The sequence below is a fragment of the Chroicocephalus ridibundus genome, chromosome 4, assembly GCF_963924245.1.
Source record: "Chroicocephalus ridibundus chromosome 4, bChrRid1.1, whole genome shotgun sequence".
Lineage (NCBI taxonomy): Eukaryota > Metazoa > Chordata > Aves > Charadriiformes > Laridae > Chroicocephalus > Chroicocephalus ridibundus.
In genome coordinates, this window is record NC_086287.1 from 41992716 (window position 1) to 42093981 (window position 101266).

A 101266-nucleotide genomic window follows, 5' to 3' on the forward strand; every position below is an offset into this window, starting at 1 on the left:
TAGTCTTCCTTCCTATCCACATTTTGTCTGCTATACAGACCTTTTCCTTGCTTACTACAGTTTACTACAAGAAAGCAGGTAACAGTTGTGAAAATAAATCGAACTATTTCAAGCACTGCTCCATTACTTCACTGAAAAAAACAAAACCAAACCAGTAGTCATTTCTTTGCAATGGATGACTTCTAATTTTACTGCAGAAAAAATGGTTTGTGTAAGCAGCGTGCTTAAATAGCAAAGTGTATAGCTGTCAATGACGCTTCTCTTCCAGCACCCTACCTCCTCAGGTCTAAAAGCTAGATGACTAACCCAGGTGATCAGATGCAGCAAGAAAGTGCTAGAAGCACAAAGGAAGAGATGCAATTGGTATATTTGAGTTTCAGAAAAAAAAAAAAAAGGAGAAATATAAACAGCTACACCAAGTGTGCAACAGCAAGATATTTTAGCTTGGTTTATGCCATCATAAATCTTGCTCACAGAACACAAGCTTTTATAACAAAAGACCAGCTTAGCCATTAAGTAAAATGAATGCCCAAGACCATTTAGAGACTGAGAGCAGTCTGACATCTAATTGCATGGATTTGAGCCTCCAGTTATCAACTCTCTTATCTGTACCCCAAGCATACTAAAGGCACAGCAATTTAGAGCAGGCAGCCTAAATCCTTCAGATGAACTTTTCTTCCTCAAAATAGCACATGATATATTCTGATACCCAAGCAAAAAAAATGCTGCCAACACATACGGCATATTTGCTACTAACAAAGTAAGCATTTAAGAAAGGTATTCCAGCAGCCAGGACTTTTATTTGCCAAGAATTCAGGGAGGGGGGAGGTTATATAAAAGGTTTTCTTTTTACATAAGAAACAAAGACACAAGGGATGCAAGAGTTTGTAAAGATTTCAGGAGGCTGCAAAATATGTTCATGTAAAAAACATTCCCGGAAGCCAACATTCAAAACAAGATGAAGACTGAAAACACCTTTTTTGAGGCAGCTCACATCTTGACATTAACATTTGCATGAGAGGTTTCTACAGAAAAAGCTGTTACAGGGACTTCAGTCCCTGAATTGTCAGTCTCAGTTGGAGAACTTAAATATAGAAAAAGGGGAGCAAGAATCTCCCGTTTTCCACGTACTGACTAATCCAGATGTGTAACAACAACTGCCTTCACTGGAGTCTTGTCCGTTTTTCAGGTGGTCCTTTAGCACCAGCACTCTGCTGAGCGTTCTTTACAGTCTCTTTTTCCTCTGGCTTGACAGCTTCAGGGACTGGTTCTGGTTCCTTCTTGATTTGATCCACTTAAGAAATAACAGCAAAAGAAAGTTAAACCTCCAATCTTATTCCTAAATTACTGTTCAGAGTACTTAGAAAACATTATCGATGTCAAAGGGGCAAAATTAATTTCAAAGGTATAGGAATAACCACAGATTAAATTCATACCTATACAGGTAAAAAAAAAGTGGCATGGACTGGAGACATACAGTTCACGCTCTTGCTGTTTTGAGGTTGCTTATGATCAACTCAAAGTCTTCACATGCTTCCTTGAGCTTGTAACACCATACAAAAAAATCACTAAGATGCTGGACTGACTAAACTGTTCCCTCGTTCACCCTTTTACCCTCCTCCTACTTTCAAAGACCATTTCCTGCATTCAGACCTTCAGGCAACACAGTTTTACAGACAGAAAGGACGAGAGTAGAATACACATTTTTTCCATGTCGCTCTGGCTGTCACAGAGAGCCCTTACCTAGTACTTTGCTCTTACCTAATACTTTACGCAATTAGGTAATGCCAGAATTCCTAACCACCTCAGTAGCTGCAGCGAGGAACTTATATGGCAACTGAAAGATACTGCTATATAGAGCCTATTTTTTAAGTCTTGTGAGAATATTAGAGTTTTACCTGGGATAGGCTTTTCTCCAGGCTTTTGCTGTAGAGGAGGAAGAAAAAAAATACAATAACACATCAGTGGAACCAAAGTCATAATTCTTAACCCTTCCTACTATTCACTTAGGAATATAAACCAAGCAATGCACCCTTATACATAAGAGTTGAGGGTAGAAGGGATCACTAAATACACTTCAAACAAAATAAAATTAACATTTTATAACATCCAGTTTTTCCTCTGACAAGTGAAAAGCACTACAGCAAAAAATAAGGAGTTAGCCAGTCTTTCCCACATCTGAGCAGCAAACAGTTTTGTGAGATGCTGTAAACATAATTTCCTTTTCTCCCAAGCAGAAGACCTGGTGGAACAAATGACTACTAGAGACAATTAGAGGTAATCACAACAACTTCACAGAATGCCAAGAATTTCCACGTGAATTAATGAGCCCCCAGAACAATGGAGCAACTAAAATCAAAACAGCTGTGGTGGCTTGATTGAACTCACAAAGCAGGAAACTGGAAGCGGCAGCAAAATCTGATAGCTGACAAGAACAGATCCTCTGTGATTAGATAAGGAATTTGTATTAAAAAAAAAAATATCACCCTCATAGTTTTGCCAAGGTCTTAATAACTCCTGCAATTACAAAGGGGAATCCTACACTCCAATCAGAGCCTTCCATTTCAAATTTATTATCTAATCCATGTTACCATTACAGAAAGCACAGAAAATTCCCATGCAGTTTCAGCTGTTCAAGTACTTACGACTGCCTTAAGTTCCAAGTAAGTTACGGTAATACTATGGCTTATAAGTGTCATACCTGAACAAATCTGGGTGGAAACTTTTGTCTTAGGTCCAAAAGCAAAGCATCTACCCGTTGCCTTTGGAAAATAGAACTTGGTTCTTCTTTCTTCTTGGCTTTTGGTTTAGCTTTCTCTGCAAGTCACAGAAGTGTAAGAGAAAGCTATATTAAAAGTTCTATTCTCGTAGCAGCTCTTTGTAGTACGACAAGTTGTTATTCCTCTCTCCTCTAAATTTCACCTACATTTTCCCTTTGACATCAGTTTGTTGTTTTTTGTTTGTGTTTTTTTTTTTGTGGAAGACAGATTAATGACAATTCTTCCCTCCTGACAAACTGGTGTGGCTTCTGAAAATGTACTTTGGTCTACAGTGGGTTGAAGACTTGCCCACTTTGTTGACGCACAGCTCACCATTTTCGTCTCCCACCCATGCATCGATGTTCATCCCCACCAGCATAGAAGAGCAAGATCCCTTCCACCTGACAGGGAGCACTAACTTACACGTCACACAGACAGACACTTAACCTCATCACTGTTCATTGCCTCAAGCTTTTGCCTACATTACCTTTCCTCTCCCAAAGTACGCAGGAGCAACTAGGAACCATACCTCGTTCTTCTTGATCTTTGAAGTGCCACCAATAGCCCTTGGATGGGTGATAGCGACAGTAGGACATTGCTTCTTCAAAAGCAGACTGAATTCCATGCACTGCAGTGAGCTTTTGGAACAAGAAAGAACACAAGTGTTCAGAAATTAAGGAGAAAGTATAGTATAAGTTTTTGAAAGCAGGGATTTTAAAACTAGTATTCTATATTCATTTTTGTTCTGGGAAGGGAACTTGGGACATCTATTTTTGGACCAAGAATGTTATCTCTTTAACAGGCTCTTACAAGACCTTTTCCGAAGTGCTTTTCTAAAATGACAGAGAAAAATTTACAAAAGCAGTAGTTTACTAGAACAGAAGAAATCAAAACAAACCTGAGTATCCAATTTAAAAAGAAGTATCACATCAACTTAAAAAAATAAGTCTCATTTAAAGAGAAACATCATGTTACCTTAACATTCCAAAGCAAGCTTCACTGAATATGTATTTAATTACTATTTCACATGGATCTGTCATGTAATTTTTCTTTTGATTATTTGAACCTCATGCTTTTCTGCTAATTGTGTAGCTTCAGTTATTCTGATTCTTCATCCTTCAACAATGGATCCTACTTTTCGGACCATACTGCACTCTCCCAAAATCTTCCATTTCCATGTGGGATGCACACCATATTAACCAGTGGTATTTGTTTTAATTTACTGTATACTATACAAGATCTTTCCTCAAAACAGTGAAGGAGGGATTTAAACAGCCTGGGGAACAACTAAAAGTAAAAGCAGATACAAACTGGTATACATCAAATGCACAGAACACTTACAACTCTGGAGTTAATGACAGACCCTAAGTCAGGTGCCTGATAAATCACTCCAGCAATAATATAGTAGTCGGCCAATGGAATAACTGTGGAGAGGAAAAAAAGGCAGAATCAATTTAAAACTCTAGCTGAAGACTGTGTATTTGTTGCTGAATTTCAGTAGTAACAGCAGAAATTGCAACATTAATCTCATCACCAGATTTTCTAACGTTTTCCTTCAAGGTGCTTTATTTGCACCTTAGCCACAGACTGATGAGTGGAAAAAAGCATAGGGCCTGCTTTAGAGATAGAAAAGCATCAGCTTAAAGTCCTGTCCTACTGCAAACAAATAGTTGACCTTACAAGAGGTGGGGTTTTCAGAGCTACATAACAGGAGTCAAATGAATTGCACTGGAAGTAGTTTCACTTGCCTTTGCTACCAGTAGAAACTCACAACATCATACGATCTGATTCTTCCGGCCAAACTTTCTCCAACTTGTACAGTCCTCTTAGCTAGATTTCCCAGACCCAATGGCAGCTAAGCACACATAGAGCGTGCCTTTCTAAATTAATAATATTCTGCCAAAAAAAAGACTACCTTCCAAAGGCATTCGCTAAGTCAGATTTGGAACCTCTGCTGACCGATCACAAATTGACATTCCTCTGCACTGCAGCTCTAATGAACATCACAATTGCCTCCTCTGCCAAACATTCTTCAATTGACAAAGTATAGCAATGCTAACAGCTTCAGACTCCTACAGATCTCACCTGTGCACACATTTGTTCCAGTTCCTCCATCTGTATTAACACATTCTGTCTGAACCTTTTTACTGACAGGACCCAATTCATGCAGTACTTGCAATTTATGGAGCTTGGACACCTGCCTAAATTAACAGACCAAGACAGCTGGATGCATATTACAGCCAGTACCCGCTTCTCCTCAAAAAAAAAGAGGATTCTCAATGTTTCCTTAGAAGTGGAGCAAGATAGGGAACAGCAGCTTTACTGTCTCACCACTCTGTACCAGAGCGGCCTACTTTTCTAGACAAGTAACTCTCCCTAGTCATTGATCTAAACATTTTTCCAAAATCATTTCAAATTGGCAAAAACTCAGCTTAAAGAATTTAAAATATAAATACACTTTTTTAAAAAACACACAGAAGTCATAAGACAGGCCTGCAGCAGTTCTACCCGGGTACTCAACACTAGCTGTGAACTCATTAAATTTTAGTTTTCTATCCCCATTCTCATGTCCAAATACACTAATATTTATACCATGATAAAAGGAAACACTTGGGTAAATCTGAGCTAGGGAACTATGCAACTCAATCAAGGTACCTAGCACAAACTGTACAGCCACAATGGGAAAAATGTTACCAAACAAGTCCCGGTTCAGTTCCACCAAACATACATTTGCATTATAGCAAAAGTCTGAACGCATGTATTGTGGAAGCCTCAATTCTACCCTTGAACTAAAAAGCGTCAAAATAGGAAATTGAGGGCTTCGTGGTATTTTCACGCTTACCTTTTGAAAACTAGATTCAATACCTTTGATAAAGAAACAACTCAAAAAATCTGTTAAAGGAGGAATCATGTATGTTTTTTTCAGTATGGAACTGCAATATAAAGAGGCCATGACCTGACATAAGCAAATACAAAGCATTGCTAGAAAAGGCAAAGTCCTGTACAAGACCAAAATGCATAAGCAGAGCCTAAGTCACTAAAAAAAAAACAGTTAAGAAACAACTAGCATTAACCCTGCCTTTCTTTTCTGTAAAGCTTACTCTGAAATAACCTAAATTATTTTACACATACATGCAGTAAACACAGAAGACAGTCCAGTAACTATTGAAATGTGGTTACTTTTTTTAATTAATCACACACATGCAAACAAATTTAAGGTTTAAAAGGAATAATGAAGCCAATCGCATGAAAATGAAAAAGAAAAGCTAAGGTATATCATTTAAAACTTAGAAAGGTCATCAGTGACACTGTAAGAAGGAGTGGTGCTGTTGCCACAAGATTCCCTCCAAGCTTCAAAATACTCAGTTCTCAAGAGGAATAACCAAAACAACAAGCATTTGCTTTTTCTCATAGTCATTTTTCACATAGGTCATCATCTTCCACTGACAAGACCCTACTCAGGAGTACAACCAATCCACGGCTGAAGGTGGAAATAATGCAGAGCAAGAGAGTGACGTGACAGAAACAGAGTATGAATGATCCCTCTTCCTAACTAAGGGAAATCGTGGTTCTCAAATAAATAAATTACATACTAGCCACTTCAGATGATTAGCTCTAATTAAACTAAGCTCATCAGCCCAAGCAAAGATATCGTTAGCCTTTTACTCAAATAATTAAAATTAAAACTCTTGCATAGCCTAACAGATAAATATGACATGGCACGAATGCTATTACCAGTTTCCCATGGCAAAATATGCCATAGGGCAGCACTTTCTCGTTGCACTCTTCACATTTCACCACAAGATGGCAATCCCTGCTATTAGCACACTAGAGGTCACTGCTAGACAAAATATCTCCACCCCACCACAAAGCCACGTACCCTTTTATTTGGATTTAAGATAAAGGCAGAGAAGGGGAACCAGAAGAGCTTAAACACAAACTGGGAGCAGACGAAAGCAACTAACTGATCGGCCTTCTCAACAGGGACAAGAACTGAGTGACCCTACCTTGCGTTGGAGACTGCCTTTGCTGCTTTCGGATAATGAAGAGAATGGGCTCCTGAGCGTGAAGAAGGATGTACTCCACTCCAACCATCTGGCTGAAAATGAAGCAACCAGAATAAGTATCTTCCTCAAAGTGAAATCTGTAGGATGTGAAGAGCTACTGAAGCGCCTCGCAGTAAAGGGATGAAGTTCTGATGCTTTCGAAGCTCTTCCATATAACGTGCAATAAATAAAGGCATAGAATTTCCTGAGCTGGCTACGAAAACCTAGCTGCATATACAAAGGGAGTTACAACAACCTGACACAACATCTAAGTAGAATATGTTAGCAAACAAATAAATAGCAAGAAAGATAATCTATCATCACAGAGATGTCACATAAACACAGAAACAAAGGACAGGTGTATGATGTGATCATTGGTGCGTCTGATGAGAAAGCCTGTCTGCAACCACATCTGAGCACAAGTGACTTTACCGATGAACTTTAAGCTCAGTTTCCACACTCCCTATCATACTGCGGAGCCTTTAAATAGTTCTCAAACATCTCACTTGTGCTCAGTGTAGCAGATGAAGAACTGCAAAGAAAGTTAACTTGCACATGCTGCAATCTCATTACACAACCATCTGTGATCAGTTTATTTACAACACTCACTACTTTTATTATCCATATTAAAAAGCCAGCTCTTCAGAGGAATTATGTACTAATTATGGCACACAGCCAGCAGGATATGGAAACACAAACTATTTATGAACTCAAAGTATCCCCTAACATAAACCCTATTCACCGTAGAAAAACATTTAACTGCATTACCAATACTCGGGTTCTGTTGAGCTGGGAGGATGAGAAGACAGCTTTTTTAATTCAGACAAGCATCTAAAAGGTGATTTACTGGAATCTCAGAACATACATAGAATCCTTCATGTTTAACACCTCCTTGAAATGGCATAAGAGGAAGTAGAAGATACACAAACACCAAAAAAAATCTGGGCTCCCTGGCAAGCAGTGGGACTAAAAAGCACAGAATAGAAGGAGGTTTCCAACATGCTTCCATTCAACCATCAAAGCCTCTGGATGGAGGGATAAAGCACATTGCACAGGAAGCAGTTCCAAATTATAACTTACTTCAAATGGTCCAAGGTCATCCGCTGCATTTTGACAACTTCGTTGTTACATGTTCGGTCATAGAATGGGTTACTTCGCTCTGAGAAATAGTCCAGCACACTCCCATTGTTTAATATTGGAATCCAGGAGCTGTCAACCCAGGAAATTCCCAAGAGATTATCTGGGAAGAGAAATCTACACTGAGTACCAAAGCAGCCAGAAACACTATAAATACCTCCAGGAGTAAATTGCCACCAGTGAATGATTATAGCAGGGGAAGGTGGAACACAGCCTCACACAAACCGGTTCTAATTAAAAATGTGTTTCGTAGAGTTCAAATAATAATTGATATCCTTTAACCTTCTGCAGTTCTGTTGCAGGTACATGATAGAAATATAGCCTTTTTTTATTATTGCACTTTTCTTTCCTTGACCAGTAGCTGCTGGCACACCTTTATGCCTCAAGAATGTGAACGGGGTCTGCGTGCTCACGTGTATGTCCTGTGTTGGTGGGAGCTAATTAGCTAGCATATAATATTATCATAGTACATCTACCCAGTAGTATTATATACAGTTTATTTTATGAACCACGGCATTAGCTGAGTAGAAAGACAATCCAAAGCATGGCTCCTTTTGAAAGCTTGGTCTCTGGCAAGTAAGTTGAATTTACTAAACTAAAGATAGAATTACCGGGGGCAGGGGGGGGAAGTGATACACCCCACACTAAATCTGAAACTGTTTTAAACATAACCAGGCTATTTCTTACAAAAATAGTTTCCGAGCTGTAAACTACGATGCTGAAAAATAGGCAAAAGACTACAGAGATCTATTAATTAAACCGAGAGTTTTCTTTTGCTAAAGCCAAGGAGTAAGCTACTGAATGAAACAAAATAGTGGCATCGGTAACATTTCTAAGATGTTCTGTTATTAAAATGCATATCATTATGCTATCCCAGCAGCTGATACTGTTATGTTTCAAAGATTATTATTTTTTATGTGGGTGAAATCTATAATAAACAAAAAACCCCGAAATGGCAGACACAAAGATGCTATCTTTGGGCAGATGTTTCCCAGTACTCTTGAACAAGAGATTCTGTTCCTGACTCCACAATTAATCTGCCAAATTGCCTGCAGCAAATTACTTATTCCATAACTCAGTGGATGTTACAGAAATCTAACTACAGAGTATTAGCAATTATATAAAAGAGCAAGTTTTTAAAATGAAACATACTCTATAACCTGCAAATCATTATATGCCAGTTAAATTCCTACAGATTGGGGGACATTTGAATTAAAATCCCTGGATTTTATTATCACACTACAGCAAAATGATGTTCCTCAAACAGACCACAGAAACCAGTGTCAAGAATTGGTTCCACAATCAACAAATCTGCTAACATTGAACACCCATGAGGTACTTTGAAAAGCACCCTGAAATTCATCCATTTTAAATTGTAGCAGCAGCAAATAAAATTTTCAAGACACAAGAAAGCAGGAAACGAAGGCATGTGCATGCGTTGTTTAGAATCAAAAAACAGAAGCGATGGGAAGTCACTAAAGAATGAAGAACTGAAATTCCCTCCTTGCAGGAACCATTCCCTTACATTTACGCATTATATACATACCCAGAACTCCCACTCATCATTCCACTGTGAATATTTTACTTCTGTGACAACTCTGCAAGCTCAAGGATGACTGGATCAGTTCCAAAAGTGTCAGCTCATATACTACTGGCAGCTTCTCTGAGGAATGGTTAATAAAGAAACAATAGCTGCCCAGTAAACCCGGAAAAACACAGCATAAATAGTCACGTGTAAATCATTTTGCCTTGTTAATCTCAGAACTGCCAGCCTAACTCTTTCATAGAGCCCAGGGTGGGGGCTTGGGGGAATGTCTAGAGACATTAATATTATTTCACATACACTATTCTCTCTCCTCGCTATAAAAAAGGAAATCTCGGAAACACAGCACTAAGATCCACTATTAAGTACTTAAGTTGTGGTAGAGCTTATTTTCCTAAATGCCTTTCAAAACCAAAAGACAAGCTTTCCTTCCCAACATGCGTTCTTGCCATAATAAATTCTCATATTACATTTCAAATACAAACTTCTCTTGCTTGTATGATTACCAGTAACTAGATTTCTCAGGAAGAATGTCAGACAAGCTTCATATATATATATAGTTATAATGCTGTACATGGACCGATAAACGTATCATAAAACTGACTATAAAGCTGAGGTCAATTATCCATAGCTGCTTAGTACCAATATTTATAATTGCCTTTATAACTAGCAAGATTGTTCTCTTAAACTACTCCTGGAAAAAAGGGGAGGACAAACAAAATCAACCATGAACCTGACATGCCTGTTATTCCCAATAAGAAGGGAGTACTTATGTTTATTTTGGGTATGAGGAAGAAAGGATGGTGTTCCTGCTTCCCTGTTCCTTTCAAAACCAGGACATCTTGTTCAAAGCGTTTTTTGTGGAATTTGCATCACAGATGCAAAAGTAAAGTGCTTGTAACAATAATGCCAATCTGCCATGAATGTCAAGACAATTTGGGAGACAAGCCAGCAAACCATGGCAAAAAACGAGAGGGGAGCAAGTCGCACAATGTGCTGTACCTGGCCTTGCTGGCTGCACAGCCCAACACCAGGCTTTGACAAACCAAGAGGAACAGTAAATCAGTTTGATCGCTTAAAAATAGAAGTACACTTCAAATTCAACTGAATATCATGAACCATATTAGATACAAGATTTTGAGGGAGCTTAAATGATCAGGATAAAGTCAGAAGGTTCTCACACCAACTAATAACTTAATACAGCACTCCTGCCATTAATTGTCCACACAGCTCCTTGCTGCAATCCAAAACAAGGCAGTCAGAAAAGCAAACAGGACCACAGACATCGTTAAGAATTTGAAGAAAAATAAAAAGGAGAAAACTTCTGTGGCATTATCAAAATTAATCCCTCATGAGCTTTCCCTGAATACCTGCTCTTGGTCATTCTCTGAGACTTCACCACACAGGCTTTCAATGTGATTCCATTCAGATACTCTTATGGAGAAAAATAATTCTCTTGCTGTCTCAACCCCCTCCTTCCTCTCTCAAAGTTCAAACTCTTCACAGTAATCTAACCTGTATTTTGTTTACAATGTAAACCTCCTTTAATATTTCATTCAAGTATCACCCCTTCTTCTTCAAAACATTCTCTCTTTCTATTCATGTCCCTGAATTCTCACGCAAACCTTTCTTGTTCTCAGTTACTTCACCTTTCTTTCTGGCTTCTCTAACACCTGGTCTGCCTCACCACATCCACCCAACGCACTGTTAGGATAACCAGCCCAACCCACTGCTTTGGTCTCATGCAAATCCCACACGTGCCAGTGTTCCCTGCTTTCCTCCACAGTCCAGAGCTAAAATTCTCTTTAAGCTCTTTAACGTAAGCTGTTCCCTCCCTGAGCTGTTACCATCTCACCCAAGGACCTCCACGTTCCACGTGAAAAGGCAGTGGCATACCAGAAGGGAGACTTGTTTGTCCCAGGTGGCCCTGAGCACACCCTCCTGGCCTGCCTCATGCCCAAGAAAACTGATTTTTGGAGAGTTTTTCCTCCTAGTTCCTTCCCATGACATAGCCGCATTAGCAACACGATGGAACTCTCTTGCGTGGAGTTTTCAAAGACATACGAACAAACTTAGCAGCTCCATTGCCCCTACAGAGCACTAACAAAGGAAGCAGCTCTATAATCCTCGCACCTTTGGCCACACCTCATCGTCCAGGAACTTGGACGCTCCTTGCAGCGACCGCTACTAGCACAGCGGCCTCCAGCCAGGACAGTGGCCATGACACCAACCTCCTCCTTCAGCCGCAGCCACCCCCGCGACAGTCCCGCCGCGCTCCCTCACGGAGGGAGCTCACCCCTTCGCGCCCGCCCAGCTTGACACAAAGGCGACACACACAGCCTGGAGCCGCCCCGAGCGCCCAGAGCCAGCCCAGCCCTACCTCGGATATCCACAGCCGCCATGGCCGCGCCGCGCACTTCCGCCCGGCGGCCTGACGGCGGGAGGCGGCGAGGAGCGGAAGCGGGGTAGAGCGGCGCCGGCAAGAGAGACGGGAGAGCAGAGCGGCGCCACCCGGGGCGGAGCGGCCGGAGGAGGGGCGGGGGCAGCCGCGACGAAGGCCGTCCTCGGCCGGCCCTGGCGTGGGATGGGGTGGGATGGGGTGGGATAGAGTGAGATGAGATGGAATGGTGTGGGATGGGATGAGATGAGATGGGGTAGGATGGGGGGAAATGGGGTGGGATGAGGTGGGATGGGATGGGATGGCATGGGATGGGATGGGATGGGATGGGGTAGGATGGGATAGAGTGCAATGGGATGGGATGGCGTGCAGTGGGGTGGGATGAGGTGTGATGGGATGGTGTGGAGTGGAGCGGAGTGGGATGGGGTGGGATGGGATGGAGTGTGGTAGGGTGGAGTGGAGTGGGATGGGATGGGGTGTGGTGGGATGGGATGGAGTGGGATGGGATGGGATGGGGTGGGGTGGAAGAGGATGGGGTGGAGTGGAATGGGATGGGGTGAGGTGGGAAGGAATGGGATGGGGTAGGATGGGGAGAGATGGGGTGGGATGAGGTGCAGTGGGGTGAAGTGGGATGGGATGGGGTGGAATGCAATGGGATAGAATGGGATGGAGAGGACTGGGATGAGATGGCGTGGGGTGAGGTGCGATGGGATGGGATGACGTGCAATGGGGTGGGATGGGGTGGAGTAGGATGGGAGAATGTCCCTTGTCCCAGCATGCTGATGCTGGCCAGGGAAACAAGTGTGAAGCAAAAGGTTGTGCTACACCAGCCTCCCACCACAACCACAAGGTGACCTGCTCATCACCCGTGAGTTATGCCTAACCAGAACAGCGGCATTAATGACGAAAACTAAATGCATTTTTAATGCTAATTCTGAGCTCTGCGTTCAAAAACAGAGATATGGGCATTTTACAATTGTTTTCACCTTGTGTTGGCCCTCTGGTAGTTGCCAGTCACTTTCAAAGTGAAAGAGACATGGACTGCAGGTTCCTGCTGAGCATCACACCCATCTTGGTCAAGCTGGCTGGGGCAGCCCTGATTTAGATTATATGTGGGAATAATACTGGATGTTTGAGATCGCACTATCAGAACACCGCACGGTTCCTGTCCTGAGGTTTGGTCCTTGGCATTTTGACTCTTAAGTGGTATCACTGATCATTTATAGGGTGAAGAACAACATTCGGTGGGTGTAAGGAAATACACACACTGAAGATTTACAAGCTTTTTATCTAGACTGACAACCAGAATCCCCCAATCTGCCATACAGAGTGCCCGATATCCCCATGTCCCACTAGCGCAGCTCCATGTGCCCATCTCGCCTGAGCCTTTGTGGAGGGCTGCTGGGGTCAGCCGTTCCCTCACTGGGAGCAGCAGGGGCTGTGGAGAGAGCCTGGAGGTTATCACCTCACTGATGGCACGTTAGGGTGGTAACTGGTGATGGAATTTCTCCCCCTTCTGTTAGAGAGATGTGTACAGTGTGTATGAAGTACAGGAAAGGGATATAATTATTATATGAGAGCAGTCATAAAGTTAGGTCAAACCAGAGCTGACACTGCTTATTTGCTCTTCATTCCGTCCTCTTGTACTGATACATTAGGAGATGGACTTTAATTGCATAACCACATACTTTTCTTTATTCTTACCTCCAGGACTCCTGTCTCGTTCAATACATTAGAGTCAGGATACGACTTGCAGATATACTGGGTTTTTTTTCTGTGAAGGAGAGCTGCCTGCAGAACACTTGCTTTACGTGTTCCAGATGTTAAAAGATGTCAAGGTATCAAGTGAAGGTTACAGAAAATGACAAGATCAAATTGTTAAGGCCGAAGAATGCTGCTTTGGAGAATTGGACTCTATTCTTGCCAGTGATATAGATATACATTATATTAATTGAGTTTTTTCAACTAACACAGTTTCACAGTTGTCCAGTAATTTCAGTCCCTCATTTGTTGCAGACTGACATCACGGATCTGATTTATAGATGTGCCGAGCTTCACTGCAAATGGAGTTAGGTGGTCATACTTTGTGTGTTTTATAGTTCTCTGCACTCTGAAAAGTCGAGATGTCTGAAATCCCTCTCAGATTAAGCACCCGAAATAAGATTTTTGTAATCTCTGTGCCGCAAAAGGGTGGTGATTAACAAGTTCCTTAACTCAGAGTGGTTTGTGAAAATAAATGCTATAATATCTGCCAAAATATAATGATGGTGGCTAGTGTCATGAGGAAATTAATAATCCCTGCTTCAAAATAGGATTTGCTTAATGAGCAAAAAATAATTAAGATTGAACAGTAGAAGAAAACAAAGAATTGAAAAGGTGAGCACCATCCATCCTTAATGCTGAGTACAGAAGAAAGCCATGAAAAATGGCACTTGATAGTCTTTAATGGCACAACTACATTAAAAATCGAAGCTAACCTTAATTTTTCAGTTTTTTTATTTCTGAGTGCTTGTCTTTGCTACTCAATGATATTCTGTATAACATACCTTTCCACCGGGTAATTCACATGCGCGCACGCTGCAGATCCCCATTCATTAGTTAACTGCTACTTGTTAGACGTTTCTATCTTTGCCAAACACATCTCTCTAGCATTACCCATAGCAGAGTGTTTCCAAATAATATTATGATAGGTTGCCATTTGAAACGAAGCATTTAAATATGCCCATCATGAAGTCCCGGGGAGCAGAAATGCCATAAGACATAACAGCCGCCCTTTTGGAGCATCTCTGATGGCCTGTCACGTTCTATATCTGTGCAAACCATTTTTCTTCAGTAGCAAATGGAAACTCAACCTCCATTTAAATTATTCACGTTGTCCATCTTTCCTGCTGACTCTGCACCTCCCCTCAGCAAGTATGCCTTCGGATGAGTGAGGGGCTGAAAAGCAAAGGCTCCTGGATGGGAAATAATGGGGTTTGATGGCTCACAATAAATCTTCAATTACATGGTGAGACTAGCTGAAGCACTGCTGGAAAGAATGGTTCATCTGGTAACATTTTCACCTTCTACTGCAGCATAAAAGTCTAGGGCTTTTTCACTTGGCTTTCTCCAAAGGCAGAGATCTAATGAGTATTGCGGTTCTGTCCTTGTTAGCAGGAGGTGTGGATTATAGATGGAGAGCTAACAAAAGCTGTCAGGTAAAATGAGGAATTTATGCACGCTGCTTTTAATGTCACCCTAAGCGATGCCTATTTAGACATATACCATTCGTGTGTCTTAAAAATGCATAAAATACTTGGATAAAAACTGGCACCTTTTCATGCCCCAGTGTTTGGACGTCATTTAGTGTCACCCTCCGCCCGGTGGAATTATTTTTATGTATTGCTCTGATCAGAGTTAATGAGAAATCTCATCCTACTTTGCCACCCCCTGATGGGTACTACACGTGCATATACCATAAGAGACTGCCCCTAATTTACAATGTTTGTTATCTCCGGTGGATGCAGGAATGGAAGTGCTGAGCACTCCAATCAGGTTATTGGTACAGTGGGGACGCTAGCAAGGACTCCCTTTATAGTCTCAAATAAACACAGCTAAATTGAGAGGACTACATCTACAAATGGGGGGAAAATCATCTCTGTGCACATCTCTAGCAGTCCACAGAGATGGAACAAATAAGCCAGCTATATGCCACCAGGTGAAAAGTACTGTGTATTTATCCTTGTCATTATACTCTGGGCAGTTTTGAAAACATATTAGAGGCTGCTGAACAAGGAGATCATCACGGAGCCTTGGGTTCTGCCAACCTGCGTTTGAACTCGCAGTTTGATAATAAGAAGCTCCAAGTCCCATTCCCTGGGCAAATCTAGTTCTGCAGTGAACCGCAAGGGACATCTAAATTCCTATGACAATGCAAAATTTCTGGGCTTGATTTACTTATGAAGTGAGCTATTTGCTATTGGGTTTATAGTAAATAGGAATGGGGAAATGTTCGTTTAAGTGCTTCTCTTCTGGTCTGGGGGAAACACATAAAAAAATGAACAAACCAGTGACAGAAAATCAATGGGCAATGCAAGGGAAATGATGAAATCACAAAATTTTAAAGGGAGGAAAGGGAAGGTTTGAGTGGGCTACTATGAGTTCATCCCCCTTATTTTGTTTTAACATTTTTGCTGGTGAAGTTTCCTTCTCCCCACCCTGGAAACAATGACAATGTTACCAGTATCTTCAGATGGCACTACACATGCAATCATTTACAGAATAGCTTCCAGGAGGCCTCAAAAGCCATCGCTGAATCATGCTTTAGAAACCCATAGTACGGCCAAATTGCAAAATTCTGGTTTTTAAATCCTTAATGAGGCACTTTCGCTGACTTGCAAAGTCTGTTAATTTCCCCTTTGGTTCAGTGCATCTGCCTGTACTTTTCCTTTTCCTGAGATGCTGTTTTCTGCACAGTTTTTATAAATACCGCTAATCACACGCATTGACTATAGGAAAAAAAAATAGCCAGGCTTGCGTGCCCTTTTTTTTCTCCTGGAGAAATGCCACAGGGAAGATCTAACTAAAGTGGCTGCAACGACGGCTGCAGCTGGTGCCCTCTTCAAAACTGGGTCCCCCCTCGTTGCTCCCAGCTCTGGGCTGCAAAAAGCAGAGAAGCTGGGGGACAGCGAGAAAAGCAATGCTCCTGGCATCCTCAAAGCATTTTAACACACTTCGTGGTGCCTTATTACAGTCACCTATCCGAAGGGATGGGGAAAAAAAATCAAAACCTTGCTAAGAGTCTAAAAGCTTCCAGAAAACAGTTAATCTCCTAATAAATCCCAAAAGGCTATCTGTCAAGAAGTTAATAAAGACGAAATGTCAGGATGCCACAGGGCTGCAGGCAGGAGGGGACATGAGCTCCCAAGCAAAGAAGCACCAGCTATGTCGCCTCGCGCGTGATCAGGTATTAAAGCCACACAGAAGCTGGGGGTGCTGGCTTTTGTGTTCCTGCAGATATCTCTGACTGGAGAACCTCTGCTGCTGCGTTGGCATTACCAGTGCAAACACCCACAGCAGAGGAGGATGCAACAAGTCCAATCTGCAGGTGTTGGATCACCCAGGGGGGACTGGTGGGAGAAGCAGAAGCTGCCCCGTGTCCCGAGAGGGGTCAGACAGTCTGGGAAGAGGCAGATTGAGCTGTCAGGTAACCCCAGAGCACGGCCTCCATCCCGCACAGCTCTACTTGTCTGCATTTGTTTGCTGGGCTGGGAGTCAACTGGTGTTTTATTTCCACCCGGTTTCCAAAGGGCGTCTCAGGGCCCTGGAGCAGAGCCCTGGCGCCGCACGCTGCCCACAGGCAGGCAGTGAGTGGCCACTGGCAGCCAGGGCTTGCCTGGGAGAGGGAAGGGAAGAAAAGCAAAGTAATCACTTCCCCATCCATCCTCTGTGCTATACATGCCTAAGAATGTGATGATGCCAGCCTCCGGACCGCACCACGGACTTAGCGTTGGTAGAATACCTCTCAGTAAGCCTTGAATGCCGTCATTTTACTGTGCATTATAAACCCTAATATGGCCAAATTGTGAAGTCCTTGATTTTTATGCCCTTAGTCAGGCACTTGGCTGGTCTGAAAGAAGGTTTTAATAAAATAGAGTCTTTCTGGCCTGATGAATGAAATCAGGATTTGTTTTCCTAGTTTACTGCATTTCTATTAAAAAGCAGGGCTTTGGTTTGTCAGTAAGCCCTCTGCTCCCCAGCGGGAGGATGCAAAACATGGAGGGGCTGACCAGATCAGGAAGTGAAAAGCAATGCTTGATTTCTGTGTGTCAAGATTGGAGAGACCTGCAAAATCCAACAAGCAGCATCGGTGGTAGAACAAGAATGAAACCTCCAATAATCTTTCTGCTTGAACAACCCCAGGCCTTATAATGCTTAAAATAAAGGGGTTTATTTAATTTCAGTGAAGAATTTTCATCTCTGCTCTGTCCATTTAGGCACACACCTTTTTTCACACCTTTTTTTTCTGCACCTTCTGTCTACTTAAAACAGATTTCCTCACCTACTATGAAATCTTAGTGTGCTCACTCCATCACTGTCTCAGGTGCTTAATTGGCCAGGCAGGTTCTTGATTGGATCCCTTCTTCCCTGCTCTCCTTTCACATTATTTTTTCCTAGTGGTGGTTGCCTGGTAACCCTAACACCTCCGCTTCCTTCCCAGGAATTTTACATGTTTCCCCCCAACAGGTAGTGACAAAAATACATTCTTTCCATCCTGACTGCTCTGTCCCTTCTTCATGTGTGCCTCCGCACTAGGCAATGTTGAAGGCAGACAAGTCACCCAAGCACTGACCCCAGGCTAGCCATCTCTGCACAGACAGGGCTGCTCATCCCCAGGCCCAGAGACAGAGAATTAACGCTAACAACCAAGCTAACCTAAGGTGGGGAACTTGGTGCATTTGCTGGGCCTGTGAAAAATGAGCTGTAGCAAAGTGGTCCCTCCCTGCTGAGTAATACTGCATTTTTGAGGGTTATTTGTAAGGTAATTGGATGCTCTTTTGGGCAGAGGAAAGTTCCAGTTTGGTATGGGTGCCATGAGTTTATGGGGTCTTTTCAGCTCAACAGCTACATGGGGCTTTTGCCTGCTTAGCCTGCACAAGATATTTTCAGAGAGGGGATTTACTCGGTCACTGCAAGTGTGGCTGAGAAGGTATTGGTTCCTCTTCCTTTTCATTGAGAAGCTGCTGCAGAGAGCATCACTAGAGGATTGACCTTGTTGCCCTGTAGCCGCTAAGCTACAAGGTCCTCTACAAGGCAGGAAACTACTAGTGAATCCATGCTCAGCATGGGCTCTGGGAACAAATACAAGTGCATAAGTCTGCTCAAATAGTTCATTCCGGACTACAATTTGCAGAGGAATCCCATTCTCAGGGGCATCTTCCTTTCTCCTGCAGGAGCAGCAAAATTCTTATCACAAACTGCATTAAAAAATGATGGGTTTTACTCCCCAAATACAGAGTACCCCATCTTTGGCTTCAGTATGGTCCCAAAGAAGCAAGGCTGATCCTTTGGGTATCAGAAAAATATCAGACCATCGTGCTGGCGCTGCACTGTCCATCATCAGAAGTTGCTATGGCACTTCACAGAAACCTAAAAAGGCAGTAGTTGTCACCCTGCCCTCACGCTGTACAAAGCTGGAAACAATCTAGCTTGGCAAGAGGACACTTTCCAGTACATTTTGCACATGAGAGAAATCTCCACCTGGGGATATTCTCTCGACCAAATCAGCCAAGAGTGGGCCAGTTGTGAGTATTTTACATCAGATTTTGATAGGAAAGAGTAGGTTAAATGAATTAAGCTCACATCACAGAGATTCAGCATGTGCTTCAAACAAACCTGCACTGATACCAGAGCTTCACCTTCGTAACTGAAAGTGCCACAGCACCTCTCTGCTTTGCAGATCGTACTGAAGTCAGTAGCTACGTGGCAACTTACAGAACAGGCTGGGACAGCTGCACATCCAGCAGAGAACTAGTCATGTTTTTCTATCAGTGCAATGGAGAGTGGAGCAAGGACATTCGTGGATTAACAAGCAAAAGATCTTATTTGATCATTCCCCTCGCTCCCCTCTCCCCAGTGTTTTAAATATCCCCTTTGTTGAACAGGAAAAATTCAGGGTAGCAAGGCAGGAGATGCACAAACATAGCTGATCTACTGGAGAGAAGCCAAAACAGCAAAGCCAGGCCCGTGTTTCTATAGCACTTAGCACAGTGGGGCTCCACAGGGACGCAGAAGCTATCATGATCCAGTGATAAATAATGATAATAGGAACATCAGGAAATGAATACAGACAAGCTACATGTCCTACAAATCTGTCAAAAATTAACATTTACCATCAGCAATACACCACGTGACTGACCTTCATATCTTGAGTCAGTGCCATGAAGGGTAGACTGTTGTCTGAGGGAAGAGAAGGTAAGGCAGGGCAATGAGCACCCTCCGTCAATAGGGCTGTTTCTCCAGGACAGGCCTTTCCCAGTATGGGGCAAATCAGCAGCAAAGTGATTGATTCACATACTGAGCACTATATCTGCAAAAAATTGCATCTGTAAGAAATTTTTTCTGTAAGAAATTTTTTTCTGCCCAGCAGAAAATGCCTTTACATAATGAGCCTGGGCTACATACTGACAAAGGACATCATGAGCCTTACCAAGCTATACGGTTCACCCAGCCCCAAAATGTGTCATTAAACCTTGTTTAGTCTCTGCTGCTTTACCAAATCTCTCAATCACATTAATTTTTTATTATTATTATTCCAAGTTATAACAAGATTTGGATTTAAGGAAGGTTGAGCTGAATGAGTTTCCTTGCCTTTGTAAATCCACTGTCAGAGCTGTGGCAAAAGCAATATCCTTCCGACTTAAGCTCCAGGTTGATTGGAGTATCTTTTCCATCCATATTATCCATCTATGCAACTCAGGATGGTTGTTCCTTCCTAAAAGGGAAAGGTGAGCGGAGAGGAACATTTTATGGCTTCTGACTTACTAGCCTTTGAGACAAATCCCTGGACTCCACCCTGGGCAGAGTAACTGGTCATTTCAAACTGTATCTCAGGTGAGTATCAAGGATACAGAAGCTGTAGCCTGAATTTTTGTATGCTCATGGGTTTTCTACTTTCTTATACGCAGTGGCTTTTATGGCAGATCAAATGTCTCCCCTGTCTTTGGACATTTACAAATGTGGATGTGGAAAGCTGTATTCATCATATGTTTCTCTCTGTCTTTGAGTCTCATTTTGTTAAAATGAAGCGACAGAGATGTTGCTGCTTATCCAGTCTGTCCACACACACCAACCTTTTCCTAAAATATTTGCTGCAATATGAAAGTGACCTGCTTGCTTTCAATCTATGGAAGACTGTGTGTCACACGATGATCTGATTTGTGACATGAGCATGACACTAGGTGATTATATCAACTCCTATATCTTTAACACAGCTCAAATGTCTCATGTCAGCATCCATCCTAATTTTAAAGCACTCTTAATGCATATGGCAAATATTTAGAAGCAAGTTTCTAAGTACATTGTCCACGCCTGTCATTTCTTCATTCCTTCATTTACTAGGAAAATGCTAAAAACACATCATACGTTGATGAAGTGGTGATACGTACACCGATACTGGACCTAATCCCCAATCCCCTGTAAGAGACGCAGCTGAGAAGCCCCATCTCAGCAGCTGGTGCTGTGGGACATGTCAGAGGGGCTGGTCTGCTGGGAGAAGTGGGAGAATCATAGAATCATAGAATTTCCGAGGTTGGAAGGGACCTTTCAGATCATCTAGGCCAACCATCAACCTAACTCTGACAAAAACCATCCCTAAACCATATCTCTAAGCACTATGTCTACCCATCTTTTAAAAACCTCCAGGGATGGTGACTCAACCACTTCCCTGGGCAGCCTGTTCCAATGCTTAATAACCCTTTCAGTGTGATAATTTTTCCTAATAACCAGTCTAAACCTCCCCTGGTGCAACTTGAGGCTGTTTCCTCTTCTCCTATCACCTGTTACCTGGGAGAAGAGACCGATCCCCACCTCTCTACAACCTCCTTTCAGGTAGTTGTAGAGAGCAATAAGGTCTCCCCTCAGCCTCCTTTTCTCCAGGCTGAACAACCCCAGCTCCCTCAGCCACTCCTCATAAGACTTATTCTCCAAATCCCTCACCAGCTTTGCTGCCCTTCTCTGGACACGCTCTTAATGTCTTTTTTGTGGTGAGGGGCCCAAAACTGGACACAGTACTCGAGGTGGTGTATCCTCCACTCACCAGTGCTGAGTACAGGGGGACGATCACTTCCCTAGTCCTACTCATCACACTCTTCCTGATGCAGAGACCCAGGGGAGAGAGAGGTGGGAAGGTAATTGCGCTGAGATGCACAAAGGTGTTGCTAAGAGGTTGGACTTTAACCTCAGGCCCCTGTCACCTGCCCTGGATCGTGCTCCCTAAGGTTAATGCCCTGGCATGTCGCAGGGGTCAGTGTCCGAAATCTGCAGCTCGGAGAGCTCTGGGCTGCTCGTGAGCATGTGGTCACCCATTTTGTGTGATCAGCTGATGGGTCTGTGGTAGTGTCTCCTCTTCTTATAGGTACCTATCTACAGATGACATCACCTAAGAGTAATGTGAGTAAACCATGTGGTTTGCACGGAAGCCTTCACATTTAGTAATGTAAGATATATAGGTGAGTTACTGTAGGAGGAACCCTTAAACACAAAGAAAAAAGAATCATCAATAACCTGAACCAAATATTAAATGGGTTAGCAAGTAAACAACACGAGGGCAATTGCAACATAGCCCATTACTGCCAAAAGACTGGCCCAATTCCCACCATCCCCAAAGCTTCCCAATTCAGAATGAGCGATCTTGCTAATAAGGTCAAGCATAGCTTATTCTTCTAACTGCTCTGCATTTTTCAGTACTGGTATTTCTAAGCCTAGCACTGTGATGAGAACAGTCAAATAATTGTGCGGCTCCATAAACGAAGGCAACAGCCCAGTGAGAGATTTTTCTAAGCTGATCCCCATGAGCAAACCGTCCTTAATTGAAAACCAATGGACTAAGAATTAAATGAAATCTGGACAGTGAAGTCAGTTGGTAGTTCAGGGGAGATCCAATCAGAGAAGCAAACAGAGGTGGTCAATGAGTAATTTCATAAATCTATATTAATACAGATATTTTCATTTTAGAGGAAAAGTGTCCATTTTCTTTCTGTTCAGCCAGCGTAGATTTGGTTAATATAAATTATGAGAATAATGAGGGCAAGAAAAGCCTGGTTTCAGATTAATTCCTCATACACTGCACCTGACCTGGACATGAGAAAATCCTAGAGAGCTGCAAAGTCTGTTATCTACTGCAGATTTGGCAGGTTTGCAGACAGGATCTCAGAAAGTCTGTGCCATATGCCCATGTACTTCACTGGTATATGCACAGACCTCCGAATTTATACAACAGGGATTTTGCAAGTCCATCTTTTGTAGAAAGGGTGTCCTACTGACTTTAGCTGGACCAGATCAAGCCTACAACTTTTTGTCCCTGTTTAGAAAATTAGTTTTCTCCATAACCACCTTTATCTATGCCGCTCATCTTGGAAAGTTTGGTTACTCATTTGGGAATAGTGCCTACTTTTTTTATCGGTAGAGATCCACGCCTTTGGAGTCTTGACTACAGTCCACCTCTGGTACAATCTGGAAAACAATCAATGTGTGGCATCTCACAGATTTGTCTGCAGAAAACAGTGAGTCGGGGCTCAGACAAATTCTGCTTACCATTCCTGTCACAAGGATTACTAAAAAAGGGCTGGCCGGTTTTTCAATTAATTTAGGATTAAATTGGCTTCTCCAGAGAACAGTCATCTGGATAGCAAATGCTACCTGTAGGGTGATGACAGACAAAAGGGGTTTGAACATTTTGCCCATTTATGCCTCAGGATGGATTTTTCACTGCCACTGACATTGAGCTTTGCTTCCTCACTCCTGGGCTGCTGTGGCCTCTCTTTGTCCTTGCTCTAGAAATCCTGATTCGTACAGTTGTTCCAGCCCCCAGCTCCAGCTTCAAACGTCCATTGCTTCCCCACTGAAGTGCAAAGGTACTGTTTTTATTGTAACGTTTTCCATTTTCTTCCTCATCCATGACATCCTTTTACTTGATCTTTTCCTCTTTACACTCCGTCTTTGTTCTTTCATATTCTCACTACCTCCAATTTCTAAGCTCCTGTTCTGCTCCTTCTCTGGAGCATGCAGCCCATGCTCTCTAGACCACTGATTCTCCATTTTTCAAATCCCTGACAGAAATATATTTCCTCCTTTCCCTACCTAGTATTTAACTGCTATCCGCCTTGAAAGCACACAGCATTTTAAAGAAACATTGGATTGGAATAAAAAATTACTTCCAGCCCCCACATCCAACATTAATCAGGACTATAGCTCTGTTTTTAGTAAACACTATATATTGTATATACTAAAGTTTTAAAATATGACATTAAGAAGGAGGAAACACATTATTGATGTATCAAGACAGGAAGCTCATAGCTGCAGTCCAAGACACAGGAATTCCCCGCTTCAGAAGCTCAAAGCAGCAAGTTCCTGTAGCTCTCCGACAACATGTGCTATATTTTTAAATGATTTTCATGCTCCAATCCTCTAAGGAAAACACAGGGTGAGGAAAAAGGATGATGAATATAGCTTACAGTAGCCCTCTGTTTTGAGAAATTTGGGAGCACTGCATTGAAACTACCTCTTTTTTACCTGGTTATTCTGATGAAATGTATTTTATGTTGCCCTAAGAGTTGTACAAAAAATATTTTGAACTTTGTGTCATTTAACCTTGTGTTATCCGAGGGACACAACTCGTACAAGATACTTTCTCCAGAGCAAAACTGCCCACATTTTAGACAGCCTTTGTATGCGCCCTAATTTAGAAATAGCACAAATAAATGGAGAGTAACGCTGAAAATGATACTTTATAATGGCAACTGTTTATTTTAAGAACCAAAGTCTTTGGATTCTATTCCCATTGCTGCCAGTTTAGCTAAGGACTCTAATTTATGTGTGTGTACGTACAAGTACATAGATATGTATGCAGGACTTACATTTTTGCATTCAAAAAGGACATTTCACCAAAAATCTTCACATATTGCCAGTCAATGATACTTAGGAGCCAAGCCGCCAGGCCAAGGATCATTTCACTGTCACACAAAATGCAGAAGTGAATTAGGAAATCATAGAAAAGGCACAGAAAATGCCCAAGGCAGGCAGCAACAAGGAAAAAAAATCTCAAAATGCTAGAGAAAACTCAAATGCCAAGATAGTAGCCAAAATCTCCTCAACACCAGGAAGCCTTCCTTTCCTGAGCTGCTAAAAAATTACTGTGACAGCCGTACACAGACAAGTAGGGCCACAAAGGCTGCTCTTCAGACTCTCCTCAGGGCAATCCTGCTAATGCAGGCTGTGCCCAACAGTTTATGGGGAAAGAAAAACCTTTTCAAGCACTGTAACAATGCCTCAACAGTGTGTTGCAGGAGCCACTAAATAAATACTAAGTTTCTGCAGTGAAATCCTCAGTGAGCTTTGATTAAATAGTGATAGTGCTAATCTCTACGTGCCCACACTTGGGACCTTACATTTGCAGTATCACGTGGCCCCTCTAAATGAGTTTGAAAGGCTTTCATAGATCAAGGTCCATTAGAATTTCTCTTCTCTTTGCAGGATGAAGCAATGATGTTTCCTCACTTAAGGGTCACTTAAGCTCCTGGTATACACAGAGTTATACTGATAGCACGCTGTACTGGCCAGCTTCCATCACTGCAGTGTCCTGGGAGATGAGGTCTGGCCTGGAAAGCTGCCTGGATGGGGAACAGAACCATTTTGGCAACAAAAGAGAAAGCCAAGAACTCACATGTGAACTGCAGGCCTGATGCTACCAGGATCACGCACAGATGGTAATCCTCTGACCATGCTGCCTGGGGCTTTGCGCTCACCAGACCTCACAAATTTGTTTCTAGCAAATCTGGGATTGCGTGTCCTCAGGAAAACCCCACATGCTGCAGGATGATCAATGTTGGGGATGCTGTAAGCAGCATTCCTCTTGCAGAGCTTTTCTCCCTTTTTCTGCTTCCTTGTGAGCAGATCACCCTCATACACGTGACTAATGACCTTAAAGATCTCTGGGTCCCCCTGCAGCTTTCACTCAAGTGGTTTCACTCAAGCACTTCTTTAGATACAAGAATCCCCATGCTCTGAAATGGATATGTCTCTAGGATGAAGCGAGCCATCTGCTTAGCTGTGCACTGCAGCACCCTCAGCACGTTACGAGAGAGAGAGAAAAGCAAGCAGAATAACTATATCCAACTGGAAAAGCAAGTGGGAATGCATTTACACTGAAATTTGACCCAGGCCCTGCAGCTTACACTTCAAACTCAATAACAGCACGGGCGTGTTAAAGGTCAGGAGCATAAAACACCTTCATCTCACCTCTCTTCCAAAGATAGCACAGCTAACTGAGCTGCAGGGCCTGCCAGTCTGCCGACAGGGTGGTTAAATACACTCTTAGGGGAGAGTACCATTCACTGCATCATCAGCCACACTTCCTGAAATAGTCTGTTTCTCCTTGGAGACCACTCATCTGATCACCATCTTCAACTTGCGGGCACCTGTGAGACCAGACAGGAAATCAGTAGAAACTTTCCCTTTGACATCAGCCCAGTCAGGCACATCTAGCACAGCAAGAGCCTTCCCAGAGGCCGGGGTTTGGTACCCATCAGGCACGACAGAGTTGGTAGGCATTGAGTCTTCACCGTAGCAAAGATTTCACCATGACCTAAGACAATAAAAATGGATGCCATGTGTGAGACAATTCAGGTAAGCCCTGGTTTTCAGAGACATCACCAAACTAGGAACTTTCTAGACAGCTCTGCTTGTTGTGAGATCTTAACTCCTTTGCACATCACTGGAGCAGATATTAAAAAGGCAGCCGCTTCTCTAGCAGGTCTGCTTGCTCTGTAAAATTAGCGCTCACAGTTTTCCTCTTGCAGTTCAGCTGTAAGAGGGGTTGGGAATAGCTGTGCCTCGCACTATCTGGCTGTCGCATAAAGCAAGCAATTAGAAGTGCAAGCGGCCCCATTTGCTCCCACGCTTCATTTTTAATCTCATAAACAGAGATTGAGCCTCAAAACTGAGAGAGGGAGATGCTTTTTTTTAAGCTTAGGAGTAGTTAGATGCACATTTGATGTGTGTCTATGTGTTACCATGGAAGAATGCAGCTGAATGGGAGTCAGAGCCACCCTTGTGAGCTCAACCCAGTGGTGCGGGTGCTAGTTATGTAGGTTATGGGCAAGTAATGATAAATATGCACTTATCCTGGAGTGCAGTTGCAATCACAGCTTGATCCTGAAGGTGTAAGCACGACGTAAAGACTAGGTAACAGTCCTAATGTGGACACATAAACTGAGCAGGCTTTACTGCTGGTGGTCACTGGATGGCGTTTCTCATCTGAGTGCCAGCAATTCAAGATTTATGGGGAGTCGGTACATTTTAGTATTCTTTTTATGCTGTTCAGTAATTCAGTTTCCAGTTACGCTCCCACACTGCCTGATTAGACTCAAACTCAAGTGACCTCCTTCTGTACTCCTGTACGGATCTGAATGCCAAGTGTCAGCTGGTGCACTTCTTGGAGTTAAGTAATCTTTCCTAACCTTGAACTGCCTGCCGTGTACCTGGGCAGTACGAGGATGGCAGACATGAGCCACCCTGCAGTAACTACTTCTGTGCAGTCTTCTGTGCTGCATAATATGCAGCCTTTCAGCATTACAGGAATGAGTGTCTTCACCTTCATGAAAGGCCAGAGCAGGCACCCTGCCAGTCGTGGCGGAGCAGCTGATGCAGAGTAACCCAAGCCCGTACTGCTGTGGCACAGCATTAAGCGGTTCTGCTGGTCTCCCTGGGGCAGTCGTAACTGGGACGATGGAGCGAGGGTCTGCTTCATTAGGGTCTCAGTAAAAGCATCATTCTTAAATCAGATCTAGGTCACTGCTAACTCAAAAGCCTCACACCATGCTCCTTCGCCTGGTGTAGATGGGCCTTCAGAATTAGGACAGCCTTGGATGCTGGTAGATAAGATAGAGGAAAAACGAGGGCTGAAAGATACAAGAGCGTCAACTTTGCAATTCTCACTACCCATCTGATAAGAGAGATGTGGGTGGGTTTTTTTTCCAAATCTACTCTTTTCACACACACCAGAGGAATCAACCTCACCGCTCTTCAGTCCTGCCTGAGTAAAATGCAAGAGCTTTCCCAGAATACTGGGGTTCACTTGAGAGATTATAGCTGCAGCCTGAAGATGGGCTATCAACAACTGATTTTAAGAGATTAAAAACGTTTCTAAAACTTTGTTGGCAACATTCCCTTCCAGTGTGACCGTTCTGCAAATCAGAGTACTCATTTTTAATTAAAGTGGAAAAGAAACACTGTGAACGATGATAAATGGTTTTGAGTTGCCCTGTCCTGGCTCCTTTAGCCTCCATGGCCAAGCCTCTTAGTCAGCAATTTGCCATCATCTCTATCAGAAAGAAAGAAAGAAAGAATCCAGTATGTTAAAAACAGAATTTGGAACAGTCATTTTAATTATGAACAGCTGTTCTGTTTAGCCATCTACCTCTTAATATTCTTTATCAGCAAACATTTCCATGACAAAGACACTGCTCATATACATGCTCAAGGAATGGCTTCTCACAGAGACACTCTTATTTGCCTGCAAACGTTTCTGTTCACTATTCTTCCTTGATTGTATACTATTCCTGGAAATTCATTGAAGTCCTGATTAACCATTCTCAACCAGGCAATCAGCAGGCATCAAACAGCCCAGCAGGATCAACTGACCCATCACGCAACGCAGGAAGAAAACACATGCACAATACTCTCTGAGTGAAGTGTGTTGCTTTTGACAAACCCTTGTAAACAAAGCACCTCTTATGCTAAAAGAAATTGTTGACTGCAGTAAATTATATGGAAGAGACCAAAGGAATTTGTACCAAGGTGGCAACTTTTTGTTGCATACGATTTTACTTCCCTCTTCTCTCTTCTTTGGGTATAACTACATAAGACAATCTCCCAAGCAAAGGATTTCAAGGCTTCTCCGCTTTTATTTTCCCAAGCCTTTCACAAGCTCTATCTCTTGTTTTCCCTGTACATGGACTAAAGGCTATGGTGCAGAGCTGTACATACAATTTGGAAATAAATAATGGATGATTGACTAACCTGGTGACAGACTGTAGCAGCAGCAGCTGTGTATGCTGGAAGCTTGCTGCAACTTGGGAATTCTCTTTCCAGGTGAACGGAGGCAGTGAGGGATCTCTTCTCCCATTCACAAGGGCTTGACACCATTTTCATCACAATCTGGTTTTGGGCCATTTGGAAAGGGGTGAGGCTTCTGGTTTGCCCCTATAACTGTTCATAAAGGACTTGATGAAACAATTCTCATGTGGACAACAGCGCCGTCAATGCCAATGACTGCACAAGGAGAGCTGGACTGAGGCCTTACAGCCTATACTGCTTTCCAAATTGATACCTGGTTTTGAATGTATATGGACTTGCTTCCTCACGGCTGCCTTTAAAGTTTCAATTTGTAAAAAATCTCACACAACGGCATAAACGCTACAGTAAATTCACATCCAGATAGAAAAATAGATCACCAGAGCCCAGGTGCCCAACCTCCTTAGCTCTCCTCAGAAGCCTTTCCAGTTCCCTTATCGCGCTGTCCTGAAACGCAAGGAATCTGTCCTACATCTGTCTATAAATTAATCATTCCATTGGGCAGATGCAAACGATCACAGCTAGAGGAAGGTCTGAAGGTCTCACAGATATGTGTCCGGTATCTTTCTCGATATTTACAGTTTCACCCAAGAACCCATCTCCCCACTCTGAACAGGAGTCCACAAAGACAATTTTCTTCAGGTAAGCTGTGAGCAGGAAATTATGGTTTAGTGAGTCACAGATCCTAAAATATCCCTATGAAGCATGTGACCGCTGCATAATAATAATAGTAATAATTGAGCAATGCAAGCGTACGCTTTTGGAACGTGCTAAGGAAATCTCAGTGTGGAGGAGAGACAGGCACACCCAGGCAGTTTTAGACACTCACGGCACCTAGGGGCATCCAGACAGACAGGCACGCCCCGTCTATTACAGCATGAGACAGATAAGCACGTTCTGCTTCTACGGACAAAAAAAAAAAACCTCACCAGTTTGACAAAAGACAGGCATGACAGCTAATACTGACCAATACCATGACCTCATCTCATGGCATACAGATAATGACTGCAAACTGCCTTCATTTTATCTGAATGTATGGCTTATTTCACAATCCAATGTAACTATATAACACATAAACCTACTCTTTCTGAGGCTTTCAGGTTCCTGACAGGTTTTCAAGATGGATATCATTAGACGTGTTGACCATCTGCAAGGCTGTAGGGAGAGTCTAGTGGGCCCTGGGCAGCTAAAATCTAGATCTGGACATCACGTCATATGTTAAATGAAATGTGAGGTACCTCTCAAGTACAAGTCTTGTCTGACTTGGAAAGGCAATGGCTTCTCATGTTCTCCCTCAAGCACCATGTTCCCCTTGCAAAAGAAACAAACAAAAGCAGTCCCTTGCAAGAACAGTCAATGTGGTAACCCTATGACTGACCTTGTGATGTTTCCTAAATATTTTAGTGCAGCCAACACATTACTTAGCTTCTCTCTAGGAGCAAGAAGCTGATGGGCTAAACTGACCTTTCCCAGTCATTCTGCACAAATCCTATGGCAGCTTTAAATTGGCTGGCTGAGAGATCCAGCTCTCAGCTGAGGGATACTGTTTGGTATCAACATAGAGTCTAAGTTGGCCAACAAACAGCAATCATTCAGACACTTCTGTTACGGTCTATTTTGGGATTTACACAGTTGTGACATTCCTCTTCATATTCACCAGCAATCTGTCAGGAAGAGAGCCTGGACATTTCTGGAAGAACTTCAAGATGGAAAACTCATTTGGGTGCTTAGGCAACATTCGGGACTAAGCCACAGTTTGGTATATTCAGTATAGTTCGTAATGCGAGGAGTACCCAGGTTCGTCAATCTTTTGTGACCTTTTCTGACCACGTCTGCGCCCAGATTGGCAGTGACCACTGCCAGACTCTTCTGTAAGAAAACTTCAGTGTTGCATAGCTTGTTTCAGGCATCCACTGTTGGCCAGTAACCAAAGGAAAAAACCTCAAAGATTTCCTTAAGGCTAATGTATAGAGGGGGAGAGAAGGAAAAGTCACGCATGTCTCAGTGCCCCCTATACCATGTATGTCCATGGGCTCAGGCAAACTCTGAAAGAGGGAAGCAACATCAACCCCCAATGTCACTTTGCCGTACCACCCTCCAAGAAACCATTCCTTTCTTCGATTGCTTCTGCAGCTGCTCAGATCTGAGGACTTAAACCTCTGTGGCAATCTCCTTTCCTCTGGCAAAGTCAGCGTTCCAGCACAAGAGACATACCTTGTCCTTGTGCATTCTCCTGCACAGCAATCGATAATGGTACGACGAAACCTCTGAAGTTCCTTAGTGCAGTATGACTAGCAGACAGAACAAAAAATGACCCAGCAGGAATTTTTCTTCCTTAATTTTTAGGTTCCACACATCAATTCCACTCTAGCTACTGTGACTAATACCCACCACCACACCCGCCCCCCCAGGATTTCCTGGATTCTAGATCACGCATACTTTGAGCAAGATTTGTAAGTAATTTATCTTATTCTTGGCTTGAGGTACCTGAAGATGCTGAGCATCCATTTTCATAAAGTAAGATTTCGTGAAGATACGTCTAGTAGCACACCTGGAAATCAAAGCACTTGAAATCATGTAATCATTGCTGAATGTCTTAGCTCTAATTTCTCTCATGCAAGTATTTTCAAAATTATACTTTTATCACAAGTATGATGCTATTTGCTTCTCCTTGAGGCTCTGGCTCTTGGATTCAAGTGAGTAGATGTATGTCTGTGCCACACTGGGACCACAACCTCTGCAAGGTCCAGAAACCTAGCAGCAGCAGACTCACGTTACCGATGCATAAAGCCCAACTTCTTAGCCCTGCTAACAAGGAATTATCCAGGCACCAGTTCCAGAGCTGTATTAATACCTTTACATGGAGCTGCACTGCACAGCTATCCCAGTTTGCCCAGCACTGAACCACCACATGCCATCACACTAGGCTGGACCAAAGAGAAACTCAGATCTCCATCTGAGACATCTCCAAAATGTCCTCCTGGTTGCAGAGGGAAGCTTGAACATATTGCACCACAGTGGTAGCTTTACCATGTAAAAGTTAGATGGGTAATGAAAAGATGCCTCCCAAAATATTACTGAGAAAAAAAAAAAAATCTCACTATATTTTCTTCTATCCTCTAATTTTTTAAGCATGAGGTACGACCTACAAAATATCTTGCCACAACACTGCACCCAAAATACGTCAAACTGCTGTAATACACAATGCAGACATGGTGTTTGGCCTAACAAAGCAAAGCCTGCTGCTGAGAGCAGTTCTGCTGTTTGTCTGCAAGAGGAGAGCCACTCCCCACTGATACCCCTAAACCAGGCAATGTTCCAGGCATCAGTGAGCATCGACCCATTTTTCAGCAACACATGGGAAAATCTGGTTCAAGAAAATCAAAGTCCCTGAATGGCCAGTGCCAGGGCAGTTGCTGGGCCTTCACTTTGGCTGTCCTGATGCAGAGGACACAGCAGCCTTGTTTCCCTCGCACTTGTTTGCCCGGAGATGCGGAGTACAGTCACCAAAACACCTTTGAGGGTCCATGAGCAGGTGTAGGTGGTGGGTGGCCACTGGTGGGATCCGGGAGAGGCGATGGGGAAGGGAAACTGGGGTGAGAAGGGGAAAGGAGGAGGGGGAGATGGGATCCCAGCCTGCGGACAGGGACATGAGACCCTAAGGTGCAGGAGGGGAAGGGACTCGGCTACTTGGGGCCGGAGGGACCCCTGTCGGAGGGTAGGTGGGGGGGTCTGCTTGGGGACGGCCGGTTTGGGGAGCAGAGGGTCTGAGCACGCACTCGCCCCCCGCCGGGCCGGCGCGGAGAGCAAAGCGCGGAGCCCGGGCTTTGCGGGGAGGGGGGTCGCGGCGGTGCGGGGGGCGGCGGTGCCCGCGGCGGGCGGCTGGTGGCGGGGGCGGGCGGAGGCGGGCGCCCCGCGGGCTGCGGGGCGGGGGAGGAGGAGCGGCGGCCGCCGGAGGATGGGAGCGAGCGGCGGAGCCGGGGAGCGGCGCGGGGGCAAGGCCGGCAGCGCGGCGGCGGCCGCGGCATCGCCCGCGTAGGGCGGCGCGGGAGCCGGGCGGCGCCGCGGCCATGGAGAGGGCGAGCCCGGCGGCGGGGAAGCTGAACGCCGGCGGCCGCGGGGCGGGCGATGGGCACGGCCCGGCGGGGGGAGCCCAGCCGCGGGCGGCGGTGGGCAGCGCGGAGCCGGGCGAGCTCATCGGGCGGGCGCTGGATTTCAAGAGCGAAGGGGCGCAGTGCTACAAGGACAAGAAATTCCGGGAGGCCATCGGCAAGTACCACCGCGCCTTGCTGGAGCTGAAGGCGCTGCTGCTGCTGCTGAGCCAGGAGCCGGCCGGGCAGCGCCCTCCCGCCGCCGCCGCCGCCGCCGGGCTCAGCGAGGAGCAGCGGCAGGCGGTGGAGGCCATCGAGGTTGACTGCTACAACAGCCTGGCAGGTCAGCGGGGCCGCGGGGCGCCGGGGTCCCCCCCCACCACCACCACCTTCGCCGCGCACACCTCCCTTCCCCTCCGCAGAACAGCGCTGCCTCGCTGCTCTTGCCCGTGTCATCCCCTTTCCTTCCCTTGTCATCCATTTTTTTACGTGTCTTCCCACGTTTGGCACGGAAGCGCTGCCGGTGCGCGGCTGGGTGCCCGCCCGCCTTGGGGAAGGGGCGCAGGGGCCCGGCCGCTCCTTGCGCTGGGGCTCGGCCGCGGCCCCCGGCCCTTCGCCGGGGCTGCTCCAGCCGCCGCGGGTTAATCCCCGTGTCCTCTTCCCACGGGAGACAGGTGACAAGGCAGCGGTGCCTACGTGGGATGCTCAGACTTAGAGGGATTGTGGCTGGCGAACTGGCCAAGACTGCATGCTGCGTCCTTCCCTCAGCCCGAGGTGTCCTTCAGTCCCTTTCCCACAGCTCCCGTTCTGGTGCCTGTAATTAACAGTATTACAGAGACAGACTCCTACCACATTTGATGGAAGGAAGGAGAAGGGTTTGGGCGCTGCTGCAATAGCTCCGAATAGTGCTAGATATAAAAAGAATATTTTGGCCTCTCAGCGATGGAAATGGAAAGCAAATATAGTACTGTCTTTTCGCTAGCCGCCCGGCACCACTGTGGTCAGTCGACATTTGATCATCACTCCCTTTGCTCCCTGCCATCGGTTTGGAAGTGCTGCAGGAAGATGGGGGGGGGGGGGCTTTAACTACTTTGTAGTCGGATTCTGAAGTCCTTACAGAGACAGAACTCCCATTGACTTCAAGGAGCTTTACCTAAGCGAGAACTGCAGGATCAGAGGTTATTTTTGGTCCCTATTAGGGCATGGATTTTTGATTCCCAAGCCTGAAAGCATCTCTAAAACAAAAACTTGTGCCTAGGTACATACAGGGAAGTGAGCATTCATAACCTGAACAAGGTGCACAAAATGGCAAGATGAATAAAGCACTGGTGTTTTCCAGAAGGATGAGGAGTTACTCGTTACCCTTTATATTCCTGGGGGAGGGGAAGTGGCAAAAATCAGGACCTTAGTGTGTCAGCTGTCACCATCACTTGGCTTTTGGCTTTCTAGACAGAGTTGGTTAGGTTTGTTTCCTGCTGTCTAATGCTAAAAGAGATGCAGAATAAAGCAAACGGTTTGAAACACCAAGCCAGAATCTCCTCTTGTCTTAAATCCATGCCAATCTGTTATACTCAGTATGCCTTTTGGGACGTAATGAGGGGCACAATTTAGCCCCCTTTAATCATGTTTTCTTCTCTTCCTCCAAAAGCCTGTTGAAATTGCATAGAGGGTTAGATTACAGAATGATACCATAATTGCACAGCTGTAATTGTGCCTCTCTCCAAATTTCTGTTCACAGGTTTATTAAAATCCATTGTCTTTGGCAAGGATCATTGAGATTAGCAGGGTTATACAAAGAGCCCATAATACTCTGAACAGTATAACTTGGTGAGTTCCTGGGCTTGAAAAAGTACTCACAGGAAATATCTCTGCTAGACACAAATTAGACGTGGTAGGTAGAAGGTAAATGAAGTGGGAGGGAGGGATGGGATTTGCTTCTGTGGTGCTTTCTGCTGACTGCACAAGTTCCACTTGCTAGAAATTTGTCCACTCCTGCTGGCAGAGTTGTCCTGCCTAATGGTCATTGTCCAGCTTGTTTATTTACTTTTTTGGGGTTTTGCGAGGAATTTTTTTCACTGTTGGTTGTATTTGATCTTGTCAGCAGTAGCAATCAGTGTGAGAAATGTACTCCATCTTTAACCTAGATTTGAACAGATTTTTTCCTAAATTTAACCAGTGTGAACACAGGAGGAGAGGAGTGTAATTAACCCTGGAGTTGCAAGCAGTGCTTTTCCTGGGATAACCTCACAGCAGGTCAAGGTGTCATTTTGCACAGCCGGTTGTCACATGTTTTCGGTAGATGGCACGCACAGAGCAGCATTTGTCTCGGAAATGCGTAGCTTCATGTGTCTCTGCTGGGCTGTCTGCAAGCAATTTTAAAGAAATGCCCTGCACGTTGGAGAGGGAAGTGTGCAGTTAAACTGGAATTGCAGTGTTGCTACACCTAGCCCAGTCCCAGAGCTCCCATTCCAGCAGGAGGATCTGTGAATTGCTGTCTGAAGGGAAGATGGGGGAGGGACTTTCCCCAGAACTGTCATAATAATTAGTATATCTTTCTAATAGCAACTTCAAGAGGTGTAGCAGTGGGACTTTATTTTCTAAGCGTGGAGCAGCAGAAGCCACCAGTTTCTTTACACAGTGGGCTCTAGCAGAGGCACCAGCGCATGCTTTTACAGGTGAAGTCAGCGTTACTCGACGTGGGGAGGAGAGGAGATGCAGGGAGTTTTGCTTGTGAGCACTGAATGGGTGCCTAGAGCCATTTTTAAGATAAATAAATCTGCATAGCGCAGAAAGCGTAACAGCAGTACATCTTAATTCGAGAGAGGGCAGTTTTTCACTTAGCTCTGATGTATCCCCGCTAGCATTAGCAGCTGTCATCTGAGTGTCCTTATTATCGAGTTCTTTTAACACCTCCGCTTACTCTCTAAGCTTAGCATTTAAGAAGCCCACCTTGCTTTTGCACTGTCATTTTTTCATGTGGCCACCACACATCCACCTGTCAGAGATGTTTTGCATCACAAACATAGATGCAGGCACACACAATTACTTGTCTAGGTGCAGCATACCAGTCAGAGGAGAGCATCAACTGTAGATAAATATGCACTTAGCCAAATAAGCAGGTGAGAAATATACACCCAAAGGGAATTTGGGGCAATCTCATGGGTGAAGGCTGGGGTTGGTTGGGTTTTTTTTTTAATCTGACTGATTACATGAGTAAGAACATGTGGGCAAACACTAAACTGTTGTCAGTGCCTGTATTGCCTTGCAGAATGTAAATTTAGGCACAAATGTGCACACAGATTCTTGTTTAGCTCCGCTTCTTTTGTAGAGCGCCTTCAACAAGCAATTCTCATACTGCAAGGTGGGGTGGCCAACTCCTGTGTTTGATCAGAGCCTCGCAATATTCGGTCTGTTTTCTCAAGTTCCCTGTTGTGGAGCTGTGTGGCACCCCCATGACCTAAACCATTTAGTCTGTTTCAAAAGGTCCCAAATCTGCTGGTTTCTAAATTCTTGTGGGGTTTTTTTTTGTGTATTTTAAATCAGCCTAGAATTTTCACCGCTTGCCATTGGCAGTGTTGCTTGCCTTTCTTTCACTAAGCTACTCGCTGGGTTCTGAAAGTTTTGCCTTAAAGGGACTCCCCCTCCCATCTGCCAAATCCAGTTCTTACACGGACCTGCCGATACCCCTTCCTTTTACCACAAGCCTTTTTGATAAATGTCACCAGACGCAAGAGCAGCAGCATGGCCGAGGCTCTCAGAATTTGCTAGGGTAGGCAAAGAAAAAGCCTACCAAGACCAGGGAGCCTGGCGGAATGAATGCAGGGCTGTAAGGCAAACAGTCCTTTCTTTATGACTCACTGGCGGTCTCTGACCTTGAGGAAGTCAGTTGACCTCTTTTTGCCTCTCTCAGCCCTATTGAAAAATAAAGAACAGGGACCACAATCTCATCCTGATGATGCATTCAACTGAGTTTCCCCCAAGTCAGTGGTTTGTGTTCTTTTTTAAAAAGATGAACACATGAAGAATGCCTGTGGAAAAGCAAACCGGCCAAATATCCCTCAGGTCTCAGTCTCCTTTCCACTCCTACATCTTTGGTCTAGAAGAAGCTTAAATGCTTTATGTACTGCGTGCAGGTAGGGACCATTTACCTACTACAAATGCAACCATTCCTCTCGTTAAATGCAATGAACATTGTATTCCAGCATTACTGCCTAAAAGTTCACAGGATCAAAAGGGCTGCATCTGCTCTACAGAGAGAAACAAGTCCTAGTCATTCCAAAGCAGCAAAATGCTAAGGGTAAGCATAGTTTTAAGCTATTCTGGTGAGGGAATGTTGCAGTGTGATAAGCAAACCTTTGTTGGTTTTCCTAAGCACGCAGAAATGCTAGAGCTAATCCTGGCAGGAGAAACGGAACCAGAGAGAGAACTGGGGACGAGGAGCGGCACTGCGGGACCGGGGTTTCAGGTTCTTGCTCTCTGCGCTAACCAGTTGTATGATCTTCACCACATCTTTTCATTCTTTGAACCTCAGTTTATCCATCTGCGTTTATGACCTCTTGGGAGTACAGGAAGGCTTTGTTAATTACATGAATGCAAATTAAGTGTAATGCATTTATATACCTCTTCAAGTGTGTTTAGCTTAGTCTAGGAGCCTCGGCAGGAGGACACACATACCTGCACAGAGTATTACAAAATGTAGCCATCCAAGATACATCTCAGCCGGGATAGTGAGGTTTGTCCTCCTACGCTGGCAGAAACATGCACCGGTACCATTCATGACTATGCAAAGGTCACAACGACGGTCCCACAAAACATGGGACTTCAGCAGTGCAGGAACCTCCTAGGACCCTCAGGCTCCAGACTGGGCTGGGGGTGCTACTCCCAACCATCACCAGTTGCACAGTCATCGGTGAGTAGTCCCACTGAGAAATCCAAGTAAAAATACTTATAATACTTAATCCAAGCAAAAATAGAACTAAACATGAGAAAAGCTGGTAAAACTTGTCTCCACTGACCACCCACTAGGACTCCTCACAAGGAGTCTCTGCTAAAATCCCATCCCAGTATATAGCCGTTAACAAGTACAGACTCTACCAGGACACATGGTGCTGTGGGTGTTAAAGCAGTCTTGGATTGTTGCTTGATGCAAAGCTTTTTTTTTTATGTGCTGCATCAACAAAAACCACCCTCTGTAAGGATGCCGTGCAATGGGAAAGAGAGACATCAGCAAACAGAGCAGGACACGGTCTGCACTTTCGCTGACGGAGGTGGGAGTTTCCCGACACTCTCGGTTTAGATTTGCGTACCCAGGCAGAGTGCATGGGAATATCCTGTTTTACAGGTAGGTGCAATTGCAGCAGAGAACAAGCACAGATGGACCATGTGTGTTTTTTTCAGTGATAGGCCCAAACTCTGACGCGTATTTAAGAAAGAAGTGGTATTTGAAGCCATTGTCATGAATTACTCTTTAGAAAGACTCTGTGTTTACCTGTTCCCTTTTAATTTTGGAGGACAAAATTCTTCCTGTTCAGGGAGGAGTTTCTTGTGCATTGAGAGGATGGGATAGGAAATACATCCAGATGCTGGGGGAGGCGGAAGGGAGGGAGGAAGAGAAAGGATGGCAGGCTGCCTCCAAACTTGGTTTAAGTGATACCTGTCTGACAGCATCTCTTGCTGAGGCAGGAGATGCATTTTCCTCTATATATGTCACTATTCTTCCCAAGCCTTTTCAGAACTTCAGGCTCTGGAGGGTTTTTTTTGCAACGACCTCTACCACATGTTTATTTCCCTTTGCATGAGGAGAAGCCTATCCAGATGACCTTGTCACCATTTGCCTGAAAGAGAGATTATTAGGAAGGTACAGAGGCCCTTGCCAGACTGCCCCGAGGAGCTGCAGTCTTGGTGAGTTGAGATCCGTCCAGGTCTAGCTACAGCTCACTGTGAGAGATAAAGCAGGAGATGCCAAAAATCAAAAAGCTTCCTCAAGAACAGAGTGGTGGTTCATTTGTTTACCTAAAGAGTACTGGTTGTTCTCCACCTTGAGAATACTGATATGTTTTCTGAGGGTTCTGTAGTAGCATGTCCTGCCAGCTTTACTCTATCCTCTTCTGAAATGCTGTCCTGGAGTTTCCTCCAGCAAAAGTCCCGCAATGAGTCACAGCCTCTTACACCTCCACAGGTTTCCATCAGTGCTGTGCTGAAGATGGTTCAGCTGGTTCCATAAAACCTAGTGTCAAAATCAAAGCTGGTTCCCAGTCTATTGCTAAATACACCCATGGGCTCCATGGTTACCTCCATTTCTGGGAGCTGGGCCACCTCTGCATGGTTCAGCAGGTGGAGCATCCTTCTCTTCCTCCTGTTCACTTAGGCTCAGACCCAGAAATTTCTAACCCAACTCCAGACCTGTTTCTCCAGCCTTTCTCCTAGAAGTGCTGCAGCACATCCCCAGTTCCTCATTGGTGTCCTCTGAGCAATGCAACTGATGCTTCAAGAATGGAGGGTCATCAGAAGTTTTCACATTAGGATTGTAGCATGAGATCTAATGCACACCTGATAAAGGAGGTTGCCATGAGGAAATGAATAGTAAAAGTTAACAGTATAAATAAATGGGAAGGTTTAAATGTTGCCAGGTCCCAGTTTCTTCTTGACATTGTGCCATCTCACAGAAAATAACATATAAAGGACTATGAAATTGAGGAAACAAAATGAAGAACGGGAGAAAATACAAAAGAAGTTCTGAGAAAATTTAATGGCTATTAATTTTCTGCTTTGTTCTCTCACTTCAAGGATGAGAAACTGATGTAGAAGGAAGACAACTGTTTATTAATCTTTTTTTCAGCTTACTCAGGCAACCGTACCAGTGACTAATACTGAGGGTTAAAAATGCTTTGAAAAAGAGTCAATGTTAACTACCATTAACTAGTAAGTTGTTACTAATGGCTGCTCAGGAATCTTTGTTCGTTCCTGCGCTGCATCTTGGATGGGAAACAGTAAACTTAGGACATTGATCGATGATTGCAGGTAAATCTTGTAGTGGTGTGGAGCGTTACTATTCTGTTCTCTTTAACAAAGGCCGGAGAGTCAGTGCAGTTTCTGGAAGCTTTGACGGAATTTGGAACTGCCAAAGGTAGCTTCTGCTGGGGCACTCTGACTTGTGTGAGGCTGGGAGGTAGTGGTAGGACGCTGTAGCTTGCCCTGTTCTTATACGCTTGCCTAGGCATTGGCAGCCATTGGAGGTGGGGCTGGAGTAGACAGTCTGTCTCAGAATAGCTATTCGGAGTTTAGGACACTGCTAGAAACAATACTAAGACAATTCATGGAAATGAATTAGGCACAGTCACGTTTTCTGTCTATGATTACCCATGGCAGAAGCGACAGCTGGGAGCAATGATCTTTAGCTGTCATAGCTTGATGTGCCAGAGCTCATCTGTTACTATCCATAGGCAAAAGCTAATGTCATGATCTTTACTTCAAAATCTACTGTGTTCTCCCCAGTCTCCAAAATTCTTGACACACCATCCCCTTGAGGTTCATAGGCCGGATAGCACCATCTGCTTCTCCTTGGCTTTGTCCTGTGTACTCAGTTCTCCCATCACGTTTCTCAGCTCAGGACTCAGGGCTGCTTACGCAGTCTGTGCCTTTCCCTCTTTGAATTTCTCTACTCACTCTCCCAGTTGCAGTTCAGCCGTGTCAAGACTTTTTGACCTCCCAGACAAACAAAGCTTTGTTCTTTTCCAGGCTTCCCCCATCTCTGTTCTGCTGGTGAGGTCTTCTCATCCCCTTTGTTCTCATACTTTGCCCCACAGCACCTTGGTGTGCCTGATTCCTTTGAGCTGATTTTGCCCACAGTATATTAATTCAGGCTGAACCTTCTCTCCCTTCCTGGCACTCCTCAAGGCGCATCTCTGCTGCAACATCTATAGGAAAGCCAGTCGTTTGGTGCTGGTTACCTATTTATGTACAACAAGGCACAGCACCTCTCCACAACAGTGTGTACTGTGCAAGCTTGTGACTATATTCCATATCTTCACACCCTTTGTCATTCACCTTTATAGATTACCAACTCTTCTGATCGGGATTGTGAATTTTAACACAGGCTTGTCCTGTGTGTAGCCATGATCACAACTTCACCTGTCACAGCAGCGTGCCCTCATCTTTAAACCCCCAGGCTGTGTAAGTCACCAGCCCAGAATGGTTCTGCAACAGCCTCCCCACAGGAGTCAGAGTAAAAAGCCGTCTCGTGCTGTTTGCAACTCTAGCAGCTGCGGATCTGTTTGCCAAAGAACACAGAATTGCCTGACAAGTCCTGTGTCCCAAGTTCTTGACTTTCTCATGCCATCTCAGTCCTATTCACCATCATAGGTACCATCAACAAGACAGGAACTGCAACTCTGCACATGTCCCTAGGTGGAGAGAGCAACCATCCTTAGGTTGCTGCATAAGCCTTTCAGGGTGCACGACACCGATCGTTGGTTGCAAGGCTACAGCATTTTTCCTTCAGGCCTACTAAAGCAAATACTTTTCTAGCCACTGCTCAGTGTTCCCTTCTTTCTTTAGTAGGAGCACTGCCCATTGCATTTACTTGGTTCCAGTTTAGGGGGCTGTCACGTAGATTGTTCTGCATCGGTGGCAGCAGCAGCTCCTTTCATATCGGAGTGGCAGGCAGCAAAGCTCTGCTAATCTAGCCATCGATCTAGTTGCCTGGGAGCTGCTGGAAAGGAGCAGCTGGGTCAGCCAGCAAAGAACCACCAAACTAGCGTTCCTCAGATTTTGATTCCAAAGCCCCTGTGATGCTCTGATTACAACTGTCAGTTTTCATGCCTCTGGTGTTACTCTGCTCTGGCCACATCAGGGACAGCTAAACAGCTCATTTCCTACCTGAGGAAACTCAAGTGGGGTATCTACCTTTCTGTAAGTCACCTTATTCTGTAAAGCAAGAGGTTTGAGGGCCCTCTTGGTAGAACCTAATCAGACAGCGGTGGAAATTTGCTACCCATCTGATGTGTGTCTGTAAGGCTGAGCCTAACATGCAAAGACTGATTTCAGATCAGCCAAGTTGGATGCTGCTTATCTTAGGTCTTTTCTAGCTTGAAAGACTTAACTCTTGACTCCAGGCAGCAGAGCTGTTTACTGCTATCTGAAGCAGATGGAGGGGAGAATACAAAACAAGCAGTGGGGTATCTTTGTCCTGCACATTCCCCAGTGCAGTGTGTGGGAAAGGAAATTTACTCCTGGAAGCAAATTAAAAGCAGAGGAAGTGTCTGGGACTTGAAAATTTATGTCAGACCTTTAGTGCTTCCTTTGGGTATTCCTGGGCTGATGTGACTAACAAACATCTACCTCCGGTGTGCTGTGCTGTCCCTACAGTCACCATCTAATCCACAAATTCACCCTGATGTGAAAAGCATCTTTATGATATAAAGAATGATCTTTCAATTAACTGCAGGGAAGAAGCTGTGAGAATTCACATTCCTCTGCTCAATGCCTGCTCCCAGAGAGGAAGAGGGCAGAAAGCTTTATGTTTTGTCCACTCTTCCAGAGGATAAATGGGCTCCATGGAATGGCTGTAGCCTCTCCCAAACAGGAGCTGCCCAGGGAGGTCATCACCCCAACCAGTTGATCTTGCAGAAGCAGAATGATGAGGGAAGGAGTCTGTTATGATGCTCTGGAAAACCATCATAAGTCAGCCCTAGCCATTGCTCTGCAAAGGTGCCTTTTTTCTTGCCTAGTGCTTCAAAAAGAACCAAATCAGAATCTCGGCCCCATGTCTGTATCAGTGATTCTCTCGCCAGCGTGGTGCAAAGTTAAGCCTCAACTCCTTCAGTCACTGTATTTTTTTAATACTAGCATAATTCAAATCCTAAATCACTATCCTCTTAAATGCTTTGCAGTGATTAATTGCTTAAGACACAGTAGTGCGTTCAAGTTGCAAGGAAACCAGGGCAGCGTAAGATCCTCACCTATATGGAACTACAAAGCAAAAGTATTCATTTTCCTCTATACGTTCTCTAACTACTGTGGTGGAGCTCAAACTGAGGCAGCTCAGGAGCTTTCCTCGTGGGGTGGGGGAGTAAATTAAATTAATAGATTAATACAAAATAATTTTTAAAACGCAGGGCTGATTAGCTTGCAGTACAGTGCCAGAAGGTATCATGGAGTTAAAGAACCTAATAAGGTTAGAAAAGAAGGCTTAGGCACATAACTAATCAGAACATTCAGTGCTGTATTAGATAGGATAAAAACTGTAAAGCAAATATTACATTTTCATGCTTGAGAACCACTGCTAACTGGTTTAGATTTATGAATAAACTTCACTGAGATTTTCATTTCCCTGTCCGCAGCCATGTCACATAAATGACTCAGTCATGCTGTGATCAGCTAGCATATTCACATCCTTTTCCTCTTTGGCTGTTTCCAGCTCATGAGCTCACAAATTCTACCAGAAATTCCTATTAGTCCCAAAGAGCATGACCTTAAATTTTGTATTATCGACTTCCATCCCAAAGAAATATAGTGCTGTCCACCAGGTCATTATGTGACATTGTCATCCTCATCCCTTTTAACAGCACCTTCCAACTTCACACTGTCAGCACAGCACTTTTACATCGGGGCATTAACAAAAACACTAAATGAGCTCAATTCTGAAGTTAACTCCTGATGTATTCTACTAGTGATCTCTACTTACAGACCAATATGCTTATTAGCAGAACCCATTTCAGCTTATCCACCACATAATTCTTGTAGTGTGTCTTCATCTTCCCTACCTTAACCGAAAAGGCACAGTCGAGACAGAGAATCGTATTACTGGCCTGATCCAGTACAATGATTTGGGTGTTCCTGGTGCTGGAAAACAAGCTCCCTGCTTGGGGTGGAAGTTACCTTCCTCGTGCTCCAAATCAGACACGCACTCCTGCCTCGTTCCTCCACTGCCAGCAATGCATCGCACAGAGGTAGTCTATGAAGGGTTTGGGAACGATCTGAGGTCTTCACCTGCAGCGCTTTGCCACAGTTTATATTAAAGAGAAGACATCTTATTAGAGGGCTGTTTTATATGCTCCTGCATAGTTCAAACCCTGACTTTCTGAAGCAAATAATATCCTCTGGTCTTTAGTTTATTTGTTTTCAGCCCGATTTCCAAAGGAAATGAGTCATAATCAAGTATGTGTTCTGTGGTCTGCCTGTCAGTCCTCTCTTAATAACTTTCCAACCTGTTGGCCAGCGAGATTTGATGGATGGACAGAAGTCTCAATGGTACTAAGTTTATACGGTATAAATGGAGGGCAGGGAAGAGGCAAGGACACTAGGGGCCAAACTACACAAGAGGGTAACACTTCAGCTTACTTTACATCAAAGCTATCAAAGCACAGCCAGGTGACACAGCCTGACACAGCCAGGGTTAGTTGGCTCTGTTGCTGAGAAATCACTCCTCCATGTAAGTTTTAGTGCATATTAAGGAAAATAAGGTTTCAAGAGCTTTGTTTTATACCTGCCTCTCTGCAGTTAGTTAGAAAACAGTTGACTCAGGCACCCTCTGCCTCTTTGATTCTGTCAGTTGTTCTCCTCTCCATCCCTCCCACAGAGGCCATAAAGGTTTCTCTCTGTTTCAAAACATCATTAAAATGGAAAGGCTTTGGGCTACACTGGACCTGGATAAAACATGTGCATGGGTTGTTATTTTAATGAAGGAAATGTTCCTCCCCATCTGACCTCTCTGTCTTGCCAGATGAGTCTTTTCAGCTAGGAAGAGTTCAAGGAAAAACCAAAAGCATTTCAGTCCCTATCAATTATACATGGCATGAATACACAGGGAGGTGGCCCCACAGCCAGCCTGCTCTCCACCCCTTAGCGGACTCTGCATTTGTCAGGTCTTCCACGTGTCCTGGGAGGTGAACTGTGAGCCACCACAGGGCACAGCACACAGATGTTACACAGCCACGTCATCCTGCCCTGTTTGTGGTACAGAATAAAGTGCTAGCTTTCACCCCAAATAGAACATGCTGCAGTAAGCCAGGCTTGAGGCAATCGTGGTATGCACCACTGTCAGTGACTTCATTTGAGAGCCTTCAAGCTGTTCCAGCTGCATTTCACAGTACTGCTGTCAGTTGTTTGAACCACTATGAGCCAAGGATGCTTTACCCTTCAGTAGAGAAGGCAGCTTGAAATCCATCGCTGCCTCCAAAGCGCCTCCCTACTTACAGGAATCCCCTCCTTGTCTCAGATGGGTTTAAAAACACACCATCATTCCATTAAGACCTTAATTCCACAGTGTAGAATTACCAGCATACTCTGGTAAGAATCATAAAATATTTGATAGCGCTTGTTGGAGCTGGGCTGCTGTTGAACTCCGGGCGCTTACCAGATGGTTGTCACCATCTGATGTTGCTGATCTCTGATAAAATTCTGCACACTTTTCCCTTGTGAAAACAACTCAAGAGACCAGATTCCTCCAGTGGGTGTCAATAGCAACAGGAGGCCAGAGGAGGAAAGCGTACAATGTAGAGAAGGTGCCACAGTGAGAGAGTAAAGCAACACAAGGTGAACAAAAGCAAACAGCAAGGAAGGGGTGGTGAAATAAACAGCAACTGGAACGGTAGATCTGAAGGCCAAACCTATCTAAAGTCATATTGACTGGACTAGATGAATACTGATTTTAAAAGATAAAGACAGGTCAAAGATTATTAGATAAATATAAATATTACTAGGTAAATATAAAGTCAGAGAGGAGAAAACCTCCTGGGAATTTAACCTGGCAGATCAACAATAACAGCCTTGGCAGGAACAAACAGAAGGGACTTCCATCTCCTCTAACGTGGCTGCAGGAAGAGCTAGTATTTATGGATATTATAGAATAAAAATGTTCTAGCAGTTAAAAGCTCAGTGAAGCCCTTGCTCTACCAGTGCTTTGCTAGGATTTTGCTCCTACCTCTTGTGGCTGGGAAAATCAAAGGCATGGAGATTAGAAGATGCAGTATAAAGATCATCTCCACCTTAAGCTCTTTATTTTAGTAGAATAAAGATTGACTGGTACCCAGCTGAGGGCAGATTTTGGCTTCAGAAAACAATTCTTGTTTGCTTGACATCTAGGTTTTAATTACTTCTTTAATATTACCAAAGCTAAGAATTTTCAGTAAGCCTCTGGTTTTGATTTGAAGGACCAGTTACTACAGGAACCGGTAGGTCAAAATACTCTTTCAAAACAGAAGCTATGAGGATCAGATGAAAAGTTTGCTGAAATTCCTTGCTTTTCAAAGCTTTGGCCCTTTGAAGGAAGACTGCAGTATTATTTCACTGGATTTGTGACAAAAAAGAAACATAGACCACCACAAACTTGCCTTAAAGTAGCTTAAGAATCATTTAGAAATAACGAAGACTTCTGAAGAACTACGCTTTTGAAAATTAGAAAAGTTTGAAATATGGGAACATAAACACACAGCAAAGGCAAAAATCATTTATGCCTGCTCTTACTTAAGTGCTTACATACTCACATATCTGGCTAGGATGTTGCTCTGGCATCCTCCAACAGGACCTTCTGATAGGAATTAGCACTAAATGGCAGCCGTCAAGGAGAACTGAGGACTTTTCGTGCTCTGTTAACAGGAGGATCAATAATGGGACTGCAGAGCTGAACAGCAGTTCCAAGAGTCTTCTGTCCATACCCATGCATGGTACAAGGGCATAGATAAGACATATCCCAGGTAACGTTTGCTTAAGCAGTTCTGAAACTCTTCCAAAGCTAGGATCCTTCACAACTTTCCCAAGCATTCTCTTTCAACGCTTCATTCTCTTCACTGCTAGAAAGTTCTTCCTAGCTGAAATGTAAGCCCTCTTCTTACTTCCCGAGTACAAGAAGAACAGATTGTATTCTGGTTATACCCTTCCTTGCATTACAGGTGGTTTGTGGGTTTTTTTTCATGGTACATATATGAACACTGTTAGCCTATCTTCCATCATGGTCTTCTTGAGGGTTTACATTCTGTCTTCTCTGGACCACTTGTCATTGTCAGGGTCCTCCTGTGGATTACATCCACATTTTCTTTCAAGATTGGCATCCAAAATGAGACACGGTACTTTCACGTCTTGCAAACTGCTGCTTTTCATACATGCTGTTGTGCATTTTTCTTCATTAACAGTATGGCCTTGTTGACTTTACCTGGTCACTTCACTCCCCAGAGCTTTTTCAGCAGAACTGCTCTCCAACCAGCTGTTCCCCTGCTGTACTTACACAGTGGGGTTTTTTTCCTGCCTAACTGTAGGACCTTTCACTTGCCCCTGTCAAATTGCATCCTGTTTTTATCAGGACACCACCAGTTTGCGGGGATCCTTTGGAATTCTACCCCTGTCTTCCAACATACACCACCTCCTCACATCTTGGTGTTACCTGCAAGTTGATGAGGCAGTCTGTCATTTATGTCTTTATTGACAATACCAAATACCATGGGGCCTAGGACAGATCAGCACAGAACCCTACTTAGTATTGCCTTTCCCTTTGTTAACAGACTTAAGTCTATTCATTTAGACTGTCCTCCTTCAATTTGCTTAAGAAAATGTCACTAGAATTTGTCGTTTGACTGGTGTAAAAGCCAAGATATGTAACATCTACTGTTTCTCCTTTATCTTCAAGATTGATCACTCTATCACAGACTGAAGTCAAACTGATTTGTTCTGACAGCTCACATTAGCCATTACTTATCTCCTTGTTATCAGCCCTGAGCACTCCAAGGGATGGCAACAGGCAGAGTCCTAGGGTGGGCTGCCAGCCACGCGAAGCCTGACACACAGGCTTAGCAGCTCCTTTGAGAACGGCTAGATGCCTCTTAACATGCATGATGGTGGAAGCATCAGCATACTTTAGTCATTACTGCTGTCTCTCTCTCCTGGACAAGCTAATTGGAATGGTGAAGTCAGGGTCTTTCTTCTGGAAGAAGTATGAAGGATGCAAGAGCAGTGGAGAACTGAAGGAGACCATGCTGTATGTACTGGGAGGAAGGCATGGCCAAGAAGGCAGGGTGGGAAGAAGGGGAAGGCAGCTTGGAAGAGGTGGATGTCTTTGTGCTCTCCAAACATTTGTGGATCCACACCTCATTTAGCATTAATCCCTCCCTACAGAGAGAGACAACCTGTCATACAGTTTGGATTGTAATTTTCCACACGTTTCCCTGCAAGCAGAAACATACGGGCATATTTAGGCCTTTTTGGTACCTGGAGGGGAATAAATGAGAGCCACTGGCCGGAAAGTTATACTGTCATTCTGATATTCCCTTTTCATCCCATTAAGGTTGTCCAGGAACGAGGAGTCAGCTGATCAGATTATTACCAGACATTATCAAGCTGCCTATAATTAGCTTTTTATTGGTGAGAAGCCAGAAAATCCTCTTTGTTTGCAAGCTTGGACTATAGAAGAAGAAGAGAAATATTTCATGGAGGAGATTGTTTGGAAACTGCAGATCCTAATTAGTGTCTCAGGCTTGTAGTGAAACTGCATGCGGCATTTCTCTGCAAAAAAGATGCTTTAAACATCTTTTGAGGAATGCGGGTTGCATTCTTGAAAGGCACAGCACACATGGAGCTCAGTGGATGCTCTATGGATGCTTTACCACCTCTGCTCTGTTCCCTTGGTGTAGGCTTCTTACATTCCTGCATGTTATGGGACTTCTTTTAGTATCAATCAGGATTGAAAATTTAACACAGGTTTAACATAGGTCAAAAATCGGGCTGTGCCATCCACATGTAACCTGTGCAGTCTGCACACTCAGGATCAATAACTTCAGCTTCAGAGAAATTTGGATAAAAGCATTCCAGTAGTCCAGAGTTTTTTATGCTGTATGTTAAAATTGCAGTAGTTCAAGTCCAAGGTGACTTTTATTCTAAGACAACCCTTTACATTTTCGTCATCACCTTATGAAACATTTTACCTGATTCATTTTCGATCTTAATTATGATTTAAATTACTAACATAAGGCTGAAATTCTCAATTTCATGTAGTAACGGTATTCCCTTTAGTTCCTCCAGTGGACACCATAAGCTCCATGTGCTTGCTGTAAACACCATTTACACAGATTGCAGCATGCAGAGATTAGCAATACATCCATTAGTGGCGTGGTTAGAAGATCACTGTCTATTCCAAGGCAAACATTTTTCCTTTTTTTTTTTTTCTCTTTTTTTTTTTTTGTTATATTGCAATATTTTTTCTTCCCAAACACTTAAATCAAACTAGAACTTATCACTATCATGTTTTCTCTTGTTTGAGAACAAGCATCACCATGAAGGCTGCCAAGCCTCTGAAGTAACAGAAGTATGAGGCTCTCCTAGTCTGCCCTATTATTTCGAGTCTTAAAGAGATATGAGAATAAAGCCTGTTCAATGATATATAAAGGTCTTAATCAAATGTCTAAACAAAACCCTGAAGCAGTTATATCAAAGCATCAATGATGTGTTTTCCAAAATAGAACCAGAGGAAGAACATGCACCATCTTCCTGCGATTTAAATGGATTTAAAGTGAGCTGCTGGCTACAATCGCAGAATTGCAGAATGGTAGGGGTTGGAAGGGACTCTAGAGAACATCTAGTCCAACCCCTCTGCCAAAGCAGGTTCACCTAGAGCAGGTTGCACAGGATCGTGTCCAGGCAGGTTTTGAATGTCTCCAGAGAAGGAGACTTCACCACCTCTCTAGGCAGCCTGTTCCAGTGCTCTGCCACCCTGTAAAGAAGTTTTTCCTCCTGTTCAGATATAACTTCCTGTGTCCAGTTTGTGCCCATTGCCCCTTGTCCTGTCTCTGGGCACCACTGAAAAGAGCCTGGCCCCATCCTCTTGCCACCTGCCCTTTAGAAATGTATAAGCATTGATGAGATCCCCTCTCAGCCTTCTCCAGGATAAACAGACGCAGGCCTTTCCTCATAAGAGAGATGCTCCAGTCCCTTGATCATTTTTGTAGCCTTCCGCTGGACTGTTTCCAGTAGTTCCCTGTCTTTCTTGAACTGAGGAGCCCAGAACTGGACACAGTACTCCAGATGTGGCCTCACCAGGGCAGAGTAGAGGGGGAGGATGATCTCCCTGAACCTGCTGGCCACCCTTTTTTCAAGGCACCCCAGTGTACTTAAGATGAGATCATATCAGAAAGCAAAGGATTTTGCAGAGTTTAATTGTGTTGCAGAGTTTATTTCTGGGAATTACACCGCCAGTTTGTGAAATAAACATTGAGTTTGTAGTGGTTGGAGTACCTAGCAGTTACTAAGGAGTAATAATCTGCATAGGCTGTTAAACTGCAATGGTAGAGTCAAGAATAAGTACAGTGAAGAGGGAATACCCACTTCAGGTTTAAGCAATAATGGGTTTAGTTACTTCTCTCTGCTTTGCAACCAAACAAATCAATACAGGCTGGTTCGGGTTTTTTTTTTTTTAAACCCTCTCATTGTCTGGAACAGTCTCGTTAGCCTTGCCCACCTCACAGTAAACTCCTCAGTGAAAGCAGGTCAAATGTACTAATACATTTTTTGAATGCAAATCTAATATCCCCTAGATTTTCAGTCTAAGGGGTGGAAAGCAAAGGTCACTTGGATTCAGACCCTTTTCCATGGGTATATGAGAGCGGTTCAACCACGTGACTTACTATTAGCTCTCGCAGAGGATGCCTGCTCCAGTGTCCAGGGGATATTTGCAAGGGCTAGCTTTAAGCATTGCAGGTTAGTATCCCTTGGTGATTATACTCAGCAGAGAAAAAGATGATTCAGAGCAGGGATATGGTTGTGGTTAAGTGATCTGCTCGAGGAGCTGCTCTCATACACACCGAGGTAGACTAGTTTCCTCTGCTTATATTTCACTGCTCTAAGTGCTCCTCTTGGCCCTCAGGCTAGCTGCACTGTGTCTCTATGCCTTTAGCACCTTGTCCCAAACTCTTAACTCCACTTCTCCCCCCAGACTTTGCCTCCTCAGTAGACCCCAACTCCCTACTCATACACCCCTTTCACCACCCCAACAGTTCTGTGCCTCTGTCCCCATGTGTGTTTCAGCCCCGTTCTCCTCCCCTTGCAGACACCTGTCTCCCCATCTTTCTGTCACAACTAAGACAACTTGGTTTCCACTTTCTGCTCTTCTTTCTTCCTGTAACCAGTGAGCCAGTAAGAGAATTTTCTTGCTCTCTAAGTTTGCAAATCCCTGCTTTTTCCTAGATCGGATTGTGCCCAGGGTGGACCAAATATTCAGTGGATTTGGGTACCAAATTCTAAGGCATCTCTACTGATTCCTATATGCAGTACTATAGTGGTTTTATTTTCAGAAGGTTATCAGTTGGCCAGCTATAGATTACCCCAGGAATAACAGAAGGCACCTGCTTGACACAAATGATATGTGCCAGATTTCAGTTTGCAAAGCCAAACGATGAGAGGGCATGAGACAAATCCGAAGAGACAGTCACCAGGGATCTTTAACAAGGGAAAAATAAGATATGTTTCCCTAGCCTGTTTTTCAAAAACACCTGAACAGTCTTGGCTGACATTTTCCAAAAGCATACATCAAAGGCAGACATTGCACATGGAATATTTTAGTCCAAAAACTTAAAAGACTCAACTCAACAAAGTTACAAGCAGATGACTCTCTCCTACAGTGGAAGGCACAAGGCAACCTTAAAAATAGGCAGTGCTACCAGGTTACCTGTGTGACAGCGAACTGCAAACAAGACAGGAGTTTGTGAAATATGAACGTGCAACCCACAGTATTCCTGTAGGGCAAGGGCATTTTCATCTCCCAGCACAGCAGCAAATGGAATTCCTGTTACGACTAACACAACGGGACGAGCCCAAGGAACATGCCACAGGGTAGGGTTATGCTAACATTGTTTGCGCAGTAATTTGGCTCACCCTCTCAAGTGTTCTCTAACACGGATAGGTCTTGAGCCTTGCCTACAGTGGGAATTTAGCCACTGGTATAAACTGTGTCTGGGGGATTGTTCTGGCATGCAAATTTACCCTTTGCTGAAAATTGCCAGGTAGGCAAGGCTCTTGACATTGTTGTGCAAATTCTCCGTGTTAAAACCCGTACATCCAACTTCCAGACTTAGTTCTTAGCTCAGCCAAAATTAGAAGCCAAAAGTTCGGGACAAACTGAGCTACTTGCATAACCTGCAGAGTTACGCACACAGAAGGGTTTCTCTGGTAAGATGCTAACTGACGGCACTTCCAGTTGAACTTCATTTTGAGGGCTCAGAGAACAGTTATACAAGCGAGGAAAGCTAGAAAATAAGGGATTTTTTAGTAAGAGACTCCAGGCACTTCTTTATGCAGACAAGATGAAGGAGTGACTTGATCAGAGTCTCAGAGTAACAATGCAATAAGCAAACACAAGCTTTTCAGGGTAGAAAAGGTGTGGCTAGTAATTGCACCAGTGGCTAGCAATTGCAGCTAAACAAAATATCAGTATAGAAAGATAGTGACGTTTCTTAAACAATGCAAGTAATTAACCTTTGGGAGAGAAGGGATGTCATGGATCCTTTCTTGCTGTCACCTGTCAAGCCTAGATATCTTCCTGAAAGATGATCCGGAATTCAAAATTAATTCAGGGTGCAATAAAGTAGAATTCAAACCCCTCAACTGCCAGGATTTTAGTTACAACTTCCCACCATCGCTAACCACAGCTACTGGTAAAGGTTAAAGTTGTAGATGTATTTTTGCTCTACGGGTGCTTTAATCTCTTTTTTTTTTTTTTTTTTTGCCTAACTTCGTGCTGAGCAGGGCCACACAAATTAGCTCTAACAGTACAGTTACCTACTGGTACCAGATCTATACTGCACCTCTCAAATTGTTGCAACTCATGGAACTGGCTGGCACAGATTGAATCCAAAAATTAAAACTTAGAAATATAGGCTTAACACTCCTCTTCTGAGGAAAAACAGCCGAACTTCTTATTTCCTTGCTTAAACGTCAACAGTCAGTTGGGAAGCATGATGGGAAGGGCCCCTCCATTGGAGCTAATAGCATTAAGCTTTTTCCCATGGCACATTTCACTCAGTAGTTTCATCCAGGCTTATTTTATAGCATATGGGGACTCTTCATCACGATGTGACATACTAGCTTTTAAAAATTAGGAGTTACTTATTGCTTAGGCTGACACAATAAATCAGCTGCCAAATTGAGAATGATAACCAAGTATGATGGATCACCGCCGCATGCTGCGGGGAAGCGGGGCTCCCTACATTCTGAGCTGGAGAGATGTAGCCACTGGATGCTGTATTACAATGACAGGGAGACCTGCAGGGAACGGGCGACTATAGGCTTGCATCTGCAAGTAAAGGGCTTCTAATCGCCAAAGAGCTACTAGAGATGGTGCTGTGCAGGATGAAGCCCATTCAGTTTCAAGAAAGCAGGAGGAGGAGCCAATTCAGTCCGCGTGATTCTGTCTCTTTGACTGAGCTCTGTTCCTCAGGATTCACTGGGGGCCTATTATGAACCGAGAAGGAGGGTGATGAGGTGTTTGATGCAGTAAACAAACCGTCCCAGCCAGAGATGCACATGCCTATTTAGGAAAGCAACACGTTTTCAAAACAATTCTCCCCTGACTGAATTAGGTAGGAAGTACAAGGATTCCATGTCTCTTCCATTTCCGAAAGCTGAATTACTAACACACTCGTATTTGCATTGACTCACAGTCCATTAAGATCACTTCAGTCCACCAAGAACAGAAAGCACGCACCTCCAAATATTTATAAGGGAGATACTCCCTCCAGGTTCATTTCCATCGGCTGCTTCCAACGCTGGCTCTCCAAATGGCCAACTCTTCCAGCAGAACTGTTTCCTGCACATCCATCTGCTCGCTTTGTTCAGATAAACACGCGTCTCTCCTGCGAGCCATGTGGTACTGACTTCCCTCTGCCGCGTGCGCGGCTAGTGGGGATGCCCTGCAGAAGCTTTACCGGGGGTGTGAGTCACAGAAAGAACCCAGCTGGATATCTGAAAGCCCATTTGGGTTTATGAATTAAGCAGGATGTGAGAGACTTTTTCCTTTTCTTTTAAACCAACCCATGAAGCACGTCCAATATGGAATTACTGGGTTAATATCCATGAATAGACTGCCTGTCATTTTTCACAGGGTCCTTTCTATGGCTCTAACTGGAAATACTGAGTAGTAAATGAACAGAGAGACCGAAACACGCCCCCCCCCCCCCCCCGCTAGTGTCTGTGAAAGGCAGTTTCACAGAACGTGAAAGGCTGGATCAGATTGGCAGTGTGCAGAAAGCTACTGCCACTGATGTGCATGCTACTGGTCAGCAGATAAATAAAGCAATCCTGTTTCCAGGGCTGTGAAGCCAACAGTAAATTTGCACAGCCATCTTTTTAATAGCTTTGAAAAATAAAGGAAAACAAGGCACAGTCATTTCAAGCTCCATTTGAAACACAGTGAGAAAAATCAATGTTTGACAAATAGGAAGGGACAAATTCTAGATAAGCAAATACTGCTAAGCTTTTAGAAATATACGTGCTTTTTAACTGGCAATCAAATAGCGAGTGAGCCCATGCCTTTGAAATACCTGCGCACGTTAATGGTAGGAGCTGTTAAAATATATATTGTAAGTCCATCACTAAAGCAAATGGGACAAAGCTCTCGTTAGCAATTTCTGTGTCACTCAAACAAACGTACCAGCAGTGGGGCTAGTTCTGCAGTCCTTGCTCAACACATCTGTAGCATTAATGCTCTACTGGTAAAAGCCTGTTTATGATTGTTTCCAGTTAGCTAGCTAAGCTTGAAACACATACTTGGGTTAGGAACGTATTCTGTCCATGTTAAGCGATCATAGGCTCAGACTAATTTAGGTTGGAAGGAATCTCTGGTGGCCATCTAGCCAACCTCCTGCTCACGAAATGTGAAGCGAGCCCCAGAGAGGGTGCAGGGCTTACTTTAGGGGTGCAGGGGAAGGGGATCAAGAACTGTATCATATTCCTCACCCAGCATCGTATCCTCTCAGCTGCAGGCTGCAGTTACCATGCAAAAAATGAAGTCTGGCTGCTCATTGGTGACACCTGAACTGTGACAACTTGGATTTCCACGAGCAGTGAGTCTCCTCCTTGCCAGAGACACACTGAGTAACACCACCTGCCATGGGAAATTTCTCTCCATGCCCTGGCACTTGACATTGCCAGCCTCTGAACTGATCCTTGCAGCGGCATCCTGCCCTCCTTCCCCCTTCCCCAAATCTGTCATTTCCAGAGTTGCCGTGGGTTGCAGCACCAGCTGACAGCACAACTTTCTTCATTTCCCCAAAGACTGTGACTGCACCATGTCCTGTTCTTGCCAGTATTCCTCAAACCTTTCGTAATGCCCAATACACCTAATGAAGTTTAGCCCACCAGAGTAAGCACTACAGTGCGCCACAAACAGGGCTGTAAAATACGTCTCAAGGATCTCCCTCTTTCCTCTTTATTTCACTCCTAGTTGTGGGAAACTCACAATGGGGATTTTTCTTCAGCTCCTTGACATTTGTGCAACAATTGTACTTCAGCATGCTGTTTCTTCACCGTATTTACCTTCTCCTTTAGGAAGGCAGCAGAACTGACCTCTCGGGACGAACTTGTGTTGCAACGCTTTGCAGAAAGCACACAGCCTAGCACATTTGTTCCCTGTGCCGCAGCTCCAGGTGTCTCTGGTTTGCTCGCAGCACATTCCCTGGTTGCCTCCTATAGCAAGACTACATACAGGACCTCCCGGATAAAAGGCGATTACGTATTATTTGTAAATCTAACAGCCTTGGATTAAGCCAAATACAAAATTTGATCCAATGTAGTCCTTTTTCCCCTTGTAAGATGACTATTAGCTTGACTGCCTTTTTGTACTTGCCTGAGCTCCAGCTCTCAGTCTGAGCAGTTTTTTTGTATTTTACTACGAATGAAGCCAGTCGCTGCCACGAGACCGTACGGCATTCCTGCTCTGCAGAGGGATGTTTACATTCTTGCTCTCTCCCCCCAGCCCCCCGGAGCAAATACAATCCCTTCACTTTGCAATGCCAAAAATAGTAGCGCTGGTATTTAAAACGCGAACAATCGGGGTTGGCAAACAATCCGTATGACTGCACCCTCTCTGAATCATGGGTCTGAGTCATTTCCCTCACCTAAGCTGCTCTCTTCTCCCATGCAGATTGCAGGAGCAGGGAGAAATACGGCACTAATGTTCTCCTGTCTGTCTGTCTGTCGTTCTTTCCCCCCATCCCCTGCAGCCTGCCTGCTCCAGGCCGAGCTGGTGAATTATGAGCGAGTCAAGGAGTACTGCCTCAAAGTGCTTCAGAAAGAAGGCGAGAACTTCAAGGCACTCTATCGCTCGGGAGTGGCGTTTTACCACCTGGGTGACTTCAACAAGGCCCTCTACTACCTGAAAGAGGCAAGATCCCGCCAGCCGACAGGTATGGGGGGGAGCGGGGACGTGGCTTTGCACGGAGCACTTCTGCATTTCTTTTCAGGAGACAGTCTGTCCCTGACTTGATTGCCTTGATTTCCACAGGGATGAGCATGACTCACTGTATCCTTAGCTGTACTCCCCTTCAAGCACTCACTCCTAGTGCAGCAAGGTTGCAGTGCCCACAGATTAACCACTGCTGAGGCTGCAGCGCAACCTGGAAGATGACAGTATTGCTGGAATGCTGTCTGTGTGGAGGGGATCCTGCCTCTCTTTCCCTTCCCAGTTTATTTTTGAAGAAGAAAGCAGGAATGGGAAGAGCGTATCCCGACCATTACATTTTCTGACTCTGAGAAAAAGCTTTTTCCCCTTAGCAAAGTCAGGACACTATTTGTGATCCCCAATAGCCATGCTTTTCTCTATCGCAGTAAAGGGTTAATATTTAAGTTTGACCAAAGAGACAGACTCACAAAACATTCATCAGGGATGCTTCAACTTTTGCCATGAAATTGGCCAAGTATCTGCCATGCACGTGTCAAAAACCCAACAATTCATTTTGGGACGGCAAAGAAGTTATATACTCAAACAACTCAGCCTTGCCAGAGGAACAACCTTTATGCTGACCCACCCACCACCGGAAGACAGGTAGAAGGCCACGATGCAGAGATAGTGCTTTTATTTTCCAAAGAACCGCCTAATCGAGAGATAAAACCACACTATAGTATAAACCATTTCTGTTAAAAGAAAGGAATTTTGTAATACTCAAAGAAAAACTGAAGGATGACGAGAAAGCAGAATGGAAGCCACGTGCAAAGAAAACCCCGCAGAGCAGCTCTTCCACCTGAACCTGAGAGGGAAGAGAGAGAACTGGGCATGAAAGAGGAGTGAGCCTGGGCCCTGGCAGAGCACGGTGGAGCTGATGTTTGTTGAACTAGAGGAGGCAGGGGAGGCTGAGCTGGCCATGCTTGGTGTCCTACAGGCACTGGGCCTGCAGGGCTCCTGTGGTGGCTGTGCCCCAGAGGAACACCAGGGAGGGTGCTCTTAGGAGCGTGCTGGCTTCTCCTTCCTCTTCCGCCTCCCATAAGGGTGCCTGGTCCCATCTGCCACACTTGGCCATGGGCTCCGGGCAGTCTGACAGCACAGCTGTGCACCCCACACTCCCCGAGCAAATGTGCTTAAAAGCTCAGTTTAGCCTATTTTAGTTTGCAGCGTGCCCTTCTGCTTTCAGCCCTTGCCAGAACCAGGAAATGGAGAAGCCTATGCAAGAGCAAAAACAGTCAGTGGAAAATAAGAAGTTATCCTAACCTTGAGGTTCTGACTAGGCCCAAATGTGAAAAAGTCCTTTTAGGTGAACCACTTTGCTTCCATTTTCTAAATATGTATTTCTGTGCCCCCTCTCCCCGCCCCCCCTCCACGATACTATTTGGTATCCTTCATTGCTTCTTGAAATAAATAATAATTTATTCAACAGCAACAGCTTCAAATACCACAGCTTGCTACAAAAGCATACCAGAAAGTGTCCCCGAAGGCCCTTAATGTATACAAAACCCAGTTCTGGCCTTCAGCTCTGCATCAGAGACTCTTCCCTGTTATTGTTAGGCCATTCAAGGCCATTGTTCCACTGGTTTATTTATGATTATGGAAAACTTGAAGGGTATTCAGAGGGGAAGAAGTGAATACATACAGTAAGAAAGGATGTAGCAGTTAAAACACAGCAGTAGGCATCAGGTAACACTATCACGAATTATTATGTGACCTGGAATAAGTCAGTGTCTCCACTTTCAGTGTCTGCATCTACAAAATGTGATTGTTTTCCTTTATCTGAGGTTTCACTAGGCTCACTGGTAAAAGCACTTGGTTATTATTACAGTCATGTTCTGTGCATTCTTTTTTTTTTCTAATAAGGAATGTTTTTGGCACAAATCACCATCAGTTATTCTCTTTGGTGGGGGAGATTTTAAGTGGTAAAGAGGAATTAGCTAAGAGGGTTTTGCTGTTCTAAAGGTCTGTCAGCACAGCAAACCCCTTATGGCTATTTACTGCCTGTCAAGGGTGAAGGTTGGGTTTGGCCTGATTTCTTATGCTACCTCCAAACAAAACTCACAAAAGCAGATGGAAATAACACAAGATAATTGTATAATCCTCCTTACTAAGGGAGAGGGAAGCCGCTGTTAAGTTGTGCGAAGCTGGCCCTCCATGAACCCTGTGTCCGGGGGCTAGCGCCGCACGGGCGGCCAAACATACACCTTACCTTCAAGCCTTGTTCAGCTCTTTCCCAGTGGTGCGGCCACATGGTGGAAGTAGGTACTGACTGGAATTGAGACCAGACCATCAGCTGACCTGGTAATATCAAACACCTGCAGTTAGCCTCTGCTGGCCCCACGCTGAAAGCTCACGTTCGGACATCACACAGACTGCACGTACAAGCCAGATTCCCCGTGAGGCACGGAGCGGGCTCACGTCTGAGCCCAGGAGCTGCCTTCCTGAACACCTGCAACTCAGAAGTCCTGGTGGCAAAACCCAGGTCCCGGCCTCTGCACAGCAGATAAGCAACTGGTCTTTGAAGCTACAGGGAGAAGCAGAAATGACCTTTACAGTGACAAGAGGTCACTCTGCACAAGAACACAGGCATGGTCCTAAGAGCCAGGAGACCTGTTCCTATTGCAGCTTTGCCAGCACCTCTTTGTATGGGTCTGACCCCTCATCTAATTGTCCTCACCTGTTATTCCCACATCAGCAGAAGGGGATCACTTCTTCCTTACTGAGAGATGAGAGTCTTCTCTTCATTAACATTTATTTTTAGCTTTGAAATACTTCTGCAGGCAGAGCTAGTATGGTGCAATTCTATTATTTGATGGAAAAGACCTGACAAAGATAAGGCTCTACTTCTTCTATAAACAGAGTGCTGCTCATTATTTCTGTCAAAATAGTGGCCCTCAAAAAGGAAGCAAAACATGCCAAAACCTGCCCAGGAGATTTATAACTAGCTTGCAATGGGAGTATCTCCTGCCCTCTATCAGGCTACACCCTATTTTGCCCCTGGCTTTCCAGGCGTGTGGAAATCTCCCAGGTGAGTGAAGCTGTGCCATGAGCAGCTAACTGCCTTACCCATGAGCCAAAGGGAGTTGGCAACCTTTCATTGCCCAATTATGCACTGAACCCACCTGCGCCCCCCCAGCCAGCCGTCAAGTCCCTGCAGGCCCAGGCAGGCATGGTTTCCCAACGTGCCTACGCAGTTATCGTTTGTCACCTGCAGCGGGCAGGTGTTCAAAGTGCGAACCTCCGCAGCAGGGACGTGTACCCTGATGGTAGCCCATCACAGCCTGGAAGGGCACAGAGCAGAGAGATGGCAGGGAGGTGCAGGCAGCAGAGCAGGGCCCTTGGCCGGGCTACGAGCCCTGCCTTTGCACTGCGAGGAGTGAGTTAGCCACCCGCCCGCCACGTGCACTCATTTTATTTTGGGCCTAAAATTCAGGGCTACCCCCTCAGCTGAATTTCTTCACCCCAGGAGGCTGCGTAACTAAAACCAATTCTGGTTTTAAAAAAGCTGCTTTAGAATTCGCTGGGCTGGAATGAAGTGCTAATGCATGAGCAGCCCAGGGTGCCAGTGCACCTTGCCCAGCACAAGCAACAGCAGAACTTCTTGGCTCATTAAGAATGCCCCAAATGGGGCGAGTAAATTAATCACTGAATCCCACCTTCTGGACTGACTAGGATGATGCAGTTGAACCTGCAGAAGGCTGAGTAGGGAGACCCACCCCACCAGAGACAGCTTGAGAAGTTACAACAGCATTGCCATAGCTCACTGCTACCCCATGGCATGCTTGTGGAGATCTCTGTGTGAGGGGAAACCCATCCGTCTCCCACTGTTTCAGCTCTGGCTGAGGGCACAACAGAGATGTCCCTTTTTCATGTTTAAAGGCAACTTTGCACCCACAACTGCTTTGGTGGCTGCAATACCCACACTTGTTAGTGCTGGACGCGTTCCCAGTAATTTGTTCGTCTCTTTGAAAGCTCAAGCACTTCTCATTTCCCTAGCTGGTGTGGGGCACATCGCTGTTTGGATGAGGAGACAAGATTGGCCTCTGACTGTGGACTGCAGTGCACTTCAAATTGATTTCTGAGGGTCTAATAACTTAAACGGACTAAGCTGGCCCTGGTTGGCTGTCTGAGCAAGGCTGTGAGCAAAGAACCATTTTTCAATCAATACATAAGTGAAAGTGGCTATTTTTTTGCTCCCTTGCTTCTTGATACCACATGGCTTTTGCCGCTACGTGGGTGCCATGTGCATGGGAAGTCACCCTCATGATAGTAAATCGACATGATTTGAGAAAGGATTGACCATGACTGCAGAATCATGGGGTCTGTCTGGAGACACATACTTGTTTAGATCAACCTGTGCTTCAGGGTGAACAGGTTCCCTTGCTGCTGAGGCCAGGAGGTAAAACAAAACTCAGGTTGTGTGTGCTGTGTGGATGCACTGAAATACTGGAAGGAAAAAAAGGGCTCAGCTCACCACCCGCACAGTGCTGGGATCTCACAGCTCTCTACAGGGATGAATCAGTGGTTCTCTGCCCCTAGGAGCTTCGTTAGACAGGACAGACAAGGCAGTATGCAGCATACAGCGTATGACAAAAATGCAGATAGAGTGTCATGGTGGAAGGGCTTCCAAATATGAAGGAAAGCAGGGGTACAAAGAGAATGTGAAGGATGCTATTCCCAATTCAACTCATCGTGGAAAAAAGTGAGAAGAGTGAAATAGGCTGTAAAAGGAATAGGAGGGCGAAAAGGCAGAGCATAACTGTACGCACAATGCCTTTTGGGGCTTGCGTGCAAGCCCTGAGGGAAGGGAAGGCAGTGGAGGTGCCGTTCCACAAGAACAGGCAAGGATGACCCGGATAGTTTCAACTGTGTGAATTCAACTGTGCTGACCAAGAGTAATCAGAGAGAAGGTAAAAACTAGCTGAGGCAAGATCGTGAGCAACGGGGATGGAGACCACAAACCAGATCAGGTTCGCCAAAACCAAACCTGCAGGGTTTGGTTCAGAGCCCCTTCCAGCTGATGCTGTTCCTGCAGGCAGCGCTGGAGCCATGTTGCTCCCCGGGTGATGCACCAAGGATGAAGGTGCAGTGTGTCTGTCTTCCACAGGGAGTTGTAACCACCGTACATGTATGCGTGTGCTCTTTCCCCGCAGATACCAATGTCATACGATACATCCAGCTGACAGAGATGAAGCTCAGCAGATGTTCCCAGAGAGAGAAAGAAGCCTTGTGAAAACGAAGCCGCCTCAGCTGAAGTGCCCAAGGGGGAACATTTCCTTCCTAGAAGCTCATTTGGTGGATTTTCCTGTTTGCTCTGCCTCATCCTCATCTCCTCATCCATCCACTCTCCCTTGCTCTTCATTGAATCCCAGTTTTGAAAAAAAAAGAGACTTAGACACTGGATACGGCTGCTTGCCAACCATGGTAATACCCCTTCCCCGTGGCAGGAGAGCACAATGGCTACAGCCAGCCTTGTTCCAAGACAGTGTCACACACCTGGAGTAGGCAATGCTGAGGGACCTTTCTGATCCTGAGCTGACTGCCTATTACCCTTAGGGAAGCAACCCCCAGAACAACGAATTCCTGACCAGGCAAGTTGGAGACAAACAGTTTCTGCTCTGAGCAATGGCTGGAGCTTGGAAGAGACAAGAAGCCAAGAGAGACGCTGGTCATTTCACGGGGGATAGCAAATGCCTTTCACCATCAGTTCCCTCTGCCTGCTTCTCCAGTGTGTGTTATCGGTCTCCAGTGAGAGCTCACATGCTCCCAGTCTAATGCCAGTGAGAACTGTTTCTAAACATCCTCTTAATGAAAGCACAGAGCACCCCCTGACCCCCCCACAGAGCTGTCCCGGTGCCGGAGGAGAAGGCTGTGGTCTACCACAGAACGCTGAATGGACTGTGAAAGCGTGGTGTACAGTGTGAGGGAAAAACTGTGAAATAATTCATTAAAGGCAAATAAAAATTATTAATAGGCAACAAGTCCAGGCATTGCTTTTCGAAGGGACCACTTGGGTTCCCCGTGTCCAGACAGGCGACATTGTCTAGTGGGGGGCAGCATAGGGTGGGGAACAAGGGACGTCTCCATTCTTATCTTGGCTCTGCCAGTGCCTTGCTGTGTGATCTCGGGCAAGTCACTTAGCCTCTCTGTGCCTCGGTTTCCCCATCTGTACACTGGGGATAATAATACTTCCCTACCTCGCAGGGGTGTTGTGAGGATGTGTTAGTTAATGTTTGTAAGTAACAGTACAGTGATGTACAGTGATAAGTATTATTAGTACATTGGATTGAGGTCTTGATTCTCCCACCTTGTGTTGGTGCTTCCTGTGTCCTGTTTTTTTCTTTTGTAGGAGAACGTGGTGCTGACGAACAGGGCAGGACCAGCAGCTTTGTAGCCTATTTCAGCAGCCCACAGGGCCTGTTTAGACCTCCTCCCGCAGCCTGAGCACTTCTAAGAGCTCATGCTCCTTGGCTCAACTGTCCTTTTCTGAAACTGACAGTAATGGGATCAGTAAGTGCCACAAACACGTTTCCAGTACAACTGCCCCATCAGTGGTCCACAGGGACCCACTCCCAGTTGCAGCATGTAGATGAGTGGTCTCATCCCATGGTGGTGAGCGTGAAGTGAGTGTACCCAGAGGTACTTCACTCAGCCCTCAGCTGAAACTCGGAAACTGAAACAAACAGACAAAGTTCAGCCAAGTGCTGCGTGCTTTGGTCCCAGCAGATATGGTGTCTGCAGACAGTTGGCTGTGGCATCCCACATTCCAGCTGTGGTATCTCACCACATTTGTCTCTATCCAAAATTTGAAAGAGTTGATAGAGAAATACCAAGAAAAAAGGCAAACCGCTATCACTATCATTGTCTCTGAAAAAAATGAAGTCATATTCTTTAGTTCAGGGACACATCTAGCCCACATTTGGAGGTGGTAAAGAGACCATCTTAAAGTGGTACATAAGTTTCTGAGATAAGGTGGACCTACACCACTTGTGTGAACTTGTATTACCTGTCATGGCACCAGAAGTTAATGTTCCTCAGGTGGGTAGTGGAAAGCAGGGGCTTCCCAAAATTGGGAACACTGTGTGCAGCTACTGTGAAGGAAAGGGCTGTGTCCTGGATGCAGCACAGTCACCTTCTTCAGATGGCCCATGCTTCAAACATCTGCGCCAGAAATAGCACGCACCTCTGCCCACCACTACGCATGTCTAAGCAGTAAATGAGGCTACAGCTGCTGCTAGGACAACAATTGAGTTAAAGACAAAGAGGACAAACAAGGGGAATTTTGTAGGTAATTGTTAACTAGACCAGAAAAAAAGCTTAGGCAGAGGTGTGCCAAAATGCATGTAAGGTGTATCTGGTACTGTATAAAACACAGCGCTAATAAGATTCTGGTTCTCGGGCACATGCAGTCCTCCATATCCTAAATACATCACAGCACACAGCAAATTCAAATAGAGGTGACTCCCCCCTGCTTCATGTTGCTCATGACAGTTCATCCCACAGCTGCGTGTGTCTCTTCACTAGGAGTGAAATGAGGATTTATCCTGCAGGCCATGCAGGAGAAGACACCACCTACACAAACAGTCTCTGCCCCAGGAAAGCTCAGGCAAGCAGAGGCAGGCTTGTTAGTCATGACCTTAATGTAAGAGAAAGGGAATTTTCCAGTCACTGGAGATGTAGGTCCATGGACTGTCACTTTGTCTGGAAGCAATTTTAGCTCTCTCAATGGCTCCACTGACGTCCTGTCACTGCATCAGTCCCATGTAGACATTAATATAAAAAGGACACAGCAGACTCCGAAATAGAGTTCTCAGCCTCTTTCCCTCCAAGAACACTGCAAAATGGGGGCCGGGGTGGCGGGGAGAGGGGGGAAGTGGGAAGTTTGTGAATATGCATATGAAAAATATCTCAGAGAGCCTCCAGGTGCTACACAAAAACCTACTTTCTGCAGAAATGGTTGTCCTTACGTAGCTTGACACTCAGGGTACCTGCAAGCAGTGCAAGCACATCAGGAGCTGGAAGAAGGAAGTCACCAAAGAGAAAACAGAGTTAGGAACTGTTTTGCCAGCTATGTAGCATCTGTATGGTTCTGCAGTGACACAGAGCTTGAATGAAACATGGACAAAACTCCAGGTGGGGGCCTTCCACATGTCAAGGAGGGAGACAGCAGCAGTGCCACCAATGTCAACAGAGCTCCCGTTGAGGAGCACTCTCCCCATAGTATCCAGCTCTGCCTTGCAGTATCAAACATATCGGTAGAGTTTGCAGTCTAATTAGAAAGATGTGCAGACACATCACAACTTCTCCTGCGTGTGTCAGGGGAATAGGGAAGAGCCTCCGAAACTTCCTAAAAGCTTTATCTTCTGCAGAAAGAAAGAGAAGGCATATTTGACTTCCAAAACATCAAGGGGCTCTTCAGCTCTAGAGGAGTAAGGCCCTAAAAGACCATGGGCAAGTTTATCTCTTGGCCACTGATGAATTTCAGAATACCCAAGGGAGAAACGTGGTTTTGTCCAAGAACTGCCTTAACAGGAAGCAGAAGAATGAAATAAGGATTGGCTGTAAAGGGGAGAACCTATTATCAAGCCACCATGTTTACAAGAAGACCCTCCAGAGTCCATAGTTAAATAGAGTTACACACCTTTTCCAGTGAGTCATCCTCAACAGCCAGATGTGGAGGTGTGGGCAGAGGCCACCCAGTCCCACCTAAGTTACCCAGCCTTTGCTGTAGGGAGTCAGAGAGACAGAGAAGGCCATTGTTGGAGGTGATCATGTCCGCTACAAGTTGACGGTATTTTTCTGTGGAGCAGTCGAATGGCAACGTGAAAATACACATCCTGGAAGCCAAAACAAGCAAACAAGGCTTTAGCTTAGCCAGGTGGTATATGCGTATGTACTCAACATGGGGTACACAGGGGAACGAACACAGGCTTCTCCAGGTACCCAGCAGGGCTAAAATGTCTCCAGTGCAATGGGAAGTGAGCCCATTCGCCCATCACATGTGAAAACAGGAGGAACAAAATGGCATGGCAGATGCCAGGCAGAGCAGTAGGAAAGCTGACAGCAAGCAAGAACTGAGGTTGAAATGAGAGAGGGATGAGCTGATCACAGGATACAAAATACAAGCCAAACCCAGGTTCATGGGCAGAATGAGAATTGAACTAGAAAAAAACCTGGCCAAAGGCCACATTATTTGCAGTTCATAACAAGACCCAGTTTTAATTGGCAGGATACACAGCAGGAAAAAGGGCAGTAAGATTAGAGGTGATTTTCCAGCTGGAGGGAGCAAAAGAGGGGGAGGCTTCCTTCCTCCAGCACAATCATATTTGAAAGTGTGAAGAGAAGACAAACACACGCTGGCCGCAGAATTTTTCCAAATATGTGTTAACCATCGCAGTTTGTAAAAGTGGCCTGGATAGGGCAGAGAAGTCTATGTTTAAACTAAGAAGAGGGTATGACTGGTTTCCAGAACTGACAGGAAGACAAAGGTCTGGGTATTCTTGCTTGCTAGTTAACCCAGGAGCCCATAAGATGAAGAGGAATATCTTGAGTGCAGAGCAACTCCCTTAGCCGTGCATCTCCATTTTGCTTTCACAGAATTTTTCTGCAAGTTTCGCCTGTGTAAATATTCTCCCCAGACTACAGCCCAACAGGTCCAGGAGCAGCTATGTCCTTGTGATGCTTCACGTGAGATCTCCAGAGGCTTCGTCTGCATTGTTTTCTTTATAATCAATCCCTTGATGATACCCTTTCTCATTTTCCAAGGGGCAGGAGATGGGAAGGGGGAGGGTATGCCCTGGGCAAAGGGGAAATCAAACCAAATTCACACAGGACCTGCTGACGACTCCCCTCCCCTCCCTCTCCCCTCCCTGAAGCACAGAAGGAGGAACAGTGGTGGGCCAATGTGCCACCCAGATGGGACGGTGCAGTAAATTATCACGTTCCTTAATACTATCCATGGGTTTGCATAACCAATTAGTAGGACTTTGTATCGCTGCAGCTGCTGTGAGATGGTTTCCAGAGATTGTTCTGACTTCATCTTCTTAGGGGTTCCTGGGTTACTAAATGCTGCGGGCTAAACTACCACACCACCAACAGCCTCCATGCTGCCTCAGTCAGGGTGATGATGAAAAGCCAAGACACTCTCCTGGCTCCTCTCACAGCTACGATTTAAGGAATGTAAATTCATAGATACTTGATAAGATGAGAGGCAACTTGTGGCAATACATGACTTTAGCAGCCCATGAGGCGGAAGGGGGTGTAAGTGGTCCCACAGGTGTAAGGAGGAGAAAAAAGCCCTCTTTTCTGCTTCTCAGAGACAGATGCTGCCTCTGTCACAGCAAGGGTCAAACTCTGTTCAGCTGGGAGAGCTGTGCCTACAGCAACTGTTTCCAGTAGCAGTTGTGGTGGGGAATCGGGAAATAAATAGACTGTGTTAGTGCCCAGGAAATTACCTTGTTACCCTAGTTTCATGCTCACTCCTTATCCTATGGAAAGCTCCTGTTGTGTTATGAGGACAAGGGGGAGAAGAGGAAATGAGGCAGGATGGAAAGAAACACAAAATACACCTTTTGTCCCCCTCTTCCCAGCACAACTATACAGGAGCAAATTCACTGAGTGGCCTCCAAATCTTTTTCACTTGCTAATATGAGGACCCACTTAGCAAGCTGACATGTCCATCACCAACTGGGAGCAGGAGGCTGTCTGTGCTCCTGAATTTCCCTCCTCCGCTTTGCAACGAGCAGCGAGTGCCGGGGCTGCCTCTGCTGGGCGCCGCAGCCAGCACCCAGCATCTCCCTTACCCCGGCACCTCCTGCCTTCCCCGCTGCCTGCTTCCGACAAGCTCCAGATCTGCTTCTTGCCTGCTACTGCTGTGCTGTAGTGCAGGCACGTGGGCCAAACAAGCAGATGGATTTTATTTCTTAAGTAGCAAAATTACTATTTGTGTTCGGTGGGGGAAAATGGTCCAGCTGTGGCTGTGAGCCCCGTGTACAGCACCATTCAACCACGGCAGCGGTGAATGAAGCTGCTCTACGAGAGAGGCTGACTTCGCAGGCCCTACCCATAGCCTTTCTCCTTCCTTCATTGCCAGCCAAGTTCTATAAATAGCAGCAGCTGTGCAACACCTAACTTCCACAACTTTTGTTTCCTTCCAGAGGGCTCCCTTCACTCCGTTTTGCCTGCTGGGGAACGTGAACCTGTGCCAGCTTGGAGCTACCGCTGGCAACTCCCCACCACTGGTGAGGAAATAGCCTGTAATGAAGCCAGGTGGAACTGGCAAAGGCATTAGGGAATAAGAAGAGGAATTTGGCTGGTGCTTTGGGGCCAACAGGGATCCTCATACAAGTAGTGCCACCAGATCTGCAGTGATTACACGTGCCCAGACTCCTGTTATACACAGCACTCACGAGAGCTCTCCCTGTTGCCCACCACAGCCCACAGAGGCGATGGGAGATGAGCTCAGAGGAAGGGTGAATCACCACTGTACTCTCTTCATTATACTATTTTCTCCCCAGAGCTGAGCTAACAAAACCATATGAGCATATGTTCTCTTGTCTATTGTCAGAGCTACAAATCAAAACTGTGATTCATGTGAAACTCTACATTTTCCGTATTAGACCCCAACTTACCTCAGTACTGTAAAGGTTTGGTGTTAACTACTGTGAAATGCTGACATCCAAAATGCAAAATATGAACACTGAAGATGACAGAAAAGCTTCACAAAGAACTCTGCCAAGAAAAAAAAAAAGAAAAAAAAAACACTTTGAAAGGAAAAAGACATGGTTACTAGTAACAGAGGCTAGATGCAATATTAAATCATCTCGACCAGTGACTTTGTTTCCAGCATTTACAGAGGTCTATGTGTGTGGGGCGCAGCCCTGAAGGTAGAAATGTACAAGGCAGAGCTAGGGCAGACCTTGTCCTGCTGTCCAGTCCATCCCATGGCTCTAGCTCAACCAGTCCTGACGCCTTTTTACTGACTACTCGACTCATTTGAAATGAGAGGAGGGCAAACGTTTGGTTACCGATTACTGTTTTTATGAGTTCCCAGTTCTGCAGGCTTTCATCTGGCCATGAATCTGCAGTGAACGTGACTGCTTACACACACTCCCTGTGGAGGCAGAAGATATCCACAGGGAAGTGAGACCTTCGTTGAATGTGAAAACCAGCCTGAGTGAAAAGTCTCACGACAAATCAATCAAAGCAGACCCAATTCACAGCCTGGGATCCTGTTCGGATGAGAGAGGAGAATGAGTATCTCAAAGGAGAGTTTAGGTGGGAAAAGGAACAGAGGAGAAAGAGACACAGATATCCGTAGCTGAAAGTCTGAAGGGTCTGGCAGAAGCTCTGACTCCAGGGCAGAGGAGGGGTTTTTGGAATGGGAGACGCAACAAGGAGTGCAACACAAGAGAAAGAGGGAATAGAGAGATGGGATACGGTAGGAAAATTGATGGAGCTCGTAGCAAGTATTCCCATCTGTGATACAAGTAGGACTAGTGTCAAGTAGGTCTTGGGCACCTGGGTGACCAGACCCTACCATAGTTCTGACCCTGGAGATGGGGGCAGGAAGAGTGAGACTGATATCTTCCTTAAGGACACAAGGAGGAAACCTCAGGCAGTGGCTGTCTGCTGGACCTTTAACTGCTGACCCTTTTCTTTTGCCTTTGTATTACTTTCCATATGGTGAACCAAGAGTCAGATAACTGCCTTGTCTTAATGTATTTTTCAACACATGACAGCAGCATCGGAGCAGGGGGGACAGGGACTACATGCACAGGGTCATCATTTTAAGACCTGCATTAGCAAGTCATTGTGTGTTTTGGGGACAGAGTTTTTTTGAGACCTGAAACAAAGCAAATGAGAGGTTTTTTCCAAGGCTGATAAGAGAGTTTGATTTTCTTGATCACTTCAGATTCCAGCCCTTCTGCTAAAGTTGTCCATAAAGCAGGCTGCTTTTCCAGTTTGGTTGGGGGTGGGGATTTTTGTTGTCAATGCCCCTGCTTCAGCAGTGGCAGTCCCACCTTGCTCCTCTCCTGCAGTGGCATCTTGAACTCTTGTTCTAGACAGAAACTGTTGCTGGGCATGTGATTCTACAATTAAAATGTATTTTAATAGGCACTAGGAAAAAAAAAATACATATTCAGATTACATAGAATAAAACAGATGGACTAAGCGTTTCTCTGATTGTGCTTAGCAAAGACAGCTGGGGGATTTACAGTTGGGAACACAAGGATTTTCACTTTCTTAACCCATAATGGATGGTTTGCAGCCACTCTGGCTGCCAGTGTTACTTTCATTTCATGATGGCAGCCCAAAGAAAGCAGCTTAGTATGGCCTGGAAGAGCCCCAGGGGAAAGTCACAGGCTGGACGGACTGTGGTATCAGCTCCCTGAAAAGAGCTGGTGATAGAGCTACAGACTCTGCAGACTTTCTCCACTTCACACAGCAGCAATAACTGGGTTACAGCAAATCTTTTGGCATCAGATAAAACCCAGCTGTTTCATATTACCTCCTACAAACTTCTGGTTAGAAAAATGGCCACATGCAAATGGCATATTCCTTCACTCAGAGCTGGCCTCCTGCATCTTGCTGGGGCTGAATTAGATCCAACCAGCAGCTTGCTGAATTCAGTAGGTTATCTCTGAGGCTCTGCTGCCTGTTGGCAAGCTCTGAGCATTGACTCAGGAAGAGCACTTAAGCCCATTCCCTGAAATAAGCTTGGCAAGACAAGATGTAAGCCCTTTCATGGGGTCCTTTAGATGGCCTCTGGCTGAGCAAGATATGGGGGCTGAGGCAGGACGCTCACAAAAAGCCAGGTCTTGTGTGACCCATTTGTGGCCCAGAGGCCAGGTTCTCACATCAGCTCCGCAAGCTGCAGGGGTGGCTCATGAAGCCAGGGCTGACCTCTGAGTGGCACATCCCCATTGCTAACAGCTCGCATGGTTCTTGACTCTCCCTGTCTTTGGTGCTGGGGCTGCACCGTCATCCTGAGGTAGAGGTAGGTTCCTGTTTCTAAAAGCCTTTTAAAACCTCAGTAGTAAGGACTACAAACAGGCAAACTACAAAAATCCATGAGTTTTAAGCTGTCATGATTTGGAGGGGCTCAGCTCATCCCTTCTTAATCTTTGTGGCAGGCAATACTGCCTGCTGATGCATCACATGAGCCTGGGCTTTCATATAAGCATGCAAAAACAGTTACCTAGTCAGTGGCCCACCAAAATGGAAGGGCTGAGCAAGAGAAAAGCCTGCCTTGAACATCACCAAACCAACATGTCACAGCAGCACCCTAAACTTAAGTTTCCACCTCAACCTGGCAAGCTCAACTTGCTGTTCAGCAGACATAAGGCTGTCAGTCTGGGAGATTTGAGTGACTTCTGCAAAATTATTTCCATATGAGAGAAGAAGATGAAAAGCTGTACACGGAAATAGGGTCTGAATCTGAAGATTACAGGTAACTGCACAGCTTGACTCTCAGATCAGTGGCTGGGAATACAAAACCGTCAGTTAGGAAACCCCTGTAATTTCTAGCACACACGGTCAGAATTCAAATCAACAGGAAAACTGGTACAGGTACAGCATCATTGGTAGGGGTGCCTATTATAAAAAGAGCTCCATTTTTCTTCTCAAGCAATGCATCTTCTAAGACGTATGTTGTTGAGAGACATCGCTCGTATTTTCAGTGTTTTGGGTCAGCCATTTTCCACTGCACCTGTTATTAGTCTAGAGACTGATGTGGAGCTCTAGGGATCCCAAATGTTTACATTTCTGTGATCCGATGTCAGATGGACTCAGGTAACTAATGAAAGAAGGCTCTCTAATAAAAGATGGGATCTCTCCTTTTCACTCATCACCAGTATAAATACAGATTCCCTGCAGCAACTTCACAGCTCTGTTCCTGATGACCAAGCCAAGTCACATCATGTCATCTCACACCACGAATCTGAAGAAGTACCAACTCTGAAAACAGGACTGGAAAAGATCCTCAAGAGAGCCTCTACATCACCCTATTGCCTTAAGGCAATCAGGTCAGATTGAGTTAAACTGCTCCTGAGATAAGTGTATCTAACCTGTTCTTAAAAGTCTCTTATGACAGAATGCCACTGCCTTCATAGATGGAAAGTTAAGAGACTTTTTACTAAAGCTTAAACTAAGTCTCCTTTGCAGTGATTGAAACCAATTACTCCTTGTTTCAGCTACAGTAGATATGACCAAAAAATTATTCTCTTGCTTTGCAGCAATTCCTGATCTTTGTGAAAGGCTCTTCGCTAGGACTCTAACCTTTCAGCTTCCACCAACATTTCTGCAACTCAGCAAGTTTTCCAGATCCTTGCTTGTTCTGCTCACCCTCCTCTGGATTTCTTCCATGTGGTTTTACACCCTTATTGGAATGCAGTGCTGAAAGCAGGACAGTTTTCCAGGTGTGGCCTTCCAGCACAAGCTAGAGCAGAAGCATTATTTCAGAAGTCCTATATATGATAGGCCTACTGACATATTCTTTGCACTAGCAAGACATTGTTGACTCACATTCAAGTCTTGCCCCAGACTGCTTTGACTCGTCCCAGGTTTTTTTCTGGTGTGGTGCCATCAGGCCCTTTTGTATCTGTGCAGCCAACACGCCTTACTGAGTTACATCCTATTTGATTGAGAAACTATTAGATTCCAGGAAATCAGAAATCACAATTCTTTTTCCACAGAAAGAGCAGATCTACATCTCTGTGCTTCTTAAAGGATACATGTGGTCAGATTTTAAGACAAAGCAAGAGTAAGACTCACCATGAAGTACCAGCTTTTGGGTGGGGGGAAATCGATATACCTGTTCTAATTTTGTAGTATTGCTAACAAGTTCTACAGCTGCGCAAGCTCTGCAGTGCTTTAGTAGCTAAGAAAAACACTACTTGACAGTTGAGAGTCACAGTCCGTTGGGAGCATCAGTCACACTTTTCTTTCACCAGGCAAAGCAATTCCTTCTGCTTTTTTAGATTACCTTGCAGAGTCAGGCACATTCAGGTCATCCAACACAAGCAGGATTAATAATGCCTGAGCAAGATGGAAGCATTCAAGAACAATGGCACAAATATCAATAGCTAGTGTGTTGTTCACCACACCCTGCAATTTTTTTCCCCAGCATCCCCCAGTCAGGCAGAAGATAAGATGTTTCTTTCAAAACTTTCTAAGCAGAGGACACAGGCAATGCAACCCATAGATTTGAATCCCCAGCTCTCCTGGGTGTCTTGGTTTTTTAGCAGCTCACGCACCTGACCATGAACAGAAAACCAGAAAATGCTCAACAGAAATTAAAAAAATAAAAGAAAAAAAGAAATTGTTAAACTATGTCCAGATTCCAGGGAAGATTGTGCTTTGGATACTCTTCCTCATAGTGTTTTATCCTGTACTCACAGGTAGTGAGTAGCTCAGTGTCATCCAGAAGGACATTTGCTTGCTGTTTGCTCTTTCCCAACAGTAGAAAGGATGTGCAACAGAGGACTTGGTTTGGTAGGTCATGGGATTTGAATGCACACATTCCAATGTTTCTTTCTCTAATGAACACTGAAGAAACGTGTCCCACACAAGTTGCAAGAAGTATGAAACTTCTGAAGGCGTTGAAGTGATGTTAGTGATCTAACATCACTGAACATCTAATTCCAGGGCAAAGACAGCTTTGAATTGGATCTGATACTCTATGGGAAACTTGTGGCAAGAGTGGAGTCAAATCCGTAGCTGCTTGTTACGTCAAACCGGGCTGTAGGACGCTGCTAGAACTCCCTACCCATTGCGAGCTCCGTTCCTAGGCTTATGTTAAAAGTTGTTAATTGCTGTGACCAGATCATTGCTTGCAGAGTAGGTAGGTGCGTGCCTCACCCTCCAAGACTATCAGTGATGGCATAAAGCCTGTTACGTATGCTGCTATATAAGATCTTCAGGCAAGCATCGGTTCCAAGTGTACCTTTGACGTGCAGGAGAAGTGGCCAGGCACAAACACGCAGCATCCACCTTCACTGAGTAGCGTGTTGCACATACAAACTCAGCCTGTCCTCATAACCCAACTTGGTGGGGTTCCACTTCTGTCCAGAGAGGAAATAAACCAAAGACTCACCACTCTTGATGGCAGCAGTGAGCTAAAGACATATTAAAAAAATGCTAAGTAACCATGAGAAATCCATGGGAATTTAGCCTGAAAATGTGAGCTGGATCCAGACAAATGTTGGCATCTCCCCAAAGCACTGAAGGAAATAATGCTGATTAAAGAAGCTGAGGATCTGGCACATGGCTACATTGCTGAAAAGTAGCTCAGAGGGGAAGAAAAGTTGCGTAGAGCACTAGGAGCTGGACTTCCCTCCGAGTTCTGCAGCTCTCTCTTTTACTTGGCCCATGGCAGAGAGCTGTGCTGAGCCTCATCTCCCACTGCATTGAACTAGACCCGTCTTCTATTGCTGGGTAGGGAAGCATTCAGCAAATAATGTTTCCATCACGCTTTTGAAGGGATTTTATGAGCATGAAGCATTGTTTCTGCTGTTGTTAGAAACAAGAACAGAGTCTGCTGCTGAATAATTCATTTGATGCAAAAAACAGCCAGCGAGTTGTTGAACAAAAATGCTGTACAATGAAGCATAATTACCGAGTGGTTACAGGGAGCAGGACGCAGATGGAGCTCTCAGGTTGACTGGCGGTGATGTCAGGCCACAGACAAGCTCGGATGTGTGTTGGGCCGCATACTTCATGTTCTGAATTATTCTAACACTTTGCCTTTAACCTTTGAGATATCAAAGGACTATCTGCTTTGGAGGGACCACCTCTAGTGGAGAAAGGGAATTCAATGATCCCAACATTTTTGGTACTTGACCTTTCTGGTAAGAGTGAAGAAGCAGTAACCAGTGCTGACCGGGAGGTACTGACCTGCCACAGCAATACTGTTTTTCTTGACAGGAGGAATGGGGAGAGCTGCTCATTCCCAACAAACATCCCATGTTGTGGACACCAAAGCTTTCTGTGGCAATTTTTTAAAATGCCAAGGAGATTTCCTACTTCAGAGAGCTGTTTGAAAAAAGATACCAGCATGCGCAAAACCCAGCCTGCAGAGTGAGAGCTCTAGAGCCAAGTCTCTGTTCTTCATCAAATCACACAGAAAACCTCCTTCTGCTCTGGCTTGAGAAGAAAACACATTCCTGCCCCTCAGGTTATATCCTTTCCTCACACATGGTCAATCACTGGCTTGAAAAGGGACCTCAAAAACTGCTGCAAAACTCTATTCTCGTTTATGTGCACAGAGCTGTGATGCCCTGATTCTCATCCAGGGACTGTGAAAGTTTTCAGTGTACCATCAAAAAACAGGCACTAAACCAAAAACTAAACCAGAAACTGAGACCTACTTCAGCTCACTTGTCATCAGAGTTAAACAAAAACCAGAACTTCCAGATACTAGTGGCGGATTCAAGCCTGGCTTAAGAGGCTGAAAGACAGAAGTCCCTCCCGCATCCCAGGTCTCCAGCTAATTCTGGCCTGTGAGCCAGATCCAAGGGATGGGGAGCCTGGAAGATACGGGTGGCCTGGAGCCAGGAAGAGAAAGTGGAACACGAGAAGAGGCTTTATCATGCATTTTCTTTGTAATAGCCAAAATACCCTTCTGTTCTTTCTCACATATCCTAGAGAGAGCACAGCTGAAGTGTGAAGAACTGTATAATGGATTTAGTAATAGTATTGATCTTCTGTCATTTAAAAAGGGACTCTGAGCTTAATCAGATCTGTAGAAGTGTCTCATTATTTACTTTGCCAAAGGAAAGGATTAGCTATCAGAGAAAGAAAAGGCCCTTCAGCAGGCACGGGTTTGCTCTGCGGGATGAAAAACCATTCATTTACTCTTACCCTTATATGTATTTAAATGGGAAAGGATCCAAACAACTCTCCATGAGATTCTGCCTGGAGGAATTAATACAGCAGCAATAAACAGAGGTAGACTCAGCAACGCAGCAAACCGGCTCTTAGCTTTTCAACACCCTGATTTAGCTCCGTAATCTGGCCACCTAAGCATTAACAGTAGAGATTGAATTCCTGGTAACAGTCAGAGACAGATGGAACCAGTTTCCACCTTCTGAGGTGCCTTCCTGCTAGTGAGATACAAAGCATTGTTTACTTGCAGGCTGAACACATCTGACTGGGAAGTGACACAGGGAAAGAATAAACCAGAAACCCCCTGATGCCATTTTTATAGTCACCTCTGAGACAATAGAAAATTGGCTTATCGCACTGTTGCCTGTAATGCCCTCTCAGGAAACACTGAATAGTTTCATTTCCTTGACACTTGATGCCATAACTCCCCCATCTGTCTTTCAGGGTGGCTGCAGATGAGACGGACGGCTTCGTGTCTGTGTTGCGACAGTACTGAAGCCATGCTGACACGGCGTAGAGGCTGGAGAATTGGCTACTCAACATGAGTTGGCTCTACCAGCAGTGAGCAAAATATTTCATGTTGGACATAAACAGTGACTTTGGAGTGAGAATTTTTTTTAACATCTCAGAAATTCTCAGTATATTCCGGGATAAGCACACACACATATACTTGCAGGATAACTACCAATTTGGTTTGCGGGAGGTACATTAAACAGCTAATCCAATTCCATGCAAAATCTACACCAATTTCTACTGCTGAATCCCACAAACAACAGAGGGAATTCAAGAGCCTCTTTATTTCCCACCACTGGAAGTATTTCTCATTAGTTTTCTTTCATGTACTTCTTTTTGGAGACTTTTGCTTAAAACATCTCACTATTTAATATAGGCGGCTTGCAGATGGCTTGCTTTCTTGGACCAATACTGATCTACCTTGATCAGCACTGCCATTGTACTCCTTCATCCTGATCCCCACTTGCACTTAGTTGTGAGTTTGCCATTGCCTTGGCAGGTTTGCAGAGAAGATAATGGAACATTATTTGGGTCCTGGAGGTTTTGGACAGCCCCTGTGTCCAAAGCACATATATGAGGAAAGGAACCATAGAATAGTTTACGTTGGAAGGGACCTTAAAGATCATCTAGTTCCAAGCCCCCTGCCATGGGCAGGGACACCTCCCACTAGACCAGGCTGCTCAAAGCCCCATCCAGCCTGGCCTTGAACACATCCAGGGATGGGGCGTCCACAGCTTCCCTGGGCAACCTGTGCCAGTGTCTCACCACCCTCATAGTGAAAAATGTTTTCCCTGATATTTAATCTAAATCTCCCCTCTTTCAGTTTGAAGCCATTAGCCCTTGTTCTATCACTACCTGCCCTTATAAAAAGTCCCTCCCCATCTCTCCTGTAGGCCCCCTTCAATTACTGTAAGGCCACTTTAAGGTCTCCCTGGAGCCTTCTCTTCTCCAGGCTGAACAACCCCAGCTCTCTCAGCCTGTCCTCATAGCAGAGGTGCTCCAGCCCTCTGATCAACTTAATGGCCCTCCTCTAGACCCACTCCAACAGGTCCACATCCTTCATGTGCACAAAACCAAATGACCAAGAAGCAGTTAATCCTTTCATTTTCTAACAGTAAGGAACCTTCTTCCATGGCAGAGGTGGGTTAGCAGGCAAGCAGGGTATCTGCTTGGATCAGTGCAGGCAGGCAATCCCAATGTGGCCTTCAAAGCAGGGGAACATCTCTCTCTGAACCAAAGATAACTTCAGCGTGGCAGGAAGAGCCACTGCCAAATTTTAAGAGAAGCCTGAAAGCGGCTGTCAAGCCTGCAGCCCGTGCCAAAGTGGCAGAGAGCTGCAGTGGGTGTACCGCTCTGCCACAGGCAGCTCTGGCCTTTGAGAGACGTCCCCCCAGGCTGGTGGCTGCTCCCAGGGCAAACTGGCTGTGACTGCTGGAGGGGCAGAGGGCGAGGAGGAAGAGATGGTGGGAGTATAAATTCTCACTCCTTGTGTAACTACTGGATTTCACCCAGCAGTCACTGACAGATGACAAATTTAGCAGAAAAGGAGGACCATTTTTTTTTACTGTTCCTATTAAGAAGGTGACAGCATTGGAAAGGTGATATTTATTATTTACCTACACTGCAGTATGTTACATACTTTAGTCTGACACTCGAGTCCAGTGATCTCAGAGATATTTTAAGAAGCCTGTACCTTTGAAATTCTGATGTAGATCCAAAAAGCTTGCAGAGGCAGGAGTATCCAGCAGCTACAAATACATTTTCTAATTACAGGAGTCGCAAGTGAAGAGCAGCTTTATCTAAAAAGAGAACTTTCGCCTTATGCTCAACCATCTATTTCATACAATAATTGAATGTCTGCTGAAAAACCGTCTTGTCATCTGTTGCAATAAAAAGAAAATGTTTGATCATAGCTTGGCTGTGCTTGCCGAAATGCTGCAGCCCACGGCCTCGAGGGCAGAAAGCCTGACCAACTCCCTTCTCAGAGCACCCCTCACCCATACAGAAACGTTTTGGTCCCCTTGCAGGTTTTGCCTACGGTGCCAGAGCCCTTCCCTTCCTAAAATAAAAGTCTTCAAGCTCTGCTTCCACTGTCAGAGTATTTCTTACAGGGGTACTTTGGGCTTTCTATTAGGTTTGTAACCTCCTCCCCAGATTTCATGCTCCATATTATATCCACAATCAGTTACAAAAATAGATGGCATTTTTGACTTCCGGAGTTCAGCCTGAGCCCTACTGACTTAGCAGGAGTGGGGGAGATGTGGTGAATTCGTCTTAGCTTGTATCATCTCTGCAGTCCACCTTTTTAGCTGTAGGAGGACCCACCATCGTATGGAAGCAAAATACTGCAGCACGATCCAGAAAGCAGCTAAATGCTTTACTTCTATTTTTTCATTTGTCATCACATTTAATCTAAATCAAGTCTTACAGTAAGCCTGTAAACAGATATTCTCCAGAAGCGTAGAAAAATCAGCAAAAGTAAACTGCCTTTTTTAGAACTGATTTCTATAATAAGCAAGTGTTACTAGGAGCGCTAATATCATTAGGAGTACGGAGAGAATTTTAATTTGGTTTGAATTAACAATTTCATGCTGCTGAGAAGCGCGCCACAGTTGTTCTAGGTTGTTCTCTAGTGGCTGCTGTGACACCAGCTATAACTCCCTCTTGGAAACTATAAATCACGGATGTGCTGTTCTGAGCTGGGTGCAGATGCCTCCCCAACACATGCATGCTTGGGTGCACGCGTGGGAAAGGATGTGAATGCACAGGCACATACACACTTTAGAGGTGTTTTACATTTCCCTCAATCTTATCCCATCTGCAAAAGGAGATTGTTGAATCCTGACCCCTGAGGCATGGTGCACAGCTATTCCAGAGTTTCCTTAGCTATTTCCTCCCTTGCTTAAACTGAGTTTAGTTCTACATCAGACTTCCCCTCATGTGGATTAAGTTCATCAATTTTTGTTTTGACCTGGAGAACCCAACGACACCAACAGATCCCTTGTCTCTCGCATGGCCTCTGCTCTTCATCTCAGAGATGCACATCTCTCCTCAGCCACTTTTCACCAGCTCAGCTATTCCCACTCTGCCCTCAGGTCTACCCCTAGGCAATATGACTGGGGTGCCAAACCTTTTATATTTTGTTGTTGTTTGGTACGGGCCCAAGGTTGCCCAGAATATCATCTGTCTTTGTTGAAGGCACATAGGTAAGAGAGCACAAGGGCACAGGGAGAGAAAGACATGCCCAGGAAAACAGGACTCTCTTCCTCCCTTTGCCATTCAAGGTGAGGTAATTCTCTCCTCCCCTTTAATTTGAAATTCTGCCAGGGTCTTGACTTGCCTCTCTCTTTCTTATCTATAGGAGAGGATGTTATCTAGCACGCCAACCATCTACCGGTTAGGGGAGGTCGGAAATTATTTTCTTATCCTTGTCCCCAGCTGGAGCTAGAATGGCAAAAAGACTGGGTACGAAAACTATGTATTCACCCCATAATGTCAATCAGAGGGGTACTAAAAGTGATCAGGGCTCAAAAATCAGCACCGAGTAGCTGTTAGGAACACCTGGTACTTCACAAAGTGAAGCCCATCTCCAATGTGCAGAAGAGCATCGAAGACCAGCTTCCAGGGTAAGGGCAGTTCTAGGATATACCACACGCAAAGGCAAAAGCACCTTTTGTTCTCTGGGCTCCTGTCCCCTCACTCATTTGCCCTTCAGTGGAGGACACATTAACATAATTACAGCTTGCCACCTAAGTCCATCTGTCCTGTATCATTCACCTCCTTTAGCTGCTATGCTGAGCCCTAACTTGTGTTGAGCTGTAGAGCTGAGCGCGACTTTTGTTCCCCAGGTTATGAGGAGAGCCCTGCCCCTTCCTCCACCAAATGGCATTTTGCCATTTTTGCTTTTATATTAGCATTCAACGTCAATCCAGAGGCAACTCTATTTCCAGACTCAGATCCTTTTCCGGGCTTCTGTTTCTCAACCAGTGTTTCCCTATTCCTTTCATGTCTGTAAAGCTTAATCCTTTCCTTTGAATCAATACAGCTTTATTTAGGTTGGTATCTTTCATAGAAACTGCATCCTCAAATGCCTGCGAATAACTCCAGATCACAGCCTGTATTCTGGGACAAATTACTACAAGCAGTAAATATTGTATGGATTGAAAACATTCAGTCATGCTATATTTGTTTCACTAAACCTCACGTTATTGATTTCTTATCTTTTCTGCAGCTCATAGATGTCAGATCAGCATAGTTTTCCTCTCCCCTCAAATGCTGGTGTTACCCAGCTTTGTCCTTTATGCAGGTCTGCTTACAGCTGCATGAAAACCTGAGGAAGGAAGACGCTCTTAATTAAAATATGTGCCCAGCCTGTATTTGCAATGGGCATTTGAGATGCCCAGCTAGATAGCTCTCTACCTCCCAGTATATCCCATTTCATTAGTTCCACCTAATTTATCTAAAGTATTGCTTATTCAGAAGAGGTTCTGAGCATTGACCCCAGGATATCAGCACTGACGTGTGTAATATGCTACTGTAAGAAGTACCAGTACGTACACAGAAGGACTAGTACCTGCCCCAAAAAAGACACTTTGAGCCCAGACTTGTCTAGTCTTCCCAGTCAGTAACATCAGGCAAATGGCCAAACTGTAGTAGGAAGAGGATGAAAGGCTCCTGGAGGTCACTGAAAGGAAAAATGGTGGTTCTTCGCCAGCAAAGGTTCAGACCCACCTATATCCTTTCCCTGTACACCTTATGGCAACCTCCCAGCCCCTGCTTCCTGTCTCTGCCGATGCAGAGGTACCAGTACTGACTCGTCCAAAGGCACCTCCTGGATGGTGAGGTTTGTTCCCCTGCAATGCGAGCAAAATAAAGGGCAAAATGGGAAGAAGGGCATGTGGCATTAAGTTTCAGTTATTTTTATATGACCAGAGTGTGTGAGAACAAGGATTAAAAAGCACTAGCACGTGCGGTGAAAACTAGAAGGAAAGACCTCACGTACTCTGATCCCAAAATAATGTGGGTCCCCTCAGGACTCACTGATGTTAAGGATGGGTTGCTCGCCCTGCCCACCAGATTGTGCGGCAGATAACCACCACCTGCCACAGATTACCAGTACCCGGCTGAATCCCCGGGTCTGCTGGGCTCAGGAGGCCCAATGCACTTCTCCAAAGGGCAAGGAGACCCTGCCGCCCCCAACATGGGGCAGGGGATGGTAAACACAGAGCAGAGATCATCTCCGGTGGCGTGCACAAGGAAACCCACAGCTCGGGTTATGTGGGCTCAGCACTCCGGTTCAGAGATGCTACGTGTAACGTACAGCACCACTGAGGGATGCTGACACTCTCTGGATATTTTAAGCTTTGACCAAGAGAAATGCTCCACCGTTCTCTACTCACACAGCTTTTATTAGCTAAAGCCCACGAAACTCACAACAAGACGTTTGACTGATCCTCTGGGTAGAATGCAACATTTTCTTCGGAAATGATTATCGAAAATCAAAAATAACCTCAACTTCTGTATGTCATTTTTCTTCTTAATGGGCCATTAAAAGGCTGGTTCTCACGCTACATTACTCAGGACCTAGCTATAGCATTCATCACCTTCCTGGTAGTGCTGCTCTTACTGGAGCATCCTGTGCTTCCCTGTGGACCTCTAGAGATATCCAGCCATTTTGTTTTAATATCATTATCCTCGCTAACAACCAAATGCAATTGTCCAAGAGAGCAAGCTAATGCATACCTCAAGCGAAAAACACTTGTAGAAAATCAAAGGAGAGAGCTGTGGCCAGAAAAGGGAATTAAGAAGCAGGACTCCCAGGCTCTACTTTCAGTCCTGCTTTTAGAGCTTGCACCCTGGGAAAGATTTTTTAACCTCCTTTTGCCTCAGTTTCCGAACTGTAGAATGACGCACGGAAGAGGCTTGTTTGGAATAGTAAATAGTGTTTGCAAAGATCCTGGATTCAAGATGCTAAGTGCACACACAAAAAAGTTGGTCTGTACTTCCTATGCCCCTTAATCACAACACTTTCATCCCAAAAATAGCGATTCTACCCATTTCCTTCTCCCACCCTCCTCCTCAAATTATTCTTCTTAGGAGTTTTTCCTCCTTTTTTGGTCGTTATGTGCACTTATTTAAATTGCAGCCGGAGACATCTGTAGTGGATGTTAGGAAAGCAATTCTAACAGGAAAGACAGCAAGGTGATGATCATTTTCCCCATCACATATTATAAGGAAAGGAAATAAGCATGTAGGAATGCCTGCCCACAATTGCTCTGTGGAGTTGCCAAGATGCTCGGGCCATGCGGCTGGGAAGGAGGTCACGGCAGCCCACTGACATGGTTTCATCTCCTTACTGTCAGAGTCGCTTCGTTGCTGTCTCTCAGCCTTCCTGCCTGCAGCCCAGGCCGCTTACCCCTCATCCTTTCAGCACGTGGCTTTGCTTTGCCTCCACCGGCTCCTTCACCCAAGGCCAGGAACGGCGACCTGCTGAGTCAGAGACACCATCCTCACATAGATGTGTGTGCGGTTCCCTTCCACGGAGGAACGCAACTCGTTTCAGCCATCTCCTCGAATCTGGAGAAAGCAAGTTCTTGGTTTTGAGATATATCATGGCTTTAACTATCTCAAAGACGTGTAAGGGTAGCCAAAACACAATTCACAGATCACCAAGGTAATTTAGCCAGTGAGCAACTTACAGCAACCAGAAGGACCAGGAATACATTCTGGGTGGCTGGAAGCACATAAACTGCACATAATTTTGCATCTGAATCCTGATGCTCACTGCCAGATAAAAATCACCATAAGCCTTAGCCTGTGTCTGGGACAAAACCGACAAAAGGCTGAGCTTTGATAGAGAAAAACAGAAGAATAAAAATCAGAAAGGAAAAGCTGTTACAGAATCAAATGTAAGCAGCTGCAAGAACAAAGCCCAGTTCTGTGACAGTCATATGCTCACCTTGGTTATTATTTTGTACCTAGTTACCAGCCTGCGATTGGCACCTATACATACGGAAAGTCAGCTCAGCTGGAAATAGATGTGATCCACACTAATTAGTATCTATCTCATCCACTAGAAAATCCAGAAAAAGGCACAGCCACATAAGCTGCAAAACTGAGTGCTAGCAGATTGAGGCTCTGGAAATGCACCTGAGAAGGCTGGGTGGGAATCAGGAAACTAAATGGGTACACATGGAAGCAAAAGCACAGGAAGGTATATAGGGAGCACTCGGGGAGCTCATCACTCCCAGAGTTAGCAACATTACATAGGGTTTCATGGAGCACAGTCACCAGACTGGGATGTCCAGACATCCTTCTGTCTGACCACTCGCTCTTGACCTACGCGTAAGGCTCCTTTGGACGTGAGAACAGGGGACACCAAAAGCCTGGTGGCACCTGAGAAAGCCAGCATTCTGCAGCTTTTGAAGGCAGTAGGTGCATGCTGGCGAGCCGCCGAATGCCTGCTGTGAAATTCAAGCCCTTGGTGAACTGCAATTTCCGCACGAGCCGCACGCCGGCTGAGGAGAGGGCAGCAAGGTGCAGGGACCGAGCACAGATCCGCAGCTCCACACCCTGCCCGGGCGACACAGGCTGGAGCCCAGCCAGTTCCTCCCATGGATCCTTTATAGCCTCATCTCTTCTCCATGGAGCCCCGCTCCAGTGCGGTTCAGGCTGCCAAACCCAGATGGGAGCTCTGGATGTTTTCCTTCCTATTCACAGAAGCCCTTTTATCTTTCAGCTGCCACGTTGATCCCAACAGGAAAACAACCACCAAGTCTCTCTATCAGCCAGAGACATCACGGACACAGACATGTGTAAGCCTCACTCCTGCTCCCAGCCCTTATCTGCCCCATTGCAGCTGTGTGACCCGCTGAAGAGCACAAGCTGCCCCCTCACCCTGTGCTATGTCCAGGGTGAGGAGCACAGAACTGCCCAGATCTGCTGTGAGACCCCTGTCTGGCGTCAGGGCTGTTCCCAGGGTGTTACCTTTTGCCGACCACCTTGGACAGGTGACAAGGGGTGTTGAAGAGAAAAGGAGTTGTGACACCAGTGGAGCCCCTGGTGACTTGTCACCTGCTTGCGCTGTTCTTCCCACTTCCCCTTCATCTGCACTGAACTGGCACCACGTGAGCCACATCAGAGACTGCTTCTTGGCTAACATTCATGCAAGAAACCCTTAATCTATTTTTAAATAAAGGCTGAGTACTCTGAAAAATGAGGGACCAGGGCAAGGAACATAACTAAAAACACAGAACGGGGAAAGAAAATACACAGATATTCCCAGGGTCTTCCAATACAAGCTCCAGAAAGGTTATGCAGGATGAGCACTTTGGTATTCACATCCAGTTTCTGCTGCTGTTCAGAGCTGCTGCGCAGTCCCAGAGATAAGGAGCTTTCAGCCCTGGGATAGATGCCTTCAGCCTGTCTGGGCAGTGTCCTTCACTTCTGCCCAGGAGCATGGCAACTAGCAGTAAAAAGAGCCTGCAATCATCTGTAATTAAAACCCACCGTCACAGCGAAGGGAAAGGCTTCACACAAGATGTCCCCTGCTCCCACAGAGAAGTCTCTGTCCTCATAAGCCTCCTGGGAGTGAACAGGAGCCCTTTTCTTGCAGGGAGGAAAGCTGAGGGTCACGCATGTTACCAAAGGGTTACCCAGCAATTGCATGGCTGGGCTGGGAGCAGGTGTGTGCAATGCCCCATTTGTAATGCCCAGATAAAACACCCTTCAGGTGTACAACACATTTTGAATGGGGCAGTGGCTCCTGTGTTGTGACCGACAAGGGCAACCAAAGCCTGTACAGCACAAAGCCACCCGGGGCCTGGTGCCCGAGAGCGGATGCTGGTTACCGCATGACCTGAAGCTAATTAAACCCGATGACCTTTAGAAGCAAGGCTTCTTTGCCACATTGCCTACTGCCCGTGCAATAAAAGGAACTGTTTTATTTTTAGCCTCTCACTGACACAGCATAGCACCGAGACGCAGATGTGGTAAATCTTCTCGGGCATTAAAGCGCTGAAATGAAAGAGTCATTGCAGCAAATTTTGTCCTTCAAGTCCTTAAGCAGGACACAGACCATCAGAGCCTGAGTCACCCGGCCTCACAGCAGCACAAACTTGCTGCCTATACCCTGGGTTGCCTTTTTACGGTAAATCTACCTCCTTACCAGCCTGTCATGGCACAAAGCTTTTAGCAATTAATATTGCTGCACCAGTAAGAACATCCCCTACAGTTTGAAGATGCAAACAGTTCTTCCTGGCAATCCACGGTGCAGCTGCCAGAGGCCACCAATCTGAGCTGGAGCCTCAGTGTTATTTTAAGCACTGTTCCCAGCTGCAGCAGCACTGTGTTCGCCAAAACCCTTCCTTCTAGAAAGGAAGAAAACTAGCCAGAACGTATGGTGACTTTCAGGGAGACTAAGCGTTGACTCTTTCCCAGCATGTCATGAGGATAAAATTAACCCACGCTTTAGCACAGACAGGTGAAGGAACCTATGCACCTTGTATGCTCAAATCCATGTATTTATTTTGGCTGTCCGTTTAACTCCAAATTTAATACACGTCCCTCAAACTCCAGCCCGATGCCAGGACCTAGATGAATATTTTGTTCATTCCTACCACAGAACAAACATGTGGCACAGTCACTGAGCTGTATTAAAAGCCAAAGGTAGGGACCCACCTGTAAGTGATGATGAATGAGGTCTTCAAGGGAGAGGAGGTCGGTGTCAGACTGACACAGAGCAGAACGCCAAGAAAAATTTGTGCATTTCTGATTCACCTGTGGCTAGGTAGCCAGCCCCCCTGCACATCTACAGGGACACAGCTGTGGGCTTCAGAGTGATTTCTGACTTTATTGTTTTACTGATTAGAATTGAGGTCAGGGTAGAGAGCTCCAGGCATACACAGAGGGAGCATTGATGCTATGGGGTCAAACTGTGGCTAACAGTGACACCCCGGGAGTACATCCCATGGCGTAAGAGCACTAGACGCACACATGTGCTATCCTGCTCATAGACGGGAGCAAGCAAAGGAAAGACTCAGGTGTGCTGCACTTACCAAGGGCTCTGCACTGCTTGCAAGCTTGGTGATGTGCACATGTACCTGAGAAGAGTGATTAAGACAAGGGCTCTGCTTCAGGGTCACCAAGTGCCTCTGGCCAAGTCCTGCTGCTTTTCTGCTCCCCTGACCACGCTGGAAAGCTTGGACATGTCCACCAGGGACCTGGGTATAATGGTAGCAGGTGCCAGGAAAATGCCCTTGAATGACAAAAGTGATGCCCTTCCTGAGGGACGGGGTGAGTGCATCCCCCCCACCGTGCACCCATGCTTCCTCCCTCCCTTGGCCATCTGGCAGCACGGCCCACCCAAGGGATGCCCCACGGCAGCTTCACCCGATGTCCCACCAAAGCCTTGGGCAGGATGCAAATAAACCCACTGTGGTTCGCAGACAGTAGCACCTGCAAAAGCTTTTGGGATGCCAGCAGAGAGGTCTCCCTCCCCGCAGGCACACTCACCACAGGGCACAAACCCAAACAGCTTCTGTTTTAACTACCCGTCGAGAGAAACACTCAATTATCATCTCAGTCAATTTAGCAAAGGGTCACTTTAGATAAAACAAACTGAATAAAGGTGAGCACCTTGCATAATCTAAATCCCATTTGCTCCCACACACAGAGTAAATAAAAAACTACCTGGTATATCGTGCACCATGGCCTACTGAGAAGTACGTGTATAATAAACATCCCCATTCTAAAAGTGGTTAAAGGAGGGGTGTAATGAGCCATGGAGAAAACATCAGGAAGATGAATCCAAGTGCTCATCCAGGTCTAAGGTCTCTCAGCTTCAGTCTGCCTTCCTACGGTGGATCTTGGCAGTCAATGCTAGCAAACTGAAGCAGACCTGTTGGCCAAGAAAATGACAGTATGAGTTATGGGACTAGGTGATGGCACTTAAAGCGATGGTTTGCAAAGTGCTTCAGACACGAAAGAGAGGCTGAGGGGGGTGACCAGCCCGCCTTGCTCTCCGCTGCTTTTGTTTAGAAAATATACAGGAAATACCCATACTCAAACCTTTGAAGAAGAATAAGTTTACAAAGGGTCACCCACAAGGTTAAGACTGCCAGGCCGAGGTGAAGCCTAAAGTGGTAAGAACTGCATCAAAATGAGGCGGTTCAGACGCGTCATACAGCCCCGAGCGGAATTTTCTGTTGGATGAGAAAAAACAGGAGCTGCACAGAGCTGCTCAGGTCCTCAGATTTCCTTACGCACGTGGTCCCAAAGCTCTGCTCTTATTCTAGAAAGTTTGTGTGCAAGCTTGCCAACTGTTACCCTGCCACTGCACGGGTTAGATGAGGAAAAAACCTTTTCCGACAGCCTTGCCGGTTGCTCATGCAATACTTAACATTATTGGTGCTCAAAGGCTCTGATGGCAGCTTCTGCCTTGGCCCTCCCCAGTCCCAAAAGGCCTGTTGTTCTGGAGAGACACTAGATAGCACCTGCATCCCAAAGACTGCGTAGGTACAAGTCCAGAAAGGACTTGCATAAGTAGCAGGTTATTACAGCACATTCCTAGGGTTTCCAGACACTTTCAGTTTTGCAATGTCCAACAACATTTTTTTAAAAAAAATCTATCCCATGTTTAGTTGGATGGGAAAGAATTTGTGATCAAGTGGTAGGCAACATTTTTTGTGATGGCTGTTTAAGCTGAGGAACCCTGAAGACTATGTCGCTATGATGCCATTTCAGAACTAAGAACAGATAATGTTGATTCCTCCTCCATATCTCTGGGCAGGAGGAGAATGATGGACATTGCTTGAAAGAACACTGCTCGAAGGTATGTGTATAATCAGGGAGCAAAAAAGAGGCTGCTTTACCTTGCGTGTAATTTGTGAAGGGAAAAATACTTCAGGCTAACCCAGAAGAGCTGACATGTGGCTGCAAGAACAGCATGGTCCTAATGTCAGAACTGCATGCAGGTGAGAAATCAGTTGGCAAACACAGTTACGATAGGCTGCTCCAGAGAAAGCTTCCTGATTGCAGAAAAGGAGCTTGGATTATAAAGGTGGAAAATCATAGAATCATAGAATTGTTGAGGTTGGAAGGGACCTTTAAGCTCATCAAGTCCAACCTTTAACCTACCCTGACAAAAGCCACTTCTAAACCATGTCCCTAAGTGCCCCCCATCTACCCTTTTTTTAAACACCTCCAGGGATGGTGAATCCACCACCTCCCTGGGCAGCCTATTCCAATGTTTAATAACCCTTTCAGTGAAAAAATGTTTCCTAATATCCAATCTAAACCTCCCGTGACGTAACTTGAACCCGTTTCCTCTCGTCCTATCACTTGTCACCAGGGAGAAGAGGTCAGCCCCCATCTCTCTACAACCTCCTTTCAGGTAGTTGTAGAGGGTGATAAGGTCTCCCCTCAGCCTCCTCTTCTCCAAGCTAAACATGCCCAGCTCCCTCAGTCGTTCTTCATAAGGTTTGTCCTCCAGACCCCTCACCAGCTTTGTAGCCCTTCTCTGGACACGCTCCAACACCTCAATGTCCCTCTTGTAGCGAGGGGCCCAAAACTGAACGCAGTACTCGAGGTGGGGCCTCACCAGTGCCGAGTACAGGGGGATGATCACTTCCCTAGTCCGGCTCACCACACTATTCCTGATACAGGCCAGGATGTTGTTGGCCTTCTTGGCCACCTGGGCACACTGCTGGCTCATATTCAGCCGGCTGTCCACCAACACCCCCAGGTCCTTTTCTGCTGGGCTGCTTTCGAGCCACTCCGCCCCAGTCCTGTAGCGCTGCATGGGGTTGTTGTGACCCAAGTGCAGGACCCGGCACTTGGCCTCGTTGAACCTCATACCATTGGCCTCAGCCCATCGGTCCAGCCTGTCCAGATCCCTCTGCAGAGCCAACCTACCCTCAAGCAGATCAACATGCCCGCCCAGTTTAGTGTCATCTGCGAACTTACTGAGGGTGCATTCGATCCCTTCGTCCAGATCATTGATAAAGATATTAAAGAGAACCGGCCCCAGCACCGAGCCCTGGGGGACACCACTTGTGACTGGACACCAACTGGATTTAACTCCATTTACCACCACTCTCTGGGCACGGCCACCCAGACAGTTTTTTACCCAGCGAAGAGTACATGGCACAGAGGAGGAGAAAGCCAGCAGAGAATGGTTAATCTCAGCTGTTTGTACTGGAGACATTAAGCACTGAGGCTGTAGGGAGCTGCTTCTTCCACCAGACTCAGCAAAAGCTGGTGTTCTGAAACCCCCAGCGGCAGTGAAAGCTCCTGGGTCCTGGCCCTCCTCTCTTCCTCTAACTGCACTTGATTACAAAGATGAATTACAGAGCTAGAGAAACACAAACTAAGATAATTACGAACTCTAATGGATTTGTCATAGAATAGGTGTCTGCTCCCCCAACCACCAAACAGCCTCTGTAACTTCTTTTGTCCCTTCTACAGGCTTGGCTGCTTGGGCTCGAGGCCAGCCCAGACAGATGCAACTACGTGGCCCTGGATGCTGCTGCTGGGAAAAGAGCTGTGAGGATCCTCATCACATCCTCCTGTTTCATCAAGTAGCTGCATTTTCTTGCCTGTGGTCCTTGCCTCAGCTAAATTATGACTATGGCTATGCCTGCCCAGGTACCTTTCTGACCCAGACCCAATTTGCTTTTCTGGCTTGACCTTGGACCTTTTTCCTATGGACTTGCCTGGCGACCACTGGACCGTGACTGGCCCTGGTTACTGTCGCTGGACTTGCTCTGCTCGCTTTGCTCAATTACCCTGGGACTGCATCGCTGAGGCCACTGCCCTGCTGTCACCCTTCGCTCCAGCTCATCTTCCCTTACAGAGCAGCACCTGACATTGCCGCTCCTTGACACAAAAACTTAGTTACAGAAACCAAAACATTACACATATAACCTTGATACCACTAAAGATAATTGCCACCAGCAGCAATGGCATAGACAGGCTCTTCAGAAAACCTTCACTTACGGATGGTTTTACTAGATGAGTAGAATAAAGTTTTTAAATTAATAAAACTATATATGTAAACCTAGAAGTTTTGCTTATATGTACACCTAGCAGTTTTGCTCATGTATTAGCACCATTACTGGTGCAATACCCCCTAAGGAAGGGATTTGGTTTTGCCTGGAGGAGGTCTGAATTTAAAATCCTTTCAGTGCTGACTTGAGATAGTCCTGAAACTTCCCCAGAAATAACAAATGCAAAAGTAGCAGAAATTACAGCTGTGCTACAGAGCCTGCCTGAAAGGCTCTTCCTGCCCAGAGACACCACTGACATTTGCTCGTTTGAAAGAAGATGCAGTGAGATAACTGGGCCTATAGAGACAAGGTTCTTGCTCAGTTTGGCAGGGGCTGAGACCTGAAGCTGCTGATGGGGCACCTCTCTGCTGCCGTACCTGCTTCTTGTCATTTACCCTGCTCTTTCTACCCTCAAAAACAGAGAAATGCAAATTCTACCCCTCTTTCTCTCTCACAATATAGGGTGTGAAAATCCTAGGTTTGGTCTTTCTGGAAACCTTTTCCCTGGCTTCAGAATAACCCTGAGCAGATTATTTCAGGGATGGCTTGCTTTTCTACTCCAGCAGAGCAGGAACTGGACTCTCCTCTACACATACTGCAACATGTTAACATCCAAGCAGTCACCCATGAGAAGAGGCTGGCACAGAGGCAAGGACAGAGACTTTAAGGCAAGGGACCTAGAAGGCTCATTGAGGAGGGCTCTGGGAGTAGAAGCTTTGGACAGGGTGGAAGATAAGAAATTTGAACTGAGTGACGGTAGTCCTGGAGAAGGGCAGAGAAGCAGCCCCTATGAAGAATGAGGACTCTGCCTTAGGATAAGGATGAAAAGGAGATTGTGCTGAATGTGGAGGTCTTTGGGACAAGAGCAATTGGAACTTAGGACCCCAAGTTCTGTTTGTTTGGTGGAAACCAGCTGCACGATCAGAACTCAGCCAGGGTATTTCTTCTTCTGTAGCAACTCTGCTGGTTTCTCCTTATTTCCTGTAGCATCCCAGGAAAGCTCTGACCCACCTTCTCCTCGGTGCTGGTTCCTGTTCCTCCCATCCTTTCTCTTCTGTGGGTAGATGAGCATAAGGAAACCATCCTCCCCCTCCCTCCTCAACCTCAGAACTCCTCCTTTGCCCCAGTTTCTCCAGTCACAAGTCATCATCACAAGTCATATCAATTCCCCTTTAGAACACACACCAGCTTAGAAGATCTTACCTCTAACTGGGTCCTGCAAGATCTGATCATAGAAATGGGGGTACCTGTAGAAAAAAAAACTAAAGAGCCAGATACAACTGCAGGAAGATCACCAAAAATGCCAGACTGCTGCAAAAAATAGCAAGCTCTTTGTACAATGATCGGTTCTCCAACTACTTATTCAGGGTCCCACTGGAGAACTAAATGGCACAAGACATTCACATCCATCAGAGATGGTTCTTTTAATATTGTCTGTAATCTGTGACAGGTAACCCCATTCATGCTTTTTTGAGTATTCAAATCCATGTTTTATTATTAAAGATATTAAAGCATGACTTTCGTAGAAAGGAATAAACTTCAGAGCAACTTTTGCAGGCATGAAGTGTACGGGCTTTGGTTATATTTAGTAATGTGACTATAGTTTTGTTCTACTTTGTGTTGGAGTGCTATCAGTTGATCCTGCCTCTTTTCATTCCACTTAGATTTGTTCTTTGTTAAATTAATAAGGACTTAACAGAAAGTAAATCACATGCAATTCAATAAGGTTTCAGATTAAGTACTAAAAAGCCACAAACATATTGAAGTCTACTTGAAAGCCCCGCAGCTTTGCTCATCCTTAGTCACAATTGTTTTCAGAGCAAACTGCAGTGTCATTTGTGTCCCAGCATGAAGATTAAGCTTGTTAACCCTTGTCAAGATACTCCGATGTTTGTTGTTGCCATGTTCACCCCAGCATTTTTTCCTAAAGCTTAGTCTCCTTGAGCCTGATACCAATTTGCCTGCAAACCTCTCATGTTACAGTTAATTAGGTTGTTGCAAAGCCTACCTTTAGTGGGACAGCCTCTCCCTTTTCTTCCACATAAGAAGGGCCAAGCATGTCAACATTTCACTAGAAACAACAGATTAATTTATCATACGAGCTGCAACTGCATCATATAGGAAAGTCCGCGCTCTTTCCTCTTTATCTGTTTAGCCTTGGAAGGCTATCAGAAATTACATCAAGGTATGCAGGGGGCTTTCAGAGCACCACTTACATGTACTATTCCAGGCTGTGCCACCTGAGGAACACGATAATGTTAACATTTGAGCCTATTTACAGCTGAAGGCCTCTGCTAAGGTTTGTGCTGTGTAATTTGTACACCCAACCCTTGCTTACACGTCAGTAATTGAAAAACTACAAAACCTAAAACATCTGCTGGAGTGTTTATTCTGTAGCCATGCTGACCCTGGCAGCTTTCACTTAGGACGCTCTGTCTCTGCTAGAAGCGGTTAGATTCCCTTGCTTAGAAAACCTCTAGCTTTATTTTTATTTTCAGCCCTAGCGCCTTGTGTTCCTGCCATTTCCTACACAGGCTGCATTTGCTGCCAGAAATTTATCTGCCGCCATGCATCTAGATTTTTGTTCCTGATGAGGCCAGCTTGAACATTATGGTAACCTGCTGGTTGTGACAGGCATGTAAATTGACATAGAAAACCTGATTCTTCTAGAACAGAATCCTTCCCTGTAAAACATTACAGAAGGTAGAAATAAAATATTTGGTTTAGTTTGAGGCATTTGGGATTTGGGGGGGAGGAGGGGGAAAGAGTCTGAAAGATAACCCATTGCAAGACACCTTTTGTTAAAACAAGTGAAAAGGTCACTCATTTGCATGCCATTATTTCTAACTAAACTTAATTGACTGCCTGTCCACTCTCCTCCCAGCCTATCACAAAAAACCACCCCCATCTTTACCACAGTTTGAATGGAATATATGACTAATGATACTCTACCTATGCATTGTTCAGTCTCCTTATCTTCTGGAAGGAGGTAGCATTTCTTGCATGTAACCACATTAGAGAAAAATTTCTTTTCAATGGAAATTATGAAACTGAAGTTCTTGTAGTACATAGTCCTTCAGCAGTGCAGCTACATTTCTTAAAGCAGAGCAATGTGAAATGATGGCCTGGTGGCAGAGAAGAGCAAAGGCACAACCTAGGAATGAAACACACAACTTAGGAATCAAAACCACGGTGTTCTGGCTTCTACACCAACAGTAGATGAAAGCCAGCTTGGAAAGATCCTTGTTCAAGCAACTGTGTCTCACTGAATGATGTGGCAGGAACAAAGGCACAGCATCAGAAGTGAATGTAAAACCATCTGTTAAATGTCATCATGCACAAAATGTGTTACTGCATTAGCTCCAGATCCAGGCATTCAGATCCACATTCTGGCTGGGATACTAAATAATGAGCAGATAACTCTTAAGCTAACAGAACAGAAATATTAACCTTAATAAAAAAGGTATGCAATTAATTACCCTGTTGAGAGAAAAGCCAGAAGGGGGTTTGTAGACAGGTACTGTGTGCCAAGACTGATACTAAGCTGTCTTCTGGGGTTTTGCAAAAACAGGTTTCAAAAACCCTACGGTGGACCCAGAGCTGGAACAGCTGATCAGGACCAAAATGACTACCAAAGAAAAATAAACTTCTTGTGGCACTGCGAAAAATTCTGAGTTCCCCAGAGCAAGGTAATGCCATTGCCATTCTAAATACCTGCTCAAAATTATTTGAAGCACAAACCCAAGAACTCAAGGCCTAAAGACGACCACTTTTATAACAGTTTTATTCAAGTCTGTGTGCTCTAGTGTTGAGACAAGGCCTAGATCAGCATTACACTGTAATACAATAATTTTAGCCATTGAACCAAGCCTGCTTGGCATCCTTGGTTTACAATTTACAGTACATCCAAAAAAAAGAGCAAAGAGAAAAGAAATCCCAAAACGCCAACAACTTTCATTAGCTCTTTGCTTCACTTAAATATTGTTCTATAACATAAAATAATTTAATACAAAAAAGAACTGTAATCCAAATACACATAATACATTGACACAGAACAGAGGAAAGATACAGTAGATTATGCACAAGAGTATTCAGTTGATGTGTTACCTACAGTGAAACAAACTGGACATTAATATAATTTAACTATTTAAGCCCAAGAGGGTCAGAGGCAACAAGTCCGGGTCACAAATAAAGCTTTTTAAAAAATAATGCAATCTTCTTTTCCTCTAAGCTTACTGCTGTACAGAAGTTAAAGGAAGGCTCCAACAAATCACTTAATTTGACAACATTTCATCACACAAACAAGAAAAACTCGGTGGCCTCTGTTATTTTACTCAACTCTGGGATACATTACCGTTTGCTAATGTAACTGCTTCATTGCAGGTTCTTCGGGCAAAACATACCTTCAGGTGCTATTTCCATAGCAACAGACTTTTTTTTTTTTTTTTGAACACCACAAACAGAAGAGAAGACATACAGAGGTCTCCAAAACCGGACTGAAATACTTAAGTTGTAAGATGAATCCCAGTCCTGCAGAGTTTGGAGTTCCTTATAAAGTACCCAACGCCCTCCACACAGTGATTTCAACACAAGCGGGAACTATCCCATATCTCAAAAGAACAGACATGGGGGCATGTTCTTACACTAGAGTAATCTACTCACCTGTTCTTCAGATTTACAACGTTGTACCTAGGAAAGTCAGGTCACTGATTTTTGCATCTGGCTTTAAATAGAAGCAGGAACAGATCCACAATTAATAAGGCAAAAGAAAGAAGTAGCTTATAAAAAGGAGGAGGAAATACATTCTCTGGCTGAGAAATTCTTAGACTTTCAAAGCCACAGAAGAGACATTTTAAAAGCACAGGTATTTTCCCTGATTTTTCCACCACTGTTGCCCTGCCCACTCCACAGAAGCCTCTCAACTTAAGTCAGGCAAAATATCTCAGATATTTCCAGCTTGTCCTGAATTTATGACAAAGAAATATATACCAGCACGAAGCGCTGCGCCAACAGCTGACAAACAAGAACCCATGAACTCTAGTAACAGAGGTGGATGTTGATCACCGCTGAACTTGTCAGGTCTGCTCACCAGCCTGGAGGGATGCATTTTTGAAATGAGAAGAAAACACCTGAGAAAAGGCCTCAGGTTAAACTGACATTTGCACAGACAACCTCCACACACCACTTACGGCCCCTTTACAGCTAGCAATCTGCTAATGCAGAAGTCATTGATCTTTCCTCCTGTGACAGAAAACATTCTCAAAGCTTACCCTGTTTATGGTAAGAATTAGCGGTCAAATAGGCATGGCATGTGCAGTCATGGAAAGGCCACATGAGTCAGCAATAAAACCAGCATTTACTCAGAGGCTTGTGAAGGAACTCTTTCCTCAGGTAAATTGACTCTTCTGACAATCCACAGAGCCTGTTTTTTCACCAGTAATCTTGACAGGACAATCCCCCAATTTAGATTAAAAGAGCTTTGCTGAACTGGGGTCTTGTACATTTTCACCCACAGATACATTCCACTGACTTCAGTGATGTTCAAGGATGTGATGAAGAGCTTTTTGAATCGAGGCCTCTTCCCTTTTAACTTGAAAGATAATTACCCTAAATATAAACTTTTACTTCTAGATGTTCCTGGCTTTATATGGTTTCTTACTGTAACTGCCAAATACGAGGGGCACTAGTGCCTACTGACTTTAAGTGGATCTAGGTATATTCTCTACTTCAAATTTAGCCATCCCCCAAAGAGATCTATGTTGCACAAGAATGGATTTTACTCTCTGCAAAGACCACTGGCCAAACTCAAACTGTTCAATTAGCAAATACTCCTATGCTTTCTTTTCTCTCTTTTTTTTTTTGCTGTGGCTTTATTCTTTACAGTCTAGGATTTCTGGATGTTATGGTTGTCAAGATAACCTTGAAAATAAAGCAATGGCAGAACTGATGCAGTAACACCTGCTTGAGATGCAGTGTGAAAAAGTCAGCTCAGAGGTATTAGCTGCCCTATTCAGATACAAATGCTAACCCTGTTGACACTGTAAGAGGTGCTCACTAAAGCATGCAAGACGGAAGAACAAGCCTACTATGAATATCTGGGCGATCAGTCCAGCCTTTTCGTGACACAGATTGGGCCTGGGAGAAAACACATTACCCAAGCTGGGAAGTGGCCACATCCAAGTAACCCAGGTTGAGAAGAAGCGGCCACATCCACAAATTCCAGAAGAACCCAAAGAAGCAGCTCAGTTCTCCTGCAGATGCAGTTAAACTCAAGCAGCTCAGTGTGCAACTGAGCTATACCAAACAGCAATCAGAGGCCAGGTTTGTTTTGAAACTCAATGAGGAGAAACTAAGTACAACCGTTCCCAACCAACTTGTTCATTTATATACTGAAATCTGCTGTTAGCAGCATTCTTATCAATGAAGCTTGGAAAAACACCAGCCTGTCTTCCTGCTGCATTATAACCTCTACTGCTAAGAGAGCAAGACACAAAAGAATCAGGACATGGCTAGAACAATGTTTCTTCTTTCTCAGACCCATATATCTCTCTTCAAGACAAGGAGGTTAGCGTTACCCACCTCAACAGCTGTTCTTGAGAAAGTGCTAAATTGGAACAATCACGGTAGTAAAGGGAGACAGTGACAATCACTCTGAAATAGCATATATAAAATGCATTATTCTGGTCTTATGTTGGAGTTTCAGCCAACAACTTTTGAACACAATGTAGGTTCTCACTAACTATCCTGGCAGCTAAATTCTGAGCATGGACAAGATCATAGAAAAGTATTTCTGAATAATGAAGCCCCCCCCCATGATCATTTTTCAAATAATTTTTTTTAAGCAAATAAAACTTTGGCATTCCTCCTGCAAATGTGTTCTAAGCACCCTTTTGCCAGCTGTGCATCTATGTGACCCATCAGCTACAGGTCAAACAGTAGCCCACTTCAAACTGAGCTTATAAATCCACTACACACTAAAAACGTGTCATGATTTCTTAATATTAGCTACATTGGGCTGTCTGCATATTATTAGCATTCAGATACAATAAGGACTGTATTAGGAGCTGATACGTTAGGAAAACAATACTGTAAATACAGGGAAACAATCAGGATTGCATGTAGGTTCACTTTAAGAGCACGTAATATTATTTTAAAAAAAGTAATCTATTTTCAAAAAAACAGACCTTCACTTTTAAAAGCAGCAGTGACCAATATGAAATCACCACCTTTCGGTCTGTGGACAATCCCCTCTTCCAAGGGTCAGAAACCATCAAGAAAAATGCCCTGCCTTGTCATTTACTGTGTATTTTGGAGATATACATAGTAAAAGCAACTATAATCTTATAAAACTGAATTGCTGGCTTTATTTTTCCACCAGGAACTTGCATGTCAGAGCCAAATACAAGTGCTTGCCTCTGTCCTCCCATTGTTCCAGCTTCAATTGCCTACTAGAGCAATTTTTACCAAAACTTATGTGTTCTCCCAATTCCATCTCTACAAATGAGGTAGTTCAGGGTAAAATAAAACAAACCAACCAGAAATTAAGTAACTACGCATTCCTCAAATTATTTACCTATGATGCCAAGATAGTACCAAGCAGCTAGTATCCCTCTGTCCTCTGACTGCATTAAGAAGGATAATTTTACTCTTTTATTTGCTATTTCCTGCCAACCTCTGCTTTAACTTCTCCCAGTTGAGTCTTATACTTCTAGCTTGGAAACATTTTAGGTCAAAGAGCACCAAAAACACGTATTGGTTTCTGTCTTAGGCCCCCAAGTACTATGGTAACAAGAATTAATAACCGATAAAGATGGGATAGGGGCAGAATTCTAATTGAGACATAAGGAGAGCCAGTGATAGTGCACTTCTTTCCACAGGTGAGTACGCACATCCGTAAGTGGGAGGACATGAAATGTTTATTGTCCTGATGTGCGATGAATAACACTACACAACTGAAAACTACAAACCAGGAGTTCCCTCCAAAAAACAACCTCAGGCCCTGGCAAGGAGGCATGTGAGATAGAAGGCACCTAGGAATACAGGATGCACACAACACGTACATAGGTATTTCACAGGCTTAAAAGTCCAAGCCAAAAACCAAACAGTTCAAGAAACCATTCTCGGTAGGAAAACTATGTTCCTAGCTTTTAGAACCAAAGAAAAAAAAAAAAAAGATTTTTCACTCACGTAAGGAAGGAGCTTAAACGTGTTTCTTGCATACAAACATTGATGAAATGATGAAGACCTTCCAGTTGCAAAAAAAGGGAGATCCTTGTTAGAGAGGAACAATAATAATTCCAGTAGCTACACATCAGACCCACCACCCAGTCACCAGTGGGAAGTTACCTTGTAATTAAACACAGACACCTCTTAGCCTGGTAATGACTATTTTTAAGATACAAAGACAAAGCTGATGTAGGTCATTTCAGAAACTGTATTCATCTCTGATCAACGGCAAAGCTGCTTAAAAAAGCCGATCATGAGAAAAAAACAAAAGCAAATGCACATTTTAACTGCAGCATGTGACTTTCTGTCAAAGCGTGTTCAATAGAGGGAGCAGCAGAATAAGCCATAAATGCATTTCCATACTGTCTCGTCAAACTGAAAGTAGGGCTGAGGAAACAATAAACAAACAAGTTTGTTTAACTAACAAGAGTTACCAAATTCTTTTGTATGTTAACCACAAAAAAAAACAAAGGAGGAAAACCTAAACCACAATCTGGATTGGAAATAGAAAAAGACAAAAATGTGGTTAAAGACCTGTCCAGCTAGACACAGTACCACTGGTTGTGCAAACCACCGTATTCTAATCTTACAATAGGAAATTTGACAGAATAACATAGGAAGGCATTCTTTCCTAAAGGTATCTTAATTATATGATCAACCAAAGGCTTATGAAGTCTGAAAGTTATCGCCTCTGACAGCAGGAGTATGTTTTAGGTCTCTCTGTACACACATGCTGCATTTATTGCTTGTTTGCAAGTGTTTTAACGCATGCCTATCCACTCACTCTAGTGTCCAGTTTTACCCAAATTATAGCCTTAAGTGAGTTATAAATATGAAAGCTAAGAAACTGTTCCGCAGTGATAGGATAAGGATCAGAAAATTTCATTTCCAAATATAGGCATCCTTGTTTCATACTGAAAAAGGCAAAGGCAAAGCCAAAAGGAAAACCTGTATCACCATGCAAGATAATAAGCCTTCTTATTTGCCATAGAGTTGGTAAAGAGTTCTTGAGAATATACCTAAAACACACGGAAAAGGTTAGAAAGCAATAAGTGTCTTTTCCAAGAAGAAAGGTTTCAAAAAACCAAAAATAAACAAACCCAGTAATATTAGCTTAAAATTACCTACAAAAGTAATAATTGGATTTTGACATATAGTATTAGGTTTGGGTCCATACATCTAATGGGACTCCAGCTCCCATATTCATCCCACAGAGATGAACTAAGTTTCAAATAAAAGTTAAGCTCAAGGTAGAAAGGTGACTCAAGATGGGAGGTTTCCTGTCATCTTCTATTTAACAGAACACTCCAGATGACAAAGACCTTTCTTTACTTGACCATTACTGCCTCACCTTCAACAGAAAGAGAGGTATCCAGTTTCATGACAAATCAAAGTAACACCTCTATGCAGTATCGTCCATAAAGTCTTCAGATAGCAGCATGCTATGGAGAGGAAGGCAACTGTTCCCATTTCTAGAGGTACAGAAGAATACTTCATCATAAGAGCATGCCAAATCAGAACTGGTCTTTCCACATCAGTAAGGAAAAACTCACTTTGAAAATACTCATTTTGTTAGAAAATCACTACAAAAAGAATATTTTCACTGAGGTTCCCTCCCCCATACTGAGTATCAACCCACTGCAATAATAATATGAGGGGAAAAAAATAACACCACAAACCTATAAAAAGTTATATTTGCACCTCTAAAGTGTACTGAAAGGAGATAAGACTACTTGCTGGCAAAACAGAGCATTGTGCAGTCCATAGGAAGCAACGGTTTTAGAAAAAATTCCATAACTATTATCACCTTAGTTTTGACACAAAAGCTTTCTTCTCTCTACCTGTCTCACACTCAATTTCTGTGAAACCAGTAGAAGTGTATCAAAAAAATTGTCATTTTTGCACTGGTTGCTATGTCTGTGCTTTCCCTCCAACTTTACAGGAAAAAACAAACAGGCTACAAGGACAGCATATTTTGAAGGGCTGGCAAATTTTTTCTATTTCTTAAATCAGCACATCAATTACATAAATTAGTGATACATACTGTCAGCTGACTATTTGAAAGAAAATACATATCTATTTCCAGACCAGAAAACTCTCAGCAACAATCTTATTACTATCAGTTAAAAAATTCGTCGCTTTCTCTTTGTGAGCCCTGTAATTACTTAAAACACATTTTACCCCAGTCTTTTGTCATTACATTTTAGACTGCTCAGTGATTTTGTGCTCTCCTATTATCTTCTTCCCATTTTCTTGGAAAAAAAAAAGGTGCAACTTATTCAGATATTTAAGAAACAATATATTTATTTTTTTATAGTAAGATTTTCACCATCTTCCTCAAGAACACTGCTAGAAAGGTATGTCAATCAACATAATTATGAAACTTTTGTCTCACTGACAAATGGGAATACCAGTAGCCAGTAGAAAAAAAGATTTGTGAGCTGACTGGCTCATATCTTCTCAGTATCTTGTGGACTACAGTGAAGCACTCCTTTGGAGATTTGGAGCACCTCAGCTCCCAAAACTGGGAAGAAAAAAACACAACAGATTAAGAAAGGAGAGAAATCAAGCCAAGATGGGAGAAATGGATGAGGTTACAAGCTATCTTAATCATGCACATAGCCTCTGGCCTTAGGACACCAGCTGCAACAGCTTTTGAGATGCATAAGGTAAAACACCTGACAATGCTTTGCCTTGAGAGCCCCACTCTGCCTGTCAGAGAATACCCCACCACCAGCTAAAAAGCTTTGTTTCTACAACAGACTGCTCTTGCCTGATACCTCAGGATAATCACAGGGCTCCCAACTGGAAGACAGTTATGGGCTGACACTCAAAGACTACCTCATTGTATTTCACATGCTAGATTTGATGCAGATAATTGCATCCAAGGACTGTTTAAAAAAACCCACAAAAAAACCATACCAAAAACCTGGCAGCTTTGTAATAGGGAATACCTAGGTTGGAAACCCTGATGTGGAGCCTTGACTCCTTGTCATTGATCCTACCCAGTTCCTTTGGTGTAGCAATGTCCATTTTGTGTTAGGGAAGATGCTCGTTGGAGCATAATACTTCTAATAGATCAGCTACACTCCACCTTCACCAAGTGATGACCTAAAAGGGAGATAGGGAGAATGGGTTTTGATACTTCTTCCTCAACTTCCCTAAGCAAAAGAGGTGACAGAACAACTTGGCTTTAGAACTGCCTTGCCTGCTGGAAACTTGACAGAAACCTTACTTGGTGAAAGCAACTGGTCAACTATGAGAAAGCTTAGTGGTCTGAGTTAAACCAATGTGACCTAGAAATGTAACCTCCCATTCCACACAAGTAAATGGGTGTTGAAAGATTTCTGTTTGAATGGAGCTATTCCAGACGATGCTTC

General features: G+C 44.7%; 2 protein-coding genes across 2 annotated transcripts; one reads left to right on the plus strand and one right to left on the minus strand.

Annotated features, from left to right (window-relative positions):
* Positions 1-780: 780 nt before the first annotated feature.
* Positions 781-11978, minus strand: MED6 (mediator complex subunit 6). Its single transcript, XM_063331370.1, has 8 exons — positions 11866-11978; positions 7886-8045; positions 6767-6858; positions 4101-4183; positions 3289-3397; positions 2702-2817; positions 1899-1926; positions 781-1294 (listed from the first exon to the last, which is right to left on the minus strand). Exons 1-8 carry the CDS (start codon positions 11885-11887, stop codon positions 1164-1166), a joined length of 741 nt encoding a protein of 246 aa, XP_063187440.1. The 5' UTR covers positions 11888-11978; the 3' UTR covers positions 781-1163.
* Positions 11979-32651: 20673 nt separating this feature from the next.
* TTC9 (tetratricopeptide repeat domain 9) lies at positions 32652-62528 on the plus strand. Its single transcript, XM_063332758.1, has 3 exons — positions 32652-33147; positions 56000-56182; positions 61371-62528. The coding sequence occupies exons 1-3, from the start codon at positions 32784-32786 to the stop codon at positions 61448-61450; spliced, it is 627 nt and encodes a 208-aa protein (XP_063188828.1). The 5' UTR covers positions 32652-32783; the 3' UTR covers positions 61451-62528.
* The last annotated feature ends 38738 nt before the right edge of the window (positions 62529-101266 follow it).

Bases quoted from the DNA above. Each gene is read 5' to 3' on its own strand.
- TTC9 (XM_063332758.1), top strand. From the start codon at position 32,784: ATGGAGAGGGCGAGCCCGGCGGCGGGGAAGCTGAACGCCGGCGGCCGC. The intron at 33,148-55,999 runs GTCAGCGGGGCC...CATCCCCTGCAG, and splicing joins CTGCTACAACAGCCTGGCAG to CCTGCCTGCTCCAGGCCGAG. The intron at 56,183-61,370 runs GTATGGGGGGGA...CTTTCCCCGCAG, and splicing joins AAGATCCCGCCAGCCGACAG to ATACCAATGTCATACGATAC.
- MED6 (XM_063331370.1), bottom strand. From the start codon at position 11,887: ATGGCGGCTGTGGATATCCGAG. The intron at 8,046-11,865 runs GTAGGGCTGGGC...TTCTCTTCCCAG, and splicing joins GGCGGCTGTGGATATCCGAG to ATAATCTCTTGGGAATTTCC. The intron at 2,818-3,288 runs GTATGGTTCCTA...TGTGACTTGCAG, and splicing joins CAAAGATCAAGAAGAACGAG to AGAAAGCTAAACCAAAAGCC.